Consider the following 121514-nt stretch of genomic DNA (forward strand, 5'->3'; position numbering starts at 1 on the left):
CCGACTGAACGTACCTCCATTCAAATTGTGAAGGACACGCAAATTCTTTTTTTGATGGGAGAGGTCACTCCCCCTGGCGGTGCTCAGGGCTTACTCCTGAGTTTGTGTCCAGGGATCACTCCTGCTGGGCTCAGGGGACCGTACGGGATGCTGGGCGCAAGTCTGGCCGCTGCGCGCAAGGCCAGAGCCCTCCTTCCAGGCCACTTAAATTCTGACCCTGATGCTTCTCTGCCTTCGTTTTGCAAAATACTTGCAGCTGCTCTGGGCAAATGTGCCTGGTTCTCTCTTTTCTGGAGAACTAATTTGGAGTTTTTCTTTTGTTTTGTTTTGAATGGTTTGAGGAAATAATCACTTATTTATTCAACACAAATGTATTGAGTCAGGACTGGGGTGATGGCTCAAAGGGCTGAAATGCAAATTTTGAATGTATGCCCCAGGTTTGGTCTCAAGCAGCCTGTGATCTCCCAAGCACACTGCCAGTGCCACCCCCCCCCCCGAAAGAATACGATTTTTATTTCTCTGGACTTAGTTACTAAAATACTAAAATACAGAAATCCAAAACTATGCTGCTGCTAGTGCGGCCTCCTGACTGCATATCTCTTCATTCTCAGCAATGGAAAACAAATTACCAAATGCTTCCTTTTCAGCAGATCGACTTTAGGGGGGAGAAACTCCAAATCAATAATAGTGAAATTTTTTTGTTTAAATATTGAATGTAATCAAAGTAAAGTGAAAGTAAAGTGAAATTTACCAGTTACACATGCGGGGTGGGGGGCTGGGGAGGTGGGGCGAAGGGGGGAGGTATATCGTGATTCTTGGTGGTGGAATATGTGCACTGGTGAAGGGATGGGTGTTTGAGCATTGTATAACTGAGACTTTAATCTGAACGCTTTGTAACTTTTCACATGGTGAATTAATAAAAGAATTAAAAAAAAAAGAATATGATTTTTTTTTAAATAAAGAAAGAAGGAAAAAAGTAGACAGGACTGGAGAGATAGTATTGCTTACCTCACAAACGGCTGACCCGAGTTCCATCTCTAACATTGCCGATGGTCCTTTGAGCACTGCCAGGAGTGATCCCTGAACACAGACCTGGGAGTCAGCCCTGATAACTGCCTAGAGTGACCCAAAAACTAAAAGAAAAATTAAAAAAAAAAAAAAAAGAGACACAGGGGGACTGGAGCAATAGCACAGTGGGTAGGGCGTTTGCCTTGCATGTGGCTGACCCGGGTTCGGTTCCCAGCATCCCATATGGTCCCCTGAGCACTGCCAGGGGTGATTCCTGAGTGCAGAGCCAGGAGTAACCCCTGTGCATCACCGGGTGTGACCCAAAAAGAAAAAAAAAGAGAGAGATACAGAGTGTAACAGACAGAGACAGAGAAAAAGAAATTTAAAAATTTTTTTAAAATAAGAAAAAGAGGGGCTGGAGTGATAGCACAGCGGGTAGGGTGTTTGCCTTGCACGCAGCCGACCCAGGTTCGATTCCCAGCTTCCCATATGGTCCCCTGAGCACTGCCAGGAGTAATTCCTGAGTGCAAAGCCAGGAGTAACCCCTGAGCATCACTGGGTGAGACCCAAAAAGCAAAAAAAAAAAAAAAGAAAAGAAAAGAAAAGAAAAAGAAAAAGACCCAGGAAGATAGTCCGGCAGACTGAGCTCACGCTTGCGTGCAGGAGGCTCACGGCTGAGGCCCTGAGCACAGCCAGGAGCGACCCCTGAGCTCAGAGCCAGAAGCAGCACCCAAGCACTGACCAAAATTAAAAAAAAAAAATCTCAAAAAACAAACAACAAAAGAAAGAAATCTTAAAGAAGGAAAAAAAAAAGAGATTCACACAAACTAGGATTCCTAGGGTAAGGACAGTCACAGGACAGGGGTTGGAACATTGTGTAACTGAAACCCAACCATGAACAACTCTGTAACTGTGTGTCTCAGGGTGACTCAATTGTGTCACCGAAAAGGCCTCAGGCCGGAGGGGATGGCTGGTTCTTGGTGCCACTTCTGCTTGCTCCCTTAAGAGCCCTTTGTACCGCCTGCTCTCCCTCTCTGTCCACACTTGTTGGCAGGATATCAGCGCCCTTTCGAACCTTATTCTTCTCAAACTAACAATCACTGACATCTCTTCACCATCTCGGCCTTGTTCCTTTATGTTCTGAACACAATCATCTGGTGACAGTAGGTACCAGCAAATTACTTGAGGTTGAGTAGGACGAGCTCTGCCTCTTGGACCCACCCTGAAGGAGAGCCCGCCTCTGCCACTGCGGCCCCCAGAGGGACACGTCCACAGCTGCGGGACCAGAGCAAAGTCAGCATCTGAAAGAACCACCCGGTGATGCTTTCAAGATGGCCTCTTCCAGCTTGGCAGTGTTTTGGCTACTGCCTTTATATATATATATAAAGTCACACTCGGCGATGCACAGGGGTCACTCCTGGCTCTGCACTCAGGAATTACTCCTGGCAGTGCAGGGGGACCATATGGGATGCTGGGAATCAAACCTGGGTCAGCTGCGTGCAAGGCAAACGCCCTATCCGCTGTGCTATTGCTCCAGCCTCCTGTATTTTCTTTTTTCCTTTCTTCTTTCTTTCTTTCTTTCTTTCTTTCTTTCTTTCTTTCTTTCTTTCTTTCTTTCTTTCTTTCTTTCTTTCTTTCTTTCTTTCTTTCTTTCTTTCTTTCTTTCTTTCTTTCTTTCTTCCTTTCTTTCTTTCTTTCTTTCTTTCTTTCTTTCTTTCTTTCTTTCTTTCTTTCTTTCTTTCTTTCTTTCTTTCTTTGGTTGTTGGGCGATACCCAGCAATGCTCAAGACTTACTCCTGGCTCTGCACTCAGGAACTACTCCTGGCAGTGCTCATATGGGATGCTTGGAATCGAACTCAGAACTGCTGTGTTGAAGGTAAACTCCCTACCCGTGTACCATCTTTATATTTTCTGTTCTTAAAATTTTTTTTCCATACACACAGTCTTGTTTTGTTTTGGAACCACACCTGTTGGTGCTCAGGGCTTACTGCTGATTCTGTGCCCAGGGATCACTCCTGGCAGGGCTTGGGGGACCTTATTGAGGTGCTCGGAATCGAACCTGGGTTGGCCACGTGCAAGGCAAGCACCCTACTTGCTAGGCTATCACCCCAGCCGGCTTCCCCGTGATGGCAGTGTGGGTCTGAGGCCCAGTTCCCCGGGTCACGCAGGATTCTACTCTAACAGAAGCTGTGTGAGGAGGCCCGACAACGATGCCCTAATCCCATATTCAATTCCTAGGCAAGTTTCACTTAGAGATTCACTGTGGGGAGTGAAGGAGGCGCCCCTGGGTGTTGAGGAACCTGAAGTAAGGAGAAGGGGCGGCCTCTGAGGGGCCCCAGGCAGAGCCAGGTGTGATGGGCCTCAGGGGCCAGCTGGAGGCTGAAGCCCCCCTCCCCCCAGCACGGACTCACTCGCCCCTTGCCCGGGTCAGGAACTGCAGCCAGGCTTCTGGAGCAGTGCGGTCCCTTAGGGCGACCCTGCTGCTTGCTGGCCCCAGGGTCGCTTGTTTCTTTCCATTTCCCCACCTCAGCCATTTGGCAGAGTCTGTCCTTTTCTCAGGATTGGAACCCGCCACCACTGTGGGAGGCTCGGGGCCTGCCTGGCATTGACTTCCCATGTCCTGGCCTCTTCGTCCCCTTTCATTCCCTTGACGTTGGGTGGTGTGGGCTGACTGCCATGGTGCCTGCCGTGGACACAGCATGCACTGAAGCAGAACTTTTTTTTTTAAATTTTTTAAATTTTATTGAATCACTGTGAGATAGTTACAAGCTTTCACGTTTGGGTTACAATTTCACAACAATCAAACCCCATCCCCCCACCTGTGCACATTCCCCACCACCTGGAGCAGAACTTAAAGGGCTCCCCTCCCCCACAGAGTGGGGAGGCGGTGAGAGGTGATGGGTGTGAACACAGCTCCATTCCATCAGACACAGACTAGGACAGCACCACACAGCACTCTGGAAACTTCTCTCAGTTTTGCTTGTCCGTTACACATTTGGGGAGGGGGAAAAAATACCTCTTAGCCAAGCTGATTTAGTTGAAGCTTAAATTGTGTTGGCTGTTGTGCGACCTCAGTTTCCTTCCACATGCAATGCATCTTTTTTTTTTTCCTTTTGGGTCACACCTGGCGATGCACAGGAGTCACTCCTGGCTCTGTGCTCAGGAATTACCCTTGGCGGTGCTCAGGGGACCATATGGGATGCTGGGAGTCAAACCCGGGTCAGCTGCGTGCAAGGCAAACGCCCTACCCGCTGTGCTATTGCTCCAGCCCCGCAGTGCATCTTTTTGAGGGTTAACCTGAGTTGAAGCACGTAACGTCATTAGCCAATGCTTGTTAAATGCCGAATGCTACAGCAGACCGGGTAATACGGTGACTAGGAAAGCCAGACGTCTTAGGTTCAAACCCCAGAACTGCCTTTTACGGGTTCTGTAACTTGGAACACGAAATCTTTACCTCTCCTCCCAGTCCACTCTTCCGTGTAAAATGACTCCGATAAGAACACCTACACAATGGGTTACTGTGAGGATTATGTGAGCCGTTAGATGGTACTTGGCAAGTGCCTATAAATGTGATCACAAGTTGGGTACTTTTCATTTTATCCCATTGCGGAGAGGCCCAGGACGACAGTGCGAGGTCTGCACACACCCTTCTCTGCTCTATTTCTTGTGCCTGGTACAATGCCTGGGACAGACTTACCGTCCCAGGAACGGCTCACAGCAATGGTGCCAACAGGACTCATTTGTCTGGAAAAAAGGCAGGTGAAGGCTTGAGGCCCAGAGAAGACCCCAGGGGTGGGGCAGGGCTAAGACTGTTGGGAAAAAGACGAGCTGTGAGACTCAATCTGGATTTCTGGGTTGTGCACGGGGTCTCAGGGTGGGTGGGTGGGGCTGGAAGGAAGAGCTCAGTCACAGAGGGAGGGTCGTGCCGGAGACAGGGACAACCCAGGAGGGGGTAAGGTGTCGATGAGGCCAAGAACCAAGGGAAGAGCCTTCCAGGCAGAGGACGGAGCAGGTGCAAAACCTTCTGGGGTGTGTGTGGCTCTGGGAGGCCAGGAAGAAACTCAAGAAGGGGCCGAAGGGAGGGTGATAAGGAGCCGGCAGAAGGAAGGTTCCCTGTTTGTTTTGTTTTTGTTTGGGGGCCACTCCCAGAGATGCCCAGGCCTCACTCCTGGCTTTGCACTCAGAGCTTGCTCCTGGCAGGCTCAGGGCACCATATGGGATGCCAGGGTTAGAGCCAAGGTTGGCATGCACAGTAAATGCCATTCCTACTGGACTATTACTCCAGCCTTACCTCTTTCTCCTTTTTTTTTCTTTTTGGATCACACCCAGCGATGCTCAGGGTTACTCCTGGCTCTGTGCTCAGGAATGACTCCTGGTGGTGCTTGGGGGACCATATGGGATACCGGGGATCGAACCCAGGTCGGCTATGTGCAAGGCAAATGCCCTACCCGCTGTACTATTGCTCCAAACCCTCTTTTTGGTTTTGTTCAGGGGCCACACCCAGAAATGCTCAGGCATACTCCTGGCCCGCACTCAGGGATCACTCCTGGAAGTGCTCAAGGGACCATATGGGATGCCGGGATCGAATCCAGGCTTGTTACCTGCAAGACAAACACACTACCCGCTGTACTATCTCTCCAGCCCCCTTTTACCATTTCTAATACCTAAACCCCATGGTCTCATGACTTGCCAGTTTCTGTTCTAAGCATTTTACAAATGACAGTTCTTCGGCGGCCCTCTAGACAAGCTTCTGTTATTTTCCTCATGTCACAGATGAGGGGACAGGGGCACAGAGAGGCTCAGACAGTTGCCTAAGTTTCGCACAACTGTCTGCTCACACACTTCGCACGCAGGAGTCCTAGGTCCTTGTTGGCTGGGGTGAGGATGGCCCATGCATAGGGAGGTTTCCTGCCAGGGTCACAAGCTTTGACCAAGTTTGCAGTGGGACATCCCAGAGCTGGCAAAGGGGTGCAGCTCTGTGTGAATCCCCAGCAAGGGCTAGTGATGCCCTGGGGCCTCCTCCCGGTTTACCTCCCAGTCTTGGCAGGGGTCAGGGGTGAAGAGCTCCCCCGAGCAGGAGGAAGCCAGAGCGTTGGCACTTTATCCCCACCCCCGGGGAAAAGGCAGAGAACACGGGGATGGAGCTGGGACTTTTCATGCCCAGGCTGGTGCTTTTCTTGGTGGCCCTGCCACCGAGAAAGCCAGATGGTGAAGAGAGGAGATGCTCGAGCTGTTTTCCATGCCTCATTCCAGCCCTGACTGCATGGGGCACTCCTCAGGCCAGCAAGGGGATAGGGAGGCTGCTAACCCTCCCAGCCTAGCCTCCCAGCCCTCCCCTCCACACCCCTCCCGTCACGCCTGCCCTACACCCAGATGCTCCTGGCATAGACCAGCCAGTGGGAGTACTCATGGGGGGTGCCTTCCTCACCCCCTTTCTCAGGCCCCTTTCCAGGTACCTCCACCACCTGACCGAGTCCCTGTAGGAGGAACAAAGACACAGGCTGGGAGGGAGAAGCCCATCCTGTCTGCAGGCTCCTCTCCCCAGAGAGGCCCGGGAGGGAGGGCTGGGCCCCTCGGGGTTCGGGGTTCTCTGCCTGCCTTGAGGGATTCAGGGTGTGGCCTTGCCTCTCTAGCCTCGCACCCAGCTGGACTGCGGCTAGTTCCCTGTCTGGGTGCTGACATCATGGAGAGCAGGGGTTCCCTTCAGCGGCCCAAACTACAAACAAGGGAATTGAGAAAGAGAGAGAGAGAGAGAGAGAGAGAGAGAGAGAGAGAGAGAGAGAGAAGAGAGAGAGTTGCTGGGGTGGGGTGTGGCTTGAAGAATTGGGAGGGAAACTGGGGACACTGGAAAATTACACTGATGAAGGGATGGGTGTTGGAACATTGTATGACTGAAAGGCAGTCATGAACAACTTTGTAATGCTCATCTCACAGTGATTCAATAATTAAAAAACAAAAAACCGGGGACTCAAGTTCCAATCTCCAATCTCGGGGCTGGAGCAATAACACAGGGGGTCAGGCGTTCGCCTTGCATACCACCAATCTAGGTTTGATCCCCGGCATCACATATGGTCCCCCAAGCACTGCCAGGAGTAATTCCTGAGTACAGAGTCAGGAGTAAGTCCCACACATCGTCAGGTGTGGCCTAAAGACCAGCCTCCATTCTGCCAGTGATCTTCTGTATGACCTTGAGCGAGACTTCCCTCCCATCATGATGTCACCCTGCCAGCACCCAACTTCTGCTTCCTGGCTTCACTATTCCCTTACTGACCTGGGGAGTGCCCCCATGCAGTCAGAGCTGGAATGAGGCATGGAAAACAATCCGAACCTCAGGGACTCCTCTCTTCACCACCTGGCTTCCTTTCCCCACAAAGTAACAGTGGCTGCCTTTGGAGAGTGCTGTCATGTGTTTTCAACGAGGAAGCTGAAGTCCAGAATGGGCTAATGACTCACCTGAGGTCACCGGGTGTTGGCGGTGCCCAGAGCCCATCCTCGGGGCTCCCGGCTTCCTTTCAGCGGTTCTCACCCCTCACCACATCCCTTCCATTTCCTACTGGCCCTCGAGTAAGCCTTATTCTCTCAATGAATATCAGTTGAGGAAACTGAGGCAGGCAGAGGCATCCAGGTCTATCCACCAGGAATATATACGGACAGAGCCTGATGCTGCCCTACAGGCCCATCGACGTTTTGCCAGGCATCAGCTCAGAGCACCATCCCGGGACCGTGTCCTTCCCCTCCCCGGCACCTGGGCAGGTGGGAGGGGCTGACAGGTTGGCCTCACATGTCACACTGGTCTCCGCCTGCTGCTTCCTCTGGGCAACTTCCACGTCGCCAGCGAGGAGCAGGTCTGGGAGGCACTTGGGGCAGGAGAAATTGGAATTTTTCACTAATCTATTCGGGACTTGTCCCTACTCTCTGTAGGAATAGCTCGGTGCATAGCTCAGGCAAAAGCACCACCATTGTCGGAGCCTAAAGCGCGGGACCAGGAAAAATAGAAGGAGAATCGTGAGATCATTCAAGTGTACTTGCAGGAGGCCGGAGCCATAGCACAGCTGGTGGGCCTTTGCCTCGTACACGGCTGACCCAGGAATCCCATCTGCTCCCCTGAACACCGCCAGGAGTAAGTCCTGAGCGCAGAACTAGGAGTAACCCCTGAGCATCGCCAAGTGTGACACCAAAACTAAATAAATTAAAATAGAATGCACTGCAGAGAAATAATGCAACAGAGGGTTCAGGCCACTCCAGGAGCCTGGCATGTGCATAGGGATGTTTATTGGGGAGGAGCGGAGATGGCTGAGGGGGTGGGGGGACACACCTGGGTGCTCAGGGCTAACTCGTGGATTTGTGCTCAGGGATCACTCCTGGTGGTGCTCAAGGGGACCATATACAGTGTCAGGGATCAAACTCGGGTCAGCTGAGTGCCTAGCAAGTCCCTGAGCCCCTCCCTAACTCCTCAGTCTCTGCACAGGAATCTTAAGGAGAGAGTGAGTTTGGCAGAAGGAACAGCACGTTCAAAGGCCCTGAGGCTTGCTTGCCTGGCAGGTTCTAGCAGTGACAAGGAGGCCAGACTACCCGCGGGGACGGTGAGCCAGAGAAGCAAATGCAAAGGTTGGCTGAGGCCAGGCCTGTGATGGGAAGGTACACGCCACCCAGCGGAGGCCACCCAGGATGAGGGGCACAGCATGGAGAGAGAACAGAGGGACAGGAGATGGCAGGGAGGCACTGGAGGGAGGGGGACAGCTGGTGCAGAGGCTCGGGGTGCTGGAGCAGGAAAGAGGAGAGCCAGGGTGGAAGGCAGAGTCCCCGGGGAGGGACAGCTCTCAGAGCCGGGGCCACGGCGGCGAGGGCCGGGAGCTGCGGTCAGTGCATGTGATAGGCCTCTGTGGTTGGGAGGCACAAGAGTTGGGGCTGGCGGTGATGGCCAGGAGCGGCTGTGGTCAGGGGCTGAGTGGGGTGGCCAGGCCTCCAGGATGACAGGCAGGACGAGGCTGGGAAGACCACCTCAGCCCTGTGCGTCTTCACCTTCCACCTCGCGTGCGAGACGCTGAGCTGAGCTCTGTGGGGCCCCCATCCCGCCGGCCAGCGAGGGCCCCGCTCCTTCTCCCCTGGGACCCCGCGGGACATCCCTGCCCGTCCCAGACGACCCTGGCGGGTAGTGCCCACGCAAGCTGAGGAAGCAGCGTGTCAGGAGGGGAAGCCCCTCTCAGTTTCTGTCTCAGAGCAGGGACCCAGCCGGGAAACCCCGAAGGTCCCATAAGGAAAGTGGTATCAGTGGACCTCGGGGAAGACCGAGAAAGCCCCGTCTTCTCCCTGAAGATGGGAAGTCCAGGGCGGGGCCATGCTGGAAGGGAGCCCCACGGGGAGGCGGCTTGGTCTGGGGACCACAGGGGCCTGGGGCTCGACAGTCCCTCAGCCTGGCCACCTCCCTGCCCAGCTCTGAGCCCCGAGCTGAGTCTCCGACTCAGGCCAGCCCTTGGACCACACTAAACCAGGCGCCACACGGGACCCCAACAGGGCTCGGATGGAAGTGCTCGAGCGGCCAGCCTCCGCGCCGGCCTCAGGTGCTGCCCCACGTGCCACTGTCATGGGCAACATCCCGGCCCGGCCCTGCTCCTGGACTGACTCTTACCCGAGACGGGCTCGGGCCGAGGGGGGCTGCACCCCCACTGCTTCTGCCCAGCGTGACCCCGAGGCGCCCAAGCTCGCTCACCCATGGAGCCCCACGCTGCCGGCAGCTCAGCCAACCGGTGAGCTAGACGGGTGAGGGTGACTCTAGCCCCTGGTCGGCCCTGGCATCTGTCCCTTTACCTGGCTATCGTCGTCAGCAGGACGGCAGACTGTGACGACTTCGGGGGTCCTGGGGAGGGCAGGTGGCAGGAGGGGCTTCGAGTCTCCCTGCTGGGAGAACAGGAGGAGCTCCCCCCAAGATCTGGGGAGAAAGGGGAGGGCTGGAGCTGGAAGTGCGGTGGGGGGGGTGTAGAAACTTGGATTCACCGAAACCCCAGCTTCCCGCCACCCCCACCGCACCTCCCACCCCCTCTGGGAAGGGAAATGTAATTTCCCCATTTTAGCAAGGGGTAGTGAGGAGAAAAAACTGAGTGAATTGCGAAGCTGAAAGTACAAGCAGGACGGAAAGTGAAACCCGGTGCAGCCCCCAATATAAGACTCCCCCTGCCCGGGAGATGGCTGACCCAGGAGCCCAGCCTCGCCATGGGCCAGAAGGCAGGAGACCTTGGCTGGCGTGAGTCTAAGGGCTGGGGGTGGGGGGCTGAGGGATGGGGTTTGAACAAGAGGGGCAGGGCGGGGAGAGCTTGGCAGGGATGCCTGGGGGCTAAGCACGGAGGAACCTCCGTTTGGCCAAAACCGAGGGGCTGGAAGGAGGGACCTAGACACCGGTGGTGGGCTCGAGATGCTCAAAACTCCGTTATTTGTGAATCACGACACCCGAGAAACAAGAGCGAGGAGGTGGGCTCCAGGGCTGGGAGCTGGGGACGGCGGGCAGGAGCAGAGCAGGGACCGGGCAGCGGGGCCGGGCGGTGTGGCCAGCAGAGGAGGGAAGAAGCCACGCCGGGATGGGGGACGGGCTGCGGGGCAGTTTGATGAAGACATGGGGCAGGCAGGTCGGCGAGGAGCTTGGAGAGAGCGGACAGGCTCGGCGGAGAAGGTGGGCTGCTCTCCAAGAAGGAGGGGGGAGTAACGGGGGGGGGGCTGACTTGCAGTGTGGCGCCTGGCAGGAGGACCCGCCTGCAGTGGGGATAGAATGACACAGAGGTGGGAACCAGAGGAGCAAATAGCAGGGCCAAGAGGACGAGGACCGCATCCAGAGGCCCCGGGAGCCGGGTGCAAAGGAGCCAGGGGAGGGCCCCGGGGCTCCATGGCCCCAGCGGGGAGTGGAGGATGGTTAGGGGATGGGTCGCCCAGTTGGGTGGACAACATTGACCATGCTAGGGCTACCCACTCTGCCCCAGCAGGGCCACCCCACTGAGCTGCTCTAAGTCTCCTGGTGGGGAGAGAGAGGACCCCACCTACCCTCTCTGGAGGCTGGGGAGCACCGGAAGGAGCCAGAGCTCCCCTTTCCATAGGACACCCCAGGGAGAGCAAAGCCCAAAGCCGAGAGGCACCGGGAGCACCTGAATAGACTCAGGCTCGGTTTTGTCTCGTGTTTAACCCCCCTGACAGCCACGGCTCCTCTCTGGAGAACCTTGGGGCCAAGAAACAGAGGTCAGGGTGGGGAAAACGCTTTCGGGAATCAGCCCGGCCCACCCGCCCCGCACCCCGTTCTGCAGGCGCCCCCGAGGCACAGAGACAGGCAGGGACTTCATCGAGGGAATGAAGACACAGCTGAGAGGAGACACAGAGGTTCCAGCACGCCCCCTAGGCCCTCCTCCCCCCCAGGCACCCCCTCTTTCTTCCGTACTGCAAAGTGACACCCCCACCCGTCTCCACGGAGGCTGGTCCAATCTGTCCTCACGCGCTTGACCAGAGGCTGCAGCACGACCTGCATGGCTGAGCTCAAGGAATTCTCGGAGGAGGGTGGCGGCGGGGGGCCGGGGGCCACTGACCCCGAGGCGAGCTCCCTCAGGCTGGGAAGCCGGTCCTGGTTTCCTCATCTTGGGGCTCTGGCACCTTGGACAAGTCAGCGTCACTGAGCCTGACGGTCCTCAGGGAGAAACCATCCCCCTGCCTCCCCGCCTGCGCCTGGTTAAAGCAGCTTGCTCACAGACGGGGTACCTTGGTTAAGGGGGTCAGGAGGAGGTGTCTGAAGGCTGCTTCGGAGCCGGGCCTGCCGCCCAGGGGGGATGGACTCTCCTTTCACTCCCACAGAGAAGACCCAGCTGCTTCCACATCCTGATGGGTTTGGGTCATGCCCAGGACCTGCTCGCCCTTTGCCTCGGCACTGTGGGCCGGAGCGTTAGTACAGTGGGCAGGGCATTTGTTTTGCTCACAGCTGACCGGGTCCAATCTCTGGCACTCCACATGGTCCCCCAAGCACAGTCTGGAGTAATTCCTGAGTGCAGAGTCAGGAGTCACCCCTGAGCATTGCCGGGTGTGCCCTCTACCCCCACCCCAAACCACCCCTTCACAAAAGGCACGTCTATTCCGCGTGCTCCCGCCTCTAGTCCTCCCTCCCTCCCCCTGTCTCTCCAGGGCTGAGTCTCTTGCTCCTGTCCTTGCTCCTGGCTCGAGCTGGTGTCTGGGGATTCCCGAGGCCCCCAGGGAGGCTGAGCCAGCCGGAGCTGCGGAGAGAGTTCAAGGTCAGCCTGCATCTCGCCAGGAAGCTGCTCTCTGAGGTTCGGGTCCAGGCCCACCGCTTTGTGAGTCTCCAGTGTCCCTGGGGGTGGCTGATCCAGGGACCTGGGGGTCTGGCAATGGTCGATCCCTAATCTCCTCACCCCGCAGGCTGACTCTCACCTACCTGGAGTGAATCTGGACCTCCTGCCCCTAGGAGACCAGCTCCCCAACGTCTCCCTGACCTTCCAGGACTGGTGCAAACTCTCCGTGAGCAGGGGACGGACGGGCAGGGGGTGTCTGGCAGGAAGGCTGGTTCCGGGGGTGGGGGGATGAAAGTGGGCAAGGATTTGGGGAATGCGCTTAGAGATAGAATCTGGGGCAGCTGAGTAAATCATTGGCTATCGAGGTGGGAGAACAAAATTTGAATTGGAAAGAGGTGGCAATGGCAGTGATGGGATTGGGGTGGGGACCCAAATAAAAGAGAGATGCACTAATGTTAGGGACAAGGCAGGTGGGGGATGGGAGAAGGTTGGAGAGTGAAAAGGAAGAGTGGAGGATGGACAAAGGATGGGGACAGTAGTGAGGGTGGGAATGGAAGGAGGCTGGACGGAGTTAGTGATGTCGACTCAAAGATGCCAAGCAGGGGGCCAGAGTGGTAGTGCAAGTGTTAAGGAAGGCACGTGCCTCGCATGCAGCCGACCCAAGCTAAATCCCTGGCATCCCATTTGGTCTCATGAGAACCTCCAGGAGTGATTCTTTGAGTGCAGAGCCTGGACTCACCCCCTAGACATTGCTGGGTGTGGTCCTACTCCCACACCCCAATAAAAAGGAGGCATGAAAAAGCGAGGGAGTGGAATGTGGAACTCAGGATGGGAAGGAGGCTGGAGGCTGGGAGGAAGGAGGTGAAGAGATGGTGAAGGGACGGGATGACCTCCCGGACAGTGATGGGAGGAGACCTGACCTGGGGCTAGAAATGAGGTTGGGAATGAGACAGGACAGAGGCTGGAGACAGTGGAGATGGCAATGGTGATGAGTTGAGGGTTAGGACGGGCAGAGATTTGGGGGTGGAGGGGTATGGGCATTTGGGTGAAGATGAGTCCCCAAGAGAAGGCAGGAGGCCCTCACTGACCCTCCCCAGCCCTTCCCCCACTGTCCACAGGACGCAGATCGGCTCAGCTTCCTCTCCGTGACGCTTCGTCCCTTCCATGCCCTGTTGGAAGGGCTGGTGAGCCAGAGGCCCTGGACCAGCGCAGAAAGGCTGCAGCTGTGGGCTGTGCGCCTGGACCTCCGAGACCTGCAACGGCATCTCCGCTTCCAGGTACCTGTCCACCATCCCTCCTTGGCCCGGGGGCCAGCACACACAACTAAGGCTCCAGAATTCTTTGTTTGGTTTTTTGGGCCACACCCAGCAATGCTCAGGGGTTACTCCTGGCTCTGCACTCAGAATTACTCCTGGTGGTGCTTAGGGGATGCTGGGAATCAAACCCAGGTTGGCCCCGTGCAAGGCAAATGCCCTCCCTGCTGTACTAGGGTGCCTGCCCTGGCTCAAGAACTTCTGCAGGGCATGGTTCTCCCAAGTGGGGGCTCGGAGGGCCAGAGGACCCTCCAGGAGATTCTTGGTTAGTTCCATGTGACGGCCCCAGGTGCTGCACAGACCCTGTGGTGCCTGGGATTACCCAGTCACCCTGGTGATACTCAGGGGACCCCAGGGTCACACTTGGCTGTGCTTGGGAGCCTCTAGGGTACAGCCAGTGATGCTCGGGGGACCCTAGGGTGCCAGGGTTTAATCGGAGTCAGCTGCATGCAATGACGAACCTTAGCCCCAGAACTGTCTCTCTCCCTCCAAAGCTCCTTTTTTTCCCCCTTTGGCTTTTGGGCCACATCTGGCAATGGTCGGATTGCTGGGATGCTAGGAATTGAACCTGGGTCAGTTGCATGCAAAGCAAGAGCCCTCCCCACCGTACTGTCTCTCTGGCCCCAAAATCTCCCTTATTATTTCTTATTGTTTTGGTTTTTGGGTCACACCTGCTGATGCTCAGGGTTTACTTCGGACTCTGTGCTCAAGGGCCATACTGGGCAGGGCTCCGGGGAACAGATGGGTGCTGGGGAATCAAATCCAGGGTTGGTCGCATGCAAGGCAAGAGCCCTCTGCACTGTCCCAGGGCTCTGGCTCCAACAGCGCCTTTTAAAAACATCGTCTGCTTAAAGCTGGGGTGAGTGTGGCTCCGAGTGTGGGTGTGTGCACAGAGCCTGTCTGTGTCCGTGTCCCTTGGACTCTGTCCGCCTTTTCCCGGGGTCTTGGTCGTAGAGAACAGCTCTGAAGCACTGGGGCAGCATCAGGCAGCGCAAAGCTGGCTCTCTGCCTCCCTCCCCGGTATGTCTCAACATTTCACTTTTGGGCGCCAGAGCGATAGTAGGGCGCTTACCAGGAGCCAGCTCTGAGCATCTGAGCCAGGTGCACCCGGCCTCAAAAAAAATGTCACTTTTATATGTTTTGGTGGGTTTTTTTTCCACATCTGGCAGTGCTCAGGGCTTACTCCTGGTTTTGTGCTCAGGGATCATTCCTGACAGTGCTCAGAGGACCAGATAAGGTGATGGAAATCTAACCGTCAGCATGCAAGGGAAGTGCCTCAACTCCCTATACTATCTCTCCAGCCCTGTCCTTCTGAACATCTTAAGGGAAAGAAGGATTTTACCTTTAATGAAAGGAGAATAGAAAATGCAAGCAATGGAAACACTAGCTCTAATTTTTTGAGCCTAAGACAATCCTTACCAGCAGACAGGAACTTCCTGAACTCCCCCCGCCCCCATCCCCTGGGAAATCCTAGATGGGAAAACCGGCTTCGTGTGAATTGTCATCTTGTTCCTTAACTTCCATTTTCTTGAGCCAAACGATGAGGCAGGACACGAGACAGTGACATAATGGAAGTCTCGGTGGGGCTGTCCAGGGAAATCATGGTCTTGTGGTCTCTGAGGTCACTCCGAGCCGGTGGGTGTGACCGGAAGGGAGACTCGCTGGGAGCCCTCGCCGGCTGCTGACTCTTGACCTCTCCCCACAGGCGCTGGCTGCAGGACTCAACCTCCCCGAGGAGGAGAGTGACGCGGAGCAGGGGCTGCCTCCAGGGACTCTGGGCAGCGCCCCCCAGCCCGGGTGGGCCCGGGTGCCCTGGCCCCAGCTCCTGTCCACCTACCAGCTGCTTCACGCCCTGGAACTCATCTTGTCTCGGGCCGTGCGGGACTTGCTGCTGCTCTCCCAGGCTGGAAACCCCGCCCAGAGCCATCTCCTGACCCGGGTGACAGGACTTTATGGCCCCTTCTCGTCGACCGGTGTGCAGTCTGGGCCGGGGGGACAGCCTCCAGCCTGCCGGCGGCACCCCCCTGCCTCCCTCCCCAGCCCCACCCAATAACTTAAGGCCCCGGCAGTTCTTGCCTGGATATTTATTTATTTCCTGATTATTTATTGTTTAAGGAAATGATGGTTTATTTATTGTTGGGGGCTGGCTTGTCCCCCTGGGGCGAGGCTGCCATGCCGGGTGCCTAATAAAGCACTCACGTTGTCTCTCTGTCCCAGTTGCTTTTCAGAGAAGTGCCTGACCCCCAGAGGTCCAGGGGGGCTGGGGTCTCACCCGACACCCCGGGTCTCCATCTGCTCCTAAACTTCCGGGGAGGCCTCCAGACCCACTTTCCTTCCCTCTAGTGGTTACCATGGTAACGGCAGTGAAGGCTGAGCTTGCTGGTCCCTGTTCCATCAACCTCTGCTTACAAAGCTCATAGGCCTTCGTCACCTCTCCCCTCTGGCTAGCTTGGGACATTCCCGCACAGCCCCCTGGGGGCCTGGAGTGGGCACTGGGGGCAGGTAGAGAGCGAGGGGGAGGCTGTGAAGACAACTCCCCTCTGGGTCCTTCTGAGACAGGTGGGGGAAGTGGAGAGAGACAGTCCCCACGGGGGGATGACCAGGCTTCCAGCGTCCATGGTTCCAGCAGGGGCTGGGCTCCGCTCCGTGGCCCCCCCACTCGAGAGCTAGCGGGAGGCTGGAGAGAGTGTGTCCAAGCGGCAGAGGGAGGGCACCGAGGTGGGTCCACTCAGGGCCTGACAGTCACTTGGGCCTGTGTCCAGGGTCTCCGCTCCCATCACTGGGGCTTTGGCTGGCCCAGCCTGGCCTGCAGCTCCTGCATCATGCCCGGGTGTGCCAGGCCGAACCTGCAGAGGGAAGACAGGCCATGGGTGCTGCAGCCTGGGCCCCTGCCCCCTCGGCCCCCGCCCCCGCCCGGTCACAGCCCGGGCCTTACCCCTGTCCCAGCGGCCTCCTCCTCGCGGGCACGGGGGTCCCTTCAGGCCTCGGGGCACTTGGCTGTGGGGGCTCCTCAAGCTGCAGAAGGCTCTGCTGGGGGACAGAGTCCCCCTCCTGCCGTGGGGGGCTGGGAGGTTCCCCCTGCGTCTCCTGGGCAGGGGGCCGGCGGAAAGAGGGCCGGGAGCGGCGCTGGGAGGCGTTGCGGGAGAGCAGAGCCCGGCTCCGGGACACCGACACATCCAGGCGGGATGCGGGGAGCAGGGCCTGAGGGGGAGGCTCAGCGTCTGCGGGGAGGGGGCGGGGGAGGGGGCGCACCCCACTCGCCCAGCCCCCACCCTCCCGGGGCCCTCACCTCAGTCCAGCAGCCGTGAGCTTCATCTCCTTCTGCACAGCCCTCGGCCTCCCCCCGGGGCCCGGGCACGGCCTCTGAGCGCTGCCATGGGCCTTCGTCCTCTTGGACCCCCGCGTCCTCTGGGTCTTGGGGGTCAGCGGCCTCAGCGTGCGCCGTCCAGGTCATCTCCTCGGCCTCCGGGGCTCTTCGTTCGGGGCTCCCTTCCCCCTCCTCCCCTGTGCGTTGCCCCTGCACCCCTGCTGACCCGCCCCCAGTCTCTTTTGCCCTCTGCAGCTGCCCCTGGGCTTCCACGGTCCCCACAGCGCCCCCTATGCCCTCGGCGAGCCCAGCCCTGCCACTCTGTCCTTCTGCCACCAGCTCCCAGGCCTCGAAAGCCTCCTGGTGGCCCCCGCCGGCACCCAGCTCCTCTGAGTCTGTGGGGCTCCCCACCTCTCCCCCTTCGCCTCCCTTCTCTCCCCTAATGTTCAGGGGCCCCTCCCCTCCAGCGGGGTCCTCTCTCCCTTCAGTGGGGTCCTCTCTCCCTTCACCGCCTCCCCAGGGCCCCCGAGCTCCTCCTGGCCCCTCCTCCGGGCCCTCATCCCTTTTCTCCGCAGCCGTCCTCCCCTCCTGGGTCTGGGCGGTCAGTGTCCCTCTGGGCAGAGTGTCCTGGCTGCTCAGGGTCTCCCCCAGTTCCCAGTCTGCCCCCAGGGGCACTTCTGCCTCCCCGGTCTCATCCCTGCTCTCGCTGGCCCCCGCCTCTCCCCAGGGCTGGCCTGGGCCGGCCCCCCACCTCTCACCCTGGTCTTGGTTCTCTGCTGCCGGGACCCCTCCCTTCTCCGCTCTGTACCCCAGGGCCGCTTTCTCCCCGTCCCCTCCAGCCTCTGGGGTCTCTGCGGGCGCAAACCCCAGGCCTCCTTCCCACTCGGTCCCTGGAACCTGGCCCCCAGCAGCCACCTCCGCCTCACCCCCATCTGGGTCTGCCTTGTCCTCCAGGGCACGCCCTCTCTCCAAGTCCCCTGTCCCGGGGTCCCCCCAGACTCCTACCCTGGAGCTGTCAGGCTGGACACATCCCTCCGGCCTCCTTTCTGTCTTCTCTTCGCGCGGGCCCAGACCCCTCCAAAGTGCTCCCTCTCCCTCCTGGGCTTCCTGGACCTGCTCTGGTGCGGCTTGTGGGCCTCGCATCAGCTCAGGGGGCTGGTTTTCAGGGGTCTCGGGAAGCACTGGCTGGTCTGCCCCTGCCTCCTCCTCACTCCTCTCCCCTGGGGGCGTCTCGGGCTGGGCCCCGGGGGCGGCCTCCGCATCAGCCTCACCCTCCGGCTCCCTTGGCTCAGGGCCGTGGGGCGGTGTAGGGTCAGCAGCCCGGGAGCTTCCTCTCTCCTCCTCGGCCCCCTCGGTCTGCACCGCCTCCTCCTCCCCGGCTCCAGCAGCTGTGATCTCTGACTCTCGGGGGCCCTGGGCCCCTTCTCCACCCTCACTGCCCTGGCCTGGTCTGCCGAACCCCTCGCCCACCGCCCTCAGGGCCTGAGCCTCTTCCGCTGCCTCGATTCCCCACGGCTGGCTCGCCTGGTCAGACTGACTCGCCTCGGCCTCTTTCTCCTCCTCCTCCTCCTCCTCCTCCTCCTCCTCCTCCTCCTCCTCCTGATCTCCACCGAGGGCCCCCTCTGAGGCCAGGACGCTCCCCGTGCCCTCGGGGCTCCCTTGCTCTGGGGCTGCCCCGTCATCTCGTTCCCTGACTCCTAGAAAGCCAACTTCCTCCTCGCGTGAGGTTGGGCAGGTCCTCTCTCCTGCTGAGGTGGTCCCAGCCCCCTCCCTGCCTACATTGATCCAGGCCTCCTCCCTGCCCAAGGCTGTACAGGCCTCCTCCCTGCCTGAGGCTGCACAGGCCTCCACTATGCCCGAGGCTGTACAGGTTTCTTCCCTGCTGGAGGTTGTGCAGGCCTCCTCTATGTCTGAGGTTCTCCCGGCCTCCTCCCCACCCGAATCTGTGCAGGCCTCCTCCGGGCCTGCGGCTGTCCAGGCCTCTTCCCCTCCCGAGGTTGTCCTGGTCTCTTCCCCTCCTGAGGCCGCCCTGCCCTTCTCTTCTCCTGAGGCTGTCCCATCCTCCTGCGTGCCCGTTGCTATCCAGATCTCCTCCCTGTCTGAGGAGGTCCCGAGCTCCTCCCTACCTGCTTTTATCCAGCCCTCCTCTGCGCCTGAGATTACACAGGCCTCCTCCCCTCCTGAGGCTAGCCCAGTCTCTTCTTCACCTGAAGTAGCCTCGGCCTCCTCCTCTCCTGAGGTGCTCCCAGCCTCCGCCTCTCCTGAGATGCTCCCAGACTCCTCCTCTCCTGAGGTGCTCCCAGCCTTCCCCTCTCCTGAGGTGCTCCCAGCCTCCTCCTCTCCTGAGATGCTCCCAGCCTCTCCCTCTCCTGAGATGCTCCCAGCCTCCCCCTCTCCTGAGGTGCTCCCAGCCTCCGCCTCTCCTGAGATGTTCCCAGCCTCCTCTTCTCCTGAGATGCTCCCAGCCTCTCCCTCTCCTGAGATGCTCCCAGCCTCCACCTCTCCTGAGATGCTCCCAGCTTCACCCTCTCCTGAGATGCTCCCAGCCTTCTCTCCTGAGATGCTCCCAGCCTCCACCTCTCCTGAAATGCTCCCAGCCTCCACTTCTTCTGAGGTGCTCCCAGCCTTCTCCTCTCCTGAGATGCTCCCAGCCTCTCCCCCTCCGGAGATGCTCCCAGCCTCTCCCTCTCCGGAGATGCTCCCAGCCTCCACCTCTCTTGAGATGCTCCCAGCCTCCCCCTCTCCTGAGATGCTCCCAGCCTTCTCCTCTCCTGAGATGCTCCCAGCCTCCACCTCTCTTGTGGTGCTCTCAGCCTCCACCTCTCCTGAAATGCTCCCAGCCTCCACTTCTTCTGAGGTGCTCCCAGCCTCCCCCTCTCCTGAGGTACTCCCAGCCTCCACCTCTCCTGAGGTGCTCCCAGCCTCCCCCTCTCCTAAGGTGCTCCCAGCCTCTCCCTCTCCTGAGGTAGTCCCTATCTCCTCTCTTCCTGAGGTGGTCCCGGTCTCCTCCTCTCCTGAGGTTGCCCTGCCCTCCTCGCCTCCTGAGCTCGCTCCAGCCTCCTCCCCTGAGGCTGACCTGGCCTCCCGGCTGCCTGAGATGGCCCAGTCCTCACGCTCTGCCCGTGGCTGCCATGCCCCCTGTCTGCCTGCGCTTTGGCCACACCTCACTTCGACTTCTCTCCCCACTCCCCCGGCCCCAAGCACTGGGCTCTCCTCTCCCACCGCCTCCCGGCCTGCCTGCTCCGACTCCGGGCCCTCCCCTGGCACCCTCGGGCTGTCAGCACAGCCTTTCCCCTCAGGCTCCCTGTGCCAGGCCCACTCTGACTCCACCCCTCCAGCCAGCCCTGGCCCTCCTGGCCAGGCCTCTTCCTCCTCCCAGGTTCTGGGTGTCTCTCCTCTCTTCGCTTCCCGCTCCCTAGACACCTGGCTGCTCCCGTCTCGCTCAGCCCCGGACTCGGCCTCAGAATCCTTCAGGACCTCCAAGGGGGCACTCAGCTTCTGGCACCCGGATGCCTTGGCTGCCTCCTGGGCCCCAGTGTCCTGCCTGTCTGCTTGGGCCCCGTGGGACTCGCCTTCTCCCCGGCCCCGGGTCTGTTCTGCAGCGGAATCGCCCTCCTGGCATCTCCCAGGCTCTTCGGGCCCTCCCGGCTCTCCCTCCCCCTGGCTCTGGCTACATCCAAGACCTTCCAGAGCCTCCTGGGCTTCCTCCTCCACAATCTTGCCCCGCTTCCCTGCAGCCGCCTCTCCCGTCCCCTCGCTCCTTCCGGCAGTGGGAACCTCATCTCCCATCAGGTAGGAGATAAAGGTGCTCAGGGAGTCCTAGAAGAGAGAGGGAGAGGGAGTAAAGGCGCAAGAGGAGATCCAGTCTGCTCCCTGGGCACCCGGACAGGTTCTGAGAGGTGGGAAGAAGCCAGAAATTGGAAAGGACCAAGGCGAGGGGAGCGCGAATGTGCTTGGGGAAGGTCGGATTCTAGAAAAGACTGGGCTAGGGGGCTTCCCGGTCCTGGGGAGAGAATCCCAAATGTGAGAAGCTTGAAGCGGGGAAGGGAGGAAAGGTCCCCGGGAGCAGAATGAAAGTCTCCAGGCTTTGCCCCTCTCACCAGCGCCCCCCTCAAGGCCTGATGCAGCCCCGGGAGATGTAGTCGGAGGAAATCCATTCTGTCTCGTCTCCTCCTCCGACGGTGTGTCTGTGTCAACAACGCTGGCGACAAGTGTCCCCACACGCTGAGATAAACCGGTCTTCCCCAGGACCCAACACACTTCCTCTTCCCCTGTCAGTCCTTGACACATACCCTCCCACAGGCCCTACCCACCCGCCCGCCCTACCCACCCCCTGCCGTGCCCACGCCGGCCTCCAGTCCAGGACTGGGAAACACACGCACGCACGGGCATCCCCCTGAGAGCTCAAGTGCACGCTCTGGAGTGAAGGGGTAAGAGCAGAGGCCGGAAGGGAAAGTGGGGAGCAGGAGAGCTCAGAATTGAGGCTGGGGGAAAGGGGTTTTATGTGGCAACTGCAGCTCTAGTGACTCAGGTCTAGTACTCACACCTCAGCCATTTCCGCCGTGACCCCCCCTTCCCCAGCCCCAGCCTCACAGAGGAAGCTGGGGTTTGAGGTTCCTGTTTTGCCTGGGGACAAGGAGTAGGAGTGGGGAGGGGGCTGGTGAGCACACTGGCTGCTCTTTTATGGATCATTAATGCTGCCCCAAGGGGAAGAAGAGGCTGGGTTGGTAGTTCCAAAGCCCATCCCCTCATCTGTGGTTATTGCAAAACCAAACTTGGCTAAACTCTGCATTGAGATCATTCGTGTCTACCTCTTGCCTTCCTGCGAGTTAAGGGCAGTCATCTTGCAAAACGTCTTGAGCCCTGCATGGGGTAGCAGGACTCCAGATTTTCACTGGCTGAAAGATCTAAGTAGCAGATCAAAGTGGGCGTCTTCCACACGGCTGTGTAAAACCTTGAAGGGAGCCTCGAAAATTTGGCTGTCCAAAGGCCATAGGAAAGGACACGATGAAGAAAATTCTGGATGCTGCTTTATCGTCGGAAGGAAGGTAAGAGATCGCTCCTTCTCTGGGATCATGTAGCGTGACCTTTACACCTTCTCCCCCACTTCCCCCCTGGAACCCCTCTTTCTTAATGCTCAGTTAGAGGAACCAGATGAGGTCACACAACCAGAATCTTGAGCCTTTGAATCATTTGAGCCTCAAACCTTTTTTTTTTTTTTTTCCAATGTGGGAGTCCTGCTATTTATTCAGCCGCTGATTAAGCTGACTGGAGCGGCCATGGACGCCTCACCACACCCTTTTGTAGGCAGGAATCCTCTGCCCAGCCAGCATCGGGGCCTCTGGGGCACTACAGCTTCTTGTTAAAGGGGTCTGAAGGTGACCTGTAGGTCAGGCATTGTAGGATCATTGGTTACTTTCCCCTTTTTGCACTACAGTTTTGTTATCTGCACAAGTGGGGCATGTTGTATCCACTACTTCTGTATTATTTTTGGCCCCAGGATATATATATATATATGTATATATATATATATATTTGTTTTTGGGTCACACCCAGTGATGCACAGGGGTCACTCCTGGCTCTGCACTCAGGAATTACCCCTGGCAGTGCTCGGGGGACCATATGGGATGCTGGGAATCGAACCCGGGTCGGCTGTGTGCAAGGTAAACGCCCTACCCGCTGTGCTATCACTCCAGCCCCCGTCCCCAGGATATTTTGGAGAAGATTTTTTTTTTTTTTGAGGAGAGGTTTGGGAGAGGAACATCCAGATTTAGTCATGACATACTCCTGGCTCCGTGCCAGAGAATACTCCTGGTGGGGCTCGGCAATCATATGTGGTGTCAGGGATCAAACTTGGGCTGGTTGCAGGCAAGGCAAGCCATTTACTGTCCCTAATCTATAGCTCTGGTCCTGGATCTCTTAATCTATTGGTGCTGGGCGGGGGACGGTCCCTGGGTGACTTCTATGCGGCGGGGAGGAGAGAAGCTGCAGCCTCGAAGAGAATCTGCCATTTTCTCTATATCCACCTCTGCCACCCAGGGAATGGCTGGGGAAATTTAGGACTAGTAAGAGTCTGCTGTGAGCCTTGCCTCTTGCGGGAAAGGAAAGTCACAGGCTTAGCCAAGACTTCTGGGTTCTTACCTTTTTCTCAGAAAAGAATTTCAGGAGAAAATAAGCTGGAGAGAGTGGGGAAGGGAACGCTCACTTCTCTAGAGTGGATGGGGAGCCTCAGGAAGAGAATTTCAGAAGATAAGCTGGGGAGGGGGCTGGAGCAATAGCACAGCGGGTAGAGTGTTTGCCTTGCATGCCACCGATCCTCCGGGTTCGACTCCCAGAATCCCATATGGTCCCCCGAGCACCGCCAGGGGTAATTCCTGAGTGCATGAACCAGGATTAATCCCTGTGCAACGCCGGGTGTGTGGCCCAAAAAGCAAAAAAGCCAAAAAAAAAAAAAAAGATAAGCTGGAGAGAGAGAGAGAGAGAGAGAGAGAGAGAGAGAGAGAGAGAGAGAGAGAGAGAGAGAGAGAGAGAGAGAGAGAGAGAGAGAGAGAGAGAGAGAGAGAGAGAGAGAGAGAGAGAGAGAGAGAGAGAGAGAGAGAATATGCTCACTTCTGCAGAGTGGAAGGGGGCCCCAGGACACATCCCAGTGTTAGATATGAAAGTCCACATCTCAGAGGGGAGATACCGGCTATGCATATGCTCAGGTACCACACGCGCTCAGCAGCAACACATGGGCAAAAGCAGTATATGCACATGCATCTTTTGTTCAAATTGGCGTTTATAGGGTTTCTGCTCCATAATGGGGCTTTCTAGCTAGGTAAGAGTCTGTTGCTAGGGTGATTGCCAAGGGGGTAGAGTTGGGAATAGTTGACAGTCTTCTTTCCTGGCCTTTGTTCCAGCTGGAGCTTGGGGGTGGGGGGGGCATCAAGGGAAGGTCCAGCATTCTGTGAGTCTACTCTGGCATCAGGCAAAGGTCTTATCAAACCTTAGTTTCTCTGTCTACAAGGCAGGTCCCAACAGCCTTAGGGATAGTTGGTTTATGACTTCCTGAGAACTCATTGCCACAAAGGGCCCTTCCCTATCTACCTGCTGGATCTATCTTCCAGCATCTCTTAACACCAGTAAATTAAGTCACTGTCATCCCATTGCTCATCGATCTGTTAGAGCGGGCACCAGTAACGTCTCTCATTGAGAGACTTATTGTTACTATTAAAAAAAAATCATCTTGGGGCTGAAGTGATAGCACAGCGGGTAGGGTGTTTGCCTTGCATGCAACCAACCCGGGTTCAAATCCCAGCATCCCATATGGTCCCCCGAGCACCGCCAGGGGTAATTCCTGAGTGAAGAGCCAGGAGTAACCCCTGTGCATCTCCGGGTGTGACCCAAAAAATAAATAATTAAATTTTAAAAAATCATCTTATGTCCGCGCTATCTTTATTTCAAGTTCGAAAGCAATCTCAAAGCAACAGACACGGGGCTGGAGCGATAGCACAGCGGGTAGGGTGGTTGCCTTGCACCCGGCTGACCCGGATTCGATTCCCAGCATCCCATATGCCCCCCCCCCCCCAGCACTGCCAGGAGTAATTCCTGAGTGCATGAGCCAGGAGTAACCCCTGTGCCAGGTGTGACTCAAAAAGAAAAAAGCAACAAACACGAGTAACCGGATCCAGGCCGTTTTTGTTTGCAGAAAGAACAGACCGGCCAGGGCTGAGAATCCATATTTGTGTCTGGCAAGTTAGGGCTACACGTTACGAGCTGAAGCCACTTCCATCCATGACGAGTGCTGGCAGGGCATGGCTCCCGCCTGGGGTCCCGCTAAACTAACGTCGTCGCTCTTGTTGCCCAGCCCGTCCCAGCCGCTTACGCCCGCCGCGCCGGGCACCTCGCGGCCTCTCCCGCTCCCGGGGACTGGGAAAGCCTCGAACGAAGAAGGAGCACAGACCCGGAAGTGCGGGCGACCTCCGAGCACGTGACGGTCACGTGACCGGACCCCCGCGGCTCCGTCCAACGGAACGTTCAGCTGTTCTTAAAGGTACAGGTCGCGGGGACCCCGGCTTTGGAGGAGGCCGGGGCCGCATCGGCGGGGGGGGGGGGGGGGTGAGGGGCGCGGCGGGAGAACGAGGCGCCAGATGCAGCCCCGCGAGCGGCGCGGGGCGGCGCGGGGCGCGAGTGCGGCGGCGGGGCCGCAGCCGGGACGGGCGATGGGCGTTGAACCTCCTCTCCGGCCGCAGACCCGCGTCCCCCCCGCCCGAGCGCGGGCTGCACGCTCGGACCCTCCGGGGGACCCCGGCCCCGTGTCATGGAAGGCTTGCGGCGGCGCCCGTCCGAGTCCGAGGGTGAGTGTGGCGGCCCGAGGGGTCGTGGGGCCCCGCGGGGGGCGGGGTCATGCCCTTCTCGTGTCTCCCCCCACCCCGCAGGAGAGGAGGCGGCCCCCCACACCCGGCCGCGCCAGTCGGACCGGCCCCGCGCCCCCTGGAGAAACGCGGCGGGTTTCTGGTGAGTTGCCTGAAAGCGCGGGTGCGAGAAGGGGGCTGGACCCACACATCTCTCCTGGCCCAGAGCTGAGATGTTCTGTGAAGTCCCGAGTTTGACGCATTAGTAACTATGTACCCGGCGAGCACCAGCTTCACGATGTGACCAGGACTGGTCCACCTGTAGGATTATTGACTTCATGTTTAAACGCTAAACAACTTTAAAAGAAAAAAAAATATTTTTTTTTAGATTATTTGGTCTGCACCCAGCGATGCCCAGGGGTTACTCCTAGCTCTGCACTCAGTAATTACTCCTAGCGGTGCTCAGGGGACCATATGGGTTGCCGGGATCAAACCCAGGTCAGCGACGTCCAAGGCAAGCACCCTACCCGATGTACTATCTGTCCAGCCCCCACTCCCCCCTGGATATTTGTAAAAACCTGTAGTTTCAGAAGAAAAATTTAAAACACTCTGAGCCAGAGTGTTTATTTGACACACACTTAAAAGTGCATTGAGGGCCGGAACAATAGTACAGCGGGTAGGGCGTTTGCCTGCCATGGCAAACCCGCTTCGATTCCCAGCATCGCATATGGTCCTGCAAGCATCGCCAGGAATAACCCCTGAGCACCACTGGGTGTGGCCCAAACACCAAAAAAATGAAAATAAAATAAAATAAGAAATGAGTTCCAGGGCCCTAGAGAGAGTACAGCAAATAGGGTGCATGAAAGCCTTGTTTGTGGCTGACCTGGGAATATACGGTCCCCTGAGCACTGCCAGGTGTGAGCCCTGATCGCAGAGCTAGGAATTATCCCTGAGCACCACTGAGTCTGACCCAAAAACAAGTGAACAAAAAGAGAATGCCTTCCTTTTCTTCCTCCGCAGGGTTTTGGAGATTAGATATGAACCCAAGTTGTCCTTAATCTTTTTTTTTTTTTGGGGGGGTCACACCCAGCTATGCTCAGGGGTTACTCCTGGCTTTGCACTCAGGAATTACTCCTGGCAGTGCTTGGGGGACCATATGGGATGCCGGGGATCGAACCCAGGTCGGCTGCGTGCAAGGCAAATGCCCTACCCGCTGTGCTATCGCTCCGGCCCCGTTGTCCTTAATCTTGAATGGCCTGATTCATCAAGGGAGGGAAAATGCGCTGCGTGAAAGGCGCAGAGCAGGGAAAGGGCGGGTGCTAGCACTGAGCAGAGCCCGTCGGCCTGGAGGGAGTAAGCCCTATCTAATGTGTCCGTTATTATTTCATAGAACTGAAAAAAAAACTTTCTGTCCTCACTGCAGGCTCTTGGGCCTTTGTAACAACTTCTCTTACGTGGTGATGCTCAGCGCTGCACATGACATCCTTAGTCACCAGAGGGCGCCTGGGAACCAGAGCCACGTAAGTGACCCCGCTGCCACCAGGCTCAGTCCCTGTGGGAAACGGGGCCCTCGCTAAAAGCTCAAAGGATAGGGTGACCGCAGGATGGAGCAAGCAGGTCAGAAATTTCCATTTTCCACACCTCTTGCAGGAAGGATCTTTTTAAGAATCAGTTGGTGGGCTGGAGCCATAGCACAGTGGGGAGGGCGTTTGCCTTGCATGTGGCCGACCCGGGTTGATTCCCAGCATCCCATATGGTCCCCTGAGCACCACCAGGAGTAATTCTCGAGTGCAGAGCCAGGAGTAACCCCTGAGTATCGCCAGGTGCGGGCCAAAAAGAAAATAGGGGGGGAAAAAAAACTCAGCCATGTGCAAAACAAGTGCCCCCCGCCCCCACTGTACTGTTACTCTTGCCCCTTTATTTAATTACTGTGGTAACGGGGGTCCCCTGGTTGTGGTATGTTCTCTCAATGACTCTCAGTGTTGCAGTGCAAGGGATCCTGAACGTCAGTGTGACCAGGATGTGCTTGGTGCGTGTGGGCTGACACTGGGGTCAGACCCAGGCATTCTGCCATCACCTCTCCCTGGGCTGCAGCAGCCCCGATTTTTTTTTCCTTGCTGTTGTTATTTTTTCTTTTTATTTTTGCTTTTTATTGGAGCAATGGCACAGTGGGTAGAGTGTTTGCCTTGCCCGCGGCCGACCCGGGTTTGATTCCTCTGCCCCTCTCGGAGAGCCCAGCAAGCTTCCGAGAGTATCTTGCCCACACGGCAGAGCCTGGCAAGCTACTGGTGGCGTATCCGATATGCCAAAAACAGTAACAACAAGTCTCACTATGGAGATGTTACTGGTGCCCGCTCGAGCAAATCGATGAGCAACAGGATGACAGAAACAGTAACAGTGATTAGATCCCAAATTTTATACGAAAGCTCCTGAATACAGTATCCAAATTAAATCCACTTGCATGGCCTGAGGGCTACAGTGTAAGACCTTGCTGGACGCTGCCCCCACCCTGCTGGGCACCCGGTGAGGCCATTGCTGCCCAAGGCCCTCCTTCAAGTCTGAGGAGCAACTGAGGCAGGCGGAGATGGTGTTTCTGGGCCTCGGGCCCCTGGGGGTGAAAGACTTTCCTTCTCTCACAGGTGGAGCCAGGCCCCACGCCCAGCCCCCACAACAGCTCGTCTCGATTTGACTGCAACCCCATCTCCACCGCGGTGAGTCCTGAGTCCCGCCGAGCCTGCCCCGCACAACCGTGAACACGGACACTGTGACATCCCTGTTTTCCCACACAACCGTGAACGCGGACACTGTGACATCCCTGTTTTCCCACACAACCGTGAACGCGGACACTGTGACGTCCCCATTTCCCCACACAACTGTGAACGCGGACACTGTGACGTCCCCGTTTCCCCAACAGGGAAGAGGCCTTGACACCCCGCCGAGGCGCGGCAGAGGTGGGGTCTGAGCATGCACGTGGCGAGGCTCACGCCGGCTCCTCTGTGCTCCTCCCCAGGCAGTGCTCCTAGCGGACATCCTCCCCACCCTCGGAATCAAGCTGTTGGCCCCACTCGGGCTCCACCTGCTGCCCTACAGGTCTGGGCGGGACTGGGCAGGGGAGGCTGCGAGGCTGGGGGTGCCAGCCCCCCTGACCTGCCCCTGCCCCGGCCCCCCACAGCCCCCGGGTGCTCGTCTGCGGGGTGTGCGCTGCCGGAAGCTTCCTCCTGGTGGCCTTCTCTCCTTCCGTGGTGATCAGCCTGTGTGGTGGGTGTCAAGTTTTATAGGTTTTTTTTGGGGGGGGAACCCAGAGAAACTGGACAGAGCACTGGGGGGTGCTCTCCCCACGCTTTCCCCAGGAGAGGGATGTTTCTGTAGCCCTTGGAAGCCCCGATAAGGGCGTCGGGATGGGGGGCGGGAGCTGAGGTGGGGGTGAGGACGGCTGGAGAAGGTGGCACAGGTGTTCAGGGCCGCTCCTGGGGTGACAGCTGGGCAGCTCGAGGGAGCTCTGCCCTGCCGAGAAGAAGCTGCTTCTCCTTCCCTCTGGGGCCCGGCCAGGCACGGGCTCTGTCGCCCTCTGAGGTCTGAGGCTGTGTCTGAGCCTGACGCACCATGGCCCTGCTTGTTCCATGTTTCTCTCAGGTGTGGTCCTGGCGAGCATCTCCTCAGGGCTGGGGGAGGTCACCTTCCTCTCACTCACCGCCCACTACCCCAGGTAAGCTGCTGCACCGGGGACACTCAGAAACACCCAGAAACACCCCCGTTGCCTGGGGCTCTGGGCCTCCTTTTTCTCTTAGATTTTTTTTTTTCTTCTTCCTTGGTTTTGGGTCAAACGGGTTGACTATGTGGAAGGTAAACGCCCTCCCTGCTGTACTATCACTCCCCTAACATCTACGTGACTTTTGTTCAATAAGAACTATTTTGCCGGGGTCTGGAGAGATAGCACAGCGGGTAGGGCATTTGCTTTGCACGCAGCCAACCCGGGTTCAATTCCCAGCATTGCATATGGTCCCCCAAGCACTGTCAGGAGTAATTCCTGAGTATATGAGCCAGGAATAAACTCTGTGCATTGCCGGAAGTGACCCAAAAAGAAAAAAAACTATTTTCCATCACCCCAGTCAGGTGAGATTGCAGAGTGCTTGGTTTTCTCTGACTTACTGTATTAACAAGGCCTTATAGGCCTCTCCGTGTTGCAAATATTGGGATTTCTGAGGCGCCTCTCAGAAATCTGTGTCTCTCCCACACCTGAGACCCGTTCACTGCCCCTGTGTTCTCCTCCGCAGGGCTGTGATCTCCTGGTGGTCGTCAGGTACTGGGGGAGCAGGGCTGTTGGGGGCCTTGTCCTACCTGGGCCTTACCCAGGCCGGCCTGTCCCCACAGCACACGCTGCTGTCCATGCTGGGCGTCCCCGCGCTGCTGCTGCTCAGGTACGGGAGGCTCGGGCCCATCTCCTGAGGGGACGTGGGCTCTGAACATCCCCTGGTTTGAGTTCGGGGCAGCCGCTGGTGGTGTGGACATGGGGCTTCCCGCATGGCACTCGGTGTCCCCCTGTCTCAGAGGTGAGCCCCATCCTGGCTCTCTGTGAGTCGGCACGTGGGCAGCGCCCGGCAGAGTCCTCTTCCCAAGCCATTTGAGGGCCGGATGGTGGACTTGGTCAGTTTCATGTGTGTGTTTGTGCTTTAGGGGCAGAGAATGTATTGATCAAAACCTAGGGCAAGACTGTGCAGGAAAAAGGAAATTCAACATGAAAATATCACGTGAAAAGCGTTATGTACAGTAGTGTGGTAGCAGTAGATATCCAGCGGCCAGGCAGAAGGGACTGAAGTTTGGGGGGTTCCTGCCCCCAGCCTCTGTGTGGTGCACAGGGCCAGGGGCTAGTTGGTTCCATGGTGGCAGGTGTCCAGACTAGGGAGATAGAAGTGTCCTTCCCGGGGCTGGAGCGATAGTACAGTGGGTAGGGCGTTTGCCTTGTACGCGGCCGACCCGGGTTCAATTCCCAGCATCCCATATGGTCCCCTGAGCACTGCTAGGAGTGATTTCTGAGTGCATAAGCCAGGAGTAACCCCTGTGCATTGTTGGGTGTGACCCAAAAAGCCAAAAAAAAAAAAAGCGTCCCTCCAGAATTGCAGTGCTTCAGTGTGGGGCTGAGGGCTGGCGGGGGCCTCAGAGGCAATGAGGGGGGGCCCTGGACAGAAGCCAACGGCACTCTTCCCTCCCCTCCCCCAGCTACTTCTCATTGCTCACGACTGCCGAGCCCCAGGACCCCGGAGGGGAAGAGGAGGCAGAGACTTCCAGCCGGCAGCCGCTGATCAGCAACGAGACCCCAGAATCAAAGCCAGGTAGGCGACAGGGGGCCCCGTCCTCGCAGGGGTCACCTGCTGGGCCTTCATCAGTGCCCCCTGCAGTGGGCCCGGGTGGGAGCGCCTGTCCCATTCAGCTCATCATGAGCTGCTGGGCACTCAGTCCGCAGGGCGCTGCTGTCACTGGCGATGAGAGGCCCGAGAAACCAGGGCGCTGCACCTCAGACAGGGCCGTGTCAGAAGCCAGCCACTAGGGGGCTGGAGCGATAGCACAGCGGGGAGGGCGTTTGCCTTGCACGCGGCCGACCCAGGTTTGATTCCCAGCATCCCATATGGTCCACTGAGCACCGCCAGGAGTAATTCCTGAGTGCAGAGCCAGGAGTAACCCTCTGTGCACTGGTGGGTGTGACCCAAAAAGAAAAAAAAAAAAAGAGAAGAAACCTGCCACTAGGGGGCTGCTGGTTAGGAGGTGTCGTTGGACAGGGAGTGACAAGGAGTCAGCCCTGGGGACAGGGGATGACCAGGCAGAGGATCTGCAAGTGCTGAGGTCCTGCAAAGGCAGGAAGCTTCGAAATGGAGCCAAGGGGGCTGAATAGGACAGTGGGGAGGACGCTTGCTCTGCACGCAGCCAAGCGGGGTTCCGTCCCTGTCATCCCGTATGGCCCCTCACACCCAGCACCGCCAGGAGTAACCCCTGAGTATCACTGGGTGTGGCCCAAGAGCTGAAAATAAGAAGAAATAGAAGCAAGGGCCTGGTGTGGCTGGGGAGGGGAGGCCGCCACCAGGTCTCCTCTGAGGTGAGGGGCCGCTCTCCACTTGATGCTTGGGGCATGTTCCTGGCGTTGGCAGGACCACGGGGTACCAGGGTTTGAACCCAGGATTCCTACATGGAAACAATGTTTTTTTTTTTTTTTTTTTTTTGCTTTTTTTGGGTCACACCTGGCGATGCACAACAGTCATTCCTGGCTCTGCACTCAGGAATTACCCCTGGCGGTGCTCAGGGGACCATATGGGATGCTGGGAATCAAACCCAGGTCGGCTGCATGTAAGGCAAACGCCCTACCCGCTGTGCTATTGCTCCAGCCCCTACATGGAAACAATGTGCTCCAGCCCTTGGAACTATCTTCCTGTCACCCTAACTGTCTGGGGGGGCAGCGGGGATTGGGGTTCCCGGCAGGGCTCACGGTGTACTCCTGGCTCTGCATTCAGGGATTCCTCTTGACAGGGCTTAGGGGACTGTAACGGGTGCTGAGGATCAAACCGGTTGGCTGTGTGCAAGGCAAGTGCCTTCACAGTCCTGTCTCCCAGCGCCTGAACTTTTTTTTAAGTGCTGGTAACATAGACGTAACCGGCAGGTTATCTATGTAACATGAAGGTTAACCTTTTGGGTCCATACCCAGCAGTGCTCAGGGGCTGCTCCTAGCTCCGTGCTCAGGGCTCACGCCCCAAGGTGCTCAGAAGACTGTGAGGTCCTTGGAGCTGCCTCCCCGGCTCCCACTTTAGCCGTTCTCAGCGTTGCACCCGTCCCCGTGGCAGGGTGCTCGCTGTCCTGGCTGCCGGAGGGGGGTGCAGGGGGGGGCCCTTCCCTACCAGCAGCCCTTGCTGCATCGGCAGGATGATCCCTTCTCTCCCGACCCTGCAGACGTTGGCTCGGACCTCTCCCTCCAGGAGAAGTGGACCGTGTTTAAGGTACGGGTGGTGGCTCTGGTGTGTGCCCGGTGGCCGGTGCCCAGCGCTCGGCCCTCTGCTCAGGCCCGCGACTCTTCCAGGGCCTGCTGCGGTACATCATCCCCCTGGTGCTGGTGTACTTCACTGAGTACTTCATCAACCAGGGCCTTGTGAGTACGGGCTGCTGGGACGGGTGTGGAGGCAGCCGTCCGGCGGGGACTCACCTGGCCCTGTCCGTCTCCCCTGTAGTTTGAGCTCCTCTTCTTCCGGAACACGTCCCTGAGCCACGCGCAGCAGTATCGCTGGTGAGAATGGGGGGTGGGGGTGTGGATAGCGGACAGGGAGGGCCTGGGAAGAAGGCCTCAAGGGGCAGGGCTGACCTACTGAACTGCTACCCCTACACCCCCAGGTACCAGATGCTGTACCAGGCCGGCGTCTTTGCATCCCGATCCTCTCTCCGCTGCTGTCGAATCCGCTTCACCTGGGTCCTGGCCCTGCTGCAGGTACCAGGCCCCTGACTGCCCCTCTCCTCCCTCTGCAGCTCCCAGCATCCAGGGTACGTTTACCTCCCTCCCCCCACTAGCCCCCAGTTGTGTGAACTCAGGTTCTCACGGGCCTGCAGGACTCCATGTCAGCCGCATGGCCCAGACGCCAGATGAACTGGGAGCGAGTCACAGCCGCGCTGCCCGGCCACTGTGCAACACGGGGCAGGCCTCTGGGCCAGTGTGGACCGGTTTCCTCTCTGAACCGGGCATGAGCTAGGAAGGAAAGTCCAAGACTTAGTGTTGTGCTGCCGTCAGTTGGCTCTGAAAATCAGTCGGAAAAAAATGTAGATTGGGGTGGAAGCCAAGGTAGAGCATTTGCCTTGCACACGGCCGACCGAGGTTCAGTCCCCGACATCCCATAGGATGGCCCGCACACAGGTAGGAGTGAGTCCGGAGCCAGCAATAACCCCTGAGCACTGCCAGCTGTGCTCCCTCTCAAAAAAATAGAGTTCTTTTTTTTTATTTTTGGGTGATACCCGGCGATGCTCAGGGGTTACTCCTGGTTCTGCATCTCAGGAATTACTCCTGGTGTTGCTCGGGGGACCATATGGGATGCTGGGAATCGAATCCGGGTCAGCCGCGTGCAAGGCAAATGCCCTACCCGCCGTGCTATCGCTCCTGCCCACCCAAAATAGAGTTCTTTTGACTCTGGTTGGTTAATCACACCTGAGTCAGTAGGTGAGTGAATGTAGCTACCCGTGGGAAAGTGCATCGCTGTGGCCTTCTGGTGTTGAAAGGCTGAAAACCACTAATCTCCCTCCTTGGTTATATCTGCTCATCCGTGGGCTGAGTAGGACGGGGATGGTGCTCAGGGGTGCAGCGGTAGAATGTTTGTAGAACACTGCTCTACAGCTGAGGAGAGATCCCAGCCCTTACTGCGGTCTAACAAAAGTAGCTTCAGACAGCTTGCATACAAGGTCACCAGGCTGCACGCTGAAAGGAAATAACCTTGACCTGTTGGAGAAAAGTCCTTTGACCTTTTTAACAAACTTAATTTTAAGATCACAAAAATGGAGTAAGTACAGATTATACTTCACTTGTGGTTTTTTTTTTTTGTTTGTTTGTTTTTTCTTTTTGGGTCACACCCGGCGATGCACAGGAGTTATTTCTGGTTCTGTACTCAGGAATTACTCCTGGCGGTGCTTGGGGGATCCTATGGGATGCCAGGAATCGAACCCGGGTCGGCCGCGTGCAAGGCAAACACCCTACCCAATGTGCTATCGCTCCAGCCCACTTCGCTTGTGTTTTTTTTGTTTTGTTTCTTGTGTTGGGTTTTGTACCACACCTGCTGATGCTCAGGGCTCACCTCTGGCTGTACACTCAGGGGTCACTCCTGGTGGGCTCGGGGACCTGATGAGGTGCCAGTGATTGAACCTGAGTCAGCCTCATTCAAGGCAAGCCCCTTGGCCCACTGTAGTATTTCTCTGTGCCCCCAGATTATACCTCAATGTTATATGTTCATATTTCCTCCGTGCTGGGGCTGGAGCGATAGCACAGCGGGTAAGGCATTTGCCTTGCACGAGGCCGACCCGAGTTCAAATCCCAGCATCCCATATGGTCCCCTGAGCACTGCCAGGAGTAATTCCTGAGTGTAGAACCAGGAGTAACCCCTGTGCATCGCCGGGTGTGAACCAAAAAGCATATTTCCTCCGTGCAGTCCTGAGCCCAGGGCAGAAATGTGTTGCCTTCGAGCTGAGCTGTAATTGTGATCACAGCAGCTTCCTCAGGCAGGGGTTTGCCCTAACAGAAAACATCTGTTCACGCTGCTGCTAACAGTATTTTTTTTTATTTTGTTTTTATTTACTTTGCTTTTGGGGTCATACCCAGTGATGCTCAGGGGTTACGCCTGGCTCTGCACTCAGGAATTACTCCTGATGTTGCCTGGAGGACTATGTGGGATGCCAGGGATCTAACCTGGGTTGGCTGTGTGCAAGGCAATCACCTTCCCCGCTGTACTGTCACTCCAGCCCTGACAGCATTTCTTGCTATCACCAACACACGGGATCCAGAGTGCTCTTTTAAACTCGACCTCAGGGTTCCTGTGTTCGGGCCTCTGGGCCGGAGAGACAGTGCAGCAAACAGGGCACCTCCTTGTGCCCAGCAGACCTTGTCCGATCCCGGGAGCACCACAGGAGCCCCAAGACCCGCCAGGAGATGATCCTTGAACGTAGGGGCAGGAGGAAGTCCTGAGCAGCACCGGGTGTGGCCCCAAAAAATAACAAAGCAAAACAAAAAGTGACCCTCTGAGGAGGAGGAGGCCGGCATGGCTCTCCGTGGTGCAGGCCATCTGTGGCACATCAGGTGCACCCCAGGGGGCCTACACAGCGGGGAGACCATTCTGTGTACAGAGGAGCGGAGAATGGGGTCCCCTGAAGGATCAAGCTCAGAAAACCCTACATGTCCATCCCATTGGGGGGGCCTCCTAAAAGAGGTGACACAGGGCTGGAGCAATAGCACAGCGAGTAGGGCATTTGCCTTGCACACAGCTGACCCGGGTTCGATTCCCAGTATCCCATATGGTCTCCTGAGCACCGCCAGGGGTAATTTCTGAGTGCAGAGCCAGGAGTAACCCCTGTGCATCGCCAGGTGTGACCCAAAAAGCAAAAAAATTAAAAAATAAAAAATAAAATAAAAATAAAAGAGGTGACACGTTAAAAAAAGTATCACTGTCACTGATCACTGTCATCCCGTTGCTCATCGATTTGATCGAGTGGGCACCAGTAATGTCTCTCATTGTGAGACTTATTGTACTGTTTTTGGCATATCCAATACGAAAAAATAAAAGAGGTGACAGCATGGAGATAGTTGGGGCCCGTTCTGCCCAGTGGACCCCAGGAGACCCACCTCCCTGTTGGGACAACCAGGAATGCATCCAGATGGGGCCAGTGGCACCTGGAGAGCAAAATCAGCCCCGGCCCCGGCCTGCTGGGCTAACTATGGCTCAGTATGGCAAAATGGGGGGCTTCCTCTGTTCGGGGGGTCAGGGAGCCCTTGGGAGGGGGCCCAGGAGAGAGACCGTGTGAGCGCCCTAATCTCAGCTGAACTGTTGGGATGAGGAGGCGCTGGGGTGGGGGCGGGGGGCTAGCGTTGCCAAGGTGGGAGTGCCCCAAGCATGGGGGAGGCTGGGAGGGTCTGAGGCGGGGAGCCAGAAGACTGGCCTCAGGGTCTGGGGGAAGCCCTACCAGCTTCCAGAAGCCCTACTCCAGCTTCCAGAACCAAGGCCCCCCTTTCTCCGGCCTCTATGCCATGTTGACGCCACCCGCCCTCCCCGCCCCCACAGTGCCTCAACCTGGCCTTCCTGCTGGTGGCCGTGTGCGTGAACTTCCTGCCAAGCATCTACCTCGTCTTCCTGATCATTCTGTATGAGGGGCTCCTGGGGGGTGCGGCCTACGTGAACACCTTCCACAACATCGCACTGGAGGTCAGCACGGCTGCCTGAGGGCGCACTCGAGGCGGGGAGGCCCGGCTGGAGGGGAGCCCCGCAGCCTCACCCCGTTTCCCACCCGCACCCACAGAGCAGCCCCGAGCACCGGGAGTTCGCCATGGAGACCGCCTGCATCTCCGACACCCTGGGGATATCCCTGTCGGGACTCCTGGCGCTGCCGCTGCACAACTACCTTTGCCACCTCTCCTGACACTAACGCTGGGACTGACGGACAGGCAGGTCAGACACCGAGGCCCGAGAGCGACACCTCGGACTGGCCCCCACCCCCGTCCCGAACACAGAGGTGTGTGAAGTTCCACTCCTGCAAGGGGCAGCCTTGCCACCTACCCCACGCTGGTCTCGGGGAGTTTCTGGTGCACTTTATGCCCTTGGAATAAATGTCTGTTTCTTTAATCCATCCTTCTGCCATTTTTCTCTCTGCAAAAAAGTTTTTTTTTAATTTATTTTAATTAGTGAATCACTGTGAGGGTACAGTTACAGATTTACACACCTTCGTGCTAGTGTTTCCGTCATACACTGTTCAGGGACCCATCCCTCCACCAGTGCCCATTCTCCACCACCAATGAACCCAGTATCCCTCCCACCCAAAAAGAAGTTTCTTTTATTTCAGAAGAGGCACATGCCCGCTCGGGACTGTCCCTGGGAGGGTGTAAGAGCTTTTCAGCCTGGAAGGGCGGTAGGTAGGGCGCTTGCTTGCCTTGCACGTGGCTGGCCTGGGTTCAGTCTCTGGCACCACCAGGAGTGATTACTGAGCACAGAGCCAGGAGTAACCCTTGAGCACCATCAGGGTGGCCCCCAAACAAAACAAAAACCTCAAAAAACAATATTTGAGCCTGTTCTTGTTAGTCTTTAAGACTTTGGGACCAGAGTGATGGTGCAGTGGGTAGGGTAACTGCCTTGTATGCAGTGGGCCCGGGTTCAGCCCCTAGGATCTCATACGGTCCCCTGAGCACTGCCAAGAGTAGTTCCTGAGTGCAGACTCAGGATTCCCCCGGGCATTGCCAGATGTAGCCAGTAAAGCAAGACTTATTATTTCATTGGTATTCATTCACTGTATAGAACAACCTGAATACATTCCTCACACACATTTTCATATGTGTAGACAAGTTGAAAGAGGACCAGCCATGCACAGAGCCACCCCAGGTTTGGTTTCTAGCCACCCATATGGTCCCCTGAGCATCACCAAGGAGTAATTCCTGAGTGCAGAGCCAGGAGTAATCCCCTGAGCATCACCCGGTGTGACTCAAAAACCAAATAGTAATAATAATACCTCTTAATACATTTTATATTTTTTAGCAGTATACCTTGTTTTATGGTCTTCTGGGTTAGTACTCAGCGGCTACTCCCAGCAGTGCTCAGGGGACTGTTTGGTGCCAAGGCTAGAACATGGGCCTCCCACATGCTTTGCATGTGGCTCAGCTGTTTGAGCTATCTTTCCACTCCCAGTTGCATGTGTGTGTGTGTTTGAGGGGGTTTGGGTCACACCCAGCAGTGTTCAGGACCTACTCCTGACTCAGAGCTCAGGAATCACTCCCAGTGGTGTGCAGGTGAGCATTTGTGGTACTGGGGATAGAACTCAAGTGGGCTGCATGCAAGGCAAGAACCTTGACCTCTGTACTCTCTCCTCACCCTCAATTAATTAATTAATTTTGCTTCCCAAGTGGGTTTAAGGGGGCCAGGATCCATCTCATCACAATAATTAGCCACATGGGCCAGTGGTTCAGGGCTGGACCCAAAGATGTGGTGCCACTTAGTCCCTGTGGTGCCTGTGACTGTCAGGGTCATCCTGGCAGTACCCCGGGGCTTCCAGCACCACCCAGTGATGCTTGGGAGACCACGTGGTGCCAGACACCAAACCCAACTGGCCACATGCCTTGCATTTACTACCTCTAACGGCTATTCTATCTCCCAAGCACTGCCAGAAGTAACCCCTGAGTGCCACTGGGTATAGCCCCCCGGACCAAATATATATCTTTATTTTTTATTTTTTTTTTATTTTCCATTGCTCATTTTTATTTATTTATTTATTTTTTAATTAATAGTTTATTTTTAATTAGTGAGTCAACGTGAGGGTACAGTTACAGATTTATACATTTTTGTGCTCATGTTTCTCCCTTACAAAGTTTGATAACCCATCCCTTCACCAGTGCCCATTCTCCACCACCAGTAAACCCAACATCCCTCCCCCCTCCCCAGTCCCGTCTCCCCCCACCCCACCCTGCCACTATGGCAGGGAATTCCCTTTTGTTCTCTCTCTCTGATTAGGTGTTGTGGTTTGCAATAAAGGTGTTGAGTGGCCATTGTGTTCAGTCTCTAGTCTATATTTGGCCAGCATCATCTATCCCCCACATGACCAACAACCACATTTTACTTGCTGTTCCCTTCTCTGAGTTGCCCAGAATGAGAGAACAGCCTCCAAGCCATGGTGATAACCTCCTGGTACTTATTTCTACTATTCTTGGGTGTTCGTCTTCCAAATATATATCTTTAGAAGAGTTTTCTGTGGACTCTGAATCCAAGGGCCTGATTTCAGTTGCTTTGCTAAAAACTCCTCTTTGTGAATCGAGGTTTTCTCAACTATCAAATGAGGTTGGTAACAGCTGCCCCTCCTGCCTGCCTGCAGGTCTGTCGTGAGTTTCGAATGCCTTTATGCGTTTAAAATTGCTCTTCAAAGTCCAGTTATGACCGTGACCTTTGTTTGCTGGTAGCATTATTACAGGCAGTTGAAGAGGACGGTTGACTCAGGGTGATGTGTCCACCCACACAGACCGGTGCATGCAGACTAATCAGAGCTCTGCCAGCCGAGCTTCCTGCTCTGCAGCTGCTATGGACGCCACAGAGGACGCCACTAACATTTACCCGTCCAGAACACCCGGGCTCTGCCGGGCCCCTGGCTCATAGCCTAGTTATGTTCATAGAAGACAAAGTTCTCAGCTTTTCTTTACTCTCCCTTCATCCCCATCTATCCTATTTCGTCCACTTAAACATTGTGAGTGTTTGGGGCTGGAACCATGGTACAGGGAGAAGGATGTTTGCCTTGCACGTGGCCAACCCTTGTTTGATTCACTGGCATCCCGTATTGTCCTCTGATCACTACTAGGAGTAATTCCTGAGTGCAGAGCCAGGAATAACCCCCTGGGCATCACCGAATGTCACCTAAAAGAAAAAAAAAATATGAGGGGCAAGAGTATTGTCTTGCATGCAGTCGACCCGGGTTCGATCCCTGGCACCCCACATGTATCCTAGTATCACCAGGTGCAGTCTCTGAGCTCTGAGTCAGGAGTAAGCCCTGAGCATTGCCAAGATGTGTGACACAAAAACAAAACAAAAAAATTGTGAAGGACCAGGGATGTGGTTAGTGGTCAAGTGTATGCTTCACATGTGTGGGGCCCTGAGCTTGATCTCAGTACAGAAACTTAACACTCCCCCTCCCACCAAAAAAAACAAACTAGAATCCAGCTCTAAAACAACAAAGCTCTCAATAGTTCAGATGGCTGTGAAATATTCCGGTTGAATGTTTGGGTTGAAAGATCCGGGGTAAGTCCCTTGTGGGGACAACAGAAGCTTGCACAATAAAAATATTTTATGACGATTTAAAAGAGGCATTCGTCCATGCGAATCCCTCGGCCTCCTATACTGTCTTCCGAGTCCCGCCAGGAGTGATCTTTTAGCACAGAGCCAGGAGTAAACCTAAGTCTCACACAATAAAATAATAATAAAATAAGTAAAACAGGACCGAGAGGGGCCGGAGCGATAGCACAGCGGGTAGGGCGTTTGCCTTGCACGCGGCCGACAGGGGTTCGATCCCCGGCATCCCATATGGTCCCCCAAGCACCGCCAGGAGTAGTTCCTGAGTGCAAAGCCAGGAGTAACCCCTGAGCATCGCTGGGTGTGACCCAAAAAGCAAAAAAAAAAAAAAAAAAACAGGACCGAGAAACACGGTCAGAGCTAGGAATCTCGCAGTCCGCGTTTCCCCCCCGCAGTCAGGGGCGACCCTCGCGCCGCGCAGAGGCCGCTGGGAGTTGTAGTCACCGACTAGTTCGCCAGCGCCTCCCGGAAGTGACGCAGAGCCCCGCTCGCCGCCGTCCGGGCTTCCGTCCGGCTCCCCGCGAGTGTAGGTAGCTCAGCCGGTGCGTGTGTGTGTCCTGGCGGCCGCGTGCCGGGAGGGCGGGAGCCGGGGTGGTCGGGACTCGCGCGGTCACGGGGCGGGGGCGGCTCCCGGGTGGCGGTCCCCACGCGCCCGTGTCGTGGCTGGTGACTCCTCGGGCCCGCCCGCAGGTCAGGCCGCGCGCGCCGCCTCCCTCTCAGCGCCGGCGCCATGTCGCGCTTCTTCACCACCGGCTCCGACAGCGAGTCCGAGTCGTCCCAGTCCGGGGAGGAGCTGGTCACCAAGCCCGTCGGGGGCAACTACGGCAAACAGTGAGTGGGGGCGTGGGGGGGCCGCGCGCGGGGCGGCGCCGGGGACGGCGCCGGGCAGGGGGGCGCCTGGGGGCCCGGGAGCTGCTTCCTCCGCCGACGTGTGCGGCCGGGAGAGCCCCGCGCTCGGGGACGCCGGCGGGGTGGCTTCTGTCCCGTGGCGGGGTTGCTTCGCCCACAGCCCAGGGTGCCAGGGAGCGGCTGCCCGCCCCCCAGCTGGGCGTTCGCGCCTGCTCGCACCCTGGGCCTCCCGCGTGCACGCTTGCTCGTTGACGCGTGCCCCACCCCCCTTGCTATTATTTTTGTTGCATTCTTGTGCGTATAAATAAAGCACGCGTAATTACGGTTTTAGATTACTGCCCCCCCCCCCCCGTGGAAGGCCAACGTTGCCTGGCGCAAGTAGAAATCTCTGGAAGGGCAGTTAAAATGGGAAGGGAAAATGGAGATATATATATATATTTTTTGCTTTTTGGGTCGCACCCGGCGATGCACAGGGGTTACTCCTGGCTCTGCACTCAGGAATCACCCCTGGCGGTGCTCAAGGGACCATATGGGATGCTGGGAATCGAACCCGGGTCGTCTGCGTGCAAGGCAAACGCCCTACCCGCTGTGCTATCGCAAAATGGAGGTATTTTTGCCAGCTAGCACTCCGTGGTCTGTTTTCCTCATTAAAGAGAAGTAGTGACAATATTGGATGGATTGGTGTAGGACTCTGCAACAACTTCAGGGCTATTGTAAATGAGGATGCCTCTGTCTGAATAAAAGAAAAACGAGCAAAAGTAGCTGGAAAGATAGTTCAGCCCTGTGATAGCACAGCGGGTAGGGCGTTTGCCTTGCATGCGGCCGACCCAGGTTTGATTCCCAGCATCCCATATGGTCCCCCAGCACTGCCAGGAGTAATTCCTGAGTGCAGAGCCAGGAGTAAACCCTGTGCACTGCTGGGTGAAACCCAAAAAGCAAAAAGAAAAAAAGAAAAAGTTCAGCTTCTGGGACCAACCTAGAATTTGATTTCAGTGCCACATGTGGTCACCTCACCACTGTGTGTGGTCCAAAAAACAAAATACGAGAAAACGCTGGAAGTTTTTATTTTGGGAGGAGGGGGCACACTACAGGCCAAAAAGGCCAGAAAATTTAATGGTAGGTTCCTATTGGTGCCGAAGACCACGCCACTGAGGCTTGGGAGCCACCGGGGGCACATTTGGGGATGCTTAGAGGTCATGAGATGCCAGGGGTCACCAGGTCCCAAGCACGTGCTCCCGTACCCCCTGTTCTGTCTCCACATTCTTTGGAGGGTTTGTTTTGTTTTGTTTTGTTTTTAATTTTTGGGTCATACCCGGCGATGCACAGGGGTTACTCCTGGCTCTGCATCTCAGGAATTACTCCTCGCGGTGCTCGGGGGACCATATGGGATGCTGGGAATTGAACTCGGGTCAGCCATGTGCAAGGCAAACGCCCTACCCCACAACCTTTGGAGTTTTAATCCAAATGTCCATTGCTTTCTGTGACTTGGTTCAGGTTCCACTTTGTGGGGGTGGGACTGAGAGAATTTGGGGTATTTGGGGGTTGAGCCAAGGCCTCCTCATATGTGTAGAATGCATACCAAAGCCCACAGGAGCACCTCACAAATCCCCTTCCACTTACAGTGACTGAAGGACTCTTCCTGGACTTTTTTCATTGTTTCTTAGTAGCTTTATGTTATTTTCTGATGATTAGACGTGCATTTGTTGTTTGAGAACGTGGTGATGGTCGTTTTTGTATATATTATGCCACTTATAAAGGTTTTACTTGAAGTAGGCCTAAAAGATTGATTAGGGGGGACTATGTAGTACAGGGGGTGAGGGTGCTAAATTTGTATATGACCATATACAGAGCACTGCCAGGGGTGACTCCTGAGCATGCACTGCCAGATGACGCCCCAAAGCAACAACAGAAGATTGACTCTTGGGGCCAAGGAGACTGCTTGCAGGGCTGGAGTACATGCTCTGTGTGCAGGGGCCCTGGGCTTGGTCTTGGCATTATTATATCCCCTGCAAACTGTGAAGTTTGACCCCCCCAAAAAAAAACGTTTTTTAAATAGTTGTATTTGAGAGATAGGACAGGGAATACGACTCTTGACTTGCACGTGGTCAACCTGGGTGAAGTCCCTAGCACCCTATGGTCCCTTGATCCCTGAGCACTGTTGGATGGGCCTCCTACTCCCACCTTACCCCACCACACCCTCCATAGGAAAGGGTCGGTGCCCTACCAACCTACTGCTCTATCTCTCCAGCCCATAGAAATTGTACTTGTGAAACTTTGAGGAGAAAGAAGCAAACAGGATGAGTATGATACAAAGGAACTAGGAGCATGAAAAGGGTGACTTAGAGGACTGGACCTGGAGGGACCATTAATCATTTGTATTCCTTCCAATCAGGCCACTATTGCTGAGTGAGGATGAAGAAGATACCAAGAGAGTTGTTCGAAGTGCCAAGGACAAGAGGTGAGGCCTTGGAAAGGGTGGGTGATAGGGATCGGAGTAGTAACAAGTTTCCTGGTTGATGATGGTGGTATGTGTATCCTAATTGGATGGATTCTTTCTCCAGGTTTGAGGAGCTGACAAATCTCATCCGGACCATACGTAATGCCATGAAGATTCGAGATGTCACCAAATGCCTGGAAGAATTTGAGCTCCTGGGAAAAGCATATGGGAAGGCGAAGAGCATCGTGGATAAGGAAGGCGTCCCACGGTTCTATATCCGCATTCTGGCTGACCTGGAGGACTACCTCAATGAGGTGAGGAGAGATCTAGAAGGCAATTATAGCCTTAGATCCTGCTATTTGCCCACTTCTAGGGACCCAGTGTCTTCTGGGCTGTTTGCTACGATAAACAGTGTTTCCCAGGACATGAGCGGGAATGAGGCTTCACAAAGGAAAGGCTAACTTTTCTTCCTTCACAGGGTGAGGTCCTGGGTTTGATCTCTGCACTGCAAAAAAAAAAAAAAAGAGAGAGAGAGACCTTATATGACCAAGAATTTTGATTATATTTACTCTCTATGTGTTGTGATTAATAATTCTTAGAAAGATAATACATAGCAGCACTTAATAAAGTGAAGGGGCCGGAGTGATAGTATAGCAGGTAGGTTATTTGTCTTAAATGCTGCCAACCCAATTTGATCTCTGGCATCCCATGTGGCCCCCTGAGCCCCACCAAGGGTGATTCCTGAGTGCCGAGCCAGGAGTAATCCCTGAGCATTGCTGGATCTGACCCAAAAAGCAAAAAAAAAGGATAAAGGAAATAAGAAAGTGGAGTGATAGCACAGCAGGGAGGGTGTTTGCCTTGCACATGGCTGACCCAGGTTCGATCCCTGGCATCCCAGATGGTCCACCTGTGCACTGCCAGGAGTGATTCCTGAATGCAGAGCCAGGAATAACCCCTGAGCATTGCCGGGTATGACTCAAAAAGTAAAAAAGGGGGCTAGAGCACAGTGGGAGGGCATTTGCCTTGCATGCGGCAGACCTGGGTTCGATTCCCAGCATTCCGTGTGGTCCCCTGAGCACTGCCAGGAGTAATTCCTGAGTGTATGAGCCAGGAGTAACCCCTGTGCATCGCCACTTGTGACCCAAAAAGAAAAAAAAAATTTAAAGGAAAAAATTTAAAAATGTGGTAAGCCTGAAGTTTAAGAAGCATTAGTCTCAGACCTCTATTTTCCCCTTTGCTTTAGCTATGGGAAGATAAAGAAGGAAAAAAGAAGATGAACAAGAATAATGCCAAGGCTCTGAGCACCCTTCGTCAGAAGATCCGAAAGTACAATAGAGATTTTGAGTCTCATATTACAAACTACAAGCAGGTAGGATGCTAGAGGGAGATTTTTTAAGCTGTAATGCTGTGACCCTTGAGACAAATTAAAAAGTAGCAATTTTCAATGGGGGACAAGGAGGAATGACTGGAGAAGAAATAGTAACAAAGGGGTAGGATGGAGTGATTGTCATGCAGCGCTAACTGTTCTCACTTTCTCTGTCAAGAACCCTGAACAGTCTGCAGATGAAGATGCGGAGAAGAATGAGGAAGACTCCGAAGGTGAGAGAGCCCTTGTTGCAGGTCGCTACAAGTCCCAAGGCAGGAGTTACTGTCACCTCGTTTCTTGGTTGCACTTTAACTTTTCTACTATTTTTTGTCTCATTTTTTCCCCGCCAGGTTCTTCAGATGAGGATGAGGATGAGGATGGAGTCAGTGCTGCAGCTTTCCTGAAAAAGAAATCAGAAGCTCCTTCTGGGGAGAGTCGCAAGTTCCTAAAGAAGATGGAGGTAAGAGCCAAGGGTAGACTGAGGGGTGATTTGTCTGTCCTGGACCGTTCTTGTGTTCCTGGGGAGATGCTGAGTGGCACAGCCAGTTTGGGAACAGACTTCCTTTTTGGTTAACACGTCTGAGCAATCTGGAATTTCTGGGTCTACCTTTGAGTATTCTGATTCGTGATTACCCACTCTTCTGCTCCTGGAGTTCTCTAGAGCATGGATTAGCGGGGAGAACGGAGAGGCTCTTCTTTCTGCCAATCACCTTTTTTCTTCTAAGGATGAAGATGAGGATTCAGACGATTCAGAGGATGATGAAGATTGGGACACAGGTTCCACATCTTCTGATTCAGACTCGGAGGAGGAAGAAGGGAAACAGACTGTGCTGGCCTCAAGATTCCTGAAAAAGTAAGAAGCCGGTGTCTTGCACACTGGGAAGAATCGGGAGCTGTAGTCACATTGACAGTTACAGTTCTCCCAGGAGTCTTTGAGGTTACTCGCGCCCAGCCCAGTACTTGGTGCCGTTTTTTTGACTCCTCACAAAGCTCCGTGTCCTGTGAAGGGCTTTGAAGGCTCCAGAGCACAAATTTGCTGTGTGGATTGAGTGTAAATCTCTCTGCTCAACCTTTCCGGTCTTCCGTTTTCTCATGTGTAGAAAGGGTTGCTTCTTGACCCTGCCCCCAAAAGTAGCTGCCAAAAATAGGAAATGGAGGGACTCGGCTGAGACCTAACTGTGGAGAGCTAAGTGACAGGTGCTGTTTTCATCCTTCTCGCACACGTTCAGAGTAGGTATCAGGGACTACCCCAGGCCTCCAGAGCATTGCGGAATGGCTCCAGAGCAGGAAACACTCTGGTTTGGTTTCATGTCCCAGCCACTAGTCTCCTTAGTAGCTGTCAGCGTTGGGGAAGCGGAGGCTTCCTCTGCCCGCCCGCCCTGAGCAGGAGTTCTTTTCTAACATAGGCAGCGCTCTCGCTGTGGCAGGGCCGCTGTCCTGCTTTCACGAGTTGGGCTCATGCTGCTTGGGGTGGTCGTGAGTTTCCGGTACTAGAGGGGTCTGGGCATGGGCATTTTCACTAGTTGCTCTAAGGAACAGCATTTTCAATGAATCTAGACTCAAAAAATAAAAAATTCTCAACAAAATCTTAGAAAACAAATTCAGTTTCAACAACAGAAGTGCAACCTAGTGATTCTTGGCTGGCGGTGAACTAGTGTTGGCTGTTCCTCAGCCCCTATGCTGACTCTGCCCAGAAAGCCTTTTGAACATCAGGGTTTGGGGGCTTTTTTTCTTCCCCTGTGCTGCTCTGTTTCTAGTCCGCTGAGTACTACCATATGTTGCCCCCAACTCCAGAAAAAGGGATCTTTAAATTATTATTAGGATAGGGGCTGGAGCGATAGCACAGCGGGTAGGGTGTTTGCCTTGCACGCGGCTGACCCGGGTTCAAATCCCAGCATCCCATATGGTCCCCTGAGCACCACCAGTAGTAATTCCTGAGTGCAGAGCCAGGAGTAACCCCTGTGCATCGCCGGGTGTGACCCAAAAAGCAAAAAAATAAAATTATTATTAGGATAGAGGTATTTTGAGTACATGTTTGAGTCTGGAAAGATACTTTTTTTGAAAGGTTTCAAATGATTTGTCCGCTTAGTATGTGGTTCATATATAAGTATTCAGATGTGAATAGGCGCTTGAGTATTAAAAACCTACTTTGAGGTAGCTGGGGATTATTTATTTTGTGGTGGGTGCATTTTGTTAAAGTGAACAATTGTAGGTGGTGGTGTTTGGGCAGGGGAGTTGAACTCAGGGGCTGTTTCTGACTCAGCTTGGGGGCGCCTTAGGCAGTGCTGGGCTTTGACCCAGGGCGGGCAGCTTCCAAGGCTTTACCTCCTGTCCTACCTCACTGACCTTATTGTGTTTTTAAATTCAGAAAATTTAGAGTGTTGTCATAAAAGAGCAAGGTGAGTGGAGGATGAAAGCCTGGGAACAGCAGTTTTTTTCGTTTGTGTTTTTCTTTTCCGTGATTGGTAAAATAATTTAGGAATTGATAGAAGAGCATCTAAGAACTGTTGTGTTGCCCATGGAGTTTCTAGAAAACTTGAGAGCAGTTACCTTGCCAGGCTGGTAAGGTCTCTTGAGTAGACCCAACTTAAGTGCACCCTCCATTGGTGTTTGTTGGTAAATGTGGTGATGATGACAAACCTTGGTAAGTCGTTCTGCCATTCCATGCTCAGTAGCCTTGCTTTGTGTGTTGAGGTAGCTTAACTCTACCTGTGGCCATTCTATTCTATGGTCATTCCATTTTGGTTTTTCTTGAAGCCAGAATTTTGATGGGAAAAGAGGAAGCTGCCTGGGAGGTGGTGGAAGGTTGGTTTTTCATCTCCCACGTCTCCGGGCAGGGCCCCCACTACAGAGGAAGACAAGAAGGCAGCAGAGAAGAAACGTGAGGACAAGGCCAAGAAGAAGCATGACAGGAAATCTAAGCGCCTGGATGAGGAGGAGGAGGATAATGAAGGCGGGGAATGGGAAAGAGTTCGGGGTGGAGTGCCCCTCGTTAAGGTGAGGATTTTAAAGGTAATATGAATAGGGAAAGATGGGGGTGATTTATAGGTACCTTTCTTGTCTCCATGGGAGCAGAGTTAAGCAAGAAAAGATTCCTGTTGGGCCTCACATAATAGGGTGTGTTTTGCCTAGGAGAAGCCAAAAATGTTTGCCAAGGGAACTGAGATCACCCATGCTGTTGTCATCAAGAAACTGAATGAGATCCTACAGGCACGAGGCAAGAAGGGAACTGATCGGTAAGATTCATGAGCTTGGACTGTGGGCTCTCAGGGTGAAACTGTTAAGGTGTAGGGTAAAGGTTGTTGAGAAAATAATGCTGCTTTAGAAGGATCTTTGTGGCTGTAATGAAGTAACATGCTGGTTCATTCTCTGCTATTTACTCTTTGGTTGACTTTGGGAGGAATGTTTTCTAATATCTGGAATGGTTATAACGCTCACCTTTATTCAGTCAGCTAAAGCAGATAGTAGGTTGTTAACAGTGGTTCTTATGTTTTGGAATGTAAAAGGAGAGGCAAGTATGCATGTAGCAAGGACAGGGCTGTTGGTGTTTGCCGGGAGAGGGCTGACTGACAGGATGAGGCTTTTGGATTTGCCTCCAAGCCTCACCCAGTTCTGTGCTCCTGCAGCGCAGCACAGATCGAGTTGCTACAGTTGTTGGTTCAGATTGCTGCTGAGAACAACTTGGGCGAGGGTGTCATCGTGAAGATTAAGTTCAATATCATCGCATCTCTCTATGACTACAACCCCAACCTGGCCACATATATGAAGGTGAGGATCACAAAGAAGAGCATCCCAGAGTTGAGTGGGGGGTCGGGGAAATGGAAGCAGGTCTGGTAGTTGAAGATCCTGTGGTGAAGGGCCTTTGAGAGAAACTGCTTATTCCCCCTTCACGCATCTCATTGTCGTCTGATCTCTTGGCAGCCGGAGATGTGGCAGAAGTGCCTGGATTGTATCAATGAACTGATGGACATCCTGTTTGCAAATCCCAACATTTTTGTTGGAGAGAACATTTTGGAAGAAAGTGAGAACCTGCAAAATATGGAGCAGGTAACGAGGGGAGTTGGCAGTTACTTGGAAGTTACATCGACTCTTGGGGAAGGGTCGAAAGAGACAGAAGAGTTAAGGTTTGGGGCTGAGCTCTGGGCTAATTTACTCCTTCACCTTTTCAGCCACTGCGTGTTCGTGGCTGTATCCTGACTCTGGTGGAACGAATGGATGAAGAATTTACCAAAATAATGCAAAATACTGATCCTCATTCCCAAGGTGAGAGCTTAAGCAACATGGCCATCAAAGAGGAAAATGTAGGAAATCATATCGAGGGTTATGCTAAATGAGCATCTCTGGAAAGGTAGCCCATTCTTCCTCCAGTAGTCTCAGGGGTCTCTTAAGAGATTGAGTACCTTGAGCTTGCGCACAGGAGACTAGAGTATAATTTTCTGCACCATGTGGTCCTGGGAGCAGTCCCTGAGCAGCACACCGGGTATTCCCATGTCTCCTCCCCTGCCCACCAAAGGAAAAAGAGTCGTTCACTCTGATAGCTTAGTGCCTTCTGGTTCTTGGGTCTGGAGAGAGTGCAGTGGGTAAGGCACTTGCCTTGCAGCAGCTGACCCGAGTTTGATCCCCTTTATATCCCATATGGCCCCCTGAGCACCACGAGGAGTAATTCCTGAGTACTCGGCCAGAAGTAATGCCTAAGCATCACCTGTGACCTTTAAAAAAAAAAAAAAGCTTCTGATTCAGTGGTGTTGAATGAGATGGGATTCATGTGAAGTTTTGATTGCTGACATGTTCTCAAATAATGCTGCTGGTTAATCTGGGGGTTCTGTTGAGAATCATTCTCAGGTAGTTTCTGTCACTTGTCCTGTTATCATGAATCACAGGCATTGGGATGAGGAAAATAAGAATGATTACTGAAATGTAAGGGTGTTGGGCCTGGAAGTGCGAAGGGTGCTTACGTAGCACGTGGCTGACCTAGATTTCATCCCTGGTACCTCACAAGGTCCCCTGGGCACCAGGAGTAAGCCCTTAGCACTGTTGGATGTTGCCCCCAAATCAAAATAAATAGATAAAATGTAAACAGTGTAGCAGTGAACAAGACAGTGACTTCCGTGGGCTCATGGAACTTATGTTTCAGTACTGGAAAAAAGTAGATATTTTTGTTTGTTTGGGGGCCGTACCCTGCCCTGCCGTTTCTCGCAGCACTCGGGACCATCTGGGGATCAAACCCCAGCTGTGTGCAAGGGGTCCCACTCACTATACTGTCTCTCAAGCCCCTGCAGAAAGGTGGTGTGGTTTGTTTGGGGATGGGGTGGGGGCACACCAGATGGTGCTCAGGGCTTACTCATGAGTCTGCATTAAGGGATCACTCCTGCTGGGGTTTGGGACTATATGGGGTGTCAGAGCTCGAATGTGGGTTGGCTGTATACAAGGCAAGGGTCTTACCCGCGTTGTTTTGGTTTTTTGTTGTTGTTTTGTTTTTGGGTCACACCTGGCGATGCACAGGGGTTACTCCTGGCTCTTCACTCAGGAATTACCCCTGGTGGTGCTCAGGGGACCATATGGGATGCTGGGATTAGAACCCGGGTCGGCCACGTGCAAGGCAAACGCCCTACCCGCTGTGCTATCACTCTAGCCCTCCTCGTTGTTTTTTGTTTGGTTGGTTGGGGGTTTTTGTGGGGGTGTGTGTCTGTGTATGTGTGTGCGCGTGTGTGCGCTCGCGTATGCGTGCGTGCGTGTTGGCTGTATACAAGGCAAGGGTCTTACCCGTGTTGGTTTTTGTTTGGTTGGTTTTGGGGGGGTTTGTGTGTGCTGTTATTCTTTTGCTTTTGGTTTTTGTTTGGTTGGTTGGGTGTGTGTGTGTGTGTGTGTGTTGTTATTTTGCTTTTGGTCCACACCAAGTAGGGGTGTAGGGGTGTGTGTGTGTGTGTGTGTGTGTGTGTGTGCGCGCGCTGTTATTCTTTTGCTTTTGGCCCACACCAAGTAGTGCTTAGTATTGTGGTTCTATATTCAAGGGATCAAACCCAGGTTGAACACATGCAAGGCAAGCTCTTTACCCACTATACTATCCCCTTAGCCCTGGAGAAGGTAGTTTAACTTGTAAATAAAAGAGATGGCCTCGAGTATAAATAGAAATTAATTTACATACTTGTGATGAAGAGGGACTGGAATAGTGACTTTTTAAAAAAAAATTTTTTTTAATTAAATCACAGTGAGATACAGTTAAAAAGTTGTTCATGTTTGGGTTTCAGTCATAATGTTCCAACATACCTTCACCAGTGTACATTTCCCACCACCAATGTCCCCAGTTTCTCTCCTCCACCTACTTCTATGGCAGGCACACCTCCCCCAGCTCCCCCCTCACTTGGGGCATTATGGTTTGCAGTACAGATTCTGAAAGGTTATCATGTGTAGAATAGTGACTTTTAGATAGTAGTTGAAGAAAGCATTTTAGGTGTTGGCCAGTTGAGGTGAAATCCAAGTGATGAGTTTAGTTCTTGGGTGGGGTGAAACTTTCTGATCGGTGCACAAAACACAAAGCAGTAACTGGGTTGATGGGAAGATATGGGCCCCCGACTGAGGTGAGGGTGGATATTCTCCCTGACAGAGTATGTGGAGCACCTGAAGGACGAGGCTCAAGTGTGCGCCATCATTGAGCGTGTGCAGCGCTATCTGGAGGAGAAGGGCACCACCGAGGAAATCTGCCGTGTCTACCTGAGACGCATCCTCCACACCTACTACAAGTTTGATTACAAGGCCCACCAGCGGCAGCTCACCCCGCCTGAAGGTTCTTCAAAGGTGAGTACGTGCCTGCCAGCTGTCAGAGGGGAGAGAGATGCCTGTCAGTCTGTTCCGTGTGTCTGCTGATTTTTTTTTTTTCTTTTTGGGTCATACCTGGCAATGCAGAGGGGTTACTCCTGGCTCTGCACTCAGGAATTACTCCTGGTGGTGCTCGGGACCATATGGGATGCTGGGAATCAAAGCCGGGTCGGCCACGTGCAAGGCAAACACCCTACCCGCTGTGCTATTGCTCCAGCCCCTGCTGAGATTTCTTGGCATATCTGCTTCCTGGGGTCTTCTGAGGTGGAACAGGGAGGAAAAGTCAAATAAACTTGAATAAGGCTGGGTGTAATCTTACCTTTGGCTGCTGAAGTCAGAGCCATTTAGTTACTCTTCGGTGGATCTCCTTCGGCATCATTCTACCCCCCGCCTCTTCCCTCCCCCAGTCTGAGCAAGACCAAGCGGAAAACGAAGGTGAAGACTCAGCTGTGCTGATGGAGAGACTGTGCAAGTACATCTATGCCAAGGACCGCACGGACCGTATCCGCACGTGCGCCATCCTCTGCCACATCTACCATCATGCGTTACACTCCCGCTGGTATCAGGCTCGTGACCTCATGCTCATGAGCCACCTGCAGGACAACATTCAGCATGCTGACCCGCCAGTACAGGTAGGAGAGGAGGGTAGACCACCGATTGGAGGGCCAGACCCCCTGTTCTCTATTTGGGTAAAGTGACTAAACCAGATTCACCACTCTCTGTCTAGTGCAGATGAAGAACACTTAGTCTTGGCCAAATGACAGCATTCTCACACCTAGCAGTGCTCAGGGATCACTCCTAGCAGGCCTTAGGGGACCTTATGAGGTGTCGGACAGCACATATAAGACAAGCACCCTCCCACTCTGCTGTGTCTCTGGTCCCCCAAATGACAGCATTCGATTCCTTTTGCATATTAACTGCACTGCACTGTAGCACTGCCCTTCCGTTGTTCATCAGTATGCTCGAGGGGGCACCAGTAATGTCTCCATTGTGAGACTTGTTACTGTTTTTGGCATATCGAATACGCCACGGGTAGCTTGCCAGACTACTGTGTGGGCGGGATACTCTGTAGCTTGCCGGGCTCTCCTAGAGGGAGGGAAGAATCGAACCCAGATCGGCCACATGCAAGGCAAACGCCCTACCCGCTGTGCTATCGCTCCAGCCCACACACAATGATATTGTCCCTTCTTAAAAAGGACCATGCCCAATAGTGCTCGGGGCTACTCAGTGTCAGGGACTGCTGCTAGAGGTGCTCAGGGGACCTTGCAGTGCCAGGGATCAAGCCCAGGCATCCCCAATATAAAGCATGTGCTTCAGGGGCCGGAGCGATAGCACAGCGGGTAGGGCGTTTGCCTTGCACGCGGCCGACCCGGGTTCGATCCCCGGCATCCCATATGGTCCCCCAAGCACTGCCAGGAGTAATTCCTGAGTGCAAAGCCAGGAGTAACCCCTGAGCATCGCTGGGTGTGACCCAAAAAGCAAAAAAAAAAAAAAGCATGTGCTTCAGCCCTTTGAGCCACTCCCTGATGTTTCCATCTGAGGAGCTAAAGAAACTGAGGCCCTAGTTAGAAATTTCCAGGCAACTGGGGCTGGAGAGATAGGACAGCGGGGAGAGTGCTTGTCATGCACACAGATGACTCAGGTTTGATTTCCAGCACCCCAGAGGGTCCCCTGAGCACCACCAGGGTGATCCCTGAGAACAGAGCCAGGAGTAAGCCCTGAGCATGACGAGGTGTGAGTCCAACACAAAATAAAACGGAACAAAATCTCCAGGCTGCCTCTTGTTCCCAAAGCCCACATCATGTTTTGTACTGTTTTAATAACATAAGCATTCTTGAGAATAGAGAGTTGGGTTCTGTTAACATGCCATACCCATACCCATTCTCTGGTTTGGAACATTGGGTGATCGTCTTAAGAATGAGGAAAAAAGACCTTTTAAGAAGCTGTTAGGGCCGGAGCTAAAGAACAGCAGGTAAAGCACTAAACTTGCATGTGACCAACCCAGGTTGATCCCAGCATTCCATACAGTCCCGCAAGCACTGTCAGGAGAGATTCCTGAGTGTAAAGCCAGGAGTAACCCCTGAGGATCGCTGGGTATGTACCAAAAACAAAACAAAAGGATTATTAAAATGGAAACGGAATGATAGGTAGTACATTGGGCAAGGCTTTTGCCTTGCACACGTCTGACCAGGTTTGACCCAGCACTCCGCATTGTCCACAGCCCCAGCAGGAGTCATCTCAGTACCGCCAGATGTAGCCTCAAAATAAACCAAAACCCAGAAAAGTTATTAAAACTAAAGGACAGTAGGGGACCAGATGCTTTGTGATACTTGGGGGAACGCATAATGGAACTGCTTTTTTTTTTTTTTTTTTTTTTTTTTTTTTTTTTTTTTTGCTTTTTGGGTCACACCCAGCGATGCTCAGGGGTTACTCCTGGCTTTGCACTCAGGAGTTACTCCTGGCGGTGCTTGGGGGACCATATGGGATGCCGGGGATCGAACCCGGGTCGGCCGAGTGCAAGGCAAACGCCCTACCCGCTGTGCTATCGCTCCGGCCCTGGAACTGCTTTTGTGTGTGACACAATTGTGAGGGTATTTTTTACTCATTTTGGAGGCCACACCCATTGGTACACTGCAGGTTATGCAGTACCGGAAATCAAGCCCAGAGCTCCCACATGCAGCGTGTGCGCTCGAGTGTGTAAGCTCTCCAGCCCAGCCTAGGAAGGTGTAGATATACGGTTTAAATATAGGAATTTTTGAACTATGTCTAAGCACAGATCCTATCAGTGTGCTTAAAAATTAATATTTATAGCAGGAAATAGACTTTACAGGCTGGAGCTGATGCTCCTTTGTATGTAGGAGTTAGTCCTCATCACCATAGAGTCCTTTGAGCACCACTGGACCCTGGGTGTGACCTAGAATCTAGGTGGTAGGTACATAATTAGGTATAGAATACTTGAAACCCGGGCGGCGGGGGAGTTAAGTAGCTCCTTTTTTTTTTTTTCTCTTTTTATTTTATTTTACAAATATATCATAGATTCTTCTTGATCTGAATTTTTTCCCCAGTTTGATAGATACCTGGTCTATTTTCATTCTTTTTTTTTTTTTTTTTTTTTTTTTTTGATTTTTGGGTCACACCTAGCAATGCCACAGGGGTCACTCCTGGCTTATGCACTCAGGAATCACCCCTGGCGGTGCTCAGGGGACCATATGGGATGCTGGGATTTGAACCCGGGTTGACCGCGTGCAAGGCAAATGCCCTACCCGCTGTGCTATCACTCCAGCCCCTCATTCTTTTTTTTTTTTTTCTTTTTGGGTCACATCCCGGGTCACTCCTGGCTCTGCACTCAGGAATTTCCCTGGCGGTGCTCAGGAGACCATATGGGATGTTGGGAATTGAGCCCGGGTTAATCATTAACCCATTCTTTCCCTACTATTTTTTTTTTTTTAATAATACACATAAGAGGGGCTGGAGTGATAGCATAGCGGGTAGGGCGTTTGCCTTGCACGTGACCGACCCGGGTTCAAATCCCAGCATCCCATATGGTCCCCTGAGCACCGCCAGGGGTAATTCCTGAGTGCAGAGCCAGGAGTAACCCCTGTGCATCGCCAGGTGTGACCCAAAAAAAAACAAAAAAAAATACACATAAGAGAACTCATTTGATATTTGTCCTCCCTTTTACTTTGCTCAGCATGATGCCACATTGTGCTGAACCTCAGGGTTTTACCTTTCTTACAGCCGTGTAGTCCATTATGTATGGGAAATTTTGTAGTTGTTGTTCATTTTGTTTTGATTTTGGGCCACAACCAGCGATTCTTGATACACCTGGCTCTGCACTCAAGAATTACTTCTGGGGGTGCTTGGGGGAATCATATGGGGTACCCGGGATCAAACCCAGGGATCGAACCCAGGTTGGCTGCCTACAAGGCAAGATGAACTCTCTGGCTGCAGCAGTAATTACTTTTTCTATCATTTTTCAGTACCTGAGTTTCTAGGTCTTGGCTATTGTGAACAGTACTGCAGTGAACATAGGAGCACAAAAATATTTTTGAATTTATGTTTTTGGACTTTTGGCAGACATTAAGATGTGAAATTGCTGGATCAAAACTGCTTATTTTGGGGCTGGAGCGATATAGCACAGCGGGTAGGGCGTTTGCCTTGCACGCGGTCGACCCAGGTTCGATTCCCAGCATCCCATATGGTCCCCCGAGCACCTCCAGGAGTAATTCCTGAGTGCAGAGCCAGGAGTAATCCCTGTGCATCTCCGGGTGTGACCCAAAAAGCAAAAACACACACACACACACACACACACAAAAAAAAACCTGCCTATTTTGGGGCTGGGGAGATAGTGCCACAGCAGTGCTGGGGATGTAACTGGGTTGGCTGCATACTAGACAGCGCCTCACTCCTGTGCTGTTTCTGGTCCTTGGAAGCTCATTGTAATTGTTTTTTGAGGGGAGGGCATACCCAGCAATGCTCACGCCACACCTGGCTCTGTGCTCAGGAATCACTGCTGGCTCTGCTCAGGGCCCCTGGCACTGCTGGGTGCCATGATTCAAACCATTGTCATGGTCACAGCTGTGGGCAAGGCATTAAATGCCTTTCTCTTGTACTCCTCAATTCTTCTTTATTTATTTTTTTTTTTAGTGAATCACCATGAATTACAGTTATAAACTTATGAACTTTCATGTTTGCATTTTGTTTATATCCCTCCACCATTGCCCAGTCACCTCCACCAATGTTCCCAGTATCCCTCCCACCCCATCCCCAATTCTTTTTTTTTTTTCTTTTTTTTTTTCTTTTTGGGTCACACCTGGCGATGCACAGGGGTTACTCCTGGCTCTGCACTCAGGAATTACCCCTGGCCGTGCTCAGGGGACCATATGGGATGCTGGGATTTGAACCCGGGTCGGCCACGTGCAAGGCAAACGCCTTACCCGCTGTGCTATCTCTCCAGCCCCCCATCCCCAATTCTTAAGGTTTCGTTCTTGACCATACCCTCAGTGCTCCAGGGCTGCTCCTGACTCAGTGCTCAGGAGCTCCTAATTGTGCTCAGGGACCATGCTACTGTGCCTGGATGGAACTCAGGGCTCCTGCCTGCAAACAAAGTGTGGTTTAATACACTGGGCTCTCTCCCCAGCCCAAATCTTAAGTTTTTGAGAAGGCTCCTTACTGTATTCCATAGAAGCTGAACTGAACAGATCAACAGTGGACGCTGGGAATCACCCCTCAAATCTCACTCTGCAGCACTGGTTTTCTCTATTTTCGGTTTTTGTTTGTTTTGGGGTCACATAGCAGATGTTCAGGAATCACTCTGGGGAGAGTTGGGGGACCATATGAGATAGAATCCAGTAAGGCAAGGCAAGCCCCTAACCTACCCACTGTACTGTGTCCATCCTGGTTTGGTGGTGTTGATAGGATGGTCAGGCACACCTAGCAGTGCTCAGGATTACTCATAGTTCTACACTCAGGAATAATCTCTCCCGGGGAGCTTGGGCAACCATATGATCCAGCCCAGGGAGCAAGACAAGTGCCCTACCTGTTGTTCTCTCCTCTCCGCCCTCCTCCCTACTCTTTTTGTCTTCTTGATGTATGTTCTTAACTGGTGTGAGGTGAAAATTCACTGTCATTTTGATTTGCATTATCCTGCTGATGAAGAGCATTCCCCCCCCCCATTTTAAAATGATTGGTTCTTTTGCAGTTGCAATGCTTTTAATTTTCTTTCTTTTTTTTTTTAATTAAAGAACTGAGATTTATAGAGTTACTGATAGTTCAGTTTGGGGCATATAGTATTTTAACACCAATCCCATCACCAGTGTCAACTTCAGCTTCCCTCCACCAGTGTTCATATTCCCTCCCCATGCAGGCCCCAGCGTATCTCCATCTGTCAGCTTGATAGGCACATTATGTAGTTTCAGAGGCTGCAGCCTAGATCTCATATTTTCAGTGTTGTTGATCCTGTGTTTTGGATCTAAGCTATACCATTCACCCGTATCACCAGTATAACTGAAGCCCTACTGCCTGTTCACCCATTACTTCCTGTCTTCAAGAGAATCTTTTACTGATTGGCTTTCTGTATGTCATTTTTGAAAAAAGCATTTGTTCATTCTTTTGTTCTTTTAAAATTTTTGTGACTATCTTGGATATGAAGGGCCAGGAATTAAGGTGCGGGCCTTGTATTTGGGGTATGATTTTAAGACTTTCTCTGCAGTCTCCAGCACCACATATGATCCACCACCAGAGGGCATTCCTGAGCAAGGAACCCGAAATGCCCTTCATTCTCCCTGGCCCCTTGAAGAAGATCTTTGTCAAAAGTGTGTTGAGGTGGGCTAGAGAGATTGTACAATGGTGGGACGCTTGCTTTACAGATGACCCAAGTTATATTCTCAGCACCTTGTTTAGTCCCCTGAGTCCTGCCATGCCTGAATCATGAGTGCAGAATCAGGATTATTCCCTGAGCACATCCGGGTGTGGCCTGATACCCCAAAATTAAATAGAATTCGGTGAGCAGCTATCTTCACTCATTCAATGGCACGTCTATTCTAGTCTGGGGTGTAGGGTACAGGACACAGAACCAGGTGCAAGGCAAACATCTTACCCCCCTGTACTATGTCTCTGGCCCTGTACGTAGGATTTATTTTTTTTATTTATTTATTTATTTTTGGGTCACGCCTGGCGATGCACAGGGGTTACTCCTGGCTCTGCACTCAGGAATTACCCCTGGCGGTGCTCAGGGGACCATATGGGATGCTGGGAATGGAACCCGGGCCGGCCGGGTGCAAGGCAAACGCCCTACCCGCTGTGCTATTGCCCCAGCCCCCGTACGTAGGATTTAGAACGTAAGTGTTCAGTCTATCTTTGGTGGGTCAGCGAGGAGCTTGCTTTGTGGCTGTTGTCTCTGAGGATGCTCCCTTTGCTCCCAGATCCTGTACAACCGCACCATGGTGCAGCTCGGCATCTGCGCTTTCCGCCAAGGCCTGACGAAGGATGCACACAATGCCCTGCTCGACATCCAGTCAAGCGGCAGGGCCAAGGAGCTCCTGGGCCAGGGTCTGCTGCTGCGCAGCCTGCAGGAGCGGAACCAGGAGCAGGAGAAGGTGGAGCGGCGGCGCCAGGTGCCCTTCCACCTGCACATCAACCTGGAGCTGCTGGAATGTGTTTACCTGGTGTCCGCCATGCTCCTGGAGATCCCCTACATGGCCGCGCATGAGAGCGACGCGCGCCGGCGCATGATCAGCAAGCAGTTCCACCACCAGCTGCGGGTTGGCGAGCGCCAGCCCTTGCTGGGTAAGTGTGAGACTGGCAGCAGGCAGGCCCGTTTGTCCCTTGAGGTTAGCAGAAGGGGAAGGGAAGCGGTGGGGGAGGTGGCTCAGAGGGCTGGAGCTTTGCGTGGAGAAGTCCCAGCCTTGATTTCCAGTATTTTCAGAAGACACAGAGAAAGGAAAAGTAAAAGGGGAATGATTTTTCTGTCCTAATGACATCTTAGTGTATAAATTAAAAGTACCCATTTTATTTAGCATTCTCTCCAGTCTTTCCCTTAGGACAGATGGCTGTTAGGCAAGGAATAGGGAGAATTCCCAGACTGGTTGTTCCTTTCTGACCAGACTGATACTGCCCTTCAGGTCCCCCTGAGTCCATGAGGGAACATGTGGTCGCTGCTTCCAAGGCTATGAAGATGGGCGACTGGAAGACCTGCCACAGCTTCATCATCAATGAAAAGATGAATGGCAAGGTGTGGGACCTCTTCCCTGAGGCTGACAAAGTCCGGACTATGCTGGTTAGGTGAGCAGAGAGAAAGACCACGGTAGGAAAGAAAGCAGGCAAGTTGGTCTCTTTCCCTTACGTCTTCTCCCTTGTCTTAATAGGAAGATCCAGGAGGAGTCCTTGCGAACGTACCTCTTCACATACAGTAGCGTCTACGACTCCATCAGGTAGGGTGGGCCCTGAAGAGGCGGCGGGACCCCAGCTTTCTGATCAGAGGTCCTCACTCTCTGTTTCCTGCCTTCTTTGTCCCCAGCATGGAGACTCTGTCTGACATGTTTGAGCTGGACCTGCCCACCGTGCATTCCATCATCAGCAAGATGATCATTAACGAGGAGTTGATGGTAAGGCCCAGGGGTGGCAGATGAGTGGACCAAATCAGGGAAGGCACGGGGCGGTCTGCATTGTGTCCCTTCACCTGTCTTTCTCCAGGCCTCCCTGGACCAGCCCACACAGACGGTGGTGATGCACCGCACCGAGCCCACTGCCCAGCAGAACCTGGCTCTGCAGCTGGCCGAGAAGCTGGGCATCCTGGTGGAGAATAACGAGCGGGTGTTTGACCACAAGCAGGGTACCTACGGTGGCTACTTCCGAGGTGAGTGGTCCCGTCCCCTCTGCTCTCCCAGGTCCTCTCCCTCAGGCAGCCTCCCCCGGGCATTCACGCCTTCCCTTTCTTCTCTCCTACAGACCAGAAGGATGGCTACCGCAAAAACGAAGGCTACATGCGCCGGGGTGGCTATCGCCAGCAGCAGTCTCAGGCGGCCTACTGATTGCGCCACTTGTCTCCACTCCGCCACTCCGCCTTTTAAGTTCTAAACCACACCCCAGTCATTAAAGGTCTATTAAGAGTTTTTACTGTACCTGCTTGTTTGCAAGTTACCAGAGTGTGTGTTGGACACATTCGTTTGCTAATTATATTTCTGAGCTTCTATAATATACCACAAGAACAAGGCTCAGGCTGCAGAGATGATGTATGTTGATTTCAGGATTTCGAAGGGTTTGTTGCTCTTTGATATTTAACAGAATTATGTGATGTTAAAACAGATATGAGGGGCTGGAGCGATAGCACAGCGGGTAGGGCGTTTGCCTTGCACGCGGCCGACCCGGGTTCAAATCCCAGCATCCCATATGGTCCCCTGAGCACCGCCAGGAGTAATTCCTGAGTGAAGAGCCAGGAGTAACCCCTGTGCATCGCCAGGTGTGACCCAAAAAAAAAAAAAAAAAAACCAAAAAAAAAAAAAAAAAACAGATGAGAAAGGGGTGGTGGGGGGGATATTAAGTAGAACATAACGATGTGTCATAAACGTTAGGGAAAGTGGAATGGAACGTAGTGATGGTTTGATTTTGCAGTAGGTGGTTCACCAGAATATCATGACATTTAAGCACATGATCAGTTTTCCGATTACTTTGTGTGTGTGTGTGGTAGGATGCTTGCCTTGCATGCATGAGGCCCTGGTTTTCAGCCTGGTATCATTGCCTCCTCCTTCCCCAGTCAAAAATCTTGATACAGTGGACTTTATTTATTTTTTTAAATGATCTGGCACCAAACTTAAGAGGCAGCACAGTTGGAGGAGTAACAGTATAATCGGTATGGTATTTGGACTATCTTTTGAAGACTTTAGATGCTTTGGGTTTTGATAAGCAAAATACACTAATGGATCTGCTTTTTGAAGTCACAGAAACAGTACAGGGCTTAAAGGTCTTCCTTGCATGTGGCCAACTCTGGTTTGGTTCTTGGCACTGCTTAGTCCTCTGAGCAAAACACCCCCAAATCAATGGTAGTGGCAGCAGAAGGGTGACTCAACACTGCATGCCCCCTTCCCCTCCAGCCCCCCCTCCCCCAAAAAAATGGACAGGAATGCAGTTAGGGCTCTTTTCAGTGCCAGCCACCACACAGTTCTCTGAGCACAGACCTGGAGTAAGCCCTGAGCACAATCAGGTGTGGCCCAGGGCTGTAACTCAGCGTAGTGCACTTACCTCTACAGAGCCACGCGGGAAGCGCCAGGAGCCTGTGCGGTTAGGATCTGAGGCGAGGGAGGGTGTGAGGAAGGGTGTGGCTTTTGGAACCAGTTGGCCGCCTCGACAGTAGGAATTAGGAATGACAGGTTCTGGCACTGGGCTGGCTTGTGTGAGGGCCTGGGTTCAATTTCTGGCACCATAAAAAAGATAGGTACTGGCAGGGGATAAATAAATAATAGGGTTGTAAATCAAATACCTAGGGTGTTTGTGTTGATGAGTGCAGAATCGGGCTGGGCTGGTACAGCAGTTCGGGTGCGTGCAGTAGTCATGGCTCAGACCCCAGCAGCACATGGCGTCACTCAGTTTTGCCTGGAGGCTACTAGGTATGTCCCTGGGAGAAACCCGGGGCACTGCATCATCCGGCCCTATTGCCGAGCTGCTCCCATGGCCAGGACTGTCCCTGGGGCCTCTTGAACACTGCTCGGGAGGTTCCCCAGCCAAAAAGGGAAAAAAACCTTATAAAGTAGACTGGTAATGAAGTTGGCTGGGCCCGAGAGTGCCGCAGATACGGCGCTTCCTTCCACATAGCACCCGTCTGCTCCCAGGGCCTTCCAGGCGTGTCTCTGAGTGCAGCCGGGTAAGGCCCGAACACCCCCAAGATCATAACAAAATAATTATCTTGAGGTGCTTTTGGGGCAGCTGAAGGTCAGGTTTCGGGTGCACATTGATTAAAGGTAGATTTTTAGGGGGGTGCTTGAGTGGTTTTCAGAAGGCCAGTGAGGTTTGGGACATTGCTACAGAGGCAGGTAGAGGGGCCAGAGTGCAGTAGGTGAGGCACTTGCCTTGCACACGGCTGACCGGGGTACGATTCCTGGTACCTCGTATTCGGTCCCCTGAGCACTGCTGGGTATGTGCATTTGCCAGTGAGCATCATTGACTTCGTACATCCTGGGTGCTCTACATGCCTTGTTTCACTTAATCTCGTTAAAGTAACCCTATTTTCTTCATTTTTAAGGGGGGAAACTGAGTCCTAAGGACTTTTGCCGGAGGTCAGAAAAGCAGGAAGTATGCTCCAAGGTACCCTGAGTCTGCTAGGTGTTCTGTGCCGGTGCTAAAGACAGCCCTGGAAGGGGCAGCTAAGGAGACTGCAGGCTAAACTCTGCGTAGATTCCAAATCTTAGTTATTGTACTGAGTGCTGCTGCATTCTTTTGAATGAATGTCAAAAACACCAAATTTTTAAAAATTACTTTTCTTGAGTTGGAGAGAATACAGTGGCCAATGCAAGCACCCTGCACGCAGCCTACCTGGGCTTGATCCCCAGCACCCCTTGTGGTTCCTGAGCCCTTCAGGAGTGGTCTCGGAGTGCCATCCCTGAGTACAGCCAGTGTGACCCCAAAACAGAAAGATACTTTTGTGATAGGGGTCACACCCACTAATGCTAGCGGATACAGGGCTCCCTGGGGCTGTTCCCTGCTGAGCTGGGCCTGTTGAGGGCAGGTGGTGTCGGGTCCCATGGGATAGCTGGCAGCCCGCCCAGCTGTGCTCAGCAGGGACACTGGACCTACTCCCTGCATTGCTGGGGGTCGCCAGCGCTGTGCCTGGTAGTGTTGGGGGCGGCAGGGGTGGTACACAGTGCCAGGGATCCAATGCAGGGCCTTTTATATGTGAGGCATGTGCTCTGCCATTTGAACCCAAGCCCAGCACCTGGGTTCAGCCATGCAGAAGATAAGCTGAGAGCTGGAGAACATAGTCAGAGATGCCTCCTCCTCCCCCATGACCATCCCCAGGCGGGCAGGCAAAAGTGCAAGCCTGTGGCACTCCCGACAGAGAGGAACCCAGGAAAAGAGGCCAGTGGCCTGAAGAAGAGAATAATCATTTATTTTCCTTGTTTGGGCCATGTCACCCTGGGAGAGGGCATTTGTGTTTTTGTCTGTTTTTTCGTCACACCTGGTGGTGCTCAGGGCTTACTCCTGTATTCTGAGGGACAGAGGATAGTATGGTGGGTAGAGCACTAACTTGCCTTGCAAGCAGCTGACCTAGGTTCAATCCCCGGCATCCCAAGTGGTCTCCCAAGCCCACCAGGAGTGATCCGAGCACTGCTGGGTGTGGCCCCCAAATAAAAATCAAACAAGCTGCACTCAGATCATCCCTGGCAGGATCTAGAGGATCATAAATGCTGCTGGGACTCAAACCTGGGTTGCAGCTTGCCAAGCAAATTCCCCACCCGCTGTACTGTCTCTCCAGCCCGGACATCTGTGTTTTTACCACTGACTGCTGTTTCTGATCCTGGAGGTGTGTACAGCCAGCCATGTCTGCAATCAGAAGACAAAGATAGGCAGAACTGTTGCAGGTGACTTATGTGAAGTGGGGCAAAAAGGAGTCTACGGCCTCTCTCTACCCACCTCATTCACCAGGGCAAGTGCCTAGGAAATAGGGAACTGATGAAAGTCTGTGATGAGCCCCTGCCCGGTACAGACCTCACATCTGACCAGCCCGTGAAGCAGCCGTCCACTGCACTGCGCTGCACAGCATGGGAGACTGATCCCCTGCCCCGATTTCTCGGGGGCCTGTGGACTCGTGCTGGAGTGAGGAATTGCTCTTTGCAGGAAAGGAAAGTTTGTCTTAAATCTTAACCAGGCTTCAGGCCTGGTTAAGCAGCTAAGTTGGTTTCCTTGCATGTGGCCAACCTAGGTTCGATCCTCAGCATCCCATATCCTTGACATCCTGAGCACTACCAGGATGTTCTGAGCTCAGAGCCTGGGGTAAACCCTGAGCATCACAGGGTGTGCACCCCCACCCTCCCAATAAATCATAGCAGGGCTGGAGCGATAGTACAGCAGGTAGAGCGTCTGCCTTGCACATGGCCAAACCGGATTCTGTTTCCAGCATCCTGAGCACTGCCAGGAGTAACCCTTGTGCATTGGTGGGTGTGACCCAAAGAGAAAAAAAAAATAGCAAAGCTTTTCCAGTCCATCGCCTTGCCCTCATGAGAATTTCAGAAGTAGATAAACAGTGAAGTAAAACAGGGGATTGTTCAAGAGAGAACTTCTCCAGAGGTGGGCTTCTCCAGAGGTGTAGAGAGCTGAGAATAAGCATCTCAGATGGAAATGCGGGCCGGCCCACAGAACAGGGAGACGCCCTGCTTGCCTTGGTGAAGTTTGTTTTATAGATTTTCTCCCAAGCTGCCTCATGGGGCTTTCTACCTAGATAAAAATCTGTTGCTATGCTGATGTTAAGAGGAAGACTTGAAAATTTTGGCGTCCACCTTCCTGTCCTTATCACAACCCTTTTTTCCTGCTGGAGCCTCTCTCAGGAAGGGGTTCCAGCCTTCTCTGGGCCTGTACAGGCACAGGTTAGAATCTTATCAGGCCTCAGTTCATGTGTCCACAAAGTGGGTCTGGCCATAATGCTTTTAGCTGCTTTTAGAGCTAGTGACAGTATCACTGTATCACTGTCATCCCCTTGTTCATGGATTTGCTCAAGCGGGCACCATTAACGTCTCCATTCGTCCCAGCCCTGAGATTTTAATAGCCTCTCCTTACTCATCCTTAGTGACAGAGTAACAGCTTCAAATCCCATCTTAGTTTTATTATGTCCCAAGAACTCATTGGCATCACTCCCATCTACCTGCCTCCTTCAGAATTTTATTTGAGACACTGTAATTTATAATACTGTTCTGTTTGATTTTTGGTTTGGGGCCACACCAGGCAATGCTCAGCGGTTACTCCTAGCTCTGTGCTCAGGAATTACTCCTGATGGTCCATCAAACCTGGGTCCACAAGGCAAGTGCCCTATACTCACTGTACTATCATCTTGGCCCCTACAGTACTGTTAATGGTAGGGTTTCACACATACAACATCACAACAATCACATGTTCTATCAGATTTGATTTTTCAAATTAAAAATTTCAAAAAAATTCACAAGGTATTTTTGGGCCACACCCTGTGGTGCTCGTGGCTTAGTCCTAGCTCTTACTCAGGGATCACACCTAGCAGGGGTGAAACTGTTGTCAACCCCGTGTAAGGCAAACGCCTTAATGCCTTAACCCCTGCACCATCTCACTGGCCCAGAGTAAAAATTTAAATGATCTGTGTTGTCTGTGGGCTGGAGCAATAGTGCAGCAGGTAGGGCATTCGCCTTGCACTCTGCCAACCCGGGTTCGATTCCTCCGAATCTCGGAGAGCCCAGCAAGCTACCAAGAGTATCGTGCCCACACGGCAGAGCCTGGCAAGCTCCCCGTGGCATGTTCGATATGCCACAAACAGTAACAAGTCTCACAATGGAGATGTTACTGGTGCCCGCCTGAGCAAATCGAAGAGCAACGGGATGACAGTGATGGTGACAGTGTTGTCTGTAAGAGGCTGACTTTACTTTCTTTTTTTGGGGGGGGGTCACACCCAGCGATGCTCAGGGGTTACTCCTGGCTTTGCACTCAGGAATTACTCCTGGCAGTGCTTGGGGGACCATATGGGATGCCGGGGATCGAACCCGGGTCGGCCGCGTGCAAAGCAAACGCCTTACCCGCTGTGCTATCGCTCCGGCCCCCAAGAGACTGACTTTAGATGCAAGGAAACAAATTGAGTATGGAGAGAGCTCTCTAAGGGCTGGCACCCATGTTTCCTGTGCTGGAGATGCTGGTTCAGTCCCAGAGACCACGTGGTCCCTGAGCTTTGGTGGGGAATAGCCCGTGAGCACTGCCAGGTATAGTCCAAAAACAAGGGCCAGAGAGTTAAGTAAGGTATTGGGGATACCTTAGCTCAGAGAGGCGTTAAGGCATTTGTCTTGTAAGTGGTCCATGCTGGTTCAGTCCCCAGCATTGCATATGGTCCCATCCAGAATACCACCGGAGTTACTCCTGAGCACTGCCAGGAGTAGCCCCTGAGCACCAAGGGGTGTGTCCCAAAACAAAAACAAACACCTCCAAGGGCCAGAGAGCCGAGCTCAAAGGGCCGGAGCATGTGCTTGCTTGTGAGAGATCCAGCTAAGATCCTGGAGCCACCCCCACCCAGCGAGGAGCACTGCCTGGAACAGCCCCCAGCAAAAACAAAACAAGAACAAAACAAAAACAAGGACCAGAGCCTTAGCTCCAGTCCAGAGTCTTAGCTCCAAATGTGTGCATGTGGGTGGCTGGGGTGGATCCTCTGAGCACTGCCGGAAATGATCCCAAAGCCAAAGGATGAATAAAGGTCTTTCCCAGGGGGGGAAGATGGTCTCCACACCACATATGGTTCCCCCGAACTCCTGGGGAGATCCCTGAGCCTAGAGCCACAGCAATCTCTTACCACCACCGGTGTGGCCCCCAAACAACTATTAGACATCAGAGAGCCAACTAGCACAGGGGGGAGGGCACTTGCCTTGCACAGTTCACTCCTTATATCCCAGATAGTCACTCTCAAGCATCACCAGGAGTAATTTCTAAGTCCAGAGCCAGGAGTAAGGCCTGAAAATCATCGGAGGTGGCCCACAACCTCCATAAGAAAAAAACCATCCGATACAACAGACTTCCAAGTCAAAAATGACATAAGACAGGATTCCATATCCAGAAAAGGGTTAACACGGCAGGATGAGGTGGTGAGTATAAATATTTACAAAGCTAAAGCAGGCCACTAAAATAAATGAGTTCAAAACAGAATGAAAGAGAAAACTTAAGCATGTCCGTAATAGACTTTCCAGTACGCCAGATCCAAGAAACGGTAAGGACAAGAAGGACTTGAGGGTGGCCGGAGCCATAGCACAGGGGGGTAAGGCATTTGCCTTGCACATGGCCAACCCGGGTTCGATCCCCAGCATCCCAGATGGTCCCCCAAGCATGGCTAATTCCTGAGTGCAGAAACCAGGAGTAACCCCTGTGCATCACCGGGTGTGACCCAAAAAGAAAAAGGACTTGAAAACATAGTAATCCAACTAGATGCCACATGCGCGCAGTATGGTCCACTCTGTGACAACTGAATTGCCCTCCCTCTCAGCTGCCCGAGGCACAGTCTCCAGCACTGGTCAGGGTTGCCACAAATTGAGTCCAAATTTTTTTTCTTTTTAAGACTGGACTCTTTTGTCACACTTTATTTTCTTTTCAACAAGTTTAACTCTTTACTAAATCCAGCGCCACATGGATGCCACTGCGAGTCACTGTCCTCGTATACATAAGCACATCTCTCGCCTCAATAGAGGCTGGAGCCTGGGGCCAGAGCTATAGCACAGCGGGTAGGGTGTTTGCCTTGCACGCGGCCGACCCGGGTTCGATCCCCGGCATCCCATATGGTCCCCCAAGCACCGCCAGGAGTAATTCCTGAGTGCAGAGCCAGGAGTAACCCCTGAGCACCGCTGGGTGTGACCCAAAAAGCAAAAAAAAAAAAAAATAGAGGCTGGAGCCAGCTTCCTCCCAAACTTGGATACCTTCAGGCTTTCTTTGTTTTGGGGGTGCGCCTGACTCAGTGCTCAAGGATCACTCCAGATGGTGCTCAAACCCAGGTTGGCTATGTGCAGAGCAAGTACCCTGTCACTGTATTCTCTGTCCAGCCTGGTACCTTCAGTTTCCAGAAGAGCTATGTGTTCTCCCTGGTTCTGGAGACCCCACTTCATCAGCGGCAAAAATGGCCTGAACCGCAATCTTTTAGTTATTTCTAATCTAGTAGGTAGGTCTCTATGGGCTCCAAGATTAAAGATCACTGTATCACTGTATCACTGTCATCCTGTTGTTCATCAATTGAGTGGGCACCAGTAACGTCTCTGTCCCTCCCAGCCCTGAGATACTAGCAGCCTCGCCTTACTTGTCTTTCCCAACAATTGGAGGCTCTTTCAGGGTCAGGGGAATGAGACCGATCGTTACTGTTTTTGGCAAATCGAATACGTCATGGGTAGTTTGCTAGGCTCTCCCCTTGCAGGTGGGATACTCTTGGTAGCTTGCTGGGCTCTCTGAGAGGTGTGTGTATGTATGTATGTGTATATATATATATATATATACACACACACACACACATATATGTATGTATCATCATCATTCTGTTGATCGTTTAATTTCTTTTTTTTTTCTTTTTTTTGCTTTTTGGGTCACACCGGGGGATGCACAGAGGTTATTCCTGGCTCTGCACTCAGGAATTACTCTTGGCAGTGCTCAGGGGACCATATGGGATGCTGGGATTTGAACCCGGGTCTGCCGTGTGCAAGGCAAACGCCCTACCCACTGTGCTATCACTCCAGCCCCAATCGTTGAACTTCTCGAGTGGTCTCAGTAACATCTCCATTTGTCCAAGCCCTGAGATTTTAGAAGCCTCTCTCTACTCATCCTTCCAACAATGCCTTACTGGAGGCTCTTTCAGGGTCAGGGGAATGAGACCCAGCTTGTTACTGGTTTTGGTATGTTAATACACCATGGGGACCTTGCAAGGCTCTCCCATGTGGGCAGGAAACTCCCATCTATGATTTGTTGCCTATCTGAACTCCATCAAATATGCTGTGGTAATTATGGAAAATAGGTAGAAAGTGTCTTATAATGTGTCACGCGTTCCCGAAGCTTGGTGGCGGTTAGGTAGTGGAGGTTGGCTGCCGGGGCTGGGTCCCTTGGGGCGGGAGGGTTCTCACCCGACCCCCTCTGGGGTGCCCCGAGTGAAAACAGCCTGGCAGAGTCTGGTGGCATGGCTATGGGGGCCTTATTGTATTTATTGTATACTCCTGTCTGAAAGGAGCAGCCATTGAGATCTGGAGGGTGGCTGATGAGGAGATAATCTGGTGCCGGCAGGGTGTGGTAGGGTGTGGTTTATGGGTGTGATCCCTGGGTCACCAGAGATTGGGGGATAGCAGTCAGAGGATCTCTGCTTCCGGGTCGTCCAGAGTCCAGGGTCATAAAGTTCCGCATTATCTGGGTTCCGTGGGACTTCATTCATGTGTAAGGCTCGGCCGGCCTGAGCGTCCAGAAAGCGGCCTGGATAATTAAAGATAATACCTTAAAAATTATCTTCAATCATGAAGAGTAAGAGAAGGAAAGTGTAAAACTCACTAATTTGTGCATAGTTGAGTTTTTGAGTCACCTCCTAGCTCTACACTCAGGAATTATTCCTGGCACTGCTCAGGGGACCATATGGGATGCCAGGGATCAAACCCAGATCAGATCCATGCAAGGCACATGCCCTACCCACTGTACTGTCTCTCCAGCTCCCAAAACTCCGTATGTATTTGTGTCTTAATGGAGTTCGTTTAGTCAGTTACACTGCCAGCATCTTTAGACAAGAAAGTGAGGAGATTTAGTTATTTAATGTCAAGACAACTATGACTAGTCAGTCACCTGAAATTTCAGCCCTGAATAGGGGTTCGGAACACTTTGTATAGAAGTTTTTCTGGCAATCGCAGCAAAGGTGAAACAAAAGAGTACAAGAATGGAGTATTTTTTTTTTTTTTTTTGCTTTTTGGGTCACACCTGGCGATGCACAGAGGTTACTCCTGGCTCTGCACTCAGGAATTACTCTTGGTGGTGCTCAGGGGACCATATGGGATGCTGGGGATCGAACCCGGGTCTGCGGCGTGCAAGGCAAACGCCCTACCCGCTGTGCTATGGCTCCAGCCCAAAATGGAGTTTTTTGATTGGTCACTTCACCACAATCCACTGAGATATATTTAGCGGGAGAGGGGCACAAGTCGGGCCTGAGAGGGGGCCCTTGTTGCTGTGAATCTCTGCGGTGGATAGATTTTTTTTTTTTTTTTTTTTTTTTTTTTTTGCTTTTTGGGTCACACCCAGCAATGCACAGGGGTTACTCCTGGTTCTACACTCAGGAATTACCCCTGGCGGTGCTCAGGGGACCATATGGGATGCTGGGATTCGAACCTGGGTCAGCCTGGGTCGGCCGCGTGCAAGGCAAGCGCCCTACCCGCTATGCTATTGCTCCAGCCCCGCGGTGGATAGATTTTATTTAGACTTAGTCCTCTCTGCCTCGCTCCCAGGGGGCCTGTGCTGTACATCAGGTACATCAGATAAGGCATTTCTTAAGTCAGAGGGTACCGGGAAAACAGAGGAAAAGCTGCAATGTAACCTTTACCTATAACATTTGAGTATGTTGAAATATCCCCACAATAAGTCTCCTTCACACATAGTTAGGAAAGTTTTTGTGTGTATTAAGAACCTATGAGATCTAATTTGGGGCCAGAGACGTGGCTCGGAGATAAAGCCTTGAGCATGACACCTGCCTTTGGTCCCCAGCGCCACTGACAATCCTCTTAGCAACTTTCAAATGCAGAATACAGGTTTTGTTTGTTTGTCTGTTTTTCTTTTTGGGTTACACCTGGCCATGCTCAGGGGTTAACCATGATGCTGGGAATCGAACCTGGGTTGGCCACATGCAAGGCAAACGCCCTACCCGCTGTGCTATTGCTCCAGCCCCCACAACACGGTTTTATTAACTGCAATCACCATGTTTTGTGTTACTTTCTTTTTGTATAGTACTTCTCTAAGCATATAACAGGAATTTTATGCTTTTGTCCACCTTCACCCATTCTGTCTACCCCCCACTCCCAAACCTGGCTACCTCCAGTCTGTCCTAAGAGTTCATTTTGTTGTTGTGTGTATATTTTATATAAGAGTGAAATTGTATGCTATTTGGATTTTTCTAAATTACTTATTTCACTCAGCCTAACACTCTCAGCTCCATTCCTGTTGTTGCAGGTGACATGATTTATTTTTTGAGTGTGTGTGCATAGCGTACACGTGTGTGTATATAGCGTATACACACACACACACACCAAAACAAACAATAACAATAATAATTGAATAGAATTTGCAGGCTGCTTGGGGGTATTTTTTACATCTTTTTGTTTTGTTTTGTTTTATTTTGGGGGCCACACCCAGCAGTGCTCAGGATTTACTCCTGACTCTGTGCTCAGGGATCAATGCTGAAGGAGCTGAGTGGACCATATGGGCTGCTAGGGTGAACACGTCATGCAAAGCAAGTGCTCTGCCCACCGTGCTAGCTTTCCAGCCCGGCGCTGACATTTTAACATTATTAAAACTCTTCTCGGGGCTGGAGCCATAGCACAGCGGGTAGGGCGTTTGCCTTGCATGCGGCTGACCCCGCATCCCATATGGTCCTCCAAACACTGCCAGGAGTAATTCCTCAGTGCGTGAGCCAGGAGTAACCCCTGTGCATCACTGGGTGTGACCCCCCCAAACAAAAAACTCATTCATGAACATGATTCCATCTTAGAGCTTTATGGATTTCAGAAATATTGGTTGAGTTTGTTTGCTTGCTTTTCTTTTGGGCCACACCTGGCAGTGCTCAAGGCTCACTCCTGACTCTGCTCAGGGATCACTCCAGATGGGCTCAGGGGACCGTACAGGATGCCTGGGATCGAACCCAGGTCAGCTGTGTAACACCTCCAAAGGCAAGTGCCCTACCTGTGTACTATCTCTCCGGTCATTGTCAGACATGTTCATACTTTCCAGTGTCCTAGACACCTCTTTGGTTAAGTTTATTCTTTGCTTTTGTTCGTTTTCATTTGTTACCCAGTGATGCTCAGGGGTAACTTCTGGCTCTGCACTCAGTAATCATTCCTAGAGGGGCTGGAGTGATAGCACAGCGGGTAGGGCATTTGCCTTGCATGCGGCCGACCCAGGTTCAATTCCCAGCATCCCATATGGTCCCCTGAGCACTGCCAGGGGTGATTCCTGAGTGCAGAGCTAGGAGTAACCCCTGTGCACCGCCGGGTGTGACCCAAAAAGAAAAAAAAAATAGTCACTCCTAGAGGAGTCGGGAATCCATATCGGATGCCAGGGATTGAACCCAGGTCAGCCATGCAGCACATCCAGACTTCACAGAACCCAGGAGAAGCAAGGAAGCGAGATGGGGAAAGTGAGTAAGAAGCCCACTCAGCTCTAGAGCGGAAAAAAATGACCCAGAAGCCCAGTGGCACCAACAGCTCAGTGGATCCTCAGGCCGTGGCCCTAGCAACACCATCCCGAGATCTATGTTGTAATAAGCAACATCAAATAAATTAATTAGTGCGTGCTAAGGGGGCAGGCTTGGGGACTGGGTGGGAAACTAGGGACACTGTGGCAAGGAATAGCACATGGGTGGTGGAGCTGGTGTTGGAATGTTGAGTAGTTCCTGACACAAATGTACAAATGTATCGTGAACAACTTTGTAAATCATGGTGTTTAAATAAGGTTAGAAAAAAAATTTTCTTTTAAAAAGTAGAATAAGGGCCAGAGTGATAGAAGAGTGGGTAGGGCATTTGCCTTGCACACAGCCAACCCGGATTCGATCCCCAGCACCCCCATATGGTCCCCCAGGAACCACCAGGAGTAATTTCTGAGTGCAGGGCCAGGAGTAACCCCTGAGCATCACTGGGAATGACCCAAAAAGCAAAATAAACAAATAAATAAATAAGATAGTGGTAAGGCACTTGTCTTGCACATGGCTAACCTGGGTTAGCTCAAGGGATCATATGGGGTGCAGGTAGGCCACCATTGAATATGGTCTCCTGAGCCCCACCAGGGGTGATTGATCTCAAGGGGTGTGGAAGGAGGAGATGGTGGTGGTGAGCCCTAATCAGAGCCAAATATGGTGCCAAAACCGAAAAAAGAGGAAAGGAAGAGAAAATAAATGAATCTCAGAGGGGATTCCCCACCCACCTCCTGAAAACTACTTGGAAGCCCCCCAGCCATTGCACTCCCAGAAGAAACAAAATAAGAATCTGGTAAGAGAGTACAGTGGGTAGGGTACTTGCTTTGCATGCGGCTGACCCAGGTTTGATCCCCGGCATCCCATACCGTATGGTTCCCTGAGTACTGCCAGGAGTGATCCCTGAGTGCCAAGCCAGGAGTAAGTCCTGAGCATTACCTGGTGTGGCTCCCCAAAAGACAAAACACAAAAATGGGAGCAATAGTGCAGTGAGTGACCTGGGCATTTGCCTTGCATGTGGCCGAGCCAGTTCAATCTCCGGCTTCCCATATGGTTCCCTGATCACCACCAGAAGTAATTCCTGACAGCTGGGCCAGGAGTAACCCCTGAGTATCCCCAGGTGTGCAAATCCCCCAAAAAATATCCAAGCACCCCGGAGAAGTATGCTAATTTGATTCTGCCTACACTCCATAAATGAATGTCTGAATGACAGCACATATGTTTGCAACATGGTTTACTGCGTATTCTAAACTGACAGTTCGAAGGGAAAATAGATTCCTTTCAAAATATTATTGTTTACTAACAATGCATCTGATGGAGATGTCCGAGGAGATAAATGCTTCACACAGCTACACAATAACCGCTTTCCAGCCCTGGACCCTGGAGGAGTCGTTCTGGCTTTCAAGTCTTATTATTTAAGAAATCCAATTCATACGGTTCAGCTGCCACAAATGTGATTGCTCTGACAGGTAAATTGAAAAATCTCTGGAAAGGACTCACCATCTAGATATATCACTAAGATCACTCAGAGAGGGCTGGAGAGACAGTGGATAGGGCATTTGTCTTGCATGTGGCTGACCCGAGTTTGACCCCCAACACACTGTATGGTCCCTCCATCGTCAGGTATGACCCCAACATTAAAAAAAAAAAAATTAGGGGCTGGAGCAATAGCACAGCGGGTGACATTTGCTTTGCACATGGCCGACCTGGGTTTGATTCTCAACATCCCATAGGGTCCTCTGAGCACCACCAGGAGTCATTCCTGAGTGCAGAGCCAGGAGTAACCCCTGTGCATCGCCAGGTGTGACCCAAAAAGCCAAAAAATAAAAATAGAATGTTTTACTTCAAAAAAAAAAAAGGCAGCTTCAGAATGAGCATGACCTTGGGAGCTTGCTCCCCACTGCTCTCAAATTGTTCCCATTATGCCACACCCTGTGCCAAGGCAACCCTACAACCCATAGTCTGGGCACCCCGGGGCTCGGGGTATAGCAGTTAAGAGATGAAACCTCCCCTTGTCCCCTGTGAACATTGTTGAAGGAACGAGGAAAGGTTTCAAATACTACATAACTCAGGCGATGATGTGGGGGCAGGGTTGAAAAAGGCCAAGTCCAATTTGGAAGGAAATTTTACTGTTGGTAAAACGCTATCAAACAACGTTTCTTTTGTAAAAACAAATCTGTAGCTGTGACAAACCTCACAGTTGCTCTTCCTTAAAAAATTGAGGCCAGGGGCTAGCTTGATAGCACAGCGGGTAGGGCGTTTGCATTGCACGCGGCCGACCCGGGTTCGAATCCCAGCATCCCATATGGTCCCCTGAGCACCACCAGGGGTGATTCCTGAGTGCATGAGCCAGAAGTGACCCCTGTGCATCGCCGGGTGTGACCCAAAAAGCAAAAAAAAAAAAAAAAAAAAAAATTGGGGCCAGAGGGACCAGAGAGGTAGTACAGTGGGTAGGACCTGGGTTCGATTCTTTTTTTTTTTTTTTTTTGGTTTTTGGGTCACACCCGGCGATGCACAGGGGTTACTCCTGGCTCTTCACTCAGGAATTACCCCTGGCGGTGCTCAGGGGACCACATGGGATGCTGGGATTAGAACCCGGGTCGGCCACGTGCAAGGCAAACGCCCTACCCACTGTGCTATTGCTCCAGCCCCCTGGGTTCGATTCTTGACCCTGAATATGGTCTCCTGAGCTCTGCCCGAGCACAGAGCCAGGAGTAGATGCTGAGCACCGCTGCCAGGTATGGGTAGGTATGGCCCCACCACTAAAAGCAATAAATTGTCATAGTCGCCTCGAATCTCAGCGGCCTCCTCTAGCCAGTCAGCAGCTGTCACCACTGAGACAAGAGTTGGAACTCACTGAACACTGAAATAGAGTTTAGTATGTTGGCAGAGCCTGGCAAGCTACCCGTGGCGTACTCGATATGCCAAAAACAGTAACAACAACGGTCCTCATTCCCCTGATCCAAAGAGCCCCCGATACGTCATCGGGCTACACTAGCACGCGACAGGGACAAATGGAGACGTTACTGGCACCCGCTCGAGCAAATCAATGAACAACGGGATGACAATGATACAGTAATGTTTAGGCAATAAAGATTTTTCAATTTTTGTTTATTTATTTTGGTTTGGGGACTACATCCAGTGATGCTCAGGGTTTGAACCTGGCTATACTCTCAGGGATCACTGCTGGTGGGCTCAAAGGATCATATAGGGTACCGGGGACCAACCCAGGTAGGCCACGTGGAAGGCAAGCAAATTATCACTTCAGCCCCAGTACAATATATATATATATATATATATTTAACTTTTTGGGTCACACCCGGCGATTCTCAGGGTTTACTCCTGGCTCTGCACTCAGGAATTACTCCTGGCGGTGCTCAGGGGACCATATGGGATGCTGGGAATCGAACCCGGGTCGGCCGCGTGCAAGGCAAACTCCCTACCCGCTATGCTATTGCTCCAGCCCCTACAATGTTTTTTCTATATAAAAAAGAACTGTGGCTGGGATTGGAGCGATAGCACAGCAGGTAAGGCATTTGCCTTGCATGCGGCCAAACCAGGTTTGAATCCCAGCATCCCATATGGTCCCCTGAGCACCGCCAGGAGTGATTCCTGAGTGCAGAGCCAGGAGTAACCCCTGTGCATCGCCGGGTGTGACCCAAAAAGCAAAAAAAAAAAAAAAGAACTGTGGCTGGGGCTGGAGTGATATCGGGTAGGGCATTTGCCTTACATGCGGCTGACCGGGGGAGGGGGAGTTTCGATTCCCAGCATCCCATAGGGTCCCCTGAGTACCGCCAATAGTGATTCCTGAGTGCACGAACCAGGAATAACCCCTGTGCATCGGTGGGTGTGACCCAAAAAGCAAAAAAATTAAAAACAACAAAAAAACTGTGGCTTACAAAGTTTTTGATAGTTGAGTTTTAGCCATATAATATTTCAACACCAGTCCCACCACCAGTGTCAGTGCCTCTCCACCAGTGGTCTGATATTACCTCCCCCCACCAGCCCCACCCCACTGCCCCCCCAAATAAAGTATTTTTGATTAAGGTGTGTATGTTTGTTTTAGTTTTGGACCACACCCAGAAGACCGCACTCAGCTGGGGTACCTCCTGGGTCTGTGCTCGGGGCTCACTTCCAGTGGTTTGCGGGGGGCCACTTGGTGCCAGGGATCTAGTCCTGCAGGCCAAGCACATGTTCAGCCTGTTGAACTCTCTCTAGGCTCTGTCTATTTTAACAGTTTTCTTTCTTTTTTTATTTTTATTTTTTTGGATTTTTGGGTCATACCCGGTGATGCACAGGGGCTACTCCTGGCTTTGCACTCAGGAATTACTCCTGGCAGTGCTCAGGGGATCATATGGGATGCTGGGAATTGAACCTGGGTTGGCCATGTGCAAGACAAACGCCCTACCCGCTGTGCTATTGATCCAAAATAGATCCTATTTTGTAGGTACAACATTATTATACACTTAATAGACTGTGTAAACAGAACTTTTATGAACACTTGGAAACCAAAAACTTGGTATAACCTGTTTTATTGCACTATTTTTCCTGTATTGAATGGGTCTAGAACTAAGCCTATAATAGCTCTGAGATGTGTCTGTCCACTGGTGGGGGCCTGAGTGATAGTACAGTGGACAAGGGTGCTTGGCTGCGTGCCACGGACCTGGATTCTACCCCTCCCCCCCCACACACACATCCTATCTGGTCCCCGTGCACTGCCAAATGTAATTCCTAAGTGTAGAGTCAGGAGTAAAGCCCTGAGCACTGCTGGGTGTGTCCCAAAAAGAAAATAAGAATTCATCGGTCAAGTTTTACCATTAATCTCACTAGAAAATCTTTCTTTACTGTTTTGTTTTGTTTTTGGTTGTTTTTTTTTTTTTTTTTGCCACACCCAGTGGTGCTCAGGGTTTACTTCAGTCTCTGAGCTCAGGAATCATTTCCAGTAGGCTCAGGGAACAACTATAAGTTGTTCTGGGGGTAGAATCTGGGTCGGCTGTGTGCAAGGCAAACGTCCAACCTGCTGTACTATTGTTACAGCCTTTATTCTTATAATTTCTTTATTATTAATTTGTTTGTTTGGGGGCCATACCCATCGGTGCTCCTGACTCTGCACTCAGGGATCACTCCGGACCGGGCTTGGGGGACCATATGGGGCACCGGGGATCGAACCGACGTCGGCGGCATACAAGGTAAGCACTTCACCCAGGAATGCCAGAGATTGAATCATGGCCAGCCATCTGCACCTTAACTCCTGTATCTTAGCCCCTCTAATCTCTGGTTCAGTAAAAAAAATTTTTTGAATGGTGATTTTCACTTAAAAAGGTAGAATTTTTAGGTGAGTGAATGTGTGTGTGTGTGTGTGTGTGTGTGTGTGTGTGTGTGTGTGTGTGCTGATGACATAACCCAGGGAACTTTCTTTTTTTTTTTTTTGGTGGGGTGCTCAGGCCTTACTCCTGACTCTGCACTCAGGAATCACTCCTGGGGGTGCCAAGAATTGAACCAAGGTTGGCCATGTAGTAAGGCAAGCGCCCTACCCACTGGACTACCTCTCTGGCCCCTGCCCAGGTAACTTTTGAGTGAGGGGGATGGGGAGCCCAGAGAGAAGAGAGAAAAGCTGGGAACATGGTGACAGGCTGGAGGGCTAGAAACCTCACTGGCTCCTAGACCTGCGTGGAAATACTGACACTCTGGATCTGAAAAGGAGGAAATGGGAGTGTCTATTCCTTCTGGGGGAGCAGTTTCTCCACTCTGAGGCTGGCTTTCTGCCAGTCTCCTGGGCCTGGAGAGCAGCGGATGGAAAGGGCAGGGATGAGGCACTGCATGCAACGGGGCTCCCACGAGTGCTACGGCTTCCAGAGCCAGGCACGGTGCACCTGCTGCTCTCAGGCTTACCCGAGGGTGGGGGAGACGAGAAGGTTGCCTGCAGGACGGAATGCACGGCTCAGGAAGATGTGAGTGGGGATCAGCTCAGGCAGGACAGGCAGGTGGCTCAAGAACATCACTAGTCAAGGGCCCTGGAAGGAGCTGAAAGGCGTGATTTTGCATCAAGAGATGGAAATGACACCAATGTTTGAGGTCACGTTGGGAGAAGAGAGAAATGCAGGAGACTAATCGGGGAAGGAATTTGAGAGCCAGACCCGGGATGCAGAAAGAGAAATATTTGATAAACAGGAAAGGCAGAATTTCTGAGACTTAAAAACTCCTTGAGGGGCTGGAGCAATAGCACAGCGGGTAGGGCGTTTGCCTTGCACGCAGCTGACCCGGGTTCGATTCCCAGCATCCCATATGGTCCCCTGAACACCGCCAGGGGTGGTTCCTGAGTGTAGAGCCAGGAGAAACCCCTGTGCATCGCCAGGTGTGACCCAAAAAGAAAAAAAAAAAAAAAAAAAAAAAACTCCTTGAATCAAGTGGAAGAGGGAGGTAGGGGGGCATTAAAGTTCCATCTCCTGTTCCCTCCCTTTATTGCCCCCCCATGCAATTATGGGGAGCTGTGCCCCTTGGGAGAGGAATAAGATAGAATCTTCTTTTTCTCTTCAGGTTTTGGCCCACACCTGGTGAGGCTCAGCGGTTACTCCTGGCTCTGCACTCAGGAATCACTCCTGACAGTGCTCAGGGGACCTTATGGGATGCCTGGGATCAAACCCGGGTTGGCTGCATGCAAGGCAAGCGCCTTACTCACATACTATCTCTCCAGTTCCAAGGTAGAACCTTCTTTTGGAAAGGAGATGAAAGATACATTCATTCACCAAAACCATTGCCAAGGTACCCCTTCCCCCACTACCCCAGCCCCTTCCCTGATCCTCAGAGGAGGCTGAAGTGGGTTCTTATCCCCTAGCAGATGGCAGAGGTGTCCCATGGGCAGTGGAAAGTTCCACAGCATGAATCCCACTGGGAAGACCTGGTTGCGTGGTTACATCCTCATCAGAGAAGTTCACAGAACCCCAGAGCCGCACAAGGCAGACACCGGCAGTTTGGCGAGCAAATTACCTTGGTTTGAAAGCACCAGGGTTTTGTTTAGTTTTATTTCACTTATTTGTAATCCTTGTTTTGAGGCCACAACTGGCTACTCCTGGCAGGGTTTGGGAGACCATATGGGGTGCCAGGGATCGAACCCAGATCAGGTGCATGCAAGGGTAACACCCTACTAGCTGTACTGTATTGTTCCAACCCCTAGTTTTATTTTTTAATCTACCGGTATGCAGCCGACTCCAGTTCGATCCCTCCATCCCTCTCGGAGAGCCCGGCAAGCTACTGGGAGTATCCCGCCTGCATAGCAGAGCCTGGCAAGCTACTCATGCCGTATTGGATATGTCAAAACAGTAACAAGGGGCTGGAGTGATAGCACAGAGGGTAGGGCATTTGCCTTGCATGCGGCCGACCCGGGTTCGAATCCCAGCATCCCATATGGTCCCCTGAGCACCGCCAGGAGTAATTCCTGAGTGCATGAGCCAGGAGTAACCCCTGTGCATTGCTGGGTGTGACCCAAAAAGCAAAAAAAAAAAAAAAAAACAGTAACAAGTCTCACTATGGAGACGTTACTGGTTCCCGCTCGGGCAAATCGATGAACAACGGGACAACAGTGCTACTCCTGGCAATGCTTCGGGAGGGACCTGTGCGACATTGAGGACCACACTGGGGTTGGCTGCATGCACGAGCACCTTAATCCCTGTGCTCTCTCTGATCCCCATGCTGCCTCTTCTTGGGGATTGTCCCAGTCCTGATGAAGCCAGCCGTGCTTGTCCTCAGAGGCTGGGACATAGCTGAGTCAGCCCTCATCATCATGAGAGTCTCAACCAGCAGCAACAACCACATTAAAATCTTTTTTTTTTTTTTTTTTTTTTTTGCTTTTTGGGCCCTACCCAGCGATGCTCAGGGGTTACTCCTGGCAGTGCTTGGGGGACCATATGGGATGCCGGGGATTGAACCCAGGTCAGCCGTGTGCAAGGCAAATGCCCTGCCCGCTGTACTATCACCCCGGCCCCGAGCTTTGGTTTTCAACATTGTGTATGTTATTGAAATCCATTCAGCGTATGTTTGTGGGCTTGGAGAGATAGTACAGCGGGTAGGACACACATCTTGCATGCGCCCGACCCTGGTGCAGTCCCCAGCATCCCATATGTCCCACAAGTTCTGCCAGGAGTAATTCTGGAGTGCAGAGTCAGGAGTAAGTCCTGAGCATTTCTGAGTGTGATCCAAAAACTAAAGAAAAGAAATTAAAAAAAAGAGAAAAAGTATATTTGTTTCCCCACTCCACCCACCACTGGGGTACAAATGCCCTCTATCACAGTTCACTGGATGGGGTCCCCTCTGCCTTTTGCTTTTTACCCATTCTGGTAACCTGTTTTGCCAAGGTTTTATCCTGATTTGGTTTTGCCTGTTTTTTTGCTTTGTTTCATTATAATTTATATGACTGAAACTATGTCTTTTTTTGGCCAACTTTTTTTTTTCTTTTTGGGTCACACCCAGCAATGCACAGGGGTTACTCCTGGCTCATGCATTCAGGAATTACTCTTGGCAGTGCTCAGGGACCATATGGGATGCTGGGAATCGAACCCGGGTCTGTCGCGTGCAAGGCAAAAACCCTGCCCGCTGTGCTATCGCGTCAGCCCCTGGCCAATTTACTTTGCTTAGTCCAATCCCTTCAGTTCCAGCCAAGCTGTTGCAAATGGCAAGATTTCATCCTTTTGGACAACTAAACAGTATTCAATTCGCGGCCGCATGACATCTTAGAGCCTACTTCTTCCTCTGGGAGAGCCTGGCAAGCTACTGAGAGTTTCCTGCCCACAAGGGAGAGCCTCGCAAACTCCCCATGGTGTATTCATATGCCAAAACCAGTAACAATGCTGGGTCTCATTCCCCTGACCCTGAAAGAGCCTCCCTAGTTGGGATGGACAAGTAGAGAGAGGCTTCTAAAATCTCAGGGCTAGGACAAATGGAGACGTTACTGAGACCGCTCGAGAAATTCGACGATCAACGGGATGATGATGATGATGATGATGATGATGATGATGATGATGATGGTGATGATGAAGTATCCCATTGGCTGTGTGAGGGGTGTGCATGTGTGTGTGTGTATCACATCCGCATCTGTTCCTGGGCACTTAGGTTATTTCTTTATCTTGGCTATCGTAAAGAATCCTCTAAATGAATGCAAGAAAGTATATAGTTTTTGAATTAGTGTTTGTGTTCTGTGAGTAGGCACCTAAAAGTGGAATCTCATGACATATCTTAATGAGGAATATAGCTCGATGTTGTGTTTTTCTTTTCCTTTTTTTTGACATAGGTAGAAAGGGACATACTTTATTGGAAAGTAGAAGAGAAAGGAAATAGGAAGAGAAACTTTCTAGTTGGGGAGGGACTCAATATAGGACGAAGTTCATGGCCTCATTGTTTTGCATGAGTAAGTCAGCCTTGGTATCACTGAGTCTCACTGAGATTGCACCTGACTTGGACAGACTGCAGTGACCACTAGGATATACCTAAGGCATATGCTCAGCTAATTTACCAGAGTCTGTGGATATTCAGTATATATAATTAAGAGATTATGGGGCTGGAGCGGTAGCACAGTGGGTAGGGCATTTGCCTTGCACGCGGCCGACCCAAGTTCGATTCTCAGAACCCCATATAGTCCCCTGAGCACCGCCAGGAGTAATTCCTGAGTGCAAAGCCAAGAGTAATCCCTGCGCATCGCTGGGTGTGACCCCAAAAGCCAAAAAAAAAAAAGAGAGAGAGATTTATTCTCTATAGTTCTGGGGGCACCAAGTAACTTATTTATTGGGGAGTTACTTCCAGAAGACCAGGTGGTGCTGGAGATCAAACTCAGCTCCTGTACTCACTCACTGACCCATCTCTCACAAACTTGACTAGTCGTGTGCCAGAAGTCACATATTTCCTTCTGGCGGCTGCAGAGAGGGCGGGTCCCTGAGTTACAGGGATCTCCCTTGGCATATCTGGGTAACACCGAGGACACTGCTTGGAAAGCAGGCGTTGTTGCTGTTTATCTCGGGACCCTGCAAGTTTGATCCCCTTATTCCACTCCACATGCCTTGAGCAGAGGCCTGGAGTCACTGCCCTGTGGGACCCCTGGCGCTGCAACAAAACGTGTGCTCTTTGTGGAGCGCTGCAGCCAGATGTGTTCCCGCACAGCTGAAAAGAGTGCCATCCCCAGGGAGCATGGAGGCAGGCAGCACGGGCCCTGCCATTGCAAGAAACGGGCTCGAGGGGAGTCAATGTCAGAAGGAGGCAAGCAGGAGAAGAAACATATGGAAGAGCCGTGGAGGAGGACAAGGCATGTTGTGGGAACGGAGTTTATATTTTGGCTTTTGGAGTCACATCCGGCAATGCTCAGGGGTTACTCCTGGCTCTGCATTCAGAAGTTACTCCTGGTGGCGCTCAGGGGAACACAAGGGATGCCAGGGATCGAACCTGGGTCTGCCGTGTGCAAGGCAAACACCCTCCCCGCTGCAGTATCCCCGCAAATGAGAGTTTAACGGGGTTAAACCTTTTAAGACTCTGGGAGATCAGAAAGTGGGTGGGAGAGGAATACCCATAATGAGGCCGGAGAGGTGGCAAGGCACCAGGGATACAGGTAAGGCCAGGGAGAGAGGTGGTCTGTTATTTTTTGGGGGTGCCAACCCAGCGGTTGTCAGGGTTTTGGGAGTCACTCCCAATGGTGTTCACCAGCACCAGGACTGAGCCACATCTAAGGCAAACACCGTAACCCCTGAAGCTCCAGTGCGTCTATTTAGGCCTTCACCACACCTGGTCTTCGAACACTATCCCCCATGGACAGCCTGGTGTGCCAGGAATGCAGAGAGGGTGACCGGCAGAAGACAAGATCCTAACAGGGAGGGAGCTGATGCCAGCGGGAAGACAGAACTAAACGCTGTGAGAATCGTGGGGGAAACTGCTGTCAAGCACAGGAAGGGAGCCTGGCACACTCGAGGTGGATTAGGAATAGTTTCTCCCCCTGGGTAAGAGACTTTTAGCTACTTGTGTGCATATTTGTCTTGAAGGGATGGGAAAGATACTGGGACTCACTGGGACTAATAATGAGCCAGGCCATTCTCCAGAGAACAAAGTCCTTTAAAATGCAAATCCTGGGGCCAGAGCAATAGTACCTTGGGTAGGGCATTTGCCTTCTCCTTTCTCGGAGGAGGCCAATCCAGTTAGATCCCCAGCATCCCCATATGGTGCCCTGAGCACTGCTGGGTGTGGCCCCAAACCAAAAAAAAGGGGGGGGCAAAAAAAAAATAAAGAAAAATGTGAATCTGAGGTGTGGGGATGTGTAACCTAGTGGCAGGGTACTGGCCTCCCACATCTGAGGACACAGCTTTTTTGGTTTTGCTTAGGGCTTACTTCTAGCTCTAAGCTCAGAGAACTATCCTGGGTGCCAGGGATCGAACCCTGGTAGGCTACATGCAAGGCAAGCACCCTACCCTCAATGCTCTCTCGCTGACCCAGGACCAAAGGTTCGATGTTCTGGTATTGTCAAGAGAAAAAGCAAAACTCGTCTTTTTCTGTAAAAGGCTCCCAATGCTTTTTTCCATTTTTACCTGGTGTGGTCCAAAATCAAAACAAGACAAATCTGGTCCCTGGCCCAATCTTGGTTTGCAAAACCTCCTCCCTCCTTAATTTTATGCTCCAACCATGGTGGGGCGTTTTGGTTGTTGTTTTTGGGCCACACCCAGAGTGGTTCAGGGCTTACTCCTGGCTCTGCAGATAGGGATCACTTCTAGCAGGGCTCGTGGGCAACAAATGGGTTGCCAGGGATGGAACCTTGGTTGGCCACCTAGAAGGCAAGCACCCTACCCACAGGACTGATGCTGTGGCCCAGTGCTTAAATTTTATTACTTGGTCATATCCTATTGCCCAACCTAGATACCCTTTTCTCCCAATGCTGCTTTCCTATCTGCTCCTTGAGCTCTGAGCTTCATGTAATAGATGTTTTGGTTTTTTTTTTTTTTTGCTTTTTGGGTCACACCCGGCAATGCTCAGGTCACACCTGGCGGTGCCCAGAGGACCATATGGGATGCTGGGAATCGAACCTGGGTCGGCTGCTTACAAGGCAAACGCCCTAGATCTTACCTCCAGTTTGAACTACTTGAGGGCAGTTAGTGGTTTAATTAGTTTTAAACAGCCTGAAGTCCTAATGCCCAGCTATTTTGCAGGAAGGCTACCTCATTGTGAGGTTTAGGGCATTAGATTTTGAACCAGTCTTGGGAACTTGTACCTTTAGGCAATCCCTTTTTACTTTTTTGCTTTTTGGGTCACACCCAGCGATGCAAAGGGGTTACTTCTGGCTCAGCACTCAGGAATTACCCCTGGCGGTGCTCAGGGAACAACATGGGATGCTGGGAATCGAACTGCGTCGGCTGCATGCAGTGCAAACGCCCTACCCGCTGTGCTATCTCTCCAGCTCCCTTAGGCAATTCCTTTGTTAACACAACTTCAAGATTCATTTCAGGGCTAGAAGAAAGTCATTTAGGTTTAATTAAGAGGCTGCAGTCTCTTTTCTTATTCTTTTTCTGGAGGAAGGTTGTTTCATTGCTTTCCAGCTACACCTGGTGGTACTCAAGGACCAACCGTTGGTGGGGCTCAGGGGACCATCAGGGTTGCTGGGTCGGCAGGATGTAAGGAAAGCGTCTAAAACCCTGTATTACCTCTCCAGTACCCAAAACAGCATTTTAAGTTCTGGGGTCACACCCAGCTATGCTCAGGGCTTACTCCTGACTCTGCGCTCAAGGCTAACTCCTGGTGGGGCTCGGAGGATCCGATGGGGTGTCAGAGGTGGAACCCTGGTCGGCCATGTGCAAGGCAAGAGCCCTGCCCGCTGTTCTACCCCTCTGGCCCAAGGGGCTGAAGTCTTAAGTTCCCCTCGAGCACAGGCAGGAGTTAAGCATGGAGCACCAGAGGCGTGGCCCCCAAACCAAAAAATAAAATAAAATAATCACGGGCCCGAAAAGAAAAATGCACGCATGGGATGCCTGAAACCTGGGTGGATGCCGGCCCCGCGAGCAGCAAAGAGCACTCCTGCTACTAAGGGCAGGGAGGCGGCTCCAGGAGCAGGCCGCGGGCGCTGCCGGCGGCCAAGGAGGCTCCCGGGGGGACAGCCCTCACCCCGGGGGAGGCTCAAACCACACCCCCCAGCTCCTCCCCGGGCCCCGCCGGATTCGGCCCGCTCGGACGGCGGAGACCCGCGCTACTCTCCACGCGACCCCCGGCTCCCCGCCCGCCCCGGGCGCGCCCCGGGATTTTTTGGCGCCCAGACCCCGCCCACGGGCGCCGGGCGGCGGAAGCACTGCACGTCCTTGCGCGGCGACACCTCACCGCTGCGGAGGCATCCCGGCGCGCCGCCCGCGGCCTGGGCGGGGCGGCCGGCCCTTCCTTCCCGGCGCCCGGCTCCTCCCCCCGCGCCTCGCACGCTCATTGTGAAGCGACCGCGGCCGCCCGGGCTGCTGCGCCCGCGGAGGCCCCGAGTGCCCCGGCGCCCCTGCCTTTCTTCCCGCGCCCCTCCCCCCGCGCCGCCCGCGCGCGCGCGCGCGCCGCCCGCCCCGCCCCGCCGCGCCGCGCACGCGCGCCAGCCCGGCTCGCGCCCTCTCGCTCCGCTCCGGCCCGCGAGACCCCCTCCCCTTCCGCCTCGCGGCGCTGCCTCGCGCCGCGCCTGAGCTCGCCGCCCCCGACCCCGCGGGGCTCCCCCCGCCCGCCCGCCAACGGCGGGTCCCCGGCCTGCCGATCCCCCTCGCTTCCCGCGCTCCCCGAGCGGGGGCCCGGCCCCGGCCGCCGCGCTCCCTCCCTCCCCGACTCCCTTCCGGACGCTGCCATCATGTTGAAGCCTCAGCCGCCACAACAGACCTCCCAGCCCCAGCCGCCGCTCCCCGCGCCACAGGCCGTGGCCCGCCGGCCCCCCGGGGGCACCAGCCCGCCCAACGGCGGCCTCCCGGGGCCCCTGGCCCCCGCCGCGGCGCCCCCCGGGCCCCCCGCGGCCGCGCCGCCCTGCCTGGGGCCTGCCGCCGCCGCCGGGAGCGGGCTCCGCCGCGGCCCCGACGCGCTCCTGGCGCCGCCGCCGCCGCCGCCGCACCAGGACCGGCCGGGGGCCGCGGCCATCGGCAGCGCCAGGTGAGCAGGGAGGGCCCCGGGCGGCCGCCTCGAGGGGAGCGGGGCGGGGGCGGGGGGTGGGGCCCCTCGGCTTCCCACCGCCCGGGGAAGGGGCCCGGCGCGGGCGCGGGGCGCGGGGCCCGGGGCTGGGGGCCGGCGGGGTGCATCCCGCCGGCGCCGTCGGAACGAGGAATGGGGGGGCGAGGAGGTGATCGGGGTCCCCGGCTCCATTACCACGAAGGGTCTCGCGGTCCCCGGCTTCAGCCAATGGGGAGTCAGCTGCGGGAAGGGGTCCCCGGCCGTAGCCAATGGAGGGGGGCGCGCGGCCCACAGTTGGGCCAATGGGGAGGGAGGGACTTGGGAGCGGGGCGCTGCCTCCCCCTTCGCGGCCCGGCCAGTAGGAGGGGAGCGGCGCGGGCGGGGGGCGGAAGCGGGGCCGGCCGCGAGCACTGCGGCCCGGGAGCCCTCTGCGCGCGCGCGCGCGCCCTTCCTGTGCGTGCGCGCCGGTGCCGGTCTCATGACCCGAGCGCTCGGGAGCCCCGGGTAACACTCGGCGCGGGCAGGGGGCGTGCGTGGAGGGCTTTTCCCGGGGTCGCGGCGGCGCGGAGGACGCCCCGTAGGGCTGCGGAGCGGCGGCACACGCAGGCGCAGTGGGCTTCGGCCGTGGGAGGGGGGCACTTGGAAGAGGCCCGCGGGCCCGAGTGCGCAGGCGCAGACCGGGCGAGGCCTCCGGGTGGGAAGGCTTTTGCGGCTGCGCTGACCCCCAGCCCCGCCAACGGCCCCCTCTGCGCCCTCCGCAACTGCCGGTTACATCAGCCGGCCGAGATCTGGGTTACCGGGTGATTGTTGACCCCGACGCCGCCCTCTCCTCCGGAGTGGGTAACAGGCATAGGTCGGGGAGCGGGGGTGGGGGGGCTGGCTGGAGAGGGAGCCCCGTCCTCCCGGGGCGCCGGCCTAGGCTGCTGAAAATGATTGTTCTCGTCCGTTTGGGGGGTGATCCGTCAAAGCTGGGTAGATCCGGGTCTGTGCTTGTACCTCCGGGGTGTGTTAAAGATTATTGAGTATTGTGCCGTTGGTTTGTTGGAAGCATGAAGTCCTGTCGCGGTGCAAAGTAAGAGGACCATTTTGAATCGGCTCTTTAAAGCGGCTGACGACCCTTGTGGGTTGAAGTTGTTTTATTGGCATTTGGTGGCGGTGTGTGTGTGTGTGTGTGTGCTGTTTTTTAATGCCTACTCCTTTTTTTCTTTTATGAGCATTTGGAAGTCTTGCTTGATGGGTTTCTGACCTAAATCGGCATCCCGGCATAGTGGTGGTTCTAGGTTACTGTCACCTTTGAAACGCCACAACAAAGGGAATTGGGCAAAATAACTAGTTTTTTTTTTTTTTGTTTCCTTCTCTTTTAGGGGACAAAGCACTGGAAAGGGACCCCCCCAGTCACCGGTGAGTGCTTACCCCCTATCTCACCCGAAAGATTGTTATGTGAGAATAGGGCAGATTGTTTACAAAAACAGTCAGAGGGGCTGGATAGTATAGTAGGTAGTTGCTCGCCTTGCACACGATCCACCCCCTTTTTTTTCCAGCTGCCCATGTGGGTCCTCCAAGCAGTGCCAGTAGTGATCCCTGAACACAGCCAGATGTGGCCCCCAACCCAGAAATAATCAGAAAGGCAGAGCACTCCGTCCATTCGAGGGCATAGGATTGTGTTTCTATAAGTTGAAGGTGAGGAGTTGACTATTTCTCCCTCTGTGTTGACAGGTGTTTGAGGGTGTCTACAACAATTCCAGGATGCTGCATTTTCTCACAGCTGTGGTGGTGAGTAGATGGCCTTCAGTTGTTCTGAGGAGCTCAGTCCCTTGCTTAGCTGAAGTCATAGCTAACTTCCTTTCTACCCCAGGGCTCTACTTGTGATGTGAAGGTGAAAAACGGTACCACCTATGAAGGTATCTTCAAGACTCTCAGCTCTAAGGTTGGTATACTGAACTTAGCTTATTCTTGGAGTTGCGTGGAAAGAGAATTACCCTTGGTGGTGCTGAGGGGACCATATGGGATGCTGGAATTTGAACCCGGGTTGGCCACGTGCAAGGCAAACACCCTACCCCTCTGTGCTATCGCCCCAGCCCCCCATTAAATTTTTTTTTTAGTGAAGCAGAATAGTTTTGTGTGCACACCTGGTGATGCTCAGGGCCTACTCCTGGACTTGCTGGGGGACCACATGGGATGTTAGGGATCGAATCTAGTTGGACCACGTGAAAGGCTAGGGCCCTACCTGCTGTACTGTATCTTTGATCCCTCAAAATAGTTTTTCTTAAAAGAAAAAAGAAACTTAGATGTGAGTGGAGAGAAAAAGGAAGAAGTGTTAAGAGAGAGCTTGACTTGGGGCTGGAGCTACAATGTAGCCAGTCGGGCACTTTCCTGGCATGTGGCTGACTTGGAGTTCATCCCTGGCACCCCATGTGGTCCCTCAAGCCCGCCAGGAGTGGTTCCTGAGCACCACTGGGTGTGGCCCAAAAACAGACTTAAAAAAGAGTAAAAAGCTTTTTTCTTTTTTCTTTTTTTTTTTTTCCGTTTTGGGTCACACCCAGCGATGCTCAGGGGTTACTCCTGGCTTTGCACTCAGGAACTATTCTTGGCGGTGCTTGGGGGACCATATGGGATGCCGGGGATCGAACCCGGGTCGGCCGCGTGCAAGGCAAACGCCCTACCCGCTGTGCCATCCCTCCGGCCCAAGAGTAAAAAGCTTTTAATGCTTCTTTAAAAGTATGAATTTAGAAGTTTGGGACTTTTGCTTAATTTTCTGGCTCACATGGAGAAGACAGTGCACATGAGAGAGTGATGTTGGGAAATCATATATATTTTTTTTCTTTTTTGGGTCACACGTGGCGATGCACAGGGGTTGCTCCTGGCTCTGCACTCAGGAACCACTCCTGGCAGTGCTCAGGGGACCCTATGGGATGCTGGGAATCGAACCCGGGTCAGCCACATGCAAGGCAAACGCCCTACCCGCTATGCTATCGCTTCAGCCCCAGGAAATCATATTTTTGCCTTCATATTTTTTGATACTGACCGTTGACTGTTGAAAAACTGTACTTTTGTAGTTTGAACTAGCAGTAGACGCTGTGCACCGGAAGGCATCTGAGCCAGCAGGTGGCCCTCGTCGGGAAGACATTGTAGACACCATGGTGTTTAAGCCAAGTGACGTCATGCTTGTTCACTTTCGAAACGTTGACTTCAATTATGCTACTAAAGGTACTTTTCAGATTTACTCTGTCTGAATGGAGGGCACCTTTCTACCGTATTACTTTTTCAAAGGATGATGGTTGGGTTTTTCCTCCTTGTTAGGTCATACACAGTGGGATAATCTCAACATAATATTGTGATTTCTTTTTAATGTCCTTTGTTTGCAACTCTTTGCTCCTTTTGAGCTGTTACATGATGTTCTTTGCGGTGCAGCTCCCTCCACCATCTCACACAGAAGAACACAAATTACTTTTTGCTCCTGAGCCAGCTAGTAAGAAGGTGCTGGAAACTAATGTGAAATAATACCTAATTGTTAATGTTCAATTCTGTGCCTGCAGACAAGTTCACTGATTCAGCCATTGCCATGAACTCCAAAGTGAATGGAGAGCATAAAGAGAAGGTGCTTCAGCGCTGGGAGGGCGGCGACAGCAACAGTGATGACTACGACCTGGAGTCTGACATGGTACGTGTTCAGCCTTTGCCCCGAGCCTGGAACTGAGGAGCCGCTGCCAGACTATGGCTGTTGACATTTTGATGTTGGAACCAGGAGTTGCTCTGGGGAGAGAGGAAATGCCTTCACTGTTTTCCGGGGGTGGGGGGTGGTTAAGCTCTCCACACTCAGCAGTACTCGGAGCTTGCTTCTGGCTTTGAGCTAGAAGTGTACCATAGGGGATGCTGGGGATCGGATCTCGCCGTATGCAGGGCAAGTGCCTTGCCCGTATACTACCTCTCCAGCCCTTCACTATTTCCTTATTTCCTCTTAATGGCAGTTCTTCCAGATGAGAGGGGTATAGAAAGTAACAAAAATACCAAGGCCTCTATATTTTTCTTTCAACTTAATAATTGTAAGCAAGATTGAGTACTGTGTAGACATTTCCTTTCGCAAAGCACCTACTTTGATGCCTTTGATACCTTTAACGTTTCTCATGAGTGAGTGCATCAAGAAAAGTTGGGTTATTGGTTGTTATGGTCAGGGGACCGTTTGTGGCGTGGGGGATCGAGCCTAGGTCAGGCATATGCAAGGCCAGTGCCCTACTTGCTGTATGTTCTCTCTGGCCCCTGCTTTAATATGCTGAATTTACACAAAAATTTTACTTGTTGAATTTTACATGTTTGTGCATGGATATAGTCATTGCTTTTTAATTACTACTGGAGGGTTTTTTGGGGAGAGGGGTGGTTGGGGTGCATGCCCAGCTGTGCTCGGAGCTAACTCCTTGGCTTTGCGTTCAGGGATCACTCTTGGTAGGCTCGGCAACTGTATGTAGGGTGGTGACTAAATAGGGTGCCGGCATCAAACTCAGGTTAGCCATGTGCATAGTTAGCACTATACCTGCTGCCTCTCTGGACCATCTTTATATTTCTCTGTACATTCACACGCGTATTTCCAGGTTGAGGATAGAATAACATCCTCACCGGTGGCGTTATTTTACAGTTTAGTGCTTTGGGACTGGGATACGGCTTTGTGATAGTACAAATGCTTCAAATGGTTGAGGCCTCTTAAGTCCTTGTCACCACAAAGATAGGCAGGGAATGTAGCTCAGTGGCAGAAAACTTGTGTGTGAGGCTCTAGTTTGATTATTGGTACTACAAAAAAATGAACAAAGAGACAGCAAATTCTAAACAATATATATGTAGCGCCTTTTTGAATTTTTAGAACTTGAACCATTGTGCAGATGTGCCAGAATTTCTCTTCCATAAACCTGGAAATCATTTGTTAGTCTTGTTTTTGTTCATTTTGGGGCAACACCCAGCTGTGCTTAGGACTTAACTCCTGGTTATTCAGGAATGCTTTTGGCGGATTCTGGGAACAATATGGGGTGCCTGGCTGGCCACACGCAAGGCAGACATTCTTCCTGCTCTGCTATTGCTCAGCCCTTTCATTTGTTGGGTCTTAACATTAGTTTTGTTTGTCATTGGCGCTGATGCTGTAGTTTGTAGTACTTGTTACTTGCACCAACACTCTTCCTCTCTGCTTCTGGTTTGGTAAGATTTTATTTTGAGGGGGGACCTACATCCAGCAGAGTTCGGGAATCAAAAATGGGTGGGCTGGGCTGGAGCGATAGCACAGCGGGTAGGGCGTTTACCTTGCACGCGGCCGACCCAGGTTCGAATCCCAGCATCCCATATGGTCCCCTGAGCACCGCCAGGAATAATTCCTGAGTGTAGAACCAGGACAGAGTAACCCCTGTGCATCGCCAGGTGTGACCCAAGAAAGGAAAAAAAAAAATGGGTGGGCTGTATGCAAGGCAAGTACCTGCTGTACTATTTTTCTGGCCTGATTTGGTCGGATTTTATTTTAATTTTCATTTTTACTTGAATCCACGCCCTTGGTCGGATTTTAAAAATGTTTTCAACTTGATAAAAATGACAGATTGTTGGTCATTTCCCTACTTGTGTAACAAGTATTAAGACATTCCTCCTTTTCCCTAGTCCAATGGATGGGACCCCAATGAAATGTTCAAGTTCAATGAGGAGAATTACGGTGTAAAGACCACTTATGACAGCAGTCTCTCTTCTTACACGTGAGTGTCTCAGTACATGGCAGGGGGTGCAACTTGAAGTGTGGGGTCCCCAAAACTCTCTGGGTGGAGGATTAACGTTCATCCTTTTAACTGTCTAGTTTTCCCTTTCCCATTCTGGTCTTCCCATTAAATCTGTGCTAAGTTGTTGAAAGGGGTTAAATATCTCCCAGTGATTGGACGAAAGGAAAATTTTCTTTTTCCTCCCTGGCATTGGGATGACTTTGGTTTGTGGTGGCCCTCTCAGGGTGCCCTTAGAGAAAGACAACTCGGAAGAGTTTCGTCAGCGGGAGCTGCGTGCGGCCCAGCTAGCCCGAGAGATTGAGTCCAGCCCCCAGTATCGCCTGCGGATTGCCATGGAGAACGACGATGGGCGCACTGAGGAGGAGAAACACAGCGCGGTGCAGCGGCAGGGCTCCGGGCGGGAGAGCCCCAGCCTGGCGGCCAGGTGAGGGCAGGGGCAGCGGGGCCCTGGGAGCTGTTTCCTTTTGTTTTCATTTGGGAGGGGGGAGTGTCTAGGAACTTTTGTGCACTCCTGTGTGTACAGAAGCCATTGTCCTATGAGCTTGGGGTTAAAATGTAGTTACTGGGCCTGGAGCGATAGCACAGCAGGGAGGGCGTTTGCCTTCTACTCGGCCGACCCGGGTTCGATTCCCAGCACCCCATATGGTCCCCTGAGCACTGCCAGGGGTAATTCCTGAGTGCAGAGCCAGGAGTAACCCCTGTGCATTGCCAGGTGTGACCCAAAAAGCAAAAAAAAAAAAAAAAAGTAGTTACCAAATATTGAGGTTTGGGTGATTAACTTTAATTTCCCCAAAATAAAGGAATTTAGTTTGTTTTTTTTTCCCCCCGAATTTTGATATGTTATTCTTTGCCTGTTCTGTGTGCAGCTTATCAAAGCTTACAGAAGTATTTATGGGACACTGTGGTTCTTAGAGTTTATTCTTGTGCTCAGAGACCACTCCTTGAGGTGTTCAGGGGGACAGTAGGGGATGTCTGGGATCAAACCTGGGTCTGCTGCATGTAGACAAGCACCTTACTCGCTGTTCTTTCTGGCCCTATACATAATTTTTAGTTTTTGGTTTTGGGGCCACATCCAGCAATGCTCAGGGGTTACTCCTAGCTCTGGGCTTAGGAATTACTCCAGGTGGTACTCAGGGAACCATATGGTATGCTACAGATTGAGCCTGGTTGGCCATGTGCAAGGCAAGACGCCACCGGCTGTACTACCACTCACGGTTTTTTTTTTTTTTTTTTTTTTTTTTTTTTTCTGTTTGGGTCACACCCAGCGATGCTCAGGGGTTACTCCTGGCTTTGCACTCAGGAATTACTCCTGGCAGTGCTCGGGGGACCATATGGACCATCGCCGGGGATCGAACCCAGGTCGGCCACGTGCAAGGCAAACGCCCTACCCGCTGTGCTATCGCTCCGGCCCCACTCACGGTTTTTAACTTGGGAAAGTTGTACTGGTCTGGGGAGGTAGCACTGGTTGGGCCTCGTGCTTGGTATAGAGGAGCCCCAAGTCTGATCCCAGGTCTTACGTATGCAGTGCCAGGGATCCAACCCGGATTGCCCCATATGCGACGCAAGCACTGCACCTGACTGTTCTCTCTCCAGCTCCATGATTCTCATGATTCTCATCACCCCGGAGGCTAGTGGAGTGTAGTTAGGGTGGTCGGCTCAGGGTTGACCCTACCAAGACCGTAAGTCTGTAGCCATAAAACATTTCAGGAATGATCTTCTGGGGTAGTGTGAAATACCAGGTAGTAGGAGGGGTAGGTTGGGACAAGAGGTGGACACTGCCAGCTCCCTTCCCCAAAACTGGATATTGGACCCAGGACCTACACAGAAGGCATCTGCTCTTCTCTGGCCACACCTTCAGCTAGGAGGTGGACCGGGGAAGGGGTCCTTTGTCTTGTCCAGTGTGGGTTTTGGGGGCTGTAGTGACTGTTCAGTGAGCAAGTACTCTGCAAACTGCAGGCCTTGGTGTGACACCCGGTACTGTCTGGTTCTGTGAGCTCCTCTAGCAGCAGCTCCTGAGCACAGCCAGGAGTAACCCCTGAGGACCACCATGCGTAGCCCCCAAACAGAAACGGAACGTGTGAGTTTATGCCTAACCTTCGAACTCTCTCCCCTAGGGAGGGAAAGTACATCCCTCTCCCCCAGCGAGTCCGGGAAGGTCCCAGGGGAGGAGTTCGATGCAGCAGTTCTCGGGGTGGCAGGCCTGGCCTTAGCTCCTTGCCACCCCGTGGGCCTCACCATCTCGACAACAGCAGTCCCGGCCCAGGATCGGAATCGCGGGGTATCAATGGAGGTGAGTTGCAACGCTGACTTCCGCCGAGGGGCGGGGGGTCTCAGGAACTAGGGAGGATAAGTGGAAGGATTTCGGTGGGGTGATGAAAGGATAACACTTTGTGGTTATGCATTAGCAGGTGCTATCTTTTCCTTCATAATTTCCACCTTAAACATTACACACAGGCCCTTCCCGCATGTCTCCGAAGGCACAGCGGCCTCTGCGAGGTGCCAAGACACTGTCTTCCCCCGGCAGCAGGCCTTCTGGAGAAGCGGCCGTCCCACCGCCTCCTGCAGGTAAACTTCAGTGTTCTCTGAGGTGACGGGTAGGAGTTTGTAAATATGTCCCTTGTTGGAATGTCAGGATGGGATCCTTCCACAATAAGAAAATTAAAAGGGTTTGATTTGGGTGTTTTTTTTTTTTTTCTTTTTGGGTCACACCCAGTGATGCTCAGGGGTCGCTCCTGGCTCTGCACTCCGGAATTACCCCTGGCCGTGCTCAGGGGACCATATGGGATGCTGGGAATTGAACCCAGGTCAGCCGTGTGCAAGGCAAACGCCCTACCCACTGTGCTATCACTCCAGCCCCTAAAAGCGTTTGAATTTATGATTATTTTGCAAAGAATTTTTCATTTTCTCTCATGAAGCTTTAGTTGAGCAATCCAGGGGCTTTCTTTGGCTTGCTTCTGATTGCTTTTGGAGGTGGAAAGGATTTGTTAATTTGGTTTTAGATTTTTGGGTCACACCCGGCAGTGCTCAGGGAGTACTCCTGGTTCTGCACTCGGGAATTACTCCTGGCAGTGCTCAGGGAACTATATGGGATGCTAGGGTCCAAGCCCATGCCCGCTGGTGCAAGGCAAACACCCTGTCCTGGACTGTAGCTCCAGCCCCTGGGGGGATTTTTAATGCATTTTTATTTTTCAGTCTTTGTATTAACAGTGTATAAAATGAAGCAGAGTTGTAAACATAAAATGCTGTGCCGATCAGTTTCTTAAAACGACCCAATTCAAAGGAAGAAGATTGTATATGAACAGTAATTACCAGTGCTTACAGCTGACATTAGTTAGGATGTTTTTTTTCTGTGAATATTTTGTTTTGGACCATAGTGAGGTGTATGCAGTTACAAAGTTGTTCATGATTGGGTTCCAGTCATACAATGTTCCAACACCTTGTTCTTTCACCAGTACACATTTCCCACCACCAATGTCTCCAGTTTCCCTTCCGCACAGCCTCCCTCACCCCCCGCCGCTGCCCTCTTGTTTTGGGGGCCACACTTAGCTATTCTCGGCCTTACTCCTGGAATTACTCCTGAGTGCAGTGCTTGGGGAAGCATATAGGGCACTGCGGATCTAACTTGGGAGTTAGATACCCAACAGTGTGCAGGGATGTACCTGTTTGCTTTTCATTTGTCCCCATCTTTTTTTTTTTTTTTTTTGTCATACCTGATGATCCTCTTCACTCCTGTCAGTATTTTAAGTCTGCCGCCCCTGCCCCAATCTCAGCTTCATTCATGTCCTGAGCCACCCATTGGCTCAGCAGTACCAACCTTGTTGGCTTCCATCTCTGTGACAACAGTAATTGGGATTACTCTTTGCAAAGCTCAGGAGACTAGATAAGGTGGTGGGGATTGAACCTGGGTGGGCTGCTATGTGCAAGTCGAGTGCCCTACCCTGCTGTCCTATCTGCACCCCTCCCCCCACTCCTACTCAACTGCCAACTGTTTTTTGTTTTGTTTTTTTCTTTTTGGGTCACACCTGGTGATGTGCAGGGGTTACTCCTGGCTCTGTACTCAGGAATCATTCCTGGCAGTGCTCAGGGGACCATAATGGGATGCTGGGAATCGAACCCGGGTTGGCCGCGTGCAAGGCAAATGCCCTACCCGCGGTCTTCTGTTTAAATGAGTTGTCAGTATTTTAAGAGAAGAGAAGTAATAGGGGGAAATTCTTTTCCTGTTTTTGGGTCACATCTGGTGGTGTTCCGGGTCCACATGGGATGTTGGGGATCACACCTGGGTTGACTGCTGGCGGCAAGCGCCCTCCTCTGTCCTACCTCTCCTGCTTCTCAGTTTTCTTTTTTAATTGGAGTTGCAGCTAATGACTGCTCCTCTAGGCACTCCAGTCATCCATGGTGCTCCAAGGAGTGTTGTCCTGTGTGTGTGTGCCTATAGATTTGCGATATAAAAATTGTATATAAAAATAGGGTGAAGTGGGGCTGGAGTGATAGCACAGCAGGTAGGGCGTTTGCCTTGCACGTAGCCGACCCAGGTTCAAATCCCAGCATCCCATATGGTCCCCTGAGCACCGCCAGGGGTGACTTCTGAGTGCATGAGCCAGGAGTGACCCCTGTGCATCGCCGGGTGTGACCCAAAAAGCCCCCCCCCCAAAAAAAAAATAGGGTCAAGTGGAGCCAGAGAGATAGTAAGGTGTTTCCCTTGCCCATGGCTGACCTGGGTTCCATCCGGGCATCCTGTGTAATGAGCATTGCTGGGTGCGGTCCCCAAACACTCTTCTCCCCAAAAGGGTGCAGTTGTTGGAGAGAAATGACAATCTGTAAGGCTCTTGCCTTGCTCGTGGCCAACTTTAGGTTTGATCCCCGGGACTGCGTATGGTTCCCTTTGCCCTACCACGTGTGAGCTTTGAGAGCCTGAGGTGTGGCCCCGAAACAAACAGTAGAGGGTTTAAAGGTGTTGATGGAGGGTTTGCCTTGCCTGTAGTGTGTCAGGGTCCAGTCCCTGACACCACAAAAAAAGGGGAGGGTAAACTTTGCTACTCGAGTAAGTCTTCTGTGTACCTGTTGCTTACTGGCCAGCAGTAACCATCGTACAGCTCTCCCTTTTCTTCCAGTGGGCCGGATATACCCACCTCGTTCGCCCAAGTCTGCTGCCCCTGCCCCAATCTCGGCTTCATGTCCTGAGCCACCCATTGGCTCAGCAGTACCAACCTCGTCGGCTTCCATCCCTGTGACAACATCCATTGTGGATCCTGGAGTCGGTGCCATTTCCCCAGCTTCTCCAAAGATCTCGCTGGCCCCCGCAGATGGTAAGCACTGGAGGATGCCAGGTTGTGGGCAGTGTGGTTCCGGACGGGCTCTTCAGCTGTCTTCTCTTGTTTAGTGAAAGAACTACCGGCCAAGGAGCCTGGAAGGACTCTGGAGTCCCAGGAGTTGCCCCGGATAGCTGGCAAAGGTAAGCTGTCTTTTTTCTCCTTGGTATAGTGTCCGTTTGCTTCTGTGTTTTAGTGTTTTAGTTTTGGTTTTGGGTCATACTGACTCGGGGACTGCTCCGAGCTCTGAGCTCGGGTTCTCAGGGTTTATTACTCCTGGTAGTTACTGGAGGACCGTGTCAGCTCGTACATGGTGTTGAACTTGGGACAGAAGTGCTGGACTGGGAAACAGGCACAGTCTTTGGTTGCAGGGGCTCCAGGTTTGTTCCTACCTGGCAGTTGCTTGGGTGCCTCTGCACTCGGATCATTCCTTGTGCTTGGTGGACCTTATGGGATGTCAGGGATTGGGTCCGGGTTGGCCATGTGAAAGACAAGCAACTTAAATTTGTTTTTGTTGGGGCTGGAGCAATAGCACAGCAGGTAGGGCGTTTGCCTTGCATGCGGCCGACCTGGGTTCGATCCCCAGCATCCCATATGGTCCCCTGAGCACTGCCAGGAGTAACTCCTGAGTGCAAAGCCAGGAGTAACCGCTGTGCATCACCGGGTGAGACCCAAAAAGCAAAAAAAAAAAAAAAAAAAAATTTGTTTTTGTTCTTGGGGCACACCCAGCAGCTCTCAGGGATAACTTTCAATGCTTGGGGGTCACTTAAGGCCATGCTCAGTGAGTGAATTGTGGCTCTGGGTATTGAATTCAGTCTACTGTGTGCAAGACAAGTATCTCAACTGCTCTGTTAGCTCCCGGCCCGGGAATCCAATGTCTTGCCAACCCTCTCTCCCCCTGTTCTTTTGGTTTTTTGTCTTGGAGCTACACCTGACAATTCTTAGGAGTCACTCCTGGCTCTGCACTCAGGAGATAACTTGCTCCTGGCTCCTGGCGGTGCTTGAGGGACCATATGTGAAGCCAGAGATTGAACCCAGGTCGGCCATGTGCAAAGCAAACTCCTTACCTGTTGTACTATCTCTCCCACACTCGTCCGTCCCTCGCCCCACACTTTCTGTGGTGGGCTGCTCCTTGCTTGGTGCTCAGGGGCTAAATGGTGCAAGGGATCTGAGGGGTGATTTTTTTCTTTTGCGTTCAGAACATGTGTTCTGTTTTGTTTTCTTTTTTGAACGACTAACGATACTGAGGTCTTATTCCTGGCTCTGTGCTCGTGGATCACTGTTGGGTGTACAAGAAGGATCATAAGTGGTGCTGGGGATTGAACCTGGATTGTCCACATTAAGACAGACAAGTTTCCTACTGAACTGTGTGTTCAGGCCCTAACCCTCTGAGCTGTCTTCCTGGCAGCCCTTCTATCAACCTTTTGTTATTCTTAATATTTCATAGGAATTTTGAAAATTCACTATTTACTGTGTTCTGTGGGCTGCTTGAACTATAGCTTGCTTTGAGGGGGAAATGTATGTTTGTTCATTTTTCACTTTTCCCTGTTCTCTCATAGTCCCTGGCCTGCAGAACGAACAAAAACGCTTTCAGTTGGAGGAACTGAGAAAGTTTGGGGCTCAGTTTAAGGTAAGGAGAAAAGGGGAATACTGTAGGTTATTAGTAGGATAAAGCAGTGGGGGTAATGGGTGGGCTTTATATACGTAACATAGACTCAGAGGGCTGGAGGGAGTGAGAAAGCAAGCAAGGATGAGGGAACGAAGCAGACGAAGGATGTGGGCCAACATGCTGTCTGTGTCTCTCCTAGCTTCAGCCCAGTAGTTCCCCTGAGACCAGTCTGGATCCTTTCCCCCCTCGGATCCTAAAGGAAGAGCTCAAAGGGAAGGAGAAGGAGGTGGATGGTCTGCTGGCTGCAGAGCCTATAGGGTCCCCAGTCTCCTCCAAGACGGACTCCGCGCCCGAGAAGGAGGACAAGCCCCCTCTGCCGTCAGCTGGGGGCACCGAGGGGTCAGAGCAACCCCCACCGCCTTGTCCAAACCAAACTGGCAGCCCCCCCGTGGGCCTTATCAAGGGAGATGACAAGGATGACGGCCCTGTCGCTGAGTGAGTGGGGTTGGGGGGAAACTGGGCGGGTGTCAGAGGAGAAGAGTGGCAAGCCATGAGGACTTATTTTTCTCCCAGACAAGTGAAGAAGTCGACGTTGAACCCCAATGCCAAGGAGTTTAATCCCACAAAGCCTCTGCTCTCTGTGGTAAGTATGGAGAATGGGGTTTGTTTCTCATAAAGGAGAAAGGTCGAGAGCATTTGATGGAAGAGTGAGAGAGGAGACACTGTGGAAGTGGAGGAATAGGAGTGGGATGGTTGGTAGGAAACCCCTCGGGGATGGGTGACGGGGAATTGTCGGACTAGTCCATACAGGTTTCTCCGTGGGGCTGGCACTTCGCTCGGGAAGTGTGTTGCATGGGGTGGCTACGGGCAAGGGTTTTGAACCTGTGAGACTGTGAGACTTGATAGGCGGGTCTTGAACAAGTCCATCAACCTCTCTGCCTCAGTTTTTTCACTTATCATTTGAGTGCTTATTTCCTGGAATGGGACGTGACGTTTGAACAAGACACGCTGTGAAATGTGTGTGACCTACAGCACTCCATGATGCTGTTAATGTTGAAGGTGCAGGAAGTGGAGTACCAAAAAATACCTTATGTGTGTTCTGGTCTTTTACAGAATAAATCCACCAGTACCCCAACTTCTCCAGGGCCCCGGACTCATTCAACTCCCTCCATCCCGGTGCTGACAGCAGGCCAGAGTGGACTGTATAGTCCCCAGTACATTTCCTACATACCTCAGATCCACATGGGACCAGCTGTTCAGGTAGGGCACTGGGCGAGCCCGAGTGAGACGCTGGGGTAGACAGACCGCAGGACGAGGTTAAACGACTTGGCTTCATCTGTCCTAGGCACCACAGATGTATCCATATCCTGTCTCCAACTCAGTGCCTGGGCAGCAGGGCAAGTACCGGGGAGCGAAAGGTGAGCGGGGGCGGGAGGCCCGTCCGAGGACAGCTGCCTGGCACACGCTGGCAGGAGGAGCTGGGGCTATGCACTGTTTCCCTCCATTCCAGGCTCCCTGCCCCCTCAGCGCTCGGACCAACACCAGCCAGCCTCAGCACCTCCCATGATGCAGGCGGCCGCCGCAGCCGGCCCACCTCTGGTGGCTGCCACTCCTTACTCCTCATACATCCCCTACAACCCACAGCAGTTCCCGGGCCAGCCAGCCATGATGCAGCCCATGGCTCACTACCCCTCACAGGTAACGCGGCCCGGTAGGGAAACGGGTACAGAATTCTGCCAGGGAGCTGGATCAGAGCGGACAGGCTTACCCTGTCAGCCTCACAGCCCGGGCTGCTGTTTGGGAGAATTGGGAGGCGGGAAGGTGCCTCTCAGGCAGTGCTTGGACCTGGGAACTACCACTGGTGACTCCTGGCCTGCGGGCTGGGCAGCTCAGGCCTGGCACAGGAGTGCATCGCTGTTGGGTACAGTGGGGGTGGCGGTTTACGGGGGTGCACGGATGCCCGCACCCCACCCCTTTGGAGTGCATTGGGTTGTTTGTTTCTCTGACAAATGTAGGTTAAAATCCACTTAGAAAAATTTTGGAGCACTAGCACAGCAGGTATTGCACATTGTGACCCGGGATCAATCCCTGGCACCCATTATGGTTCCCCAAGCCTGCCAGGAATCCTAGGGCACAGCCAGGAGGCCCTGCGCAGAGCCGGGTGTGGCCCAGAACCACCCCGGAATGCACTGAGAAGAGTGTTGAGCGTAGTTGGGCCGGGGCCATGGGAGTGCTCGGCACAGACCATTGGACAGTGGGGCGTGTTGCCCAAGCCCTTGGCCACACTGACCGCCTGTTCTCTACTCCAGCCGGTGTTTGCCCCCATGCTTCAAAGCAGTCCCCGCATGCTGACGTCTGGGAGCCACCCCCAGGCCATTGTGTCATCCTCCACTCCTCAGTACCCCTCTGCAGAGCAGCCCACCCCCCAGGCCCTTTATGGTGAGTGCCCCGTGTGTGTGCGCAGTGGGGCGCGGTGCCTCCCTGTGTGCGTTCAGCGCTGACGCTCTCCGCCGTTTCTCCTCAGCCACTGTTCACCAGTCCTATCCGCACCATGCCACACAGCTTCACGCCCACCAGCCGCAGCCGGCCACCACGCCTACTGGGAGCCAGCCGCAGTCCCAGCATGCGGCCCCCAGTCCCGTCCAGGTGCCTGCCGAGGGGGATCGGAGTGGTGGGACGGGGGTGGGTGGCTGGGGGGCGCGAAGGGAGCACTTCCCAGCCAGGAGGGTGAGGGTCAGCGGGTGGGAGGCCTGGCTACCAGATAAGTGGGTGGCACTTACCCTTCCCCCCCCTCCCCCTGACAGCACCAGGCGGGGCAGGCCCCACACCTGGGCAGTGGACAGCCACAGCAGAATCTGTACCACCCAGGGGCCCTGACAGGCACGCCGCCTTCTCTGCCACCGGGACCTTCTGCCCAGTCCCCTCAGAGCAGCTTTCCCCAGCCAGCCGCTGTGTACGCCATCCATGCCCACCAGCAGCTGCCCCACGGCTTCACCAACATGGCCCACGTTACCCAGGTAAGGCCCGTGGGCAGCCTGCAGGCTCTGCTCCTGGGTCCCCGGTCTCCTGTTGTCCCAGAACTCGGTGCTCCCGACTCCTTTCTGTTCTCTGCAGGCCCATGTCCAAACTGGAATCACAGCAGCCCCGCCCCCTCACCCTGGGGCTCCCCACCCGCCCCAGGTGATGCTGCTGCACCCACCCCAGAGCCATGGGGGCCCCCCCCAAGGCGCGGTGCCCCAGAGTGGGGTGCCTGCACTGTCAGCTTCCACACCCTCACCCTACCCCTACATCGGACACCCCCAAGGTGAGCAGCCTGGCCAGGCGCCTGGATTTCCAGGAGGAGCCGATGACAGGATTCGTGAGTTCTCGTTAGCTGGGGGAATTTGGCATGGAAGAGCTGATGGGCTGCAGGTGGGGCAGGATGCACGGGTTCTGGGTGGGGAGTGAGGGGTCGTGGAGGCAGGGCTGTCCCACAGGGCGCCCGCCGACCTGCACCTGTCTGTGAAGTATGTAGGGTGGGCAGAAGCCACAGTCGCCGCCGCCAGGGGCTTGCTCCTGGCTCTGTCCTTTGCTTCCCTCCGTCCTCGCTCAGTTGTGATCCAGCAGCCCCCCTCCCCACTGCCTCCCCAGCTCTCAGTGACCCCGACTGTCTCCTGACTTAGCCGAGGTAAGGTCAGCGCAGCAGACAGGGCCAGGCTGGGTTGGGGGGGGCTGAGCTGGGCACGTGAGGAAGGGCACTGGCCCACTGGGAAACAGGATTGCTCTGTGCTTCTGACAGCCCCGAGACACCTTGAAGAGACCGCTCCTCCCCAAACGCCCCGCCCCGCCCCGCCCCCACTGGACGGCTTTGTGTGAAGGGACGGCTGCTTGGGTTCTAATGCTCCTGCTCTCTTCTCTTTCCCCTCCAACCAGTTCAATCTCATCCCTCCCAGCAGCTCCCCTTCCACCCCCCGGGGAACTGAAGATTGTCCTGGCCGCGACCTGAGACCTCCATGAGTGGAGGGAAGAGTGATCTATGTCTCTCCCCCAGCAGCTCGGACCATTCCCAGCCTCCCAGTCCCCCTCTCCCCGGGAGCTGGGGAATTCCTGTCAAGCACCTTGAATGGGAGGGGCCTCAAAGTGGGCGGGGCCGGGGTCCAGCGGGGGTGGGGGGTTCCTGCTCTGCCCCTACCCATCCCCCCATCTTGCCCTCCCATCCTCATCTATTCCCCCGCTGGAGACGGAAGATCTTTTATTTTCTATTATTTATAACCTCAAACTTGGGCCCCCTGTTCTTTCTTCCCCATTAACTTGAGTGATCAGCGTGAGAGACAGACAGATGCCCCACGAGGATGGTTGGACAAGGACTTTTACTTTTTATTACATAAAAATATTAAAAAAAATTAAAAAAAATAAAATTTTAAACTAACTTAACCTGCCTACAGTTTTTTCTTGAGGAAATAAAGATAGTGGGGGTGGGGCATTACCTTGAATGCACCCACCCGGGCTCCGTGCCCTGGCACGCCGTGTGGTGACTGCCCAAGTGATCCAGAGCAGAACAGGTGTGACTGAGAGGAGAGGAGCTCGCAGTCTGGACTCCTGTGGGGGTTTTGTTCTGTTTTGGCACACCCAGCAATACTTGGGGCTTTCTCCTGGCTCTGTACCCAGGACTCACTCCTGGTGCTCAGGGAATGTAAGTAGTGCCAGGGATCAAACCCAGATGGGCCACATGCAAGGCAAGTGCCCACCTGCTGCGCTCTGGTCTGAAAGTCCCTTGTGAGTCGTCTTTGTCTTTAAAATGGAAGAACGCTTGAGTGGTCGTGGTTGAACAGGTTTGACTGGGGGGTTCTTTGGTCTGGGTGAGAGCTATAAAGAAACAGCTGCAAGTTGGGATTGGGAGAGAAGAGGGTTAAACAGTCGGGGTTAGGGAGGAGCCAGCCTGGTGGAGTGAGAAGGACCAAGTTAGGATAGAAAATCGTGTTTCAAAGTTGACTTTTTTTTTTTTCTTGATCCTCAGAGTTTTGTAGGAGTTTGGAGCTCTTGGTTTTCTTTTCTCTTTTTTTCCCTCACCTGGTGATACTCAGGGTTCTGCACTCAGGAATCAATCCTGGCGGTGCTGGGGGTAAGCCAGGGATGTAACCCAGGTCAGCTGCGTGCAAGGCAAAAGCCGTCCCCGCTGTGCTATTGCTCTGGCCCCAAGGAGCTCTTGGTTTTTGTGGAAGGCAGGATTCACACAGACGGGAGGAGGGTCTGGTGCTGCCCAGTGTTGCCAGGAGTGTTGCAATTCTGCATTGTTTATCTCTGGTTCTGGGGCTCAGACCTACATGCAAAAAAAGTATACCACTGTGGGGCTGGAGCGATAGCACAGCGGGTAGGGCATTTGCCTTACACAAGGCCGACCCGGGTTCGAATCCCAGCATCCCATATGGTCCCCTGAGCACCGCCAGGGATAATTCCTGAGTGCATGAGCCAGGAATGACCCCTGTGCATTGCCGGGTGTGACCCAAAAAGCAAAAAAAAAAGTATACCACTGAGCCACATGCTATTTTGGTACCTCCAATCTGGACAAAGCTAGAGAAAGCTGACAGAGACTACTACAGGAAGAGTAAAAGGAGAAGTTCTGAGGTGAGGGTGGACCTGGGAATTGATCACGGGCTTGAGGAAAGGAGAGTTCCGTGGAGGTGAGTGAAAAAGCAAACAGGTTTTCATCAGCTGCTGAAAATGGGCAGGCGGGGGCATTCATGGAAGAAAGGCCTTTGGTTGGGTGTGGATGCTTGATGTGAGATCTAGGTCTGCAGTACTGAGGCCAGATAGTGGGGTTTACTGGGATAGGTGGGTAGGTGGGTGGGCTTGCTCAGCAATGCTCAGGGATATCTCCTGGTTGGCTTGGTGGAGGCCAACACGGGATGCTGGGGATAGAAACCAGGCTGGGCACGTCCAAGTGCCCACCTGCTGTACTAGCTCTCTGGCCCCAAGGTGGGTCTTGCTGCTTTATTGAAGGGTTGCAGGTTGTATCTTACACTCATAAAAGCAGAAATGGGGGCGAGGGTTAGTCAGTGGGAAAACTCATACATAAGACTATGAAGTCCATCCCTGGTCCTTCAAAGAACAAACAAGCAGAAATGGAAGGCAACAATTATTTTTCCCCCTTTGGGCCACACCCGGCAATGCTCAGGCGTTACTCCTGGGTCCAGACTGAGGAATTACTCCTGGCGGTGCTCGGGGGACCATATGGGTTGCTGGAAATCAAACCCAGGTTGGCTGCGTGCAAGGCAAACGGCCTACCCACTGTGCTATCGCTCCAGCCCCCGGGAACATAGTCTTAAGTCAGTTCTAGTGACCTTTCAGCCTTACTTTGGTATTCGGGGTGTGTGTGCTCCATCCAGGTGCTCAGGGTTTCGTGTGGCTCCAGCGCCAGCGCCCAGGGCCTTCCACGTGCAAAGCGTGTGCTCTACAGCCGGGGGCCCTGGCCCCGGCCACAGCTAGACAAGTCTCCTCGCAAGTATGTCTTTGTGACCTGCTCTCTTGACTGACTTCTGCTCTAGAAAACAAGTTCTAAACCTGCAGGACGGCTCTTTTTTTTTTGCTTTTGGGTCACACCCGGCGATGCACAGGGGTTACTCCTGGTTCTACACTCAGGAATTACTCCTGGCGGTGCTCAGGGGACCATATGGGATGCTGGGATTCGAACCCAGGTTGGCCATGTGCAAAGCAAATGTCACCCGCTGTGCTATTGCTCCAGCCCCTGCAGGACAGCTCTTGCTTGAAGCCGAGCCAAATTGCCTGTCTCTGGTCACTTGTTTCAGGGCTGTCACGAGTCAGATTGGGGGGCCGGAGCAATATAGTATAGCAGGGAGGGCATTTGCCTTGCACACAGATGACCCAGGTGTGATCCCCAGCACCCCATATGGTCCCGAAGACTGTCAGGAGTGATTCCTGAGACAGAGCCAGGAGTAACCCCTGAGCATCGATAGGTGTGACCCAAAAAGGGAAAAAAGTCGTTGGAAGACGGTGTCCATTACCTACTGAATGTCTTTTTTCAGGTTTTTTTTGGGGGGTAATGAGCATTTCAACTCATTTTCAGGTTTTTTAAAATTATTTTACTCCTATTGCCTCCCTCCCCATTTTAAGTACAAAAATAGCTGGGTCTAGAGATGAAATGCCTCCTCAATAATCAGTAGAACAGCCTCATTTCAACCAAAAGAAGTGTGCTAGACACTAGAGCTAAGTGCGTGCTGGTTAAGGTGATAACCAGATCTCTTCCTGGTAACGAGTACTACCTACTGAAGCATTTTGCTAAGTGATCACATAAAGCTTATAGATTAGCTTTTTCCTTTGGCTTCTTTTCCCTTCGTTGAGTTACAGCATTACTAACAGCTTTTAAAAATAGGAGCGAAGACTTGAAACCCTGGCCTGGCTGTCCCCAAGCACTCCTGGGGGTGACCCTTGAGTAATGGAGCTGGAAGTAACACCAAGCACAGAGGGTGGCACCAAAACAAAACAAGGATCTCGGGTCAGTAAGGCTCAAGTGGTAGAGCACAGGCAAAGATGCCAGACCCAGTCCTGCACGGCCCCCTTAGGACACCAGATGGACCTGACCCGCGCCCTCCACCCCTTTACCCTAGCTGAACCAGAGAAGTTGGTTGTTGTTGTTGTTTTTTGCTTTTTGGGTCACACCCAGCGATGCTCAGGGGTTACTCCTGGCTGTGCTCAGGAATTACTCCTGGCAGCGCTAGATGGACCATATGGGATGCTGGGGATCGAGCCCGGGTTGGCGGTGCAGACGCCCTCCCCACTGTACTATCTCTCTGGCCCCCAGAGAACTGCTTTTGGGTAACGCTTACTCCTGCCTCCGTGTTGAGGCCATCAGTCCTACTGGGCTCCGGGGAGCTAGAGAGCACACCTGGGTCACCTGTGTGCAAGGAGAGTGTACTATTGCTCTGGCCCCGAGGCTGGAAGGGGTGAATCTTGGGGGACCCACACCCAGTGGTGACCAAGGGTGGAGCTGGAAATGAAACAGTCAGCCACACGTAAGGAGGTGCCTTCCTGCCTCCAGGGTCTCTCCAGCCCCACACACTCGGCTCTGGGGTAACTCCCAGGCTGACATCACCTGTGCTGGTCTTGTCTTTCTACACACCTCACCCACTCCGACCTGTACAGAAGACTCAGGCGGGCTTACCATTCACAGAGGTTTATTGCCCTCCCTCCCCTGGCAGGCCGCCTAGCGCCCTCACGCGGGCCGCCACGTCAGTCTAACTGCACTCTACCAGGCTGCAGCTGCGCCCGGGGGAGGGGCACCAGAAGCAGGGCCGAACCCCGGCCGGCACGAACGCGAGAGTCTGAGCTTGAGGTCCAAACTCAGCTCCACTTGATGTTCTTGTCGTCTTCGGTCATGGCGGGCGTCTCCGTGACGAGGCCTGTGCCGATGGTTCGGTTGCCATCCCGCAAGGTGAAACGCTGGCCCTTTTCTAGGACCATGGGCTGCCGTAAAATCAGCGTGAGCTTCAGGTCCTCCCCAGGCATGGCGAGCTCCTGCAGGGGGCAGAGAGGGCCCGTGCATGGCCATCAGGGTGCCTTCACCCCGTGACCGGGCTACGCAGGCTCACACAGAAAAGACGGCAGTGATTCTGCACACACAAACGCAGAGGGGCGGAGTGTAGGTATACGGTGCCTGCTGCATGCAGCTGGCCCGGGTTCCCTGAGCACCACGCCAGAAATGACACGGCTGGGTCTGGCCCAACACCAGCAACCCCTGTCCCCCGCCCCCCCCCCCCCCCCCGGCCCCAGCAGAGAAGAAAGAGCGTTCCTAATTCACACAAATGCTGAGGGGACTTTAGTTTACACAGGTTTTTTAGGCACAGGACCAAGAGATGCGTAGAACTGCATTTCATACGCTTCTAAGTATTTGGGACGTCTACGGGCATACCGGAAAACCCTATCGGGGAAGTCTTGGCGGGTAATGACAGGATCGCTCTTTCAGCTGCAGAGTAACGGATCCTAAACCCAGACTCTTTCACCACTGGGGTGCTCAACCGCATACACCAGCACCTCTACCTGAGAAGTTGCCCTTGGGAGGGACGCGAAGCTGGTACTAAGAGTGCCCCTCCCGGCCACCCGCCCTTCGGCCCACCGTACCTTCCCCGGAGGCAAGAGGACGCGGCAGGCCATGTCCCACGTCAGGGAGAACATGAGCGGCATGAAGTGGGACACAAAGGGCTTGTGGCGGCCACCCTCCTCCTTGCTGAGGATGTAGACCTGGAAGAGAAGGACGGCGGTGGAGCTGCGCTGGGCGCCCACGGCCCAGCTACAGGCTCCTCGGGGCCCGGCCCGGAGGCCTTACCTGGGCCTCCACCTTTTGATGGGTCTGGACGGAACCGGGCTTGGCCATGACGAGGCCACGCCGAAGGTCCTCCCGCTTCAAGCCTCGGACCAGCGCACCAAGATTGTCTCCCGCCTCCGCCCTCTCCAGGCTCTTGTGGAACATCTCGATGCCTACGGGGCCGAGAGACACGCATGCAGGGGCGTCCCGAGGCCGGGGGGAGGCCCTCCTGGAGCCAGCCCCTGGGGTCCCCGGCTTCCTTTCCATACCTGTCACCACAGTGCGGATGTTCTTGCTGTGTCCCAGGAACTCGCACTCATCCCCCTTCTTCAAGATGCCACGCTCCAGCGTCCCCGTCACCACGGTGCCCCGCCCTGGGAGTAAACAGGCCAGGGCATGAGGGACACCGGGCCAGGCTGCTGCTAGGAGGACAGAGGGGCTGGACTAAGCACGGTCCTCACCAGGGATCGAGTAGACGGACTCGACGGGCAGCAGGAAGGGCTTCTCCAGGTCGCGCACGGGCACCGGAATGTAAGTGTCCACCGCGTCCAGCAGCTTCTGCACGGACTTCACGCCAAGCTCCGGGTCCCGTTGCTACGGGGGGGGCAGCAACAGGACTCTGCCATTTCCACGCCGTTGCCCTTACGTCCCCAGAGCCCCTCCCCAGGATGTCCACCCAGCCCCTGCTGCCCCGCTCTCCACCTCAAGGGCACAGAGGGCAGAGCCCACGATGACTGGGGTCTCCTCCCCTTTGTAGCCAAACTCGGTGAGCAGTTCCCGGATCTCCAGCTCCACCAGCTCCACCATCTCAGCGTCCTGGACGGCGTCTGCCTTGTTCACGTACACCACGATGTGCTCCACTCCAATCTAGGCGAGGGAGGGGGACAGTCGGCGGAGGAGGGATCCGAAGTTGGTCTCCAGTGGCCCAGCTGCCCGGCCTGCCTTTCCCACCTCTCCCCAGTACCTGTTTGGCCAGTAGTAAGTGCTCTCTTGTCTGGGGCATGGGGCCGTCATTGGCTGCCACCACCAGGATGCAGCCATCTAGCGGGGCAGTGCCCGTGATCATATTCTGAGTGGGGAGCGGAAGCGAACAAGGGTCAGAAACTGGCCCAGCGTTCCCAGCCATTCCCCAACCAGACCTGCAGCCGGGGTATCCCAGACCCTCTCCTCTAGTCCCGCCAGGCCTCCGGACAGCAGACAACGCTCACCTTGACATAATCTGCGTGCCCGGGGCAGTCTGTGTGGGCATAGTGGCGGGCTGCCGTGCTGTACTCCACGTGAGCGGCATTGATGGTGATGCCTCGGGCTCGCTCCTCCGGGGCATTGTCAATTTCCTCGTATTTCTTGAACTTGGCCCCACCTCCCTCGGCTAAAACTAAGGGCGGGAACAGGAACACACCCCTCAGTGGAGCTCCAGCAGCGGAGGCGGAGGCGCGGTCACCCCCAGGGCCCTTCCACCTGAACCAGTCTGGAAGATGCACACTGCAGTGACCCCGCCCTCCACCGCTCCCCACCCCTCGGCCTCTGGGGGTGGAGGAGCCAGAACTGTTATACTAGGGGTAAAGGGCGGCGAGGCCGTTTTGGACACTGATACATGCATTACAAAGTTCCTGCCTCCTGCACCTTCCAGTCCGCCGCGCGCGACCGCGGGGACCACATCGAGCGTCCACGGGCCACGCTGCTGGCCCCCGGGCCCCCCTGCAGAGCCCGCGCTGCCGGGCGCCCCTGCTCACTTTTCGTGATGGCCGCGGTCAGCGTGGTCTTGCCGTGGTCCACATGGCCGATGGTGCCCACGTTCACGTGCGGCTTGTCGCGCACATAGGTCTTCTTGGCCTCCACCGCCAGGCCACGGCACAGGACGGGCAGCGCCGGGGCCCGCCGCGGCCGCAACAGACCCTGCAGCAGAGGGGTCGAGCTGGTGCCCAGACCTGCAGGGGCAGCGGCCGCGAGTCAGGGCGCGGGTGGGAATGCGGGCCGCCCCCCCCCGCCCCACGACCCCCACGTGTCCCCGGGCCGCCCGCCCCCTCCCCCCCGGCCCTCACCGCTGAAAAGGGGCGTCGCGCGCAGCAGCGTGGTGGCCGCCATCTCGGTGGTGCTCGCGCCGGGGTACCGAGTACAGGGTACCGGGTACCGGGCACCGGATGCCGCGCGTGCACCGAGAAAAGGGCACTCGCGACCGGAGGTCACTTCCGGCGGAAGTGAGTCTGGGAGGGCAAGTCTGGGCGCCTCTAGCCACCAGTTTCTATGCCCATCTCAGCCGACTTCCGGGTCCGGGACAAGACGTCCAGGAAGGTAGGTGCTGGCGTGGACGAGGCGGAGAAGGTGGCGGGTTTCCACACGCCTCGGGCTGTGAGGCGCTCTGGCGGCGTCGGCGAGGGGCCTGGTGGGGACGGGAGTGGGGGGGGGGGTGTTTGTGCTAGTCCAGCGTCCCATAATGCACCGCTGTCGCAAAGGCTCATGGGCTTTGTAGTTCCCGGGGCGCTGCGCGGCTTTGCCCCTAGGGTGGGAGTTTCGTGTTACTACGCCGGGGGGCTGGAAGTTGATGGGCCGCACCCCCCGGGAGGTAGGAGCGACCTGCGTGGACTGCTCCGGAGCATCCCAGCTCCGAATCCCCGTGTGGGTCTGGGGAGCGATCTGGTGCAGCTGGAGGTGGGACCACAGCCTACGGCCCGGCCGAAAGGAGCAGCCTCCCGAGCCCCCCCACCGATGCAGCGTTGAGTGGGACCCCTCGCACCTGGGACTCCTCGCCCCGCCGAGCCTTTGTCTTCTTACCTGTAACTAGGGAGATTCTGAAATCTGGCCCTGCGAGGGGCATGAGCCAAGCAGGAGGGAGGCAGGGGCCGGCCCCGGTTCCCCTGCCTACCCCTAAGCGCCTGTGCTGCCACCTCGCACGTGCAGGCGGACCCCAGAGAGAAACACCGCACCCCGCGAAGCCTCCCTGCCGCCCAGGAGTGCTTCTCTCACCCTCGCCCCCGCACCTGGTGTGACAGTGAGGATCTGAGCTCGGCTGCCTTTAAGGGTAAACTGTCATTCTTGTTTCCTGCTGGTCCCAGCAGGCTGAGGCACCCAGCGATTGTGCAATAGATGTCTGTTGAATGAATGAATGAATGAATGAACAAATGAATGAATGAATGCTCAGATAATCACACGCATCATTGCATCTCAGCTTCTAGCCTTTGCCCCGGGAGAAAAAGAGCAGTTGTTTAATGTTGATCAATGTTCCCTACACTTAGGGAGCTAAAGAGATGGTCCAGTGGGCAGAGAGCTTGGCCAACCCAACTTCGTTCCCTTGCAAGCTGCATATAGTTCCCTGAGCACTGCCAGGAATGATCTCTGAGCCAAAAAAAAAAAAAAAAGTGAATGATGGAAATGGGGATCTCTGGGTGTGGCAAAAAAGAAAAAAAAATGAAAACAACAATGTTCCCAGTACTCATCAGGTCCTACTCAATAGACAGTGTCAGTTTCAGTGTTTTAGAGGCTAAAATATATAAAAAGCATATATTATCCATCTTAATAGTTGTTAATTTGATAAAAAGACTGGCAAGTTTTCAGCTTTTGGGATCACACCTGGTGGTGCTCAGGGGTTACTTCTGGCTCTATGCTCAGGAATTACTCCTGGAAGTGCTCCAGGCACCAAAGAGATGGCAGGGATCACACATGGTTGGCTGTGTGCAAAGCAAGCACCCAACCCACGGTGCTATCCCTCTGGCCCCAATACTGAGCTTTTTTTTCTTTTTCTGCTTTTTAGGTCACACCTGGTGACGCACAGGGGTTACTCCTGGCTCTGCACTCAGGAATTACCCCTGGCAGTGCTCAGGGGACCATATGGGATGCTGGGGATCGAACCCGGGTCGGCCGAGTACAAGGCAAACGCCCTACCCGCTGTGCTATTGCTCCAGACCCAATACTGAGCTTTTTAAAGGCTTTAAAGGACGGTTCTCAGTGGGTGCTGCAGCACCTATTGCAGTGGTTTGAGTCCAGGGGATGCTCAGAAAGCTAGAGTTGGAGACACGGGGAGGAGTGTGGGGGGTGGGCAGAAGAGGCCAGAGGGCAGAGAAAGTGTGGAGCTCCTGGGAGTCGCATGTACTAGGAATCTTGGCTTACATGTTCTTGAATGTACCAGTTCCAGCTGGTTTAAGCAGGAAAGCACTTTGGGTCAGGGTCCTGGGTAGCTTGCAAACGGCCTCCAAGCCACAGAGCTGAGCTGGCTCGATAGGGGAACCGATGCCACTGCCACCAGGACTGAATTCCAGGACTTAGGTTTGTCTGTCACAGCTTTTGCTATTGGCATTGAAGCCACTTCTGCATCCAAAGAGTGTCCTCACTGAGCTGGAGAGGTAGTACAGAGGTCCGTCATCATGTAAAGGTTCCCCCCCCACGCCCGCCCAAAGCAAGAGCAGGAGTGAGCCCTGAGCACAGGCATGCGCCCTGAGCACCACCGGCTGTGGCCCCAAACCCTCGCACCAAAAGAAGAAATTGGAAATTGGTCTTACGGCCTCCAGAGCCCAGAGGCGGGCACAGATTCACCAGCCTGGGTCTATCCTGGGTTTGGGGGGCGCCCTTGCATCCCCAGCCCCATCACTCAATCACTCACGTGCTTCTTCGCACCAGAGGAGGCCGGGAGATAAAGCCTCACTTTTTTGTTTTTTGCTTTTTGGGTCACACCCGGCATATACACAGGGGTCATTCCTGGCTCTGCACTCAGGAATTACCCCTGGTGGTGCTCAGGGGACCCTATGGGATGCTGGGAATCGAACTTGGGTCGGCTGTGTGCAAGGCAAATGCCCTACCCGCTGCGCTATCGCTTCAGCCCCCGGTAAAGTTTCACTTTGATGCTGGGAAGCTAGCTGGGTAGCAGGGAAGTTTTCCAGGTGGCCAATCTTACCCTGTGGCCATTGTCATTCCCAGCTATGCCCAGTGTGGCTTAGGGTAGCAGGATTCTTGGCCTGACCATGATTGGGAAGTGAATGGAGTGGGCCCTGCCTTACAGTGGCCCGGGGCACCGAGGCAGGGTGCAAGTGATGTGGGCCAAAGGAGGCTGGCCAGTGACTGACGAATAGCAGGCGCAGGGACAAAGGACATCAAAACGTTGTGACTTTAGGAGGCCGTGAGTTCGAGTGGAGGAGAGGGATGCTTTATATGATGAGTCCAAAATCAGACAACCTTGGGGGCTGGAGCAATAGCACAGCGGGGAGGGCGTTTGCCTTGCATGTGGCCAACCTGGGTTGATTCCCAGCATCCCATATGGTCCCCTGAGCACGGCCAGAGGTTCCTGAGTGCAGAGCCAGGAGTAACCCCTGTGCATCACTGGGTGTGACCCAAAAAGCAAAAAAAAAAAAAAAAGGTCAGACGACCTTGGAGCCAGAGAGTACAGTGGAGAGGGCGCCGACCTTGCATGAGGCTGACCCTGCTTCAGTTACTGGCACCCCAGGTAACTCTGTGATCCTGGAGCTGGTCAGGTGTAGCCCCCCCAAACAAGATCAGATAACCTGTGTCCCCCCTGCTTTGTGCCAGCCTCAGGCACTCAGCTCTGTTTCTAGGGGTCCAGTGCTCCTCGCCCGGGCTTTGTTTAGGCTTCAGTATGCATCTCCTTTGGGGCATGGCCAGGAAATGGGTCAGAGGAACTCTCGGGGGGGTAGGGTGGGAGATGCTCCCAGGAAGGAGGCATTGGGCCAGGAGGAAGTACATCCTCGGTGTGCACAGGACTCTGGGCACTGCCGGTTACAGCCCTGAAGGTCACACTGGGAGGTCCATCCCCCCAAAAGGAGGAGAGCACGCAGGGGCCTGAGCAGACCCCACTCTGCGAGGCCACAAGTTCCAGCCCTGGCACAGCCCCACGTTGCTGAGGGCAGCCCCCAGCACACTGCCACAGAAGTGGGTTTGGGCACCGCCACCCAGTAGGGGTACCACAACAATGATGACAGTGACAGCCCCAGTAAGGGGCATGGAAGTGGCGCTCTCAGCCGCCTCTCTGTGCCGGCACTCAGTCATTAAAAGCAGCAGCAGGGCTGGAGCGATAGCACAGTGGGTAGGGCGTTTGCCTTGCTCGAGGCAGACCTGGGTTCGATTCCCAGCATCCCATAGGGTCCCCCAAGCACTGCCAGGAGTAATTCCTGAGTGAAGAGCCAGGAGTAACCCCTGAGCATCGCTGGGTATGACCCAAAAAGCCAAAAATATTAAAAATAAATAAATAAAAGCAGCAGGAGACTTGAAAGACGGGACACTGCTTGTCTGTATGCTGGGAACTCCCGCGCCCATCTTGTTCCCAGTTGATGTGATAAAGCCAAAAACCAGCCGAGGGCAAAGGGCAGAGGAGCCTGGAAGTCGGGAGTCCTTTGGCACGAGATGACAGGTCCTTACTCAGGCCACGCTGTCTGGTTTGCAGCCAGACAGGCCCTGACAGGTCCCGAGCTGTGGGCTGAACCCGGTTTCCTTTCCCCAGAGTTGTGGGTGCTGATCCCACACTGGAACTGTGACTGAGCCTTTGATGACCATGCCAGGCTGTGACTCCGGATGTTCCTTCTGCTGGGTGAAGTCTGTGGCTGGTGAATTCTCTCTCTATAAAGCAGTTATAAGAGGGGCCAGAGTGATAGTATAGCATGGAGGGCTTTTTTGGATCATATCTGGCGATGCTCAGGGGTTACTCCTGGCTCTACACTCAGGAATTACTCCTGGTGGTGCTTGGGGGACCACCTGGGATGACGGCAATCGAACGCAGGTCGGCCAGATGCAAGGCAAACACCCTTCTTGCTGTATTATCGCTCCAGCCCAAAGTTTAAAACTTTTAAAAGAAAAAAAAAGATATCATTTGAGCCATATCTGAAGTTATTTTTCCTCTTGATTCTGTAAACCAATGCACATAATTGGCTTTCATCTTTAAGCCACATTAAGTAGACGTTTCTGTTACCTGTAGCAGGAAACATCCTGTGGATTATTCCCCTGTTTCTGGAAGAACTTGCTTCCCTTTCACGCCATGCTTAAGTCTGGGACTAAACCTCCCCCCTTTCCCGAACTTTACTCCTCCATCACTTCCCTGTGCTTCCTCCCTGCCCCCTTTGGCTTCTAACCCCAGAATCCGCCCTTATTCATGATACAAACCCGCCAACCTTCCCACTCTCACCGGCCACCGCCCTCCACCTCTCTGTATTTTGGCCAAACTATGTAGAACATTCAGCTCCTCTTTCTCACTCTCATCTGCTCCTCCACTGCCATTGGCTTCAACTCCACCTTTCCAAATCACACGTCAGTGTCGCCCAGACACTGGAATCATCCGTGTTTTTTTTTTCCCCCTTGGTGGTGTTGGGAGGTGGGAGGGGGCACAGGGCTACATCCAGCGATGCCCAGGGGTTACTTCTGACTTTGCACTTAGGAGTTACTCCTGGTGGTGCTCAGGGGACCATATGGGATGCCAGGGATCAAACCCTGGCCGACCACGTGCAAGACAAACACTCTCCCTGCTGTACTATCTCTGGCCCACCGGTGTCTTCTCTAGGAGCCAGTGGCATTGCCCTGGAGCTTCCCTTTTGTAGGGGCCACATCTGGGGTGGAGCTCTTGGAACCGTGTGGTGCTGGGGCTCAAACTGGGGTGCCCCTACACAGAGCATGTGCTATAGCCCTTTGAGCCCTCCCTGGATCCCTGGACCCCTTTTCTTTTTTGTGGTACTCATGAGACCATCTGGGACACCAGGGATCAAACCCAGGTCAGCTGTATACAAGGCAAACACCCAACCCGCTGTACTATCTCTCAGCCCCTCCGCACTGTTTTGAAGAGTCCTCAGGGAACTGAGGGCTTGACTGTGTCGGAAGTGCCTGGCACCTAACATCTCCTAGGTAACAGATGCCACTACGTGAAAGGCCTAGCTCCCGAGACATCCAGGGTACCCCAGGGTGGGGTGGGTCAGCCCAGGGCCCACCCATACAGAGCGCCAACAGCCACTTGCTCCCACAGCGCAAAATCACCACCACGCCTCTGGCTGGACTCCAGTGTCTCAGGACTGAGCTTCATCCAGAAATTAACTGAAAATTCAGGGATGAGGGTCTTTGTAATTGAAATCTCCAGGCTTTCTCAGGGTCGAACGGGCTACCTTCCCCCCCACCTCCTTATACTTCCAGAAGCCCAGGCAGCTGCACCCTAACAATGCCACCCATCTAAAAATTTTTTTTTTTAGCTTTTATTTATTTATTTATTTATTTTAATTTATTTATTTTTAATTAGAGAATCACCGTGAGGGTACAGTTACAGATTTATACACTTTTGTGCTTATACTTCCCTCATACAAAGTTTGGGAACCCATCCCTTCACCAGTGCCCATTCTCCACCACCCGTAAACCCAGTGTCCCTCCCACCCTCCCCAATCCCATCTCCCCCCCACCCCACCCTGCCACTGTGGCAGGGCATTCCCTTCTGTTCTCTCTCTCTAATTAGCTGTTGTGGTTTGCAATAAAGGTGTTGAGTGGCCGCTGTGCTCAGTCTCTAGCCCTCATTCAGCCCGCAACTCCCTTCCCCCACATGGCCTTCGACTACAATGTAGTTGGTGATCGCTTCTCTGAGTTGACCTTTCCCCGGAACGTGAGGCCAGCCTCGAAGCCATGGAGTCAACCTCCTGGTACTTATTTCTACAGTTCTTGGGTGTTAGTCTCCCACTCTGTTATTCTATATACCATAGATGAGTGCAATCTTTCTATGTCTGTCTCTCTCTTTCTGACTCATTTCACTCAGCATGAAACTTTTCTTTTTTTTTTTTTTTTTTTTTTTTTTTTGCTTTTTGGGTCACACCTGGCGATGCACAAGGGTCACTCCTGGCTCTGCACTCAGGAATTACCCCTGGCGGTGCTCAGGGGACCATATGGGATGCTGGGAATCGAACCCGGGTCGGCCGCGTGCAAGGCAAACGCCCTACCCGCTGTGCTATCACTCCAGCCCCAGCATGAAACTTTTCATGCCCATCCACTTGACTACAAAATTCTTGACCTCCTTTTTTCTAACAGCTGCATAGTATTCCATTGTATAGATGTACCAAAGTTTCCTCAACCAGTCATCCGTTCTGGGGCATTCGGGTTTTTTCCAGATTCTGGCTATTGTAAACAGTGCTGCGATGAACATACATGTGCAGATGTTGTTTCGATTGTACTTTTTTGCCTCTCTGGGATATATTCCCAGCAGTGGTATTGCTGGGTCAAATGGGAATTCAATATCTAATTTTTTGAGAGTCGTCCAAATTGTTTTCCAGAAGGGCTGAACCAGTCGGCATTCCCACCAGCAGTGAAGAAGGGTCCCTTTCTCCCCACATCCTCTCCAACAGCGGTTGCTTTTGTTCTTTTGGATGTGTGCTAGTCTCTGTGGTGTGAGGTGGTATCTCAAAGTTGTTTTGATCTGCATCTCTCTGATGATTAGTGATGCAGAGCACTTTTTCATGTGCCTTTTGGCCATTCGTATTTCTTCCTTGGTAAAGTTTCTGTTCATTTCTTCGCCCCATTTTTTGATGGGGTTGGATGTTTTCTTCTTGTAGAGTTCAACCAGTGCTTTATATACCATTGATATCAACCCCTTATCTGATGGGTATTGTGTAAATATCCTTTCCCATTCTGTGGATAGTCTTTGTATTCTGGTCACTATCTCTTGCGGTGCAGAAGCTTTTTAGTTTAATGTAGTCCCATTTGTTGATCTCTGTTTTTACTAGATTGCTTAGTTCCGTGTCACCTTTGAAGATACCTTTATCTTCAATATCGTGGAGGGTTTCACCCATCTAAAAATTTAACTCCTGCTGTGACACCGTTAAAAATTCTGGACTTGGGGCTTGAGTGATAGCACAGTGGGTAGGGCATTTGCCTTGCATGCGGCCGACCCGGGTTTGGTTCCCAGCATCCCATATGGTCCCCTGAGCACAGCCAGAGGTAATTCCTGAGTGCAGATCCAGGAGTGACCCTTGAGCATCGCTGGGTGTGACCCAAAGCAAAAGCAAAAAAAAAAAATTCTGGACTTAGGGGCTGGAACGATAGCACAGCAGGTAGGGCGTTTGCCTTGCACGCAGCCAACCTGGGTTCGATTCCCAGTATCCCTTATGGTCCCCCGAGCACCGCCAGGAGTAATTCCTGAGTGCATGAGTCAGGAGTAACCCCTGAGCATTGTTGGATGTGACCCAAAAAAAGCCCCCCCCCCCAAAAAAATTGTGGATTTCCTGAAGCACCCAGTCGTGCAACATCTCCAAATTCTGTAACACTGATAATCCAGTAGTAGCACATAGAATTGGATGGGATGTGACATAGAAGGCATCCAGTCTCAACAAGCCAAATAGTAGCACAAAAGGCTAAGCCCATATCAACAATAAGTAATCTTTTATACAAAGACTTAATGTCTGCATGGTGAGATACAGTTTACACTCATTTTCTTCTAAGAAAATGTTTTTTTTTTCTTTTTGGGTCACACCCAGCGATGCTCAGGGGTTACTCCTGGCTTTGCACTCAGGAATTACTCCTGGCGGTGCTTGGGGGACCATATGGGATGCCGGGGATCGAACCCGGGTTGGCCGCGTGCAAGGCAAACACCCTACCCGCTGTGCTATCGCTCCGGCCCCAGAAAATATGTTTTGATCATTCTGTTAGCAATTTATTGATAACAAGCAACATAAATTATCATAGACCTGGGGCTGGAGCGATAGCACAGCGGTTGGGCGTTCGCCTTCCATGCAGCCGACCCGAGTTCGATTCCTCTGCCCCTCTTGGAGAGCCTGGCAAGCTACCGAGAGTATCTAGCCCGCGCGGCAGAGCCTGGCAAGCTACCCGTGCGTATTGGATATGCCAAAAAGAGTAACAATAAGTCTCTCAATGAGAGACGGTACTGGTGCCCGCTTGAACAAATCGATGAGCAATGGGGTGACAGCGACAGCGATCATAGACCTGTCATGGAGGCAGGTTTGAGGGGTGGTTGGGAAAATTGGAGATAATGGTGAGGGAAGATGACAGTGTGGTGGGGTTGGTCCTGGAATATTGAATGCCTATAAAAGATCATCATGAACGAGTTTGCAAACCACAGTGTTATATAAAATGTAGGGAGAAAATTTACATAAGTATTCCTTACCTATTTCGTGTAAATTCCAAAATATATTGGCACAGAATTTCTTTAACATTTTTATTAATGATACATAAGGCATGATTATTATCCTAATGAGGTCCAAATATAAAATAAAGTTTAATGCAATATATCTTCAATTCCAGAGTTGAAAACTTACTTATGTAAATGAGAAGTACTTTATTATATTGTATTAAAGGGTTTTATTTTCCTTGTTTACACAGGTTGAAATCATATAGCAATCACAAATTGGGCTCTTTTATGATTTATTTTATGATTATTCCTTTTGCCATTTCTTACATTTTTGTTGGAACAAATAAAATAAAGTAAGTGTGTTATGTGCCTAAGGGGGCAGGTTGGGGATGGGAAGGAAAATGGGGATATTGGTCACACTGGTGGTGTTGGAACACTAAATGCCTGAAACAACTGTGTAATGAACAACCTTGTAAATCACGGTGTTTTAAATAAAAATAAAAATTTTTTTTAACAAAAGGGGAAAAAAAAAGAGCGAAGCTCCCTTGTTTATGAATAAACCTGCGCTAGGACCTGCCTCTGGAGAGCCCCTGAGCGGTGAAGCTGACTCAGCCCCGGCCTGCGGGCCTGTGGTCTCGCATGGGCTTCCTCCTTTCCTTCCCGCTCCCCTGCTGGTTTCTCTTGGTCGCGTCTCTTAGGAAGTTTGCTTGCCACAAATCCTTCCAGCTTGCTTCTGGGAACTTGACCCGACATCATCTCAGCACTTTCTATTCCCCTTTCTTTGCCTACTGCTCAATATTGCTTTTCCTTCCCTGCCTGGATTACCTGGACAGTGTCATCCTCATGTCCCCATTTCAACCACTACTCGTATCGGATTGCCATCAGACCGCTTTGTTTAGCTCAGAGTCCTCCCGGACTGGCCAACAGTACAGTCACTGGCTATGTGTAGCTATTTTAATTAAGTGTGTGTGTGTGTGTGTTTGGGGGCCACATCCAGCAGTAGGCAGGGGACTTTGAGATGTTGGGGATTGAACCTGGACCTTCTGCACGAAAAGCATGTACTCAGCTCACTACTCCAGATTTTATTATTTTTGTGTATGTAAAATTTGGAGGGGCACAAACATATAAGGTGGGGGTATTTTTGTTTTTTTGCTTTAAGGGTCACACCCAGCGGTGCTCAGGGGTTACTCCTGGCTTTTTTACTCAGGAATTACTCCTGGCAGTGCTCAGGGGACCATATGGGATGCAGGGAATCGAACCCGGGTAGACCTCGAAAGCTCTACCTGCTGTGCTATTGTTCCAGCCCCTAAGGTGTTGTTTTTTTAACCACTGAGTTATATCCTCAGACCCACTTTTTTTTTTGGGGGGGGTCACTCCTGGCAATGCTCAGGGGTTACTTCTGGCCCTGCACTCAGGAATTACTCCTGGCGGTGCTTGGGGGACCATATGGGGTCCCCAAACCCAGGTTGGCCATGTGTCGACCAAATGCCCTACCCACTATACCGTCACTTCGGCCTCCCTCAGTCCCGCTTTTTTTTTTTTTTTTTTTGCTTTTTGGGTCACGCCTGGCTCTGCACTCAGGAATTACCCCTGGCGGTGCTCAGGGGACCATATGGGATGCTGGGATTTGAACCCAGGTCGGCCACGTGCAAGGCAAACGCCCTACCCGCTGTGCTATTGCTCCAGCCCCACAGTCCCACTTTTTTTTTTTTTTTTTTTGCTTTTTGGGTCACACCCAGTGATGCTCAGGGGTTACTCCTGACTTTGCACTCAGGAATTACTCCTGGCGGTGCTTGGGGGACCATAAGGGATGCCGAGGATTGAACCCGGGTCAGCTGAGTTCAAACGCCTTACCCACTGTGCTATCGCTCCGGCCCCCCACAGTCCCACTTTTAATTAAAATGAAAACCTCAAGGCTAGGGAAATAATTCAAAAGGCTAGGGTGTATGCTTTGCATGCCAGAGACTTGGGTTTGATCCCCTGCACCACATGCTTCCCTGAACACCAGGAGGTGTAGCCTTTGAACACTACTGTGTTTGCCTCTAAAAGAAACAAGAGTTTTAAAGATCCAGTACCTTTGGGGGCCAGAGAAATAGTATGACATGTAAGGTGCTTGCCTTGCACACAGCTGACCCAGGTTTGATCCCCAGCATCCCATATGGTCCCTCGAGCACCACTAGGAGTGATCCCTGAGCACAGAGCCAGGAATAAGTCCTGAGCACTGCTGGGGATGGCCAAAAAGCAAAAGACCCCAGTACCTTTGCCATAGCCACATTCCAAGTGCCACTAGCCCCATTAGCCATCACCTTGGACAGGCCCAATATAGGATGGTGCATTGACTGCAGAAATAAGACAGTTCAGAGACAGTGACTGGACTGTGGTTGGGCAGTTTAGACATTTCCAAAGCTAACTTGTCACCAGCCCTTCCCCCTTCTGTCTTCATTGGTCACATCTGTCTCCTAGACAGGGGTCTTGGGTACTGAGGAGGAGGGTAGTGTCCACAGAAATGGGGATCTGTTCCACTGAGCTGCGCGGG

The 121514-nt window shown here is 53.3% G+C and overlaps 6 protein-coding genes across 22 annotated transcripts; 4 read left to right on the forward strand and 2 right to left on the reverse strand.

Annotated features, from left to right (window-relative positions):
- Nucleotides 1–10218: 10218 nt before the first annotated feature.
- Nucleotides 10219–15647, forward strand: IL27 (interleukin 27). The gene is made up of 5 exons (XM_004615938.2): nucleotides 10219–10249; nucleotides 12157–12323; nucleotides 12409–12507; nucleotides 13400–13558; nucleotides 15300–15647. Exons 1-5 carry the CDS (start codon nucleotides 10219–10221, stop codon nucleotides 15645–15647), a joined length of 804 nt encoding a protein of 267 aa, XP_004615995.1.
- A 450-nt stretch (nucleotides 15648–16097) lies between these two features.
- On the reverse strand, nucleotides 16098–21058 carry APOBR (apolipoprotein B receptor). The gene is made up of 7 exons (XM_055136791.1): nucleotides 21002–21058; nucleotides 20135–20720; nucleotides 18681–19054; nucleotides 18038–18188; nucleotides 16884–17098; nucleotides 16530–16795; nucleotides 16098–16440 (listed from the first exon to the last, which is right to left on the reverse strand). The coding sequence occupies exons 1-7, from the start codon at nucleotides 21056–21058 to the stop codon at nucleotides 16371–16373; spliced, it is 1719 nt and encodes a 572-aa protein (XP_054992766.1). The 3' UTR covers nucleotides 16098–16370.
- A 3832-nt stretch (nucleotides 21059–24890) lies between these two features.
- Nucleotides 24891–36576, forward strand: CLN3 (CLN3 lysosomal/endosomal transmembrane protein, battenin). Of its 3 annotated transcripts, XM_055137046.1 has the most exons (16): nucleotides 24891–24933; nucleotides 25133–25237; nucleotides 25319–25397; nucleotides 26658–26754; nucleotides 27874–27945; nucleotides 28245–28324; nucleotides 28407–28492; nucleotides 28868–28940; nucleotides 29509–29652; nucleotides 30452–30564; nucleotides 32168–32214; nucleotides 32295–32363; nucleotides 32443–32498; nucleotides 32603–32696; nucleotides 36019–36159; nucleotides 36254–36576. In XM_055137046.1, exons 2-16 carry the CDS (start codon nucleotides 25201–25203, stop codon nucleotides 36371–36373), a joined length of 1308 nt encoding a protein of 435 aa, XP_054993021.1. In that variant the 5' UTR covers nucleotides 24891–24933; nucleotides 25133–25200; the 3' UTR covers nucleotides 36374–36576. The 3 variants fall into 3 exon arrangements, with proteins under 3 accessions (XP_054993021.1, XP_054993023.1, XP_054993022.1); XM_055137048.1 differs by lacking the exons at nucleotides 24891–24933; nucleotides 25319–25397 and having other exon boundaries at nucleotides 25011–25237; XM_055137047.1 differs by lacking the exons at nucleotides 24891–24933; nucleotides 36254–36576 and having other exon boundaries at nucleotides 25051–25237; nucleotides 32603–32749; nucleotides 36019–36156.
- Nucleotides 36577–40262: 3686 nt separating this feature from the next.
- LOC101557547 (eukaryotic translation initiation factor 3 subunit C) lies at nucleotides 40263–59860 on the forward strand. Of its 4 annotated transcripts, none has more exons than XM_004615839.3 (21): nucleotides 40263–40313; nucleotides 40462–40602; nucleotides 43013–43078; nucleotides 43182–43371; nucleotides 44301–44426; nucleotides 44602–44656; nucleotides 44774–44883; nucleotides 45149–45276; nucleotides 47261–47420; nucleotides 47556–47659; nucleotides 48050–48191; nucleotides 48345–48470; nucleotides 48593–48686; nucleotides 51028–51218; nucleotides 51647–51871; nucleotides 58163–58526; nucleotides 58862–59021; nucleotides 59105–59170; nucleotides 59257–59344; nucleotides 59433–59595; nucleotides 59688–59860. In XM_004615839.3, the coding sequence occupies exons 2-21, from the start codon at nucleotides 40502–40504 to the stop codon at nucleotides 59768–59770; spliced, it is 2742 nt and encodes a 913-aa protein (XP_004615896.1). In that variant the 5' UTR covers nucleotides 40263–40313; nucleotides 40462–40501; the 3' UTR covers nucleotides 59771–59860. The 4 variants fall into 4 exon arrangements, with proteins under 4 accessions (XP_004615896.1, XP_054992125.1, XP_054992124.1 ...); XM_055136150.1 differs by having other exon boundaries at nucleotides 40263–40297; XM_055136149.1 differs by having other exon boundaries at nucleotides 40284–40301.
- Nucleotides 59861–85426: 25566 nt separating this feature from the next.
- On the forward strand, nucleotides 85427–103052 carry ATXN2L (ataxin 2 like). 12 transcript variants are annotated; one of them, XM_055135375.1, is made up of 24 exons: nucleotides 85427–85962; nucleotides 87345–87381; nucleotides 87697–87753; nucleotides 87836–87907; nucleotides 89037–89187; nucleotides 89517–89641; nucleotides 91609–91700; nucleotides 91945–92145; nucleotides 93836–94011; nucleotides 94176–94286; nucleotides 96815–97027; nucleotides 97102–97173; nucleotides 98590–98660; nucleotides 98839–99134; nucleotides 99213–99282; nucleotides 99753–99899; nucleotides 99985–100057; nucleotides 100150–100337; nucleotides 100949–101078; nucleotides 101164–101285; nucleotides 101444–101656; nucleotides 101754–101997; nucleotides 102147–102306; nucleotides 102552–103052. In XM_055135375.1, the coding sequence occupies exons 1-23, from the start codon at nucleotides 85670–85672 to the stop codon at nucleotides 102299–102301; spliced, it is 3309 nt and encodes a 1102-aa protein (XP_054991350.1). In that variant the 5' UTR covers nucleotides 85427–85669; the 3' UTR covers nucleotides 102302–102306; nucleotides 102552–103052. The 12 variants fall into 12 exon arrangements, with proteins under 12 accessions (XP_054991350.1, XP_054991349.1, XP_054991354.1 ...); XM_055135374.1 differs by having other exon boundaries at nucleotides 102147–103052; XM_055135379.1 differs by lacking the exon at nucleotides 102147–102306 and having other exon boundaries at nucleotides 85428–85962.
- Nucleotides 103053–106795: 3743 nt separating this feature from the next.
- On the reverse strand, nucleotides 106796–110283 carry TUFM (Tu translation elongation factor, mitochondrial). Its single transcript, XM_004615837.2, has 10 exons — nucleotides 109980–110283; nucleotides 109671–109865; nucleotides 109146–109312; nucleotides 108902–109006; nucleotides 108640–108804; nucleotides 108399–108531; nucleotides 108207–108311; nucleotides 107959–108110; nucleotides 107754–107873; nucleotides 106796–107150 (listed from the first exon to the last, which is right to left on the reverse strand). Exons 1-10 carry the CDS (start codon nucleotides 110020–110022, stop codon nucleotides 106977–106979), a joined length of 1359 nt encoding a protein of 452 aa, XP_004615894.1. The 5' UTR covers nucleotides 110023–110283; the 3' UTR covers nucleotides 106796–106976.
- Between the last annotated feature and the right edge of the window lie 11231 nt (nucleotides 110284–121514).

This window comes from Sorex araneus, chromosome 4 (genome assembly GCF_027595985.1).
Source record: "Sorex araneus isolate mSorAra2 chromosome 4, mSorAra2.pri, whole genome shotgun sequence".
NCBI lineage: Eukaryota > Metazoa > Chordata > Mammalia > Eulipotyphla > Soricidae > Sorex > Sorex araneus.

Bases quoted from the DNA above. Each gene is read 5' to 3' on its own strand.
- LOC101557547 (XM_004615839.3), top strand. From the start codon at position 40,502: ATGTCGCGCTTCTTCACCACCGGCTCCGACAGCGAGTCCGAGTCGTCC. The intron at 47,660-48,049 runs GTAAGATTCATG...GTGCTCCTGCAG, and splicing joins GGCAAGAAGGGAACTGATCG to CGCAGCACAGATCGAGTTGC. The intron at 59,171-59,256 runs GTAGGGTGGGCC...CTTTGTCCCCAG, and splicing joins AGCGTCTACGACTCCATCAG to CATGGAGACTCTGTCTGACA.
- ATXN2L (XM_055135374.1), top strand. From the start codon at position 85,670: ATGTTGAAGCCTCAGCCGCCACAACAGACCTCCCAGCCCCAGCCGCCG. The intron at 89,188-89,516 runs GTACTTTTCAGA...CTGTGCCTGCAG, and splicing joins CTTCAATTATGCTACTAAAG to ACAAGTTCACTGATTCAGCC. The intron at 92,146-93,835 runs GTGAGGGCAGGG...TCTCTCCCCTAG, and splicing joins AGCCCCAGCCTGGCGGCCAG to GGAGGGAAAGTACATCCCTC.
- CLN3 (XM_055137046.1), top strand. From the start codon at position 25,201: ATGGAAGGCTTGCGGCGGCGCCCGTCCGAGTCCGAGG. The intron at 29,653-30,451 runs GTACGGGAGGCT...CCCCTCCCCCAG, and splicing joins CCCGCGCTGCTGCTGCTCAG to CTACTTCTCATTGCTCACGA. The intron at 36,160-36,253 runs GTCAGCACGGCT...CCGCACCCACAG, and splicing joins TCCACAACATCGCACTGGAG to AGCAGCCCCGAGCACCGGGA.
- TUFM (XM_004615837.2), bottom strand. From the start codon at position 110,022: ATGGCGGCCACCACGCTGCTGCGCGCGACGCCCCTTTTCAGCG. The intron at 109,007-109,145 runs GTGAGCGTTGTC...CTCCCCACTCAG, and splicing joins GGCACGCAGATTATGTCAAG to AATATGATCACGGGCACTGC. The intron at 108,111-108,206 runs GTATGGAAAGGA...TCGGCCCCGTAG, and splicing joins CATCCGCACTGTGGTGACAG to GCATCGAGATGTTCCACAAG.
- APOBR (XM_055136791.1), bottom strand. From the start codon at position 21,058: ATGGATTTCCTCCGACTACATCTCCCGGGGCTGCATCAGGCCTTGAGG. The intron at 20,721-21,001 runs GTGAGAGGGGCA...TCTCTCTTCTAG, and splicing joins AGGCCTTGAGGGGGGCGCTG to GACTCCCTGAGCACCTTTAT. The intron at 16,441-16,529 runs GTAAGGCCCGGG...TTCCCTCTGCAG, and splicing joins AGGAGGCCGCTGGGACAGGG to GTTCGGCCTGGCACACCCGG.
- IL27 (XM_004615938.2), top strand. From the start codon at position 10,219: ATGGGCCAGAAGGCAGGAGACCTTGGCTGGC. The intron at 10,250-12,156 runs GTGAGTCTAAGG...CTGTCTCTCCAG, and splicing joins GGCAGGAGACCTTGGCTGGC to GGCTGAGTCTCTTGCTCCTG. The intron at 12,324-12,408 runs GTGAGTCTCCAG...CTCACCCCGCAG, and splicing joins GGGTCCAGGCCCACCGCTTT to GCTGACTCTCACCTACCTGG.